The following is a 104,646-nucleotide window of genomic DNA, read 5'->3' on the forward strand; positions in this document are numbered from 1 at the left end:
AAAAGAGCCGATACTAACATGAGTATGACTTTTTAGGAAATGTAGAGCAAATGTTGCTTCACTTTGTCAGTTAAGAATAATTAATGTAATTGAACTGAGTCAATTTGAACAGGTTCCCAATTTATATTTGTGTTTCTCTGTTACAGTTTTGCTCACGTATAATTACTTTGTTGGAATATATTTAACTTACTTGTAGCAGATTTAATTAAAATTCACCTTCAGCAGATTTCAATAGTGTTGAACCGGAGCTAAATTCGGCCTTGTGTCCTTGCTATGGTTCTCCCTTCTTACCTCTCACATTATTCTCCACTGTGATATCTGCCTGCCTTACTTGGGTTATGCTGCCTCTTTGCCAGCCTAACACTAGATGGCAGGTGGGGGTTTGGGAGGCTTTTTGTTGTTTATTTTTTTTTTCCTTTCTTTGTGCTGACTTGTTCATTTGCTGATGTAAGTCCTTTGTAGAACTCCTTTGTCTTCAGTGGTACAAGGGATGTGAGTACCCCATTGCTTTACCCAGTAAGGTAGAGTTGCAGGCTGCAACGTAAGCGAAGCATCTGAAAAAAATGAGTGCTGGAATGCAGCTAAGAAGAAACAACAACTGCTGCTAAAAATGTTTGTGGCAGTTAAGTAGGTGCCACTCAAAAAAAAAGAGAAGTCGGGAACTAAAATCCACTTTTATCTCCATGATTCTTTAGCTTTTAGCTGGAGACCAATTGCACGGTTTCCTGAATGCCTGAGGCCTAAATATGTATTCTTCAGGTACAGGATTTCTAGAATAACTGAAAAAAACTCTTATTTACAGCTCCAACATAGCAGTTATTAACATGAACAATCAGCCTTCCAAAGAGATGTTTAAAAATTTTATTTTTTTTAAGGAAAGTTGTATTATTGAATTCTATTATTTAAGATAGCAAAGGCTAAGCCCCATAATGACCCAATATGACAAGGAAGTATTGTGGATATCTCCTAGGTCTTATTTCAGCAAAGTATACAAACATTAAAGAAATCTCTGTCAACTAGAGCTAAGTTAAACTTAGGGTTTTTTGTTTGCTAGACTGAGTTGTTGCATGCAAAATATGAAGCTGCAATTCAGCTTGTGGCAAACTAATCTCACCATTTAAAATTTGGTTTAATCACATATAACTTAAAAAAAAAAAAAAGCCCTCTATTTCTGTGAAAGTAAAATAATGCTTAAATTTGCATGTTCTATCAGATGTTTCTTTTAGTATTTTTTTTCTCTGAATGATTATATTCTCTACAGATTAAACAATGCAAAAATAAACCTCAGTACATAATTTCAATAAAATTTTGTTCTCTCCTAAAACATATAGCCAAACTTAAACTGCCGTGATCTGCTCCAAGCACCTTGCTCTTGCTGCAGTTTTTACCTGAAAGCAGTTCAGCATTGAGTGAAAGAGACAGCCCCAGCCAGGTTGCCAAGTACCTTCCCAGATCTAAACACAGCATGCATACACCTCTGCACAGAGCTGACAGGGTGCAAATTTAACCTTTTCCTGTTCTAGGGCTGTGTTTATTGGTGATTGAAACAAAATTCCTTCTAGAACTTTCTTGTTAGCTTGGAAATCGTTCCTTCAGCTGACTTGCCCAGCACACCATGCAGCATGGAATGATTACCTCTGCCTTAGATGAAGTTAAGGGCTGAACATTGTCTAGTGTTTGCTAAACAGTTCTGAAAATGGGTCTGTATTGTGATTATGGCAAAAAATAATAATAATTTAAAAAAATTAAAAAGCTAGGGCATATTGCCCTATCTCTGGAGGTATATCTGGTAAATACAGACATCGGAGCATAACCTCTTCTCAGCCTTAACATGAGAAAGCTCTTTGAACCACAGACTAATTTCTGCCCTTGTCAATCTTGGTGATGCCTGCAGGTTTGCAGAGGCAAATAATCACACAGCTTTTGGCCCTTTATGCATAGTATGTGCTTTGGTAGCTCACAGATGAGGTACACCAGGCCCCCAAGTAGGCAGGAATGTTTAGCATACATCTAGCAGCCAAATTCTGATCTTGTGGCAATTTAAGTGATTTAGCATTTAATGTTTAGTACAGTGTCAAGCATATTTCATATTTTAGAAAGGAAAAAGCAAAATAGCTTTAATATGTTGTAATCACAGAGTATGTAAGGACTGAAGATGACTGTGAAGGGCTGACACTGTTGAGTCATTACCTGGCTTATACTCCTCTTGTTTCCAATAAGCATTGCTTAATGATTTGAAAAAGTCAAACAGTGAGGTAAGAACATATATTGCCATCTGTCTGCCCTATAGCAACAGTGGCAGAAAGAGGTGCTCTGAGGTGAGCAGGTTATCTTGACTCCCTTGTATCTTCATATTTTATTTCCAAGTGCAGTCTCCTCTGTTGCTATTAATACTACTGCTCTCTGACACAGGACTCCTCATGGTTTATGCTTTCAAATTGTCCAGTGTAGCTGGTCAAACTGGACCTCATGATCTAACATGCAACTTGCATGCCCCACTGATTTCACGGCCTGTGTTTGGGAGCTGGTCTGTGATGGTGCCTGAGCTGAATTCCCAGCTTGCAGAAGGAAACCAGCCATGAGATGCAGCTGATGGCGGAAGTTCTTGGGGCTTCCTGGGCCCTGGCTGTGCCCCCAACTTCTATCACCCTGGTGAGACCATACCTGGAATATTGTGTCCAGTTCTGGGCCCCTCAGTTCAAGAAGGACAGGGAACTGCTGGAGAGAGTCCAGCGCAGGGCAACAAAGATGATTAAGGGGGTGGAGCATCTCCCTTAAGAGGAAAGGCTGAGGGAGCTGGGTCTCTTTAGCTTGGAGAAGAGGAGACTGAGGGGTGACCTTATTAACGTTTACAAATATATAAAGGGTGAGTGTCACGAGGATGGAGTCAGGTTCTTCTCAGTGACAACCAGTGATAGGACAAGGGGTAATGGGTTCAAACTGGAACACGAGCGGTTCCACTTAAATATGAGAAGAAACTTCTCAGTGAGGGTAACAGAGCCTGGAACAGGCTGCCCAGGGGGGTTGTGGAGTCTCCTACTCTGCAGACATTCCTGTGTAACCTCATCCAGGTGTTCCTGCTCCAGCAGGAGGATTTGAGGTCCCTTCCAATCCCAAACATTCTGTGATTCTGTGATTATAGAAGGCTAGTGAAAATAAAAACACTGCAACATCCACCTACCAAAAAATCCTAAAAAGAAAAAAAAAGTATGCATTTTGGTTCTAAAAGTTCATGGTGTTTCCTAAAGAAAGGTAACATTAAATGAAGCTGGTATTAAATTATGCTGACAGGTTTGTAAGAGTGCTGTTAAGCAGAAAACCTTAGATTTAGTGATTTAGCCAAGGAATATCAGCTTATAGAAAAGGCTGATAGGCCAAGGATATCAATTAGATTATTTAATACAAGCTGAAGTTAGCTGGGGTCAGATGTGCACATGCATAACAAAAATTAGCTCATACAGGGGATTTGTATAATTTTCTGGTGACTGTAAAAATGTTGTGAAGCCCTTTTATACAATAAAGCTAATAAAATACCAACATGTGCTTGTCATTTTTAGATAACTGACCTTATCTCTTTATGCCAGAGAATCCTGTAAACACAGACCCCAATAATGGTATGTGGTGCCTTTGCAACATTCGCCATCAGAACAAATTTCTTCTCTCTGCCTGATCCATAACACCAATTATATTCAAGGCCTGTTTTCACAGGAAATTTGTTTGCAAGCTTTGCCATGCATCTTCAGCTCCAAAATGATTATTTAGCATTTTGGAAAATAACCAAGACAGTCCCTGATAGCTTACTTCTTCTGGAGGACAGCATTACAGGGAAATACACTAGCGGACTTCTCATTTGGGAACAGGCTTATATATGACTCTGGTTAGAAATCTATTTTAGAAGCTACAAATGTGTATGAGGAGTTACACAGCTAATGACAGGTTAATAATCACGATGAATGCTAACAGCCGTGAAGTTATCTTTATATTTTAAGGATGCTAGAATTTATAAGCCTGAAACATCCAACTCATAGTTAAAAATATCCTCTTTTCCCTGTTTTTGCAAAAGCCACCACATATATTGTACTACAAGCTGTGCAATAAAATCGTGTTAAAAATGGAGAGTGAGCAGCAAACACCCAGTTGGTTCCTGGACGTTGCACCTGGTCTATGTTCCATTTTCCAGAAGAATAGCCTCTGCATTTAGTTACAGCTGGTAGATGGGCACTTTGATCTTCCAGTCCTCTACATGCTTTACACTTCAGCAGCTCCATACAGTGGTAGTACAGGCACCCAAGAAATTGCCTGCATACTACCATTAAACAACAACAAAAAAGCTACACTGTATTCTTTACCCTATAGAATGCTGGTTTAAAGTTTCGAAGGTTTGAAGCTAGTTATCTGAACCTGGAAAAAATCCTAATTGAAAACTGAATGGTTATACTGCCATTGGAAAATCATCCTCCTGTGCTAGCTGTGTACGGAAGGCCCTCCGGAGCAGGCAGGTGAAAGTTCACGTATTTCAAACACTTGAAGTCTTGGCAGCTTGACTTCAAAAAATACATATTATATAAAACTTTTTCTGATGCCTCTTGCCTGTGGCTTGTGGCTCAATCCATAGAAGCTTTTCTATTTTCCCAAGCCAATAAAATTTAAAAGTGTTCATGCGGACAGAAGAGCAGGCCCAGGATGAGGGTGGTCATAGAGACATAACTTCTATTCCTTGTTATTAGCTGTCTCTGAAACACATGGAAAAAATAATTTGACAATTAATGGAGGGTACAACTTGATATTCACTAAATCTTACAGCAATTCGAAGTGAAGGCTCCTTGGGAGCATCACAGGATGAAGGGGATATCTCCTATCTACTTTTCTCCCACATCTGTAAGGATGTTCTATGTGGACCTGAAGCAGCCCCTGGCTCTGCTCCCTCCTCCTCTGTCCCATTCACACACAGCCTTCCCCTTACAGACATTAGCATCACCTCCATGAAATCCAGTTATGCTGCAACAGTCTTATGCTCCTCCTCACCCTTCTGCCTTTCCTCTTAAACAACTTTTGAAGTCACTGCGTAATTTCAGTCATATTTGACATGGAGGTAGAGATCTCATGGACATTAAATCTTAAATAAGGACAAAGGACATAAGTTCAAGTACAGGGTATTCCATTTAAGTGTAAGAAAACAATTTTTTTTAAGGACAATTGATCAATTAGAACAGGCTCCCACAGAATTCATGGAGTCTACACCCTTGGGGATATTCAAAACACAAGCAGACAACAGGTTCCAGCTGACCCTGCTTTGAGCAGAGGAGCTGGACTAAACAAGCTCCAGAGGTAACTTCCTACCTCAACTATTCCATGACAAGGTATGATTGAGGAACTCCACCCAGCCCCTGAAACTGCATGTTGGCCAGGAGCAGCTAAGAAGCTATGAGTCTCCCTTGCTTTCTTTATAGCTATAAGATGGTACCCAAGGGGATGAGTGGCAGAAATCATAGTGTTGTACTGCTCCAGCTCAAGGTACTTCTTTCCCAGCCAGAAGACCCTGCAAGGATAGGCTGGGAACATGGAAACATGAGATTTCTTTGTAGCAAATGATGGTACTGCCACAAAGCTGGGTAGGGAATACAGGGAAGGTGGGAATTCTGCAGCAGAATACAGGTGATGGGAGAGAGACGTCCAACTGCAGTGACTCTCTGTGACAGACTCTGACATTAATTTGCATGAACATTGCTAATATAGTATGGAAAAAAAATACCCTTTAGTTGTTTTGAATTCAACAGACTTACTGAACTGGACCTCAGCTACCTTCAGAGCAGTATTACACATGCCCTAGAATCAACTCAGACCCTCTAAGTCATGCCCTCTCAGAGGCAAGGCTCTGAATGTTTCTCATCGCTCTCAAAGTAAGAATTTTTCCATTCCCTTTAGCGATCTTGCTTCCCTGCCCAGAATCTTGTTCTAGTTCGTCAATATCCTTTCGAGATGGAAGAATTGCTCCCTTACACAACAGCAACCCAGATTTAAATGGCCACTGTTCCGTTCTTAATGTTGTTTGCTTTTCTTGCCCACAGCTGTTCTCTGAGCTGTCTGCACCATACACAACTACCATCTGAAATGTATTATGGACATAGAAGCAGGGCTGCTCTTTCTGCTTTCTTACAAAACTGTAGGTGAGAATATTGTCAAAGCAGGTAAACGCAGAAAGTAAGTATTTAAATAAAGCTGTAATTGCTACTTGATGAAATCTCTTACTCTTCAGGAGCAGGATGCTGTTCTTTGAGGTTTCCCAGAAGCAAGTTAAGTGCCTTGCTGAACTCACAGAACAGACAGATAGTTATTTGCAAAAGCATACAGGCAACACATTAAAAACCAGTAGAGCTGATAAACTTTTTCAGATTTCACAGACAAGCTATATGGCATAAGTATAAAGATTCTGCAAGAGCACAGCTGCCAATGGTTGACGATAGTTTGTCTTCACAGGCTAGCTTAAAAAGTAAAAGTATAAAGCCAACCAGCTGTTACATAGATGAGAATTTTAGGGAGGTGAGTGCTTGGTTTTGGTTTGTTGTTTTGGTTTTTTTTTTTGATCACTGCTTATCTAATTCTACTTGAGTAATCACAAGGTCATAAAGGCACATACGCCTTGACCAAACTGCCTGACCACCACTCTGCTGTTTTTCCAGGCTGCAGCGCTCACGCTGCAAACCTTTTTCCTTTATTCCACAGCACAGGTGGAACATGCTGGCTTGCTGCTGTCAGCTCGAAGGCTGGAGCAGGTACTGGCCCTGAGAGGAACGAAAGACGTCTCATCCCAGGTGCAAGAGGTTCATCTGGAAGTCATGAAGGTGCTGGTTTAAGGTATGTCCCACCCTTCCTGCTGAAGCTGTCCTCTTCCGAATTATAGAAATAGCCCAGAAAAATTTTGAGCACAGCTACGTAGGCCAGTGGTTGGGAGGGAGGGGAGAGGGGAAAAGTGGTTTCAATCATTGTAGTAACATTCCATGGGGGAAGGGAAGAGGTCTCTGCATTGCTCTACTCATCCTTTTCTACATTACAGCAAAACGCCAGGGTAACCTCTGCCTTCTGGGGCACGCAAATACCTTACATGGTGAACTCAAAATAAATGCAGAGGGTTCTTAGTGAATGTGGAGGAAGAAGAAATAACTTTTGCAGAAAGACTGTGATGACAGAATTGTGAACATCATTTCCAAATCTGCTGCAAGGACAGTCCTATCCCCTTGAATTCTTCTCCTCACTGGTGTGATGATTTTCCAAAAGCACTTTATGTGGCATGTGACTTTTTCTTCCCACCATGTCACTGCATTTGCTGTGCAATGTGCTTTCATCTCAGCCCTACATTGCTGATTTCTGCTGATAAAGAGAATGAGGGGATCTAAAATGACTGTCTGGCACAGAATGGAAATCACAAAGCAGTGTTAAGACATTAGTGTGCAGATAATAATGAGCTGAATCATGATTTTAACACAGGTTTTTATTTTCTAAGACTGCATGTTACAGTCTAGCATTCTCCCCAAAGTGGGTTAATTTATCACCAGTATCACTCATGGTATTATAGAAAGATGACAACCCATGTAAAAAGCATGACTTCCAATTGATTGCTTCCAAATATATTTCTTAATGTAAACAAAAATATTTATGATTCTCTCTCTTGTGTTAAAATGCAGAAAGCAGCTGTAAGCCATCAGCAGTATGGCAAGATGTACTCATTAAGGACAACACAGTCTCTTGTGTCTCCTAAACAATAACCCACGTGGTCCTTCCCTCCTCTGTCAACATACCTATCTCTGTCGCTGCTGCATCATCCACAGCTTCTCCTGTTTCGTCTTCTTTTGTTTCAGGCCCTCCACTTACTAACTCACTCAGCAGCTCAGTTTCCACCTCTTCTCCCGTCTCACCTGGGAACAGTAACCATGGAGATCAAATTAGGATCCACTGAGAAAAGCACCAAGTGTCCCCGCTCCTTTCTGGAAATTGACTTGACTTTGTCAGCTCTCCAATGTCCCTTGCCAGGGTACCCCCTGAATGAATCCGTAGGGAATGAATGGGATGCTCCCAACCACTTTCCATCATCCAGCTACATCCAGCCTCATGCCCGTAAAGTTTTCCTGCTGCTTTCACAAAATCCCCTTGACGCTCTATTCAGTACACATCCAAATCATTTTTCCAGGATTTTATTTGATACATGTGCAGTTTTATTTGCAGTTGAAACAAAACAGAAAACACAGTAACATGCCAGTCTGGCTGAAACTGTGCTTTCCCTGGGAGGCTGCTACCTAATTAATTTACTCGCACAGCTACTGAAAAATAAAGGAAAGCAAAACAAATGTTTAGTATCATATTCACCACAGCATAAAAATGGAAGGTCCCTTCTTCATCACGTACCTCATGGAAAGAAAATGCACACAGGTTAAGATATTACTTCTTGCTTGGAACAAATAGGAGCAAAACTCTTTTTCCCAAAAGCCTTGTTCACTTTTAGCACAAGAGCATGAACTGCTTGGTGGCCAAAGTCCCATAACTGATCTCCAGGCAAATGGTCATTTGTAAATGTGTTTCCATGGACATGAGGTCATACCACAACATCCACGGCATACTGCTGTGTCTCCAGCACTGTGCCCCAAAGCTTAGTAATGGTGATTAATGAAATTGGAATTTCCAGCTAGGCAAGACTACGTGTTTTATAGGTGAGCATCCAGCCATTTACTGCTTACATAAAATGAGACTTCACTCCAAAGGATAGGCGCCCATTTTATGTAGAGGAAACTTCAGAAGTATTTTGTGAAGAGACATAGGACAGGACAAGTCAACTGCCACACTCAGCCACTGGGATGCAAAGAGTCAGAGTTACACAGCCAGTTCAGAGATGCACAGAGCAGAGACCCAGGGTTGGGGCAAGTGCCCGTAACTGGCTCTGGGCCTCACACAGGTCAGTCCTTCTGCATCTTGCACTTCATCCAGGCAGATGTGGAGCGAGAAAGGCTGCTGATACCACAAATAATTCTCGTGTGCTTATTTCCCAAAAAAATGTTCCCCCTGGAAGTATCCAATTGCTCACTGAACTGCTTTGTAACATTTAGGAGAAATCTGATTCCTTCTGAGAAGTGTTCACCTTCTGTGTGTGCAGCCCATGGGAGATTCACTAACCCAAAGATGAGCACAGCCTGCGATCTCTGGCAATGACCATGCCTCCCCGTAAAGGTCCCTCTCACAGCACACAGAAATACCTGCCATCTCAGACACCACTGCTTCCTCAAGCAGCCTTATTCCCCAGCTAGTCAGCTCCAAATATTTTTGGAAAGCTCATCGCTATGACCCTTCACTACTGCTTCTATTCTGCTTGTGTAGTAGCCAGGCTTTTAGGACAGGCTGGATATGCAAAGGGTGCATCTAAGAGATGCTTTCTCTTCTACATCCAGACATGCACCCTCCAGCTTCATGTGCACAGGGACAATAGCTTTATAATTAATACATGTAACTAAGTAATAGAGCCTTTAGTCTCTGTAAATATTAAAGAGCAAGTCTGAGCTACACAGAAACACAACATTTTAAATGAGGAGTATAATAGGGCATTGTACCTGCTAAGAATAATAAGAGCATGGAATGAAATAGCAGAGATAATGACTGGAAATGCTGCTTAAATTTACTACAGCTTGGACTTGTGAGTCTTAGGCTTCCCCAGCCACATTCTTCTATGCTCCACATTGTACAGACTCCTCAGACCAAATTCTGACTCCAGAAGCTCATGTGAAGCTCTCAGTAAAGTCAAAAGGACCCATGCACAAGTCCCTGGAGGCAGAATTTGGTCTCCTGAATTTATGAAAGCACAAGTATTACCCTCAATGAGGTGGTCCTCTTCAGTAATATGTACTTTCTCGATGATTTCCACTACAGAGCTGTCACTGCCCTCTACCAGCCCACTGTCCTCTGCTGGTCCTGGTGATGGTGACCCAGTGTCTTCTCCTGGTGCTGGTGGCGAAGGACCAATGCTCTCCTCCCGCCTCACAGATGGCAGCTCAGAGGTCTCCTCCGCTCCTGCAGGCAGGGGCTCGGTGCCCTCCGGCTCCTCCCTTTTTCCAACCGAATCAATCTTTCCTTCCAGGGCTGGAACCACGGCGGCAGGCTCCTCTCCTGGCGGATGCTCACCCGGGTTTGTCTCCTCAGAGGCAAGACTCACATCCTCCAACGGGTCCAACTGCGTTTGGTCAGCTATGGTTTCATGATCGTCTGCAGTCGGGGTGTTCTCACCTGATGATGCTTTTAGTTACAGCACGGCAAGGAAAGAAAAAAAGAGAATTACAGATAGTTGATGAATGGGCATGTAAGCTGGATGAGAACTAGACCCACAGGTGACTGCACAAGCACTGCTCCCTCCTGTCCTTCACCAGATCTGCTGCTCATGGCTTCATGTGCAGTGTATGCTCAAGAGAACAATGACTTGATCTTATATGAGAAGAGCTGACCTGTTTACAGGCCAATGTCCTATTACACTTTGCCTTGCAGATCTGAAACGTGACGGAGGTTTGCCAGTGACGGGATGCTGTGCAAAGAAACACCTTTCCCTACCCCAAACCAGGCACGGAACCAATGTGTTGAGCAGGAGGGAGCTGCTGCCCTGGGCTGCATGGGAGAAACTTCTGGTGGTGCCTTCAGGTGGCTGAACAAAAAACACCAAAAAGAACTTTCTCATCCCAGAGGGTGAGCAGTGCTTATTTCTTAAAACAAAAACCTGTTTGTCTGTCTTTTAAAACACCAAACTACCATTCACAGTACGCTTTGTCTAATAAAACATCCAACAACAGGAAGCCTAGCCAAATTTAAACTTCTGTTTCTGTCATCTTCCATCAACTTATTGGCTATGTAAAGCAATGGGCCTTTTTGGCAGATGAAATTTATGAATAAAGAAATGGCAAAATCACTCTGACAGGTATTTAAGGATAAAAGGCAAAGAATCAAAATGAGCTATACCTACCTATCAGACTGACTTAATAACTTTCTGATTAAATTCAGTTTGACAACAGCTTGTACTTAATCTTCTCCAAAGGAATGTAAAGATGAAAACCCTGGGAATTCATGCACAAAATCTGTTTATATAATAATTACAAAATTGGACAAATTGTATTTTCCGAGAAAATTATTATTTCAGTGTCAAAGTCAGTAAAGCAGAACCATATGATACTTCATACACACATAGATGAACAGTGAAAAAATGTAATACATCCTGCTTTTAGGAGCAGCTGCTTGAATACTGCTGCTCTTAAGATAAATTCACAGTTCTTTCGAGGGATTCAAGTAAAACACCTCTCCAGCAAGCATCACCTAGTTAGCCTGTGCCTATGGACCTGGGGAAGGACAGCTAAGCCAGAAGAACAGGAACCAGGCAGCCTGGAGGGTCAAGACAGGCAGAAACCAACTTTGACTGTGCAATACATAAAATCTCATTTGTCCTGGGAACTGTAAAACCATCGAATGTCCAACCAGCTTCTCCAAATCCACAGAGGTGTAGCAATTTATAATGCAACTCAAAAAAAGAAGGTAAACTCAGTTACACACATCAGACCACTGACCCACCTGGGGCCGCACCCTGACAGCTGCCGCGGGGCAGTGGAAGGGGCAGAGGGACCCAGCCCATGGGGACAGGTCTCAGTCCATCTGTGGACGTTCCTCTGTGAACCTGCCCAAGCTCCTTGTCAATCATTTATGCCCTTGACCTCTACCATGACCAGTGGCAATGGGGTCTACAACCCACTCACACCCCCTGTAAAATATATTATTGCTGATATTATGCCTGCTGCTGGTCATTTCACCAAGTGACACAGTTCTTGTGTTACAAGGAATAGCAAATATATTACCCTGTTTACCTTCCCTGGATCTCTATCACACCTTGTCTTACAGGCACTCATTTTCCTAACACAAGGCTCGATGTGAAACAGATACCCAACCAGAGTAACAGCAAGTACATCTGAAGCTACTCAAAGCAATGACTAAAAAAAAAAAAAAAGCAGTGTATGCTTGGAGATCATAGACTTGATGTTTTCATGTTTTATTTTTTATCTCTTTAGGCACTTCTCATGTCTTCACCTTGCTTGGTACTGGGTGGACAGGGAGCATTTAAAACCTACAGACAGAAATAAATGAGCCATGAAAACTAGCATGTTATACAGAGTTTTCAGCTGGTGTTACCATCTAGAGAAACAATTCAGGCCCGTTATTACTAGGGATCTCCTGTAGCTTCTATAAACATCAACCGCATGACTTCCAGGTAGTCCTCTCTTCATCAAGATGTTTTATATAAACTGGATTATAAAATACTGCCATGCAATGCAAGACTCTCACTGCTGGAAACCCTGGGAGCATTCATCTGCTCTCATCTGAAATGCAAAGAATTCTCTAATATGGAAAAAATAAATCCTCCCAGTAATCGGTTCAATACCTTTATCCCCAAGAAGAATGAACATCATGTGGCAGTCAACATTCCTAGGATGCCTTCCAGTTTTGTTTCATTTTTAAAATTATAATATTTATTCTCCCTGCTGTAGACAATTTTAGCTTGAGAAACAATCAAAAGCACAGTTGACTTCAACAGGTTATGGCTACAGTATTTTTCTCTTTGCCTTTTTTGTTTTGGAAAAGCCTCACCTTTTTGTGAGTTATACATCAATGGAAGGAAATTAAATACATTTCTTTTTCCCTATTAACACATGTAGAGAAGTTTATTTCAAATTATCGACTCTTATTAAACTAAATTAGCAAATAACTAACATACCTGGCCGGTAACTGCCCCATTAACATAATTACAAACTGCACTTTATCATTACTATGACATTAGCTTATGTATTTAGTACATTTGATAACCCATCCTAAGATGAACAGGCCTTTAGACAGAATTCCTAAAATACTCAGAATAAATTACTTCACTTGTTTTCCTGAGCGCTTCAGTGTTCCTGTGCAAATATCTTTCAGCAGAGGATGGAAAGGCAGAGGAATATGGTACATTGACCAGGTAAACAAGACAGTGGGTACAGCATAAAGAGATTTCTGCTGATATTTTCAGTGAGGCTCCTTGGTTTGCAGACATCTGCTGGCTCTACAGTGGCACAGACAACGCTTTCCCCATACAACCTGCTGTCACCTCTGCATTCACAAACCACAACACAGCAAGGCAACAAATGGAAAATAAACCCATATAGAAAACATGGATGCTGCAGCCAGAATAACAGCAACAGATGATACTTATTACTCAAGAATACAGGGAAGAAATCCAGTAAAATGAAATGCAAACAACCTTTACATATCTATCTTCAGGATGTATCTGTCCAGAGAGGCCAATCTCTGTCTACAACAGCATTCAGGCTCTTATAAAAGTGTTTCCAAACCTCCCTTGGAGCAAAGAGCTAAATATGGAAACAAAATTGTATTTAATTTCACTGAATAGCACAGATACTCTTATGAAGCATTCTACAAATACCCCTTCCACCCCAGATTAATCTGCTATTACTTGACCCAAATCAAAGTCACAAGAGTATTGCTGGTGCTGTAAACGGTGTTGGGGTGGATGTACGAATTTTATAAGAAAAAGGAAGGATTGTGGGGTCAGGTATTGCTAGTTCACTATTATTTTAAAGGGAACAAACAAACAAAACACAACCCAAAACAAAAACATTGGATTTATAAGGTATTACATGAAAGGACCAACTGCAGGACCTGTCTGCAAATTAAATAAGTTAGAGAAAAAAAAAAAAAAAAGCGCGGAGTGTATGGAAGCCAGCAACTGATTAATGTAAAAGGATCAGCAGTTGAGGAAGGCATCATTCCCCAGGCGCAGCTCCCTGCGCACTGTGGGCAGAATTAAGAGCCTGGAGCATCCCGCCGGGGTCCCGCCCTCGGGGTCTCCCGCGGGACGCCCACCCGCGCCGCCTGCCCAGGACGGGACCACCGCCCCAGCTCACAGCAACGCGACCCCGACCCCAGCCCGCCCCGCGGGCAGCCCCCGGCCCGCCGCCCCCTGCCCGGCCCGGCTCACCCCGCGGCGGCGGCCCGGCGGCGGCTCCGGGGGGCGGTGGCTCCGGGAGGCGGCTGCGGGCGCTGCTGGAGCAGCCCATGGCGCTGCGGTCGCTTCCCGACTGCCCGGCCCGGGGCGGGGTGAGGAGGGGCTGGAGGTGCCGCCGTGCAGCACCGAGTGGCGGAGCCGGGGGCAGGGGGGCAGGGGTGGCCCTGGCGATGGTGCCTTAAAACACTCCCCGCGGCCGGCGGAGCTGCCCAGAGCAGCACGGGCCACCCGTGTGGTGCGTTCCTGCCCTTGAGACACCGTTCTGTGCTACGTCTCACAAGGTGTAAGTGGCAGCAGCAGAGAAAGGGACGGCAGGTCTGTGTGACAACAACTGGAGACCCAATAATTTAATCTTGGGTGCGTGTATGTGTATGTAAAACTCACCAGCAAACTTCAAGCCAGGTTAGCATCGAGTAGAGGGAGACCCATGCACCCAGTAAGAGGGTTCAGGGTCTTGGCAGGGGTACTAGACAGACTTGGAGGCCATGCTGGTGTTTGAGGGTCCATGAATGTACTTGTGATTATGAACCTGAGACTGTGAGTGTGAGTTTCTGTAGGGAACCCCAGTCTGAACCAACCAGAGAGAAGAAGCAGGACCGAGCTGTCATCGTGTATGTGGTATATGTAAGTGCTGCTAAGTGCAGTGCTCTGTCTTAGCTTGTGCTTGAACACACACAGGGGGCTCAGCCTCGCTACTGGCCCTTCCTGCAAATGGGAACAGCAGTGATGCATCCATGAGATTGGGATAGGGAGCCCTCTGGGGTCTCAGCAGCTGTGAGGCAAGAAGGAATCTTCAGGTTCCAGAGTCCTCTGAATTCAGCAGCCACATGTTTACCATCAGCCTTAACAGTAAAATATTATTTTTATATTTCCATACAGGCAAATCGGCAGATGTCCAGGGAAGTCCAGGTGGCTTAGAAACTTTCCAAAGAGTAAGAATGAAGAATGTTTGCCATATACTTGCTTGCATAAGCAGGTCCAGTGTATTTTATTTATTGCACCCAAGACATGTTTCATCATGTCCTCTCAGATTTAGAGTAATCACCCATTCATCTACGTAAACATTTTTTATCCATCCAGAAACTTGTCCAGACAAATCACATTGGTTTTGGACATTTGTCCAGGGTTTGTTGGTGTCCTGCAGCCAAGGTGGAGCACTAGCCAGGCTGCAGAACATGTGGAAATCCTGGAGATGTGGTATATCATACGGTATGTGTACTATCACTGTAGCACAAGTGTCAAGCTCTGGTGCACCTGGGAAGACTGATGCAGATAAGGTATGTATTGTATGGATACAAGGGGTACCCTGGAGCTGTAAAGTCTTGCTGCATGTGCAATGCACACTGCAGCTGGGTCACTCCAGGAAATCACCTGGCAAACGTACATGGAGTAACACAGGAAGGAATACACCATGTGAGCCTAAGCCCATTAACTTCTGCTCCCTCAACTTGAGTTCATTTTTAGGACACTTTTAAAAAATAGCAGAAAAAAACCCTGTAGGCTGTATAGATTTCTCTGTGGGTATCTATAAGATTTCTACTAGACACTGGTCAGTGAAATGCTGGTAACTTCAGTATTAGCAAAGCACAGTGCTGGGTAAGCACAAAAGCACAAGTGCAGCAAAGGGTTTAGTGACTGAAAAGTCAATTTCAGACATACCTAATGTTCATGCTGCAGGTGTGAAATCCCAACAGCTCTGTGGTGGGAGCTTGGTTGGTTCCTTACACAGAACCTGTGGGTTCCCTGTACAGCACAGATGCGAGTGCCTCAGCATCCGAGGTGGACATGTCCCTAACAACTGGGACAGGCTCTGCTAGCACAGATAAGAAAGAAGTGCCTAGTGCTTGCAGAGGAGTCCCAACAGCTGAGGAAGCTGCCTGCAGACAGCACATATACAAGGGAGGGATGGCAAAGATATCTGACATCCCGCCTTTCTTCTATGATGTTCTTTCAGAGAACACAGCAAGGAGGTTGGACCACCAGGGCAGACTCTTTGAGCACTGGGCATGGAGAAAAATAAAAAAGGCAAGGCTACACTCAGTTCCTTCTCATGCCTGCGGAGCTTTGTACCTGCTTCCCTCCGTGTTCTAACCAAAGGGTAAGTACCTACCATCCATCTTACTGGAACAGTGAAGGAAGGAATTCATGATTTACGAGGCCAGAGAGAGGGAACTTGTGTGGGCACGTATTGGCAGTCAAGGGCACTCACCACTGGGGGGGCAGGACTACTGTGTACTTCACGTTCTTTAAACAGACCTTGGATAAGGTACAGAAATAGGAATGAGAACCCAAGGGCCATTTGGCAGGTGACTCCTGACATCACTAAATAACAATTTCATGGTTTTCTTCCCTCCTCCCATGAGTAAAGGAGAAGTTGCATCTTTTCAGCAGGAAGACTGGACACAACAGAGCCAGTGCTGGAGCTGGGCCTAGGTAGGGCCATGGTAGGACAGGCTGCACCTCAGTGTATCAGCTGTATTGCCATGTATCAGGTCAGGCTTGGACAATGTGTGTCCTCTGCAGATCATTCAGCACAAACACATTCCCACAGGACAATGTGCTGCTCTACAGCTGCCTCTGTGCCACTGTACTGCTGTGCTGGTAGCACCACGATGCTCACCCCTCCACCAAAAAGCAGTAACTCCACAGGTTTACCATGGGGGCAGGTTAGCATGCTGATGTAGATGAAGAGTTCACTGGGCAAACACGAACTGGTGCATGCCTCTTTCTTCAAGCCCCTGTATGTCCAAGCAAACATCACTGAGGCCAAGACAGGGCTGGAGCTGATGACAGTTAGGCTCAAACTTTTTATTTCTGCTTTCTAGACAGTGTGTATCCTCGTGTCAGCATGCTCACCTATTGGCCAGGGCAGGTGGTAGTGATACACACTTTCCAGTGAAGATGCAGGGTGAGGAGCTTTGGAAGTAAGAGTCTCAGGGCTGGGGAAGTGAGATAGAAGTGTGAGACTGGAAATGAGATGAGGTTCCTGGGTGTGTGACAGGTGGTGGGATAAGGCAGGGGCAAAGAGGCAGAGGGTACGGGAGCAGAGGTTATGGCAGCAGCACTCACAAGCTGTGCCCTGTGCCTGTAGCGAGCCCCCAGAAATGATTGCGAGTGATCCAGTGGCTGCAGAGTGATGTTGGCAGATGAAAATCCTTAGTAGCCTTCCCATCTCTTCCCCTGGGCAGGGCACCTCTCCCCAGACTCCCTGCCTTCTCTGATCTGAACCATCCTGGTACTGCCCCAAATGAAAGCAGTATCAAAGTAGCTAAAAATAACCTTGAACAACAAACAAACTAGACGATCCTCTTGAACTGGTTATTTGTACAAAGGAAAACTATTTTACTTAGGAATATAAATTGGGAAATTAAAATAGAATGTAAACTGGGAGTGTTAATGGAGAGCTAGTAAAGCAACAAATATGTCCTCTTATACACAAGCAGAAATACACTTCCAAAAGCAAACTTCTTAAAGATTTCTCTAAGTTCCTGGCAATTTTAAAATTCCCCAGGCCAGTACTACCTGATCAAACTTGTTTCACTCACTCCAGAGCTCACTAGCTGTTAATAATTTTGAATATTTTAGATATTATTCCTACTGCAGCTATTAAATTTCTATCTATTTTCTGACACAACTGAATCCTGGGGCTTTCCAAATCACATTAGACTTTTCAAAACATCATATTAATCATAAGTTTTCTTTTTTAAACTGTGACTCCTTTTCTCAATTCTTTGGCTATTCTGTACAAAAAGACCAATACTGACCAGGCAATAAAACATTCTAAATTGTTTATTGTGGTAGATAATTCAGGCTAAATATTCCACCGATCCCCTTCCCTTCCCTTCCCTTCCCTTCCCTTCCCTTCCCTTCCCTTCCCTTCCCTTCCCTTCCCTTCCCTTCCCTTCCCTTCCCTCCCAGTAAAGCCACTGCAAGGGTGGCCAAGGAGAGGTTTGCATCCAGACCCAGCAGATCTGTGCATTACTGGGATTCCAAATTCCCAGCAATCGGAACCAGAGAGTTGCATTTGTCTGCCTGAAAATACAGGGGATAGTTTGGTGCATGACCCTGTGAAAATCAGATGAAGATGTTTGCATTTGCTGTAAATGAAATGATTATCAGAGAACACTGTCTGTCACTCTTAATAGCCCTGACAAGTGCAAAAGGAGAAAATAATGCTGCAGGTGTTCACACAACCTTGTTGTGTAACTGTGCAGAGATTTTGATGGGACTAAAAATGTAAGAGAGAACAGGACTGTATTTTTGCATATTTTCATTCAATCAAAATAGTATTCTTTGGTCATATTAGTAAAATCAAGATGTAGGAGGCCTAGCTTTTCAAGACATCACTCTTCTTTTTTGAATTGTATCCTGTCTTTCAGGGTTAGCATGAGGCCTCTGGCACCTGAAGGACAGCTCTGTCTTCTTTCCAACCTTTTCTCTCAGTTAACTATACACCGTCTACAACAGCACACCTAATAGCACATGTACCTTTTTTCTTAGTGCCTCATTTTACTGTCATTGGATTACACATAATTTTTCTATGAGCAATGAGACCATTCTGTTAACAAGCTGACATTATTATTACCGTTGCATTTGAGGGGGCCATGCCTGGGGTTGCATAATATGGATTTCTCCACAGAAATGCATGTGCCCGTGCCGCACGGACGGGCCTGCATCTGCAGTGTGCCCAGTGCTTACTCCTCGCAGCTGAACTGCAAGAGACTCCACGGGTGATCCCAGTGGTAAGAGGAACAAAAATCTTTTAGAAACCCCAAGGCATAACGTAGCAAGATTAAGCATAATGTAGCAGAAACATAATAGAGAAACAGTAGCTCTATAGGGACTGGACATGAGACAAAGCGTTATGTCCTTGGTTTGCAAGCGGGGAAAGCAGAACGTTCCACTAAAGAGCTACATGATTTTTGCTGTGTCGTAGCACAAGATGACAACATGCATGCTCAAGAAATTAGGTCAATAAGCCAACACAGGGTGGGCACCAGGCTGCAAAGACCACCCGGGATCCCTAGGACTCCTGATGAAGACCCTCAAATACCAAAGATAGACTTCCAGCAAAGGGCAGGATTAAGTAAATAATTCATGTTGAATCCATCAACTAAGCAGTAGAAACAAATGAATATGCAATAGGTATTTGTAATAAATACCAAGAAGTGTGAGTCATGTGCACGCTCCATTAGAGGAACGATCCATCAACCATCCAGAGTGCTGCAATAAAAGTGCCTGCTTTTTCACACTTTCAAAACAGTGTTAAGGAGTCTTTTTTGCTGACTTTTTGGTATCACCAGCCACCCCCAACTGTGCCAGGAAAAGACATGAATTTGCATGTCCGTCCCCAAAAATGAGTACACCCGGCGAGCATGGCTTGCACTGTTGTCTGCTGATGTGTTAGCATCAGTGTCAGTGCTGCCGTGGGAGCTCCCTGCCTTGCCCTTTCCTCTCCTCCTCCCAGGTCACACATTTCCACCCCCAGCACGACATCCCACCGGCTGTATCAGTTCTGCTGTGGGTTTGTTACCAAATGAAGTACTGATTTGACTTAAAAGAAACTCTGGAAAGAAAAAAAAAAGGCCAGGGGCAGGAATTCCTTCAGCTGCCATCTCTACTGAAGTCAACGCATCATGAAGTTATGGCCCCAGCTAAGTATGGCCATTAGACTGTTACTCCAGTCGGGAATCTGTGATTGCATGTCCAGACTCAAAGAAAATAAGGCTTCCACATGATCTTAGATATTTTGCATCTTCTAGATCACTTAGAATTTTTCAGATACTCGGAGTTGCTTTCAGTTTCCTCCAGAATCAAATGATAAAGCTGCTTTTCAATTTTTGGGACAGGTCAACATTCCATCAGTGACTTTTCTGGCAGTGCTGTCACTCTCCTAATTCACTTTGCTAACCGGTGCTTTCTTATACAACCTTAGCAGCATTTTAGGTGGGGAGAGGTGGTGAGAGACCTTCTTCAAGACCACTGCTCTCCACATTTGAATTAAATTATCTCCATATCCTTTGGAAACCCTGCCCTCTCACCAGGCAAGTGCAGAGTAAAGGCCAGGGTGGAGAAACTGTGAGGGAGGAGGAGTGGCCCTGCTTTCCCTGTGCTTTCCCTGCACGCTCAACTTCATGGCCAAACTGAGCACCAGCCTGCAGAGCCCCTGAGTCAGCTTTAACACCTGGGTCAGCCCATGAAGGAGGTGATCTCCTGGGCCGTGTGGCTCGTGGGGCAGGCAGGAGGGCTGGATGTGGCCACAGCGCCGGCTGCCAGGACTCAAAGAAGTAATGCTGCTTCTCCTGAGGTTGCCACCTGCTCCCTGGATCTCTCCATCTTGAGACTTGTTTGTTGGAGATGGAGAGGTTGTCTGCCGCTTCTCTCCCTTGCTTTTGTTCCTGCTGTGTCATGGCCTCCTCATGGAGGCTGAGCTCAGCATCCTGTGTGAAGGATGCCTGGGTGCCAAACCCTGCCCAACCTGCCTTCCTCCATGTTTCACTTCTCCTGCACCTGCACTGTGAATGCCCACCCGCTCCCAGTTGCTGAACTTAAACAGTGACTATTTCATATTGTTTAAGGAATTTTTGTAGGGGAAAAGCCTTTTCTTCCTTCTAGTGTTGCTTTCATCTGATTTGGACTGGCCCTTTGCCTAAAGGACATTTGGTGGACCACAGACCCCCAGGAGTGACCTTCACAGCCACATAAGGAAGATTTGGGGGTGAGAGACTATGGTGCCCATTTCTGCATGTATTTCCCCCTACAGATCCTTATTCCGCCCAGATTTAGGGACAGAATTTGGGGTCCAATGCCTGAAGTGTCTGCCAGAAAGTTCTTCAGGAACTGCATGTGGGTTTTGGTTGTTGTGATGTTTTGTTTTCTGTTTGTTTTTTTTTTTTTAAAAAAAACCCCACATAACTGGAAAGAACTAGCTTTATAAACTCTTATGGAAAGTATTATATTCTCTCCTAATCTGAGTGGTGAAGGTTGCAGGGGTACCCTTGAAATCAGCTCCCTCTTCCAGAGCCATTCACGGCCCCCACATTCTGCAAGAGAAAAGATGGCAGAGTTGAAAGGGATGGCACTGAGCTCGCGGCTCTGCCTGCAAGGACCTTCCTTCACCCGCGCCTGAAGCCTCCCGCAAGGCCGTGACGCGAAAAAGCGCATTTAAAATCGCTCTGCAGAACACGGCAGGCTGTCCGGCTGCGGAAAGCAAGCGCGGCAGGGGAGCGCCAAGCCGCGGCTGCCACGGCGTGGCGCCTCACGGCTCGCTGGCCCCGCCCCGCGTTCGGCCAGACCCCGCCCCGCGCTCGGGCAGGCCCCGCCCCGCGTTCGGCCAGGCCCCGCCCCGCGCTCGGGCAGGCCCCGCCCCCGCCCCGCCGTCCCGCCCGGTCTGGCCATGCGTGATTGTGCGCAGGCGCATTGGTAGCCGGAGGGAGGTACGGGCAGGCCGTGCGCGGCTCTCGCGAGAGCTGCCGCGCGGGGATCCGCGATGCCTTGTGGGAGCTCGCTCCTTTCTGGCTGCCCGGCCATCTTGGCGGCGCGTCTCCGGTGAGCGGGGCTCGGCCCGGGGCTGCGGGCGGGCGCGGGGGCTGCTGCCGGGTGCTAACCCATCCCTCCTTCACCCCTGTGTTCCAGGTACCGCCTGACCCCGCGAGAGGCAACATGGTGGCCGCGAAGAAGACGGTGAGTGGGAGCGGGCCGCGCCGGCTTCACGTGGTGGCGGCCCGGCCGGCGGGCGCTGTGCGGGGCGGGTCGCCGTGAGGCAGAGCGGGCCTCGGCGGGGTCCGAGGCGGTCACCGGCGGCGGCGGGGAGCCCTGGGCGCAGCCGAAGCAACTTGTGGCGGTTCTCGGAGCTCGGGCCTTGCCCTCCTTGAACAGGCTGCCAGCCGCGCCTGCGGCCGCCTCACACCCGCCTCTGTCCTCGGTTTCCTCCTTCGCCATCCCGGGCTGCTGCTTACAGGGGTTCTCTGGTTGCTGGGGTGTGGGGGAACTGGTGCTCAGTCCTTAGTGCGGAGGGAGCTCGGCTGTTCCATTTCCTGCTGCGTTCTTGTCTTAGAGTGGCTCTGGCAAATATGAGTTCCTTGTTAGATGGTGGGGTTCGTCCTTGCAAATGCATTTATTGTCGTGAGCATCGTGCTGTCTTGCTGGAGTGTCAGCTTGTATTGCATTTGATTACTTGTTTTTGCTGACCTATATAATACTGCTAGTGTTGCTCTGGGAAGAGACATACTCCAAACCTGGCTTAGATTTGCAAGGCAGAAGCAGCGCTTACTTGGATTTGACTAGCTAAGCTTTAGTAAAGTCCTGTCAAATACACCAGGACATTGCTGATTAAGATGAATAGCAGCAACAATGCTTTAAGAGGTATTTTCCTGTTGTAAGATACATGAGTAAGAGGTATTTTATGAAGTTGGAAAGACATAGTATCAACCCCCTTATGCACAAGCTTTCTTGTACTTGTATGTTAGACTGGTTTTCTTATTCTGCATTGCAAATTATAGGGGAATTATTAAAAGATTGCTCATATTTGGAATTCTTTCATTTTCATATGTTCGCTGCCATTTTGCCAAATGTAAAGTAACATAATGCCTTTCTACATCTTTTTTCAGAAAAAGTCCCTAGAGTCCATAAACTCCAGGCTTCAGCTGGTTATGAAAAGTGGTAAATATGTGCTAGGATACAAACAGACTCTGAAAATGATTCGGCAGGGCAAAGCCAAGTTGGTCATCTTAGCCAACAACTGTCCTGCTCTGAGGTAAGCAGATGTATGAAAAAACAATTATCTTTAAGGCAGGTTCGTTGTACAAAGACAGTGTTTGCTTCATGTTAATCGCTACAGTGAGTTATTACTGCAGAGTACTTTGCTGGCATATTCCAGAGTGCTATGAAACAAATGGGATGGGTTGTTAGGTGTGTAATGATTACAGATTTGGACATGTTGAAATGCTTCCCAACATTTTTCTAGCTTTCTAATTCAAAGAGTTTGTGCTAGTGAAGACACTGTAAGATTTTAACCCTGGGATAGCATTCAGTAAAAGTATGGAGCTGAATTCCTGTGCTTTTTTTAAAAGTAGCATACTGGAAAATAATTTTACAGGTAGAAAAACTGGTAATTAACAGTGATGTAAAATACTTGAAGCACACAAAATCTGCTTCAAAGTAAGTTAAAAATTTAGGTTCCTGGCCACTGAAATTGCTTTTTTTGAGAATTAAATCTTTACTAGCTCCCCAACATTTTCTTTGTTGAATTTCTGTGCACTTTTATCATAAAAGGATATTGATAGATTCAAGAAACTGCAAATGCAGAAAACCAAAATTAAATGCTCGAGAAATGGCAGGACTGTTACATAGACAGTGTGTTAGTGGGGATCCCAGAAGTGCTTGAGGAACAATATTCACCACTGAAATCTCCTGGTGGAAGTCACAAGAGAAAGGAATATAGATTTTTGTTAAGAAAGATACATAGTTTCTTTCATAGCAGCAGTCAGGTCTTTGGTCAGCATCTGGCCACTGGCTATCAGCATTAATAATGGTCATCATTTATGTACTTTGGCTTAGCTCCTACAAACTTTTGGAAGCTTGAAAGTCCTGAATCCTCTTCTTCCCTGTAGAAGCGAGCATGGGTAGGAGCAGCTTTGAGGATCTGCACTCCAGAAGTGTGTTTGCTGTTACATCTCTTCAGTATAATGCTGGATAAGGGAGCCTGAGCCACAACACAATAGTCATGTTTGACAAAGAACAGATGTGTTTTCCTGGTGGGAAGGAAGCCTGTGTAAGGTTTAAGTGTGACTGGAATTAAAGCTGCTTTCACTGTATTACAGTCAGTCAGAACTGTTTGTGAGTACTGCAACACCTGGGTTTTGAATTTCAGAAAATCAGAGATCGAGTACTACGCTATGCTTGCCAAGACTGGCGTCCATCATTACAGCGGGAACAACATTGAATTGGGCACAGCATGTGGAAAATACTACAGAGTGTGCACGCTGGCCATCATTGACCCAGGTATGTCTCTTGAACAGTGTAGTGACCAGATGGGTGTGTGTGAGTGGTTCCTCTGTTCACCTGTGAGTAGCAGCACTGAGCAAGTAATAATGTGCAAGAGTGATCACTCACCTTGCTGTCATTTTCTGTCAGTTTTAGCTCTCAATTACAATTTTTTTTTCACCAAGTTCCTGTTCTTTTTGAGTGGATACTAATCCAGGACTAAAAGTTATATGTTTTATTCTAAAACTGTAAATCTGTGTGTAATTACTATGCTTTGGTAGCACTCTTGGTCCTGGAGAGTTGCTCAGGTTCCTCATAAAGACTGCTCATTAGGTGACTTCTCATGCTGTTTCCAAAATCTTGTAAGTGAAGAATTAATCTTTTGTTTTACTTGTTGACCAAATGCATACATATGGATTGAATGATTTCTGCAATAACTTTAACCAACTGTTCCCCAAGTGACATTGGTTTGAATTGACTGTTTCTTCAGAAAACTTCATTTAGCTTGTTTGCATTCAAATACTAGCTGTAAACTTATTTTTGAAAACGTGCAATTTAGGTTTGATTTTGGTGGGGGGTGCTATAAGTAAGCTAAGGAACTGCAAATCTTACCTCTGTGTAACATAATGCGAATATTCTCGCTGTCCTGATATTTTCGTTATCAGGGGAGGCTAGACATTCGCTATATTAAAACTATGCATTGTGTCCTCCAGGACTAGATTTTTGCTCTAGTACTGGCTTTGTAAATGCTAGTGACAGGTACACAATTACCATAAAAAATAATGTGTATGGATTAGCAAAATACAGTTACAAGTATTTTTTTAATCAAGCCACTCTTTCTAAACAGGCTGTCTTCGTATTGCTTTTAGGTTGTTTCCTATTTGTGGAGTCAGTGTGTTGTTTTAACTTTTTTACTTATTCCTGAAAACAGATCTTTCTGTGGGTCCTCTTGTAACAATATATTTTTGTTTCACAGGTGACTCTGACATCATTAGAAGCATGCCAGAACAAACCAGCGAGAAGTAAATTACCTGCTGTAAAGGTGTTATTTCTACAATAAAACTGGTTACAGATCTGTTTTAAGAAAAATTTGTATTATACCTTTGCTGGTTTTAGGGAACAAACTATATAAATGAAGATTCATTACAACTCCTGTGTTTCCTGTTGTGTTAGAAAAAACCTTCACAGGACAAAACTTGCATGTTTCTTTCTCTAGAAGTTGTGGATCTTGAGAGGTAAGTGGAGTAACACTTGATCATGGCAAGTATGATGCCAAATCCCAACAGGCTAATGCTTCCTTAGGTTTTGTTTTGGAGTGCGAATGCAAAACCAGGTCATAATGCAAGGTACAGTAAAATGTTTGGGATGTTGGGGGGGGTACCGCAGGGGGTTTACTGACACTAAAAAAATCCACACAGTTTTTCTAAGTCAATCACAAAGTAGTAATCCCCTTTGTCTTTTCATTCCAGAACGTATATATCAAATGGCAAATAGGATAGCTGCTAGACATAATGTATAACATTGTACTTTAAATAAGATACCAGTTAATTTCTCAAAGCTGATTTTAAATTTGTCCTGTTTTTTTAAAGAAGTTATGTTAGAGACAGATGAGTTGGTGTTCTCAAGTCAGTATTGCCGAGGACATTTATATCTTACAGATTTGTGCCTGTTTTGTGCAAGACCATGACTGCAGGATGTTCCTTATAACTTGATTATTAATTGAGGTGCCAGTGCTTTGCTGACGCAGTAAAAGAAACACCTGAAAACCAGTATGTAGTGGTATCCTTGCAGAACTTGCATTGTTTGCCAAAGTATGCCAAAGCACAAGGTACCTTAAAGCTTATCTGAGATCGCTTAATCTAGTTTTCCTGCTTCTGCTGTAAAATGGATGAACTTGTGTATTTCCATTCAGAGATGATGAAGAGGCGAGCTGATGGGGTTAAAGCAAAGGAGGAAGTGCTGGTGTCTCTATCAAACCTCAGATTTGGATCAGTTCAAGAGATAGTTTAGATGCTGCACCTAGTGTGGAATTAAAGCTAGCAGAAAAGTTCTGTTGCGGCCAAGGGGAAGGAGTAAAACTCGAAGTCGCTTCAGTTGGCCAGAATGGTTGGAAACAATTTGCTGATTTCATTTGTGTCTTAGTGTTTTACAAACAGGTGTGCAGCTAGTTGTATTGCCAAAATAATATTTTCATCATTAAAATACTTGTTGTATTCAGGAAAGTTAGGGAGTCACTGAATGCTGACCGGGGAACAGTAGGGTGAAGTTACATTGTCTGGATGTAACAGAAAAAGTACTTAAAACTTCAAATTGTGATACCCTGATAGTCCAGCTGACATCCCACTTTGCTCATTTAATTTCATCACAGTTTGAACACCTGTTTTTACTTTCAACTGATTTCAGTAGTGTAGTCTTGTTGGAAGGATAGAAGTGAAACCTAATTGCTGTGAATGCTGCCCCACTTGTTCTGTTTTTATATATGTATGTAGATATAGAAATATGTATCTCCACACAAATAAGGTGCTTAAAGTACTAGCAGAGTGAGTGGAGGAGGGAAATAAAGAAAAGCAAGCCAAATAAATTTATACCCTAAAAGTACTTCAAAACATGGAGGTTTCACTTCAAAAATAACAGCACTTTATTATTTTGCATAGCTTATTTCAGTTGTTTAGTTCTGCTTAAGAGTTTTTGCTAGTTACTGAATCGTTTGTATATATATAAAGTTTTCAGTATTTATCTGCAATCAATGCAAGATAGGACGTAGTATATAGATGCAGGGATCCAAAATATTATTTTCAACTTCAGACAAGGATTTGTTATTTTACTTTGAACCTGTTTAAGAAAATAGCTCTGACAAGTTTGTATGTATAAATATACAGTGTAGTGTACACTTTTACATTTTGATCAGTATTTTAGCCTGTTCTCCAGGTCTTCCATTCTCTTCGTCATTTCTTCCAGTAGACAAAAGTTAAGGAAAGAGAGTTACTGATATCATGAATTAAAAGAAAAACAGTGTCAGCTGCCTGATTGCTATGGTTTGAAAACTTGCTCTTGTTTCTGCTCCTTGTTACCCTTTTTGACTCTCAGTAGTTTCTGATATAATACTTGACTGCGTTAACTTATTCTGCTTTGATCAGCTGTGTTGAGAAAGCTGTGTGAAGCCCTGTTTGTTAACAGACATTTCTCAACATGGAGTTCAGGCCGCAGCTTATTGCAGAGGCTGGTGTTCTGAAAACTGGCCATTTTCCTGTATTTAAAGGGAAGGTAAATATTTGTGCTAATTAATGCTGTTTAAAAAAATGTTTCACTTAAGCACATGGAAAACTATATGTAAGCTAACACTAGATTGTAAACCCATATGTAGCTCCATGACTGCTGTATGAACGTCTGCTGATCTTACATGGCTGCCCTATGGTGGTGTAGCGTAGGGTACTGACTTTACAAATCCAATGTTCCAGACAGATGTGAAGCAGAGCACAAGCTCCATGGGATCTAGGGCTGTCTCTGCTGAAAGTAAGAAGCTGTAGCAATGCAAAGCACTGTACAGCATCGCTTTGCTGAGGAGTACCTCCAGCTGACAGGAATGCTATGTCTGGTGCAGGAGGAGGCTGGATCAGGACTGCTTACCTGACCACCTCTCTCCAAGAGCCATGGTAAGGCTGGAGCTAGGGGAAGCTGAGAGGAAGAGGGGACCGAGCATCCTTAAAAGGACTTAAGTTGCTGTACTGCACTCTTTCCTTGTGTTTAGTGTCTTAATTTCAATGTTTCTGGGACTTGCGCAAGGGAAAAGCACGAACTGGGCATGTAAAATTTGGATCTTTGACAAGGGGTTGATAGAAATTGAGTGAGGTGACAGGCCAGAACAGCTGTGTGCAGCCATCCCATGTCACAGTGACAGCAGGAGGATCTATCCTCTTGCTAGTCGGAAGCAAGAATGGGAGTCCCACTTTGTGGGGACCAGCCTGCCGCACATCAGGTTTATGTTTGGCAATTCCTCAACTGTCATGCAGAAGGGATTACTATATGCAAGCTAGCATCATCTGAGCTGCTTTCTCTTTAACATCAATGTTTCTTAAGTGTTTATAGAGGCAAAGTTCCGGCAGTAGAAACTACATGAATCTACTGGTAGAAAATGATGTATCTGGATACAAGTCATTAACAGTTTGGATTGGTTCCCTCTAGATTTATATTCAGTAGTTGGAGCTAATTTTGTAGCTCTTTGTCCCTCTTGCCTCTCCCCCCAGATCCCTGGGATGGGGACTGGCCAGCAGAGTCTTCAGCAGTTATCAAGACCTAGTCAATCACTCAGGATCTAAGCTGCTCTTCAGATATGGCAGAGAAATGAATTTTGTAATGGAAACAGAGTAGTTCTTACTCTGTTCTAAGCAGTGGTTGCACAGTGCTCTGGGCAAGTGCTTGGTGCTGTTCCTATCCAAATGTGTAGGTCTACAGCTTGGTGTTAGTCAGCTTTTCCATCACCATGAGTTCTTCTTGTACTCTAAAAATCACAAGGTTGTGGAGGTATTTCAAAATCGTGTAGATGTGGTGCTTAGGGACACGGTTAAGTGGTAGACTTGGCAGTGCTAGGTTAATGGTTGGTCCTGATGATCTTAAAGGTCTTTCGCAATGTAAATGATGCTGTGATTGTATGATTTGATTAGGCAGGAGCAGATTTCATGAAGAAAACGTGTTTGCTGCATAAATTGCGCATGATGCAAAATACCACAGAAAGTTGTGTTGCCAGTTTGCTGCTGTTGTCTCCCAGACATCTGGTGGGTGTTACAGATACTGTAAAGGGTATTGTACTAACAGCTCCCTTGGAAAGACAGGCTGACTAACTGGGGGAGGTGGAGCTATTGGTCTGCACTTAACTATTTTTTATCTGCATGGATTTTAATGCAGAATGAGTTAGTCCTCTGTATTCTTCTTCATTTGAAGCATTATTTTGAGTGACTTGCTGCATCTGTTGCTTCACCAAGCACTTCAGAAGTGAAACATCTCCTGCATACTGGTTACTCCTGTAGCCAGTAAATGCTGTTTTGGTACCATCTGAAGAAATAACCCAAAGCAAAGAGTGTTAGTCTTGAATTTGACCAGTCATTTCTTTGCTGGCTCTGGAGATGTTTACTGTTAGGGATTATTAAAAGTTAAGGCTCTTATTAATATCCTGGTCCCTTCTATGAAGGAGAGGCAGTTTTCAAGTATTAAAAGGCTTGCTTCTTGGAGATTAATATTATCTATTAAGTCGTTTAACTTTTCACTACAGTAGACTGAACTATGGAGACAGCTTAGACCTGATGTGTTATAGTTTCTTTTAACCTGCTCCCTTTGTCTTCTATGTAAAAAACAATTATTCTGAAAGGATATATCGCTCGGTGAGTTTTCTTACTTCATTGGTTGCATAGTTCTGGAATGTCACAAGGTTTTCACATTTGCACTGGTCTTTATCTTTTGCTGAAAAAGAGGAAAAGTCAAGCATGGACTAAATGCTGAATAAATTAAATGGGATGGGGGAGGAAATGACAAAGACTTATAAATGCAGAGCAGGTTTAATACAGCTGCCTGTCCTCAAAACAGGTCAACATTCAAAGGAATGCTTTGGGGCAGATTTTGTAAATACTGCAAAGTAGTACGCAACACTTAGGCCTATATATTCAAAGAGCAATCTGGATTATTTGAAACAAAAATAACCTGATTACCTGTTGTTGTTGAGTGAGTATGACTGTCTTCAAAAAGATACTTGTGGAGTATTGCAAGATTGGGACAGGCAATGACGTCTGTGATGGCTGTTGTGGTTGATTCAGGTCCTGCAGGAAACCCCCAAAAAGTCTAAAAATCAAACCCACTTTACTTAATTATACAGTATTGTTTTCTCCTCACATGCACAGAGTTCTCCATAATTATTGAGTAATCTCACTGATTGCAGTGAGGATCATTCATGGAGAGGACTAGGGATACAAAGATGTGAAGGAACCAAGCTGTAAGGCTGTATTTACTGTATACATTATTTTAAGTTCTGGGTTGCAGAACTGAAAAGGAGTTGTGAAGGTTCCTGTGAGAAACAGAAGTGATTGAAAGCTGTGCATGCTTTAAAATATCAAGCACAGTGTTGAAATATGAGTTTCCCAATGAAGTGATTCATTTGGATGATGTAAGAAGCATGCAGCCATGTGTTTGTTAGAGTGCATCTCAAATTTTTTGTACAAAGCAGATTTGAATTGCAGAAAGCAAGGTGGCTTGGAGGGGGGTGGGAAGGGGAATGGGATGAAAACTCTCCCATAGGTGAATTGCTAGGATTCTGCACAGAAGGCAACATGAAGAGGCAGCTTAGCAATGATCTGGAGGGACAGGAGGACACTGAGAACAGCCAACCTGAAGGTTGTGAACCAGTCTTGCGAAGCTTCCCAGATGATGGATCCTGTTGGTGAGCTGACTCTTTCAAGGCTGGTAGACAGAAATTACCAAAGGAAATGAGATCACAAAAGAAGCAATAAAAATGTTAACATTCCCTAGAAACAGAGCTTGTAAACACCAGTAACTTGGTGTTTGTCTCTCCTAACACATGGAGAATGCCTCATACCTGTGCAGTTTAAAAGAGGTCCAGTGTTGATGGAAACTCCGGGACTCACCCTTCAACTCAGACGATCAGAGGAATGCTTCCAAAACCAGAAGTGCTTTATGGATAGATTAGTAGTAGTAAAGCAATCTGAAATGACAGTAACGTACTTTGTGTTCTTTAGTGAAAATTCTTGCATGTTTCATTGTCATCCATTGGCGAATGAAGAAATTTCTTACTGTCCTTCATGGGAAACATGATCGGGGAGTTGAGTGTTTAGGTGAGAAGGGTGCAGTGGAGTTTTTGATGCACTATAGTTATAAGCAAAAAACCAAGTTTCTAATTTATGACATACAGCCTTTAAAATGTAGGTATTTATTTCAGACTCCATGTATCCATACAGTGTGTTTGGAGAGAAATGGAAAGTGTTTTACAGGTAGGTATCACCACCTCCAGGGTCATTTTGCGCACTACCCCTTTCTTGCCGCAAGAGGGTAATGTAGAGGCAGCTGTGGTTCCTTCAGAACGGGTTCTTTTCTAGAAAAGACGCTTCACCTTCAATTAACTGTGGAGCCTGTAAAGGCCCAAATGAGCAGAAGAATGTCCATTTAACAACTGCACACGTTGATCAACTGTGCCGGGGGGGTGAATGGAGCATCTGGGACTCCCTCCTTGGGATAAACCCCAAATTCCTTCACTGAAAGTGAATGTGTGAAGGTGAAAGGTGATGGTGCAAACTCTCCTGATAATGCCATCAAGATGCAGCAGAGAGGCAGAGAGTGTTCCTGGGCCCCACAGGTTTGTTTTAGCTGTTGGGATGTCAGTTGGTCTAGTGCATTTTGACAGATGCACAATAATACGCAGTTGTGCTAAGCTGCACTGAGAGGGAGATGAGGCACTGGGTGGGGGCTGGAATGACTGAGCCCAAGGAACAGAATCAACAGGTATGAGTGGTTGAGTAAGACCAGAGTTCAGTGGGTAGAACTATGATATTTACGTATATCTCAAAAAGCCTGCAGGGGAACTACCTAGTGGAAGGAACACAGGTTTTGGAGAAGAGTTTGGGGCAGAGAGGTGTGGGATGGGATCACAAGGCAAGGAAAGAAACAAGCTGGGTGAGGAGTCCAGCAGAAGAATAACCAACTGTGAACAACGATGGTGAGATTTCCAGCACAGGAGGGAAGAAACAGGTAAGATGAACCTCCAGTGTTACACCGTGGCTAATGACTTGCTCTGGGAAGTTGTTTAAGAGCTGTAGACTAATGAAGCTGTCTAGGAAGGGCAGAGGAACTGACCTGAGAAGTCTGAGCTTTGGACACTGGGCTGGGGCCCAAAGATTCTCATCACTTACATAAAGCTGTGAGTAATGAGACAAGTAGTGACAGAAGCTGCTAACCTTACATGAGTCCTGTGGTGAAGTCAGTGCAATGAACATAAATACTCAAATTTACTGGGGAACAATACTAAAGTTGTCTGTTTAGTATTCTGTTTTGTAACAAAACCTAAGTACTTTCTTAGGAAAAACCTGTGAGGAAGTGTCTTCAAAGCACTGGCTATTTGCAGCAGTGATAATGATCTGCAATTTGGAAGGAGAACAGAATGTTAACCAGCAGGCTGCTGAGTACTGTCATCTGATCAGGGCCAGGGTCTTGTGACAAAAATAGTATGTGACCGTGTCATTAAAGGCTCCCATAATGCATGTGCCCAGAACAGGGGTGAAGAGGCAATCATGATGAGTGGGTATTATGGATGACACTGCTGTAGCCTTGTTAGTGCTTCCAGTCAGATGAGAAATTAACATTAACCAAAGCAATGAATGGGAGGCTTCTGGCTAAACTCCTCTTAATAAGAGGCAAAAGAAAAAAGACTTTTTTACTAGTAGTCATAAAGAATAATTAATAGTAATAATCAGCTATTCTAGAAGGGTGATGCTTTCTTGCAGAATAAAAGGAAAAAGCCTTATTCCAGAAGAGATTTGGGGGCTGCTGCTTTTCTTGGAAACAGCCCATCAACAGCTGAAACTAGGGGTGAGAGGTTTTTGTCAGTGAGCCCATGAGGTTCAGATGGTCTCCCACTGCCATCACAGGCTGGAGCCTTGGAAGTCCTCAGCTCAGGACCAAGACCAGAGTTAAAATTACTGCTGATACAAAGGTAGGATACAAATTTAGGCTGGAAACCAAAACAGAGAGGAAACAAAAATGAACTTTCAGCTTGTGTAACAGGCTTGGAGGCAGCATTTCTGGTGGAGTGAGTTGATAAGCAATAGGTAGTCCTGGAGTCTCCAGAAAAACAAGGCTGGGTCAGTCCTCAGTGCACAGGTGTGAGGCATTGCATGTCAGTGACAGAGGAGGAGGACAGAAACTGAGAGGCACCAGCTCTGCCCAGTTACTAGAGGTGTAATCTAGAAACTGCCACAAAGGGGCAGGATTCACTTATTTTTCACATGGTAAGTAATGTAGTTTAAAAAAAAGTTAGCTAACCACCGCTGTGGGTACCTGAAGGATGCATTTCCATCGCAGAGCTCTGGGGTTTGCTAACGAGTGAGAATTTTTATACTGGTTGCCAGATAGTTTTGGCTTTGGCGTCCCCCCAAGTTTTTAGGATGACATGCTGTCATCGGCACATTATCTGCCTAGTAAGATGGTTAATGAACAGACTTGGTTTCATGTGTTCATAGTATTTTGCATTTCAGAAAGATGGTGCTAGAAGATTCTTAGGACTGAGAGAAACACAAATAAGATGGAATCTAGCTAACATTCTCAGATTCTTCCTTGACATCTGTATGAGGAAGAAATGCACGGCTTCTAGTCAGCCAGTTTTACACAGTAATGTTACAGAAGAAAATGATACCTGTTTGCACTTATTTCCAAGAAAAACAGCCAAATAAAATCTAGTGAAAATTAAATCATCTTGCACAATTCTAGTGCTATGACCAATGTTATTCACAGTGATGTTTCTGAATTTTGCTTCAGGTACCAATTTGAATGTACAAATAATACCAAGTCCTGGGAATGTGTGAGTGGGAAAGATGTGCTGTCGTCTGGCTGAGCAGCTTTCTTCCCAGCTCACATTTCCCCCTTCCCCTTGCAAAACTTCAGCTTGGAATGTTTATCTAGAGACTGTTTGTGCCAGAGTGAGGAAGGGTTCTTTCTAGAACAAACCACCTACATTTGTGCAGCAAAACTTAGAGCTTATGCATAACTGAAATCCAGTCTTTATAAGCTAGGAATCCATGGTCAGTGAACTATTTTTAGTCTTTTATAAGTATACACAACAGCTCCTGATCATTTGGTTTTATGCACTTTGGGGTTTTTACCACTGATATTAACAGCAATTTTTTATTCTCATTAAGACATTACAAATCCCTGATTATTTTCCCACATGCCTAATAAAGTAGATCATGCTTCTTTGGAGGGGTGTGGTTCAGTGCATGCCTGACTTAACTGTAGAAAAAGAAAGGGGAGGGAGTAATTGATTCTTCTGGGCGCAGAAGTGTACATTTAATGCCACTGTTAGGAAAATAAAGGAAAAAACAACTATTATAGATCTTGGTGATAGATTAAGGGTATATATTTCTCATATATTAAAGGGCACAAAAATTACCATGAGTGACTTATGCCTTGCAATATCTGACACCAATGATCTATAACTTACACTATGACACTAGTTGTCCTTTTAGGCCTGCGAAAAATCTATAAGCATTCATTCCTCCTTGATCTCAATGAAAATGGAATACTGTTACCTTCACAGATTTGGGCTCTTAGTTCTTCACTTATGTCCTCCATAGCTGTGAAATCCTCAGCATAGAAGAGATGTTTGTATGATGGCTCAGAAGCAATTTCTAGCAGTTCTTCCTCAATTGCTTTTCCTATTCCAACAGCATAGATAATTATACCTAGGTTCAAAAGAAGTTGCACAAAATTAATACATCAGCAGTTCTAAACCCTGTTCCTCTACGAAAGGAAAATAGGAGCATTAGTCATTTTAGAGAGAAAGGGAGAGCACAAGAAATGTATATGCTGTGTGTATTTTAAATTGTGTTCAAACAGGCTTTAATATGCTTTATTTATTTAGAAGATGTGTAGAAACTCACTGCTTTGTAATTTAACAGCTAGTTTTTAAATTAGAGAGATGACAAGTTGCCTGGCCACTACTGATAGTAAATGAACCCAGGAAGAGTGCTGCAAAACACTTGAGGATCACACAAGTCAGCCTCATGGTTGTACTGAAAGTTCCTGGTTTGTGCATGTCTGTGTACTTAAGGTATGTGCAATAAAGGTAATTACTGGATTGATGGGGAGACCCACTATGTATCTGCAAATGTGACAGAACCCTGAAAGATGCCAGTACTTTTTTAGAAAACATATAAATACCTGGTGTTTCATCAGAATCCTCAGGGCACGCAGAGACTAGATTCTTATGCTCTAATGGATAATAGTGGGCTGGGTACAAAGAACAGGGGAAAGAAACTATTTGTGAGGCTTGGAGAGAAAGAACCTTACAACAGGGATGCTCAGTATAAGTGTTTCCCCAGCAGAGGTGCTAGGAAGAAAATAAAAGAGGATTCACAGTTTTCTTCACTCTGAAAGCGGAGCAGAAGGAAGCTGTTCACAGCCCGCTCACCACACAGATTTTAAACAAGGAATGAATACAAAACATAGTGATCTTCAATGTCTCCCTTTTCAGCAGTTAATAATGGACTTTTTATTCTTGTGAACATGTGATCTGATAGAACATTTACATCAGTTCTGGTTTAGAAAGTGACCACAACTAGTACTGATTCCGTGATTCATAATACAGCTATTAACTGGATTATGGTGAGAAGGTTTGATATCTCTTTTTTTATCACAGGAAAATAACAGCTACACGTTTGTTGAATTGCAACTTTAAACTTTTTGCTGAAGAATCTTGGGCCTAATAACATCATAAAATATACATTTTCCAACTCTTTAACATTTAACATAAGCATCGCGTTTTTGTCATGAATCTGCCTTCCACTGCACTTTAGTCAGGAAAGTAAAACATTCACCAGAAATGGATTCAATTTAATGAATGGACCAGTCATGCTGAGGTCTGTTGCTTTTTAAAGACTTGGAGATATCAGTGATAAGGCATTCAAGGCCAATTTCATATTCAGCATTACTACATTGCCTATGCTGCAATTACACAAGGGATGGATTTGGCTTGTAGCATTACAAATATCAGTGTAAGCAGTCTGGAACGGAGGTTTCATTCAGCAAGTAAGCAAGGTTGGCTTGTACTTCTTTCCTTCTCCAGTCCTATAAATGCTCCATGTACTTTTCCACATCTCATTAGTTAGCATACAAATATTTGGATTTGGTTTTGATATTTAAAAAAAACCCACTTTGTTTCTATTTCATTGTACAAGCACCCTTGTTAGCACACGCTCTTCTCATATCCTTGGATGTTTTTCTCCTTACGCAGAGGTATCAGCCCTGACCAGGGCTATACTAATCATGCATCAAGTCATGATTGTTTTATGGAGACAATAAAACAGATGTGCAGCATCTCCTAAAGTCTGGCTGTTTTCTCTGTGGTGTGGGACATCAGCCACAGTTCTTAAAGCAGTTTCTCAGAAACATTTTGCAAACAAAAAGGGATCCTTTAAAGGCTGGACCTGATGCTCCTTGTGGTCCCTTCCAACCTGGTATTCTATGATTCTTTATTTCCTTTAAAAATTTTCAGATAATACTGCTGAACAGCTGAAAAAATCTCTGCTTTGTAGTACAGATATCCTAGAGGATGGATTTCTGTGCCAGACGTACTGTGTTAAAAATCACCAGTTTTCAATTACATTTCAACATGAGCTATCACCTGACAAGGCACATAGAATGGTAGACGTTGCTACAGCTATATCCTTTTCAAAGGATGACCTTTCAGAACGTGATTCGCAGTATAAAATTGGTTAAAAATACAGAATACATGTTAATAAAAATATAACCAATTATTACCACAGTATTTCTCAGGAGGATATATTTCTGTATTTTAAAGAGATATGATTGGGATTTTTTTTGTTGTTGCTTTCTTAGTGTCTTCTTAGATTTTTTTGAATGAAGTACCTAGTGTTCCCCAATCTCTGTATGAAATGTGTACCCTTAGTGGATATGTTCAGAGCTCTGCATGGCATGCCGGGCAGGTAGCGCTGCTCCCTGTGGATTGCATGGAGACATTCATCACGGGCCCCGCAACAGGGAAGACATGCACACCTTGTAGCAAAGGCTCCTGTGAACACCAAAGATGTGATGTTGTGCTGCCGTGGTCACTGTACTAGCTGGACTGTTATGGCAAACACTCTCTTCATCAGCACGTACTGTAGCGCATTCATACTACTCCTACATCTTATTTCTAACAATATTTGCCTTTTAGAGTGAGTCAAAACCATCTCCACTTACCATTTCGCTTTGCTCTAGCAGCCCACTCAGACACTTCATCTTGGGCTCGTCCGTCTGTAATCACAATGGAGATTCGAGGGACGTTTGCTGAAAATGGTCTCGCTCCTTCTGTTTCAGTGAAGCTTCTCTCAAACATTTGCTTCAGGGCCAGTCCTGTCATGGAACCTCGCCCCATGTATTTCATTTGCGACACAGCTTTCTTCATGTCTTTGGCTGAGCTGAACTGCCTTAATGTAAACTCAGTGCGAACTTCAGTGGAATACTGAAGCAAACCAACTCGAGCAGCTTTGGGTGAAATCTCAAGTGCATCCAAGATTCCCAAGACAAATTGTTTTACAGTTTCAAAATTATCCTCTCCGAGACTTTTTGATCCATCAATCACAAACACCAGGTCAAGTGGGCCTTCAGTGCATGCTGTGAAATGAGCAGAGTGTTCAGATCATGAAAAAACTCCACAAAGCAGAAAAACAGACCTAGATACCCAGGGACTGTATAAACTCAGACATCATCTGCAGTACCTTGTTCCTGGCTCAGCCAGCCTTGCCAGTGTGTCTAAAGATGTTGTGTAAAGTCTATATCAAAAGTGAAGAGTGTGCCTATGGCTAAGAGTTTAACAAAAATATAATCACAGTGAACACTTAATGAGACATACTGCTTTGTAGAATACTAGAACTCTTAAAAATACACCAGCAATCAGTAAATTTTAAGAATGACTGTTAAGTAGAGAGAACTGTATAACTGAATAACATCGCTAGGATATTGAGACAGAATTGCCGTTGTTTTCTTCCAGGGATAGGCCAGTACGTCAATTTTGCATTTGCGTAGCTGACCAGCATTGAAAGACATGGAAAAGAATCACTGGAGCTGCATTTGTGTCGCAGAAGTAGCAAAAAGGTTATGGTGGTACAAAGAAACAAGTCAATGAAGTCACACTTGTATACAAGGTGAAATCTAAGAGTCGTATTTAGAGTGGCAGGGAACAGTGAGGCAAAAGCCAAAGAGCTCGGGGAAGGCTGAGCAGTAAGAGAAGGGTTAGGTAGCCTGCCCTGCAGCTTACGATGAGGTTCAAGTCTGGGAACAAAATTCAGACAATGCACATGTTTTTATATAGCACATACGTAAACCTCTATTGGCAGAAAAAAACAGCTAAAAACTATAGGTGAGAGAGGAAATGCTAGAAATGTGCCTAGCTGCTAAACATGGATCAGATTTTTTTTATATACCTTTTTTTGATTATGACTCTCTAACAATCTTGTAATTAGGAGACTTATGTATTGCTGAAACTAACCTTTTCTAGTTTAGCCATTAAAGCTGGGAGAGAATCCAGAAGACTGACAAATTTGGAGTTCTCATACTTTTTGGCAAGTGCACATGAAAAAAATCAAAGCGGTTTGTAGGCACCCTGTATCCATTACAAGGTTAGGAACTTTAGGGCCTGGAGAATGTCTTCAAAGCTGCAGACTGGTTCTGGCAGGTATTCTTATATTCTGGAAAGCAATTGCCTCCAAAAGGCATAGACTAGTGCACCTTGTGCAAGGGGCTGGCTGCAGAGATGCTCAGTTCCGATTTGATCAGTGTAACTTCCAGGAAGAATGTGCTGTACTAAGGAATGTAAGATTTGCATCTTAGTCTGGACCAAATGAACTTTGTGATGTTTGTATCATAAAATGCTGTGAGTAGAACGCAAGAGAGAATTGTGCAGCTGCGTTCAGTTGTTTCCAAGTCTCAGATGAATACAGTCCTAAGCTTTGGGTATCATCACCCTTAAAGACAAACTGGAGAGTCCTGAGTTTCACAGCAAGAACAATGAGATATTTAGAAAACACGACACATAAAGAAAGCTTGAAGGAGCAGAGATTGTTTGCTTAAGGAAAGATTAATATGAAGCATGATAATACCCTTCAAAGGTGCAGAAGGGGATAATTTTAAACAAGACAACAAATCAGTTATTTTCATGTGAATAGAAAAGGTAGCAAGTGGCTTCATCTGCTGTAAAGATAGTTGCTTGTTAGGGGAAAACAATATTATAAAGGTAACAGCATGGAAGCAGACTATTTGGGGCACTGAAATCAAGGACACACTGTTATTAGAGAGTTTTTGAAACATTACTGAAACATCTATCAGATATTATTAGATACGTATATGCACTATTTTTCTGCCTCAAGCATGTGCCATGAACTAGATCACTTCTCAAAGCTACTACAAGTGCTCTGTGTGCCTTCTATCATGGAACCTGGCAATGCTATTTTTCCTGTGGTTTGTAAGGTTTCTTCGTGTCTGTGCATCATACAATGTAACTGGAAAGGTCTCTAACATTTCTTATTATTTAAGCTGACTGCAACTAGACTAACAGAACCTGAAGGTGACTGGAGGACACTGAGGATTTTTATCAGAGTAGATCTCCCACTTATGCTCTTTCCACATTTATTTCTGCTTTGACTGCAGAAATTACTGTAAATGTCTGTTACCAAGTCAGTGTAGGAATAAGGAATTTTCAACTTTTAAGCTTGAGCTTTTCTTCTTAGACAATAGCTCTATTTTAGAACTGCTGTCCAAAAATTCCTTTCTGCAGTCATCTGAGGAAAAGATGTGTCACATGTACTAAGGTAATGGAAATACAATGAATAGGAATATCAGAACCACCTCAGTATCATTGCGTAAGTCAAGACAGGGCAGCAGTTCATGGTGAATGGTTTTAGTTAGGATCGAGATCAGCCATGAACGTTACCATTCTTTTAGTAATAATAGTCTCCGCAATGAAAGCATCCATTTTTGCAGAATGAATGTTTTTTCTGAGTTCCAGTAGAAGATCTTCTCCAAGTATTAAGAGGAGATCAGATAAATATATGTAATTCTCTAAGCATGTCGTGTTAGAAGATAAGCAAATAGAAGTAATGATACTTTAAAATGGAGTATATAAAGATAAAAGCTCCACAGTATATGAATCTGATTAAAGTGCACGTTCCTTGATAATAAGATTTTACTTTGGCTTTTTTTCCTGACGTTTGGAAAGAATTTTATCGTACTTGATGCTATACCAAAACAACTCTTTCAGTTTGTTAGTTTTTTGCGTATGAGAGCATCAAGTTAATCGCTCGAGACATTTTCCATCACACTCACATATGCTTTGGGCTTTCAAATATTATATAATTTTTGAAGTCAGGCCTTTTTTTTTAAGTGAGGCATTTGAAGTGAGGTCAAGTAATTTTAGAAATCAAAGGAACAAGTGCTTTCTAAATAAAATGTACTTACTTCTGCATGTTTTCTGATCCTCTTTTAGTACATATCCCTCTGGGCATTTGCAGATGTATGAATCATCATTATTAACACAAATATGTTCACAACCGTGGGCAACTGATTTGCAGACATCTTTACCTAGGAAAAATTGAAATATTGATATGTATTCTATTTCACATATTTATAAATCAAAATATTCCAAATATAATATTTGAAGAACGTATGGCAAAGGAGTATAACATCTTTGTCCATTTATGTAGTGATGCCAGAGAAGACTGGCTGACAGACATATTGTTACTTACTTCGACATGTTTTCCCGTCTTGTCGCAGGACAAAACCCTCATGGCACTGACAGCTGTATGAATTGTTATTATTAACGCACACGTGTTCACAGCCATGGTCGATGGATTTACACAGGTCTTTATCTGAGAATTGTTAAGAGAATTTCCTTATTAGAGCATTTCGCAAATGCAAAACTGGCATTAACAAGCTTTGAGTGAATTTGTCTGTTATTTCTTTTATGACTCAAAAGACTTGTTCCCCATAAAAGTTTCAGCTACTCACTCCTGCATGTTTTCCTGTCTTGCCTCAGTACAAATCCCTTGTGACACTGACACGTGTATGAATCGCCAGTTGGAACACAGACATGTTCACAACCATGGTTGACTGTTTTGCAGATATTTTTACCTTGGGATAATGAAAATTATATTTAGCACAATTAGCTAGGCAAATAACTTTCACAAAATGTAAACATTATGGCAAAAATCTTCCATGAAGGAGCTCACTTCCATGAATTGGTTCTATAGTAAAGAAAAATAACGCACTACTGCTGCATAGTGTGTTTCATTGACAGATCAAGAAGTACAAAACAAAGATTAAACAACTTACTCCTACAATTTTTCCCATCTTCCCTCAGTATGAAGTTCTCATGACACTTGCAGATATAGGAATCATTGGTATTAACACAAATATGTTCACAGCCATGGTCAACTGAGTTGCAAACATCTTTATCTGAGAAGAGTGAATGGAGTTTGTGAGGTGAGGTTTGTTAGGGAGAGAGAATATCTTTTATTAACCAGCTCAAATAGTTGGAAATCACAAACATACACTTGTGCAAGCACTCATGGTCACAACACATAAAAGCTTCAAATGAAAACATACTTTTATAGCTCAGGCTACTTACATCTACATGTCTTCCCATCCTCCTTCAGTATGAATTTCTCATGACACCTGCAGATGTAGGAATCGTCAGTATTCACACAAACTTGTTCACAGCCGTGGTTGACTGAATTGCAAACATCCTTATCTGCAAACAGAAGAGTTGGTAGTTGACATACATCATCAGAATGTGTAATTCATCACATTTAGTTTTCATGATACTTACTTCTGCAGGTTTTCCCATCTTCTCTCAGTAGGAACCCATCATGGCATTTGCAGATATACGAATCATCAGTATTCACACAAACATGTTCACAGCCATGGTTGACTGATTTGCAAAGATCTTTATCTGAAAACAGATGACAGCTCTTGCTGGTTAATGCATTTCTACACAAGCATGAGCTGCAGATAAAAAGTATGCTGATAAATATCAGACTACTTACTTTTGCATGTTTTTCCATCTTCTCTTAGCAGGAATCCCTCCTGACACTTACAAACAAATGAATCACCAGCATTAACACAAGCATGTTCACAGCCATGGTTGACTGATTTGCAAATATCCTTGCCTGGGAATAGTTAGATAATATTTAATGTAGTTTGCTACTTAAACTTTTTTTTTATAAATACAAAGACTTTGGGGGTAATCCTATGAGGAAAGAAAGATGGAAGCCTGCAAACTGAAAGCAAATCTCTAGCTAGTTAAATGATAGACAGCTTAGTTTACCTTGAGCAAAAGAGGATCAATGAAATCTAACTGGTATTGCTGAAAAATGGTGGGAGGATTTGTATGACTGCCGTGTTAAAGCCAGTTGGTTAAAACCTCTCCAAGAAGGATAGATGGGGAGAAAGGACAGAAGGAAGTGGAGCGAGCTATCAGCATTCCCTGCACTGCAGCACAAAAGAAAATATTCTCAATTGCTAATGGAGAACTTATATTTATGTAGAAATTGCAATAATACTGACAGCCAAGTTCAGATTGAGTCTGAGAAAAATACTTAGCTTTAATGGGTAGTGAAAGAAACGCTTGTATTTTCACAAGAACTTCAATCTGAGCCAAATTACCTGGAGCTCTCACGCTGGCAATACAAAAATGCCAAAAAATATTACAGCAGACAATCTTCTAACTCAACAAGCATTATATTCAAGACATAGCAATCTAAGCTAAATCACATTATAACAGATAAAGAAGAAATGATCATGTAAGTAAAAATTAGCTTCAGCTTATACACAACTGTGTACAACTCAGACACATTGTTTATAAACAGAATCAAATAAAAACCAGCAGCAGACATGGCAATTACTTCAAAAGGATTAATTTTACACAGCTGAGTGCCAAAGTATTTTGAGACGGGAGGGGAAATAATTAAAAAAAAAAAAAAAGTGAATTATGATTGCACTATTTATTTTACTAGATATCCCCCAAAAATATGGTCCCTGTAGCTGGGCAGTTTCCATCCCCAGTCTGTGCACACACTCTGAAAAAATAGTGCTATTCCAGTGTTTGAAAAGGGTGACCAGTTCACTGTAATCCTGTCAGCCTGACATTGATTTGCATTAAAATAATGGAATAGATAATGCCAAACTTGATCCAGAATAAAATCAAATAATGAAAATTAATATAAATCGGTATTAGGGAAAAATAGAACCTGGAAAAATAAGTATCTTTTTTAATTGATTATGAGGCTTATTCACAAAGCTCATGCTGTTCATGCAATGGAGCCCTCAGTAAGGCAGCAGTCTTGGTATTTATTTTGATTAAGAAAATGGACTACAGAATCAACATTTAATAGATTAACATTGGCTAGAGAGGGCTTCAGAATAAATTGTAAATGCCTGAACATCAAGTAATTTTCTCTCTAAGAATATGCCATGCTCCTCTGCTACTTAACGTCCTTATGAACAACCCGAAAAAAACCACAAAATAGTCACTGACAAAGTTTGTGGGTTACTCCAAGTTTGAGAGAATGGCAAATAAAAATAGAGCAGCTGTGACAGAAGGACACATGAATCTTTCTGCAAACTGGGTAACAGCAAACTGTATGTATTTTGAAACAGCCAGACTAAGACTATACATTTAGAAACAAAGAATGAAGGCTGTACTTAAAGGATGTGGGACACTGATGTGACTGAGAGTCTTCAAGACCTTATGTTCATGGTAGATAACTGATTGAACGCAAGCGCCGGCAGAATATTTTGGTCACAAACTAATGCTATCTTTGGTGATCAAAAAAAGATAGATTAAAAAAAGATAAAAGAGTAAAAAAGGTAGATTCAAATAATAATTAGGTGACTTATAGTTCCTGGACCCAGCTGTGCCTCCTATTAAAACTTCGTATCTCTGTGGTGTTCCTACAAGGATGCTGATGAATAGCAGAGGTTTTAGGGGAGCAGGAAGAGACTTATGAAAAGAATGAAAAACAGATAAAGAGCCTGAAGAAGTTTCATCTGCGTATCATTTACAACAGGACATGGTAAGAGGTTAAGGAGCAAGTTAAGTCATGGTCTGAATGAATATACGCAGAACAACACAGGAGCAATTAGAACATCAACCCATCGAAGTAAACTGTATCAACATCCTATGCTGAAGATTGATACTTGGCATACTGAATCTAGAAATGAAGTTTGCATATTTTAAAAGCTACATTAAAACCTTAAAATTGGCTGATTTTCTGAAATATATCTTTAGTTCAACCAATTAACTAATAGAAATCTTATGATCTATAGAGAACGATATTCCATTCTGACCACTATGAATCAGTGAATAATCTCCTAATAAAGGAAAATGAAATTTCTTCTTTTATTCATAAACTACTTACTTCGGCACGTTTTCCCGTCTTGCCTCAGTACAAATCCATCATGGCATTGGCAAGTGTATGAATCGTCATTATTAACACAAAGATGTTCACAGCCATGAATGACTGATTTGCAGATGTCCTTATCTAGGAATAATTTAGATTTTATTTACTACAGTTTGATGAATGAGAACATGTCCAAAACTTTGAAGACTAAAAGTAATAAGCTCCTAGTAAATAACTTATCCTCCTTTTTGTCAGGTAAAATCCCCTATAAGAATATCTGCCTCTAACACAATTCGTTTCTTCAGTAGACTTCTGAGTGCAAAAAATACAGTACCATCAAATAACTTACTCCTGCACGTCTTCTCATCTTCCCTCAATACAAAACCCTCATAGCACTGGCAAATGTATGAACTATCAGTATTCACACAGACGTGCTCACAGCCATGGTCAACAGAATTGCAAACATCTTTATCTGGAAAAAAATAAGATATCTGGTGTTTAAAACATGTCTACAAATGCACAGATTATAAAGGAAATTTTCTATTAAAGATAAGGATACTTACTTCTACATGTTTTTCCATCTTCCCTTAGTGCAAATCCCTCGTAACACTGGCAGATGTATGACTCATCAGCATTAACACAAACATGTTCACAGCCATGGTCAACTGAACTGCAAATGTCTTTATCTGAGAACAGTTGATGGTGTTTGGTTAAAGCACATCTAAGGTGAATGTATCATGCAGGGAGAAGTAATAGCTTTTATTAGATCTACTGACATCATTGGAAGAAATGCGCAAAAATTTAGGGAGCAAATACTGCTAACTCCTGGTACCTGACAAACTGTGGGTCTTTTTTTGTCTCAAATCATATCAGTTTGGCTATTAAAAGACACTATTTCTGTCCACAGAGTCTCTTAAAGGCTCTTGGCAGGTGCAACAATACTACTGTATTATAATAGTAAACTACCGAAGGGGTATTTGTTAGAACAGTTCCACAAGCCTACATATCGTAGATAAAAGTCTATGAGTAATTATCAGAGTACTTACTTCTGCATGTTTTCCCATCTTCTCTCAGCAGGAAACCTTCGTGACACTTGCAAACATATGACTCATCTTCGTTAACACAAATATGCTCACAGCCATGGCTGACTGACTTGCAGATGTCCTGTCCTGGGAATGATATAAATGCAGGTTTTGAATTGTAACATGCTAAAAAATGTAGATATCAACAGGAAGGTTGTTTGGTTGGTTTTTTTTTTTTTCCAGTAAGAGGTGAAAAATCCCTTTCTTTCCTTGCCTGATGCGCATGCAAAAATGTTCAATAGATAACTGGTCACTCACTTCTGCACGTCTTGCCATCTGCTCTCAGTACAAATCCCTCATGACACTTGCAGGCATAGGAATTGTCAGCACCAACGCAAACATGCTCACAGCCATGGTTGACTGATCTGCAGACATTTTTACCTGGGAATAATTCAAGAGATAAAAAATTGTGTTAGCTAAGGGTACGATGTTCAAAGTCTTACAATTCCCAGCTACTGAGTGTTCTTGTCCTAGCTGGTATACTGGACTCAATCCTGCAAAGCATTTTGAAAAAAAAGAAGCTGGGATGTTTTTCTTCTGTATCAAAAAGACGCATCTTTGTCCTGCTAATTTTACAACCTTACTATTAAGGAAAAGTGCACTGTTGCAGTTCTAGAGGCTGTAGAACTTCACATGTCCCTAGCATGCAGACGAGTGACCCACGGGGATTTCCAAAGTGTGCAACAGTTCTTTCTATCATCGTCTTCTCAAATTCAGTAATAAACCTGCTCAAACCTGAAATAATTACACTTTTTTTCCCCCCTGTGCTTAGGCTCAGAGGTGTTTGTCCTTTTTTTGTAACACAGGTTTGCAAAAGCTCAGCGTATGTAGTATTTCACAGTAATGAGAAAGACAGATTGTATGATCCTGTGAAATTCTGGAATTGTCAGCTGTAATTGGGCAAGGAGATTTTCAATGGGGTTTTCTGTTAGGGAATTTAGCTACAATTCATGTTTCAAAATAAGATAACATCTTGCTTTCACTTTTTTCCCCTTTCACATCCTTTATTTTCCTGCAAGGATTTCTGCAAGGGCAGAAAAATTCACTTGCTTTAAGCTTTTTGCAAGATTAGAGTTTCAGCATTTTTTGAGACAAGCAAAATGTCTCTGTTTGCATGGACTAACAAAGTAAGGTGTTGTGATACACAGACTGATAATAAGGATCTTTTCATTTGTTATGGTAGTATCTGGATGACTTCCCATTTTTTTTTCTGTAAATTCTTTTTAACAGCAGATGTTGATGAGATCTATGGATATTATTTGAATTACCGTCATAAAGTATTTCATGCCTGTGTGTTTTGCAGTGAACAAAACTATAAAACTAGAGAAAAATTTGCGATGATTTTTTTTTTTTTTAATATCTGCCACTTTTCATAACTGCATAATGCAGTCAACTATGGAATGCAATTATGATATCTCTTTTGAAATCATCCTTATCCCATGCTGAATGAACTTTCCATTAGTAATACTGCAAGGCTATTCATGCTATATAAGACTTTACAAACATTATCTATTTTTGCCTTGATTTGAGAATAAAATTGCGGTGGTCCCATACAGGGATGTAAGTCAGAGTAAAATAGTTTTGGATTCCTAATAGTCCAGTTTCAGGGCTAATTTTTAAGAGGCACGGACATGTAGTGTGTGATTCAGGTGCCTAAAAGTATATATCCAGTGCCACTATAGATGCCCTAGAGTATCCAGGATACTGCTGGCAAATATGACACCAAAGGGGAAAGCGCGAACTTTTGGAATCCTTGAGCATTTAAAATTACACTGGATGGCAATGCTTAGGCAATCAAATCCTACCTGATGGATTTCTTCTATGCGTGTAATAAAAATCTGAGTTGCTGAACAATAACTTACGTTTACATGTTTTCCCATCATTACGAAGCCTGTATCCTTCAAAACACTGACAAGTGTAAGATCTGTCACCATTTACACACACATGTTCACAGCCATGATCGCTCAGAGCACAATAGTCAACTCCTGCAGGAGAAATTTAAATTATTCAAAAAAAACCCCAAAATAATTCAATTAATTTTCATCTCTAGTATTTCCATGGTATATAAGAAGTAAATAGATTGAACTGCTTAAACAATAATCCAGTCCCTTCTCTGATAATATTCATATACCTTTAATAAAACGTAAGAGGGCCTTGTGGTGTACTTTCCATTGGCTGCTTTATGCAGAGTTGAGAAATCACACTTTTGCTGTATCTGACATAGCAAAAAAACTCTCAGGGACCTCAGTGGTTTTTTGTGTAGATGATTATTTGCTTTTGCAAAGAATTGCAAAAAACAAGTACTGTCAAATATGGCCCATTTTTCATCTCAAATTTCCTAAATGTTTCTTCTCTGTAAGACACAGGACCCCCGGGATCCTGCAGACAGCACTTGCCCCAGTCCATTGGCAACACACACAGTGTCACTCATTTTTTTGTAATTAGTTGTCAGAGCAGAAATCTGTTTACCATTCAGGTGTTCCTGCAGCTGTCTTAACATACTTGTGCCTGTGTATATTACACCAGAATTGTAAATCCCAGATGTTTTCCCATTAGAAGTGGTATATGATAAATGCTAATCCCTGCCATTCAACTGCTTATTCAGGAAATCCCAAAGTGCAAAAACACTTTTCATTATGGCCTAAAAATGTCCACGAGATTTCAACAACTCATCTGAAGCTCAGGAATAGGCTAAGTCTCTTTCCTCAATATATATGAGGAGAGGGATTCGCTGGCAAGAAAAGGAGCTATTCAAAAGGGCTCAGTTTCATTGCACGGAGGGATTTCAGAAGCCACAGCACCATGATTCTGATGCTAAGTCTTCAAGTATGGCCTGGAGGAAAATAACTCAGAGTGAAAAAACACCTTTTTACTACAAAGGAAAAGGAATTTTCCATGTACAAGTTGACCAATCTCCATAGTTTGGCTGTTTCTAAATTTCCAGTGGTTCTTGACAGGTATAATTTCCTAATTCCTCTTCCTGTCTGTTTCTGCTTTCAAATCATTATTAAAGTATTATCAAAATGCACTCTAAGAATAAATTGAAGGTGTGTCCACTTCCCTGTACAAAACCAGAAACTTTTCCCAGGTGAGCTGAGATCAAGGAGGTTCTCACAAGACTTACGTGTGCAGGTTTTTAGGTCCTCATTGATGACAAACCCTTCAGAGCACTCACAGATGTAGGAGTCACCAGTATTTCGGCACAGTTGCTCGCAGCCATGATTGCTTTCAGCGCAGTGGTCCACTCCTATTGATTTGTGTTAATAATTGAAGAAATCACACTGGAGCCTTAGATACCTACACTGTGACACTGCAGTTAGTACACAATGCCTTTGCGAATCAAGGGAAAAAGATCATTATAGCTTTTTATTTATGCAGTATAGCCACCTATTTGAGTAATCTGAGTCAACAACATCTAAGTGAAATTAATACAACAACCCTACTTGGCGGATAACAAACCTGATGAAGTACAGATCTCCCTTGCCAAAAATCACAAGGGGAAACTAATGCAAAGTGGAGTGAAGGGGGAACCTTGAAGACCTGCCTGGTCTTACCCACAGAGTCATGCCTGCTTTCTTTCAAAAGCAAGACTGTCTCTTTTGTTCACCATCACATTTTCTCAGAGAGAAAGTATGAATATTAGTAACTCTTGAAATAGAAATTATGGCTTTTAGATTTTATCATAAACAGTAAATTATTTTTCAACAGGATGAGAAATCACCAATTTAAAACTTTAACCAGCCAACAGGTTCAAGTGGTTAAAGCATCGTTGGGGACAGATACAAGTTATCGGAGTGGCTTAATATGTTCCTTTTCTTTAATTTTCCTATTCCAAACAAGGTAAAATTGATTTATTTTTTTTTCCAGTCTTGTATGCAAGTGGCTGTGTGAAAGATGAAGGGTGAGGAGAAGGGAGAGAGAGGTGTGAATCAGTTTTAAAAATTATATTGTCAAACAGAATGGATAACAAAGTAGTAGGGTGAGATATGTGCACATGCAGATGTACTATGTAATCTATTGACTCTGTAAGTACAGAAAAAGCACATTTTGGGAAAAAGGCTTTACTCTGAACTTCCTCATAATATTTTATTGCGAATTTGTTAATGGCTATTTTTAGTTATATAGGCCCAAATCACTTTAGCTTAACTCAATCAAAGATAGTGGAGTTCCCTCAGACACAAACACAGTCTCATATGTCTCTATTTGAAAATCATTTACAGATGTGAACAGGCAGGTCTGCAGCTATTTGTTTACATTAAAAAAAACCTGTACTTAATGTAAAATTACTTAGTTCTAAATATTGCTGTTCATTAGTTTATTTAACTAAGCAACAAGTTTGCAGTAATTGGTCCAGATTCACCATTACACATAGACAGCGATACCGTTGGCTTGAGCAAGTGAAGCTGAGGTGTCAGTTTTTACTAGTTAACCAAGTTCCAGCTGGAACATTCTCCTTTTTCCAAGAGTTTACATCATCATGAAGAGGCTTGTGTAACTTCTCAGAGCACACAAAAACATGGGGAAAAAAAGAAAATAAAAATCCCAGTTTCTCTGTGAAAAATCGCATCTGTTTGGCACCATCTTTTACAATACAAACACGGACATTAAGATGCATTTTAACATTTAAATATTTTGGGTCCTCATGCAGAATCTTTTAACACACACTCTCTCAAACAGCGCAGTAATCACAAAGCTGCTAATTTACCAGGCTTTAGAAATTAGTATTATTGTAAATTGGGTCATCATGTGTGCTTCATTCCATGTGTAAAAAAAAATGTAAGAAAGGGAAGGGTTACTCTTTTTAAAAATAATGAGTGTCTTGGGATGTATCAATTTTTAGGTATTCAACTTGTGATAGCTTAAAATCATAATTGTTAAAAAGTTCTGAGCTCTTGCAACACACCCAAATTTCCTTAAATATGGCTTTATCACAAAGAGTTTATTTAAAAAAAATTACTCCCTGGCCTGTAATTTTTTTTAAATTTTAGTGACTAAGTGTTTCCTTGGAAAAATATGTCATAAATACATCAAGGAAAAATGCTGCTAGTATTTGAGATGATGTGCAAAATGGTTCTCTGCAATAAAAGCATATTTTAAAAGCTGGGTGACTTCAAGTGGGCAATGTTGTTGGGTTTTTCTGGTGCAACACTGATCCTTCCGTTAGAAACATTCATATTAAAAGAGGACATTTTATTGAACAGAACACTGAAAGTGCAAACATATAGAAGGGGGAAGTCTCTACTTATCTCCACACACTGACATATGTCAGTATTATCTTTGCTGCAGTTTACGTAGCACATAGCAATGATACAAATGTTCAACAGTGAGCTCTGCCCTTGTGTTAAGACACCTTAGCTGAATGCATTTTCCCAGTTATTGGGCTTGGAGAAGATGATGCTTTAGTTCTCACAGAATTCTCCCGGAGAAGCTGGCAGTTCATGGCCTGGATGGGTGTACTCTTCATTGGGTAAAGAACTGACTGGACGGCCAGGCCCAAAGAGTTGTGGTGAATGGAGCCAAATCCAGTTGGTGGCCAGTCACGAGTGGTATTCCCCAGGGTTCAGTACTGGGGCCAGTTCTGCTTATTATCTTTATCAGTGACCTGGATGAAGGGATCAAGGGCACCCTCAGTAAATTACAGACCATGCCAAGTTGGCTGGGAGTGTTGATCTGTTTGAGGGCAGGAAAGCTCTACAGAGGGATCTGGACCAGCTGGATGGTTGGGCTGAGGCCAATTGTATGAGGCTCAACAAGACCCAGTGCCGGGTCCTGCATTTGGGTCACAACAACCCCAGGCAGCACTACAGGCTCGGGGAAGACTCTGTGGCCTTTTTTTACTTAACAAAGCAGAAAGTTCAAAGGTTCACAGTTTTCAGAAGTTATGCTAAGCAAACTTATGCTAAGTGAATTCTAGATAAGCAGTTTCTAAACAAGTTCTATAAGAAGCAGTATACCTAATAATTCAATAAGCTCAGGCATTCTATTCCCTAACACAGTACAAGAGGAAATGGCCTCAAGTTGTGCCAGGGGAGGTTTAGGTTGGATATTAGGAAAAATTTCTTCACCAAAAGGGTTGTCAGGTACTGAAACAGGCTGCCCAGGGAAGTGGTTGAGTCACCATCCCTGGAGGTGTTTAAAAGCTGTGTAGACGTGGTGCTTAGGGACACGGTTTAGTGGTGGACTTAGCAATGCTAGGTTAACAGTTGGACTTGATGATCTTAAAGGTCTTCTCCCACCTTAACAATTCTATTATTCCATGATTCTTTACTGGATCAGGGATCTCACTACAGCATTATTTCACTAGGCCTGGCTCATGTTGGACTTTACAGTAACATAGGTTTGCATAGATCAGAAAGATCTCAAAAAGGACCCAGGAGCATTTTCTCACTCCGTTCACACCTCGCCCTGCTGCAGTAACTAATCTCTGTAGTTCATAAGACACATTCATTTCTGCATGTTTTGCCATCATGTTGTTGGGCGTATCCAGGATAATATTTGCACACAATTGACTCTTCAGTGTTAACATATTCACATTCACAATCATGCTGACCTAAAGTACCAAAGTTTACTTCTGTGGAGAGAAAAACAGTGAAGAATTCAAGCCAGCCATGACTGTTTCTGAAGTAAATGGCTTAGAAAAACTCACTTTTCCTAAACAATGCTGGATCCTGTGCTTTGGGCACCTGCTAAAGCTGACAGTGAGCTGATGATCTGAAAGTGATTGCAAATATTTGGCTATTCAAGACTTCACTTCGAACACCACATTCATCAGAAGTCATGCATTGTGGTGAAGGAGGAAGGCCTGATGCTGGTTGCCAGTGATACATTTTCCCTGATTTATTAAGATGTTCTGCTTTATTTTACAAGCTTATCTAACATGAGCCTTGTTATAACAAGTTTTGGAACCAGAGCTTAATCCTGGAAATGTCACCAGGTATACAGCCAAATCCAAAGCCCCATAAGGTTAAGGAAAAATACACTAAATGGGAATTACAATTTCCCTTTAATTTGCAATTGCATCCTTGCCAATAAATATTCTACACAATGCTGTTCTTTTGTTCCTGTACGCACCAAGGCACATGCAATCTATAAAAACCTGAATCTATTAAAATACCATATAGATAACAAAAACCAGAATAGCATGAATCGCTGTAAAAATGGCAGTGTGTAGACTAGGATTCTTCATGAGAACGCATCTTAAAGACTGAAAGAAAATACAGTTCCAAAACCAGATAAATTTTATGAGCATCTAGAAATATAATTATGTTGCTCCAGGCAAGCTTCTTATTCATAAAATATCAGTAGTACAGCTCTTCCCCCACCAAGAACTGAGTCACCCACTGAAGCTAGTTCACTTTGCTTAATATATTCTCCTTAAACTTTAACATTAAAAATTAACATTAAAAATTAACATTAAAAATCTGCTGTGATTCCAGGCCTCTACTCAAGAAGTGCAGTAACATGAAAATCTTTTTAAAGTAAATAGTATGTGTGATTGGTTTAGAACTCTGACTTTGCTGTTTTTTCTTTTTTTTTTAGGAAACTGTTGAGTTTATTGTGTAACTTCAAATTGATTTTAAGAGCTACATTACGTATCTAACACTTTCCCAAGCTAATGAAATACATCTGTCCTTGGCTAAACCAACTGGGCAAAGAAAGGTGACGGGTTTTTTTAAAGTTGTTTGTGTCACTACAAGACAAGGTCAAAAAGTTTCAAATAAGTAATTAACTTATTGGTTTTGAGCCACTCTGGTTCCTGTATTACTCCTCAGGTTTCCATAAATCTCTTCAGAAAACTTCTAGTATACAATCTGGTCTATAAAACAGAAAACAATCTATTTTTCCAGCATAACTGGCTCAGTTAAAATTCAAGTTTATAAAGAAACATTTGTTTCAACCTTAATTATAAAGAACACTTTCATCCTTTCAGAGGGAAACCATTCACAGCAGGTTTAACACCATCCAAAGGATTACTCACTTTTGCATGTTTTCTTATCTGGATTAAGTCTAAACCCTTCTTGGCATCGACAAAAATAGGAATCATCTGTATTAACACATTCCTGTTCACAGCCATGGTCCTGAAGAGCACAATAGTCTGGTCCTAAGTGGGAAAAAATTGTGTCAGTAAGCCATATAATTGCTCAGAAATAAGCTAAGTAAAAACCAGTTAATTTGTTTTCTTTTTTCTAGCAGCAAGAGTGGCAAGAGTCCCCTTAACAGTTAATTTAGTACCTAGGAATGACCTCTACCCGCCTCATTTGTAATCTGAATTTGCTACTCTCTTCCAGCCACACATGGAGTACTCTGCTGGTGTTGGCAGGGTTGCACTCCTAGGCCGTGTTCCTTGTATTTCATTCTGAGAAGTCTGGAGTAATTCCCAGAGAAAACATTTGTCAGATATGCCTGACCGTACTGATAACATTTACATTTTCAACCTCTTCTTTGTAGCCATGAGCATGAAAGCTTACTTTCTATTTCTGAAAGGAAAGTCAGGATTCTGAGATAATCACGAGACCTCAGGAGCTGGCACCCCAGGCCCAGGCCTGCTCGCTGATGCAGAGATCTGCTCTGGCATGGGTGTGAGTTGGTGATCATCCCCAAGATTCAGTATGTAAAACAAATATGTAGAAATTTGTGGTAAAGATTTTAAATTTACAACATTTTAATCCAGTGATCTGAAGTTTACAGAGAGTGTGAGCTGTAATCTGAGCCAACAGTGTGCTCTCACTACACAAAAAGCAAACCTCATACTGGTGCACTGGTGTACTCAGCACTGATGATGTTGCATTTGACATAGTTTGTCCAGTTCTGGAACAGTCCCTTCCCATCTCTCCCCAGTTAAGGGGAATAAAATGAAGAGGGCTCAACAGAGACCTATGAAGGCTGTTGGTACATAGTCCACATGGCTTGTGCAGAGAGCTTGAGCAATCTGGTCTTATTTAGTGTGATGAAGAGAAAGGTGTTTCACTGCAGCCCACAATTACTTGCTGTAGGTGATGGAGCTAAACCCTTTTGGTAGTGTCAAATGATATAAGAAGGAACAATGGTCATCACCTGTGGTTTGGGTAATTCAGGTTAGACATGAGAAAAATTTTTCTCTAGAGGGATAGTACAGCAGTGAAATAGGTTGCCCAGAGAGGCTGTTGATTCTCCATTGAAGCTTTTTGAGACTTAGCTAGATAAAATCACAACTGACCGAGTCTACAGTCTGTGGCAGTTCCATTTTGAAGAGGAAGCTAGAGTAGATGACTCCAGAGATCCTGTCCAGCCAGCATTTGAAATTAGGTGTCTAGTCTGACAAGTCATCCAGATTCCCCGCATAATCAAGGAAAGTACAGACACTGCCATGAATTTGTGTCAAAGCTGTGAGCAAGCACTTTCTAGAAGTACATGTCTCTTTCCCTTGATTATAAGGTCAGATGTCCAGCCTGGATTAGATGCTTTCTAAATGTTAAAATGAAGTGAAATAGATATCAAGCATAATACGCAATGTAGTCTATAAATTAACATAGTTTCTCATCCTTAAGACTGAAAGGCCTCCAAGGCTGTAAAAGCACAGAAATGCAGTTCTGTATTGATGCATTTTTTGAGAAATAGTGTCTGTACACATTATTCAACAATATAAGGCTAAATTCACCACTGGCATCAGCAGTTCCACTCATGTAAAGCTAATGGAGTTTGTCTGCTTACAGACACAATAGCAACATTTCTTTATCAAGATCCATATTTTTGAATTTTGTACTAGGAATATACATTAAGGTTTTCCTTTCACACTTTCTGAAGTGAGTTATGACATTAAACACTGTGGAGGTTGTAGTTTGTTTTCCCAAGTAAAGGAATCCTTGGCAAAAGTACTTTCTGGTCTGTCAGTTCCCTTCCGCTTTATATTCCCTCCCAATTCCAGTCATTTTTGAGCTTGTTAGCCCATAACAATCAAATTTGACAAACAACAAACAAGCAAAGCTATGAAGTTGTTATAACCTGGTTGAAACATGGAAGCTATTGAGAAAAATCCATAGAAAAATAGGCTGCAATGTTTCCTCTGATTGTGAAACTACTCTATTTAATTTTAGCTTGTCTTACAAGCTGATTATAAATTGTCTCATTCAGATATGGTTTTTTACCTAGCTGGGGAGATGACACTCTAACTGAAAAATCTGGATATCAAATAAACTATGCAAGACAAAGCTTTTGACTTTTCTATTGAAAAAGGAGCCTGGTTTCATGTTAAAAGCTTCCTGTTCACAGAAGAAAACCCTACTTCCTCTCCCCCCCAAAAAAATTACCCCCCAAAACAACTCTCATTGCTTTCATGACCTTTGGCTTGGAGGGTACTCCAACATTTTTTGTACATGATGCATTATTCAGTGTTCCCAGGACCAGTGGGAGGATTACTGCTGAGAACTGGAAGACATAAGAAGTACAAAGTGTTCATAATTTAACCTTATCACAACTTACTTCTGCATGTTCTTTTGTCTGGATTTAAAATGAACCCTGGGTGGCATCTACAGTAATAGGAGTCTTCAGTGTTAACACACTCATGTTGGCAACCTTGGTTGTCCAAAGCACAGTAGTCTACAACTGAAAAAGAACAAGACCAACACGTACAATTAGAAAAACAAAATTAGAACTATTATGTACAGAAATTATGGTACTAGTTACACACAGTAGCTATAAAAAAAGGAAAAGCTGATGTAATTTCTGTCCTGAAGAGCCTTTCTGCAAAAAGCAGTGTGTGCTCAATACCCATGGGTACATCTGATTTGTCATGAGTGAGTCCTGGATGATTTCTCCTACCCTTTGAACATTTATCAACTCTTGGATTGTCAGAAGCCTTCTCAACATGTCTTCTCAAATCTGGAAACCATGTCTCAGTTAGTAACTCTGTCCAGATGTTCACACTGTAGACCAGGGCATAGCAGTTTGATTTAGTTCTGTCTCTCCAGTCCCAGTCCTGCAATTGCTCTGCTCTTCCTTAGTTCCCTCCCAGTTGTACTAGTTCTCAAGAGCTGTTCCCGTAGCCTGAGTATGGAGGAGACCCATGGCAATACCTTCTACACTGGGGACTCTCACAGTACATTCATTCCCTCTCATGTGCTCCAGAGTTACCCTGTGCGTAGCAGCTGTGAAGCCTGAGAGCTTCAGGCTGATATTGACCACTGATATTGTGCTTACATAACGCCTTTTGTATGAGAGAAATAAAACATCATAACTAGTCCAGTCACTTATTTAATAAGTCCAGTCATTTATCACACAAAACCATATTTACGAGATTGATTGCTAAATGGTAACAAGGTAATGCTTCAGAGCTTACTCCATTCAGCCCATTCAAAAGTGCTGAAGAAGTGAAAAGAAGTGAAGAAGTGAAAAGTGAAAAGTTTTTTTAAAATTTCTTTGCAGGTTAAGCTGTTTCTTCACAGAAGTCTTAGAAGAAATTAAAGATAAGTACCAGGCAGGTGTTCTCTCCCCAAAGAGCTGCCAAGCCCACATTAGGCAAGTTTACCTAATTCTTTCTGCAGAAGACAGTGACTCGCTCAGCTTCACACCGACGTTTAACGAGACAGCTTCCCCTTCTTCGCCAAGTAATTTTTTCATTACTTTATACTGCTGTGCCTCCCAAATTACTTTAAGAGGCAGTAATTTGTTTTAATGAAATCAGTTCCTTCTCCAATAGCTCTGCCTTTGCAAATCGTGTGTATACTTAGGTGTGTTAAGGTCAAGGTCATCTAGTCAGGAAGGTAGATAATCAATTTAGTTACTTTGAAAGAGCTTCTTTTAGCCCTCCAGAATATTTGTGTTGAATCAAGTCCCATCAGACTACTTACTGGCTTCTATGTGAGACCATTTTCCTGGCAAGCACCTTCCTGTTTCCAGACTGAATAATTTCATATAAAAACATATTTACTGAATATATATTTCAAGGATATAATGTGTCATACAGTTAGTCAGCCCTCCTCTTAAATTAATTCTAACCACATGCCTATTTTCAAGTGTTTTAGAAGACACATTAAGATATAAGTACTCTAAAGAATATATATTTTTTTTCTATCCAGCATCATATCTGGGAAACAGCCCATATGGATTGCTCCATAAATTCACCTTCTCTTCTGCATTTCAACCCTACTGAAATGTGGATAGGATAGGATAGGATAGGATAGGATAGGATAGGATAGGATAGGATAGGATAGGATAGAAGAGAAGAGAACAGAACAGAACAGAACAGAACAGAACAGTTCCAGTTGGAAGGGACCTACAATGATCATCTGGTCCAACTGCCTGACCACTTCAGGGCTGACCAAAAGTTAAAACATGTTGTTAAGGGCATTGTCCAGATTCCTCTTAAACACTGACAGGCTTGGGGCATCGACCACCTCTTTCGGAAGCCTGTTCCAGTGTGTGACCACCCTTTCAGTAAAGAAATGCTTCCTCATGTCCATTCTGAACCTCCCCTGGTGCAGCTTTGAACCATTCCCACGTGTCCTGTCACTGAATCCCAGGGAGAAGAGCTCAGCACCTCCCTCTCCACGTCCCCTCCTCAGAAAGCCGCAGAGAGCAATGAAGTCGCCCCCCAGTCTCCTGTTCTTCAGAACAGACCAGCCCAAAGTCCTCAGCTGCTCCTCACAGGACATTCCTTCCAGCCCTTTCACCAGCTTGGTTGTTTAAGAGATGACTAAACACATCTTAGAAAGCTTTATTATCAACATTTGAGCAACTATGATCCTAAGCACTTTTAGATTACAATCTCTTGAGGGAGGAACTGTGCCTTCTTATAGCTATGCAACTCCTGACATACTGTGGACCAATAGGGGGAAAACAAACAAACAAACAAACAAAGCCCACATAAAACATGAACAAACCCCACACAAACAAACAAACAAACCAACAAACCCACCACCAGCAACAAACACACACACACACAAAAACCCCACAAAACCAAAACCACCACAACCTCATTCTTCCAGGACTGCTTTTTTCCATTCACATTAATTCTGGGGACCTCTTACTCACAGTAGTAGGTCCGTTGCCCTGCAAGAATAATGAGCATATCAACTTAAATAATGCCTTTCCACTAAGACAGTTAGGAAGTGAGAACATTCTCTCTTGACAGTTGCTTTTGGAGATAAGTATTATTTCCTTTTTTCAATAATTTTTGTACACAAATTCCCCTAATTCTGGGCAGGCTTAGCCTTGCAGACTGGCACTAGTCCTTTACTTGGTTTATAGAAAATATACACAATTTGTATAAGAGCAAAGCAGAATAATATTTTCCCATTTTTTTAAAGTTTTGTTATTTTTGCATATCTGTAATGAGTCATGAGATACACATTAGAATGCGAACATTACGTATCTCACTGTTTTTAATGTTAACCCATGCCTATCTCAATAAGAAACTTTTACAAAGGATGAATTAATGAACTTTTTAGTGAGCAAGCAATTAATTTAGTTGCCATCTCCCCATGTCTGTTGCACCTTGTTTTTCTTGACTGGAATTAGTTGGTAAGTGATGAGAGCCATCTTTTCCTTCCAGTGACCAGTTCTACACTCTGTGTGCTTACATTGCCCTCTGAACTGTGGACAGCATGGGTCACCTTTCTCTTATGTTGTTGTTTTACTCCTGTGATGTTTCTACAGGTTACTCAGGCTTAGGAGAACAAAGTAAGAAGAAGGGTAGAAAAAAAGGGCAGGAAGAAAAGGCAACAGAGTAAGTACAAGCATAAGGAGGATGAAAAAGAATGTGAGAGAAGAGTAGAGCAGACTTACAGAAGACTCATAAGAACCTAGAAAGCAGCCCAAAAATGTAGCAGTGCCAGGACTGTCAAGAGGTGTCAGCAGCCAAACCACTGCCAGGAGAAGAGGTCCCAAGCCCAACAGCTGCAGCAATACGGAGACAGTCTAGCACCGGTTCCAGGAAAGAGAGGACAGCATGTCCAGCTGCACTATGAAGGTGGAGAGACTGAGTGTCCAGCTACATGATGGAGAAAGAATAGCTCATTACCACCAAACTTCAACCGACAGGATATTTTTTTTATTTGAAAGGAGGGCAGCTAACATGGAAAGCTGTTTAAAAAGGCAAAGTGATAGTGCTCTGCCAGCCATACCTATCACTGAGCAGACAGTTTCAAATATCATTTAGTCTACAAATTTGCTCATGAACTGTGTGTTGCAAACACTCAGAGTGGTTGGCCATTCAGTGGTCACTTGGAATGGATATGTTGTGAGCTCCTGGTTATGAGATTTTATTTAATTATTGCCATTCAGGTAACTGGGCAACTTGTGTGTCAATGAAACAATCAGTATTGCCTTTGATCCTTAACCAGAGAAATTAGTCCATCAGAAAAGAGGACGACAACTTAATAAACCTGTCTGTGAGAAGAGTTTTCTTCACTTTCTCATTTACTTTTGCTGCAGTTAAAATTATAGAAGTCTTAGATATCTTAGAGAGAAACCTTTGGCTCTTTGAGACGATGATGTGTATGTCCTACTGAAATTCTCTCTTCGTTCTCTGCATGAAGAGGACAGAGTAACCTTAATGAGGTCCCTTCCAATCCCTAACATTCTGTGATTCTGTGAAGTCACTGCTTTTTGCAAAACTGTTGTTGTACTTAGTGATCTCTGGTATATGTGTACATCATGATCTTCTTATGATCCTGCTCATTTGATAATAAATAATTCACAGAAAGGAACAGTTAACTAGCTTAAGAGTAATGAAAACTGAGAGTTATCACTACTGATTCAGTACTATACACAGTCTCCTTTACAAGATTTTCAAGCAAGGATGGTTATTCATTGGTGATCACATCTGCAGAAGCTGTACTTTCTTGGTAGTAGCATATTCCTTAAAAATCTCAAATTGTTCAAATCTGAAAAGTAAAATCCTGGAAACTGACAGCTACTACCATTCACAGAAAAATTAGCATCAAAACTGCAAACTACCAGACAATCTTTTCCTGTTCAGGAAATGTAGCAAGGCTAAGTTCTTCATGGGTAAAACATGATTAACATACATTGAACCGTTCACATGCATCAGCAAGAAATGAAAAAGTTAAATGGTCAAATAAACGCAAAAGAAAAATGAAAAATAGAAGTGCTAATAATGTGCTTCAAAATCACAATTCATACTGCTAAGTATTGCAGGGATATGAATAGCATGAGTACATGGTTTTTGATAAACCAGGTATAAATGAATAGAAATCAAGTGGAGAGGAAAGACAGCTATAAATTGCAAGATACCATAATAAACCCATGCATGAACTGTATTTTGAAAATAACTGAAAATAATAGAGAACATGAAAGCTTGAAATGTCATCAACAGAACTTAAAACAGGCCTATATCTCTACATATCAATGACAATAAGTGAGGAGGTATAAAAAAATGTTCAAGATGTATCACACCTTCAAATAGTTCTCTTCAGACTTTGCAGAGAATTGATTAACAGGCCAAAACCAAGTGATACTGCAAGAAATATAATAAATGTCACAGAAGTATTTTGAAGCTTTAATAAGAAGAACAGACTTCGTATTATAGAGGACAATATCAGGTTTGATATACAAAGAATTTTACTAAAATTTATTTTTATCCCTACAATGCTATGGTATCTACATTCCTGGTAAGAATATCTTGGGCTGTAAAGCACCTCCAACTTGATGAAGAGAAAATAGCAACAACAGTTGATGACACTAAGGGTGAATTATTTCAGACTAGAATATACAGTAGGAAAGAATTGAGGATGAAAGAAGCTGCCAAGAGAAGTACAAATCAATAGCAGAGAAATATATGCTTTATCCTAACATATGTAAAGGTCATGAGGATTAGCTAAGGTTATTTTATGAACTTCTGTGGAGCATTAGATGTAGACATTTGGGCCAGAACATCTAACAGGCCATCTTGCCTAAACAGTCATCATTAGCTACGTTTTCAAAACAATTCAACTTCAGAAAGCAGGTTCGTAAAATGGTATATTAGTGTACGGGGGATAAATTATGTTGAAGAATTTAAACACTCCTATACTGAGATAATGAAGCTACAAGTAAGAGAGACACTTCTGAAGAGTAAGTACAGAGTGAATGTTCTTCAAAACCACATACGTTATCCTAGGTCTAAAAAACCTCAAAACCTCATTTGTGTGTCCCATTTGAAACTGCATGCAGAAAGTTCACTTCCCTAAACTGTCTATTTTGCATCTCAAAATAGACTTATTCTGCAAGGTAATAGCTCTGTGAAGGTAATAAGAGACAGATTACATAATGTTAGATTTCTTTAAAATGACAAGAAAGAGCAAGCTGCCTAACAAGAACATTGTGGTGGCCTGAGGCAGATTTAGGGTGAAGGATTCACTTCCAGGGATTTTCAGCATGTGTTTGAAATTAAGCGTGCATTTAAGTGCTTGCCTGAAGAGAATACCTAACAAATAAGGCAACCAGGACTCACTAGGGATTTTCTTGTGGTGGATACCAGAAGACAATATTTTACCAAAATGTAGCACGGGATAAAAACTTCCTGAGAAGGCTAATAGGCTAGTAAAAAAGTTTATGCTAAAAATATTTACTGTATATAGATGTGGAAGAAGAGTGAGCTACTTATATGGTAGTAGAGTCCTTTACTGCCTGTAGTGAAAACTAAAGGCACATAGTGCTTGGGCTCTTATGGAGGGCTAAACTTTCCTTAAAGTCATCTTCCCCAAAAGAGTTGGAAATCTGTCCTGGCATGACCATAAAAGCAAGTGAGAAATGGCAAGAAATTGTCTGCTTTCAAGTTTCTCCATGTATAACTTCTGTCTGAAGAGGAGCTACCAAGTTTGTCTGGATTTGTTTGCTTTTTAATGGTCACATATATCATGCCAGTACATTACTGGCCACCTACATGGATCTAGAATAAAACAACTGATGTATTCAAAACAGCAATGTCACTTTCTGTGTGAAATTCGTTGGAATAATTTTCCCAAGGCACCATTCATTATCAGTAAAGGTGTACGTACACACCAATTTGTGTTCTTCCTTATCTACCACTGATACAGGAGATGAGAGCTTCCCATCATTGTCTGTGGCTAAACTGGGTACTAGTTTACATTGAATTTCCCTTTGGTTTGTGTGAAGAGAGAAATGTGAATTGCTAAACTCATACTCACCAATACAATTCTTTCCATTTGCATGAAGCTCATACCCTTCGTAACACTGGCAGACGTAAGACCCAGGTGTGTTGACACAAATCTGCTCACAGGCATGTTTCTCCACAGCACAAAGGTCCTGAGCTACAAAACATAATTGCATGGAAATGAAATTCTTTGATCTTCTATAATGCACAGGCGGACTACAGATCACAAATAAATTTCAGGAAGCTATGAACAGCTTTTTAGAGATAAGCTCACTCTAACACAGATTATGCCAATGTTCTGTTAAACAGTGAAACTCTTATGCCAGCAGGAATAACCGTTCAAAGCTGAGGAGCTCCTTCCTTCAACTGAAGGCAACGACTATTGATAACATAATAACAGAATACCAATGGTGCCCAGTATAGTTGCTTGACTGTATATTTCTCTACAAAATTTGAAGGACATTTTTGGTTGATTTTTTTTGGGGAAAAAAAAAAATTAAAAAGTGTTTATTTGTGGTGTTTTTTTTCTTTTTTTGTGTATAACCCTCCTAGATGACTGATTATGAGGTTGGAAAGGGAAAGAAAATGAAAACACAGCACCAAAAGACTTGGGGATATTTCATTTCTGGGTTTTATAATTTTTCAGTTTTGTGCAAAATACCATAGCAAGTTACCCCTCCCAAGCAAAAGGTCTCATTAGAAAAATTACTATGCCAAATGAGGTCAGTTCAGCGCCTGACTGAATGAAGCACATTGGGATTTCTTTTCAATAGACTAAGGTTTCTGAGAACCCCAAGCTCCCCCAGTGAAATCTCTGGAAAGCAGAATACTTTGTGTTGCTCAGGATTAGGCCCAAATACTGCTCAACACGTAATGATCATTTACATCCACAAAGAAGGCTTTTGGAACATGTCTGAAGAAACTAGCCAAGCAAATATGAATTTTCTTTTATAGCTGTCTGCTTCATATCAAGCGGCATGATGAACAGCATAAACAGTCCTTTAACTCTCTTGTTCTAGTACAAATATCCACAAACAGATAATTTTCCAGCTTGTTTCAGCCACATTTCCTCTTTTGTACTATTCTATGTACTAATGTAAGATCTGAACATCTCTAAAGAAAAATGGAAGAGATTACGTTAAACAAACAAATACAGTGTAATGAGTAAAGAAAAGCCATTATCTGACACAACCACTCTTCTCTAGAAAAGTTAGGCCAAGTTTGTGAAAGGAGCATCCTTTACATGGATCAAAACCATGTTCATGGAATAAATATAAGAATATTTCAAGTTGAACAAAATAAATTTTTCCCTTAGTTTCCCCTAGTTTTATCCTGGAAGATAGCTGAGTTGCTTTTTTCTTCCTTCAATGCAAGGAAATAATTGTCTTGGAAATAATGTTATAATGAAATGTTTCAAGGAACAAAACTATCATCTGTTCAAAAGAGAAATGCACCCTTTTCCAGACTGAAGCATAGTTATCAATTCATTGCTGATTGAAACCATCTGGTTAAGAGCTTTTAAGAACTGGATACTTACATGATGTTCTCTCACAACATAAAAAAGGGGAACAGAATAATGAAAAAATAGTATAACATTAGGTACATACCATTCATCTCTTCTGCATTGTTTAATTTAGAAAGTGTTAAAATATACATGTAAGGAAACTATTTGTTCATGAAAGAACTGACAAATACATCCAAACCTTAGATAAATACATCTGGTTTATGTTGATCATTTATTGTACTAAACATAAACACGATGAAGATTTATTTTACTTAGAGGTCAAGTGAGGAACATGTTGTCTCCGTGCACTTGTGGGCAATCAACACACAACGAAGGTAACTAAAATAGTCACAGACTGCGGGTTTTTCTGTCGCCATCCTTCCCTTTACCCCCAGAAATAAGCTGTCCAGCTTGGCCAGGCTTGCTGCCATTTCCTAATGAATTTTGTTACTTCTCTGGAGAGTTTTTCAACATAATGGTCTGACCTTGCCTTGACTACTTACTACTGCATCATCTTCCTCCACCAATGATTTGCACTACCCATTTGCACATTTAAGGCCAGTTTGATGGCTCTCAATATTAAATTTCCAGTACTAATTGTTAAAATTAGTTTATAGGTTGGTGATGTAGAAAATGTCCATTAGAAGTAGGCTACAAACACATTGAGTGACCCATTTCCCTTTCATATTTAGCAAACTGCAATCTAGTATTATCTGACTAATCATCAAAGCAAGTCCACAGTCAAGCAAATAATGTGTGACAGGTAAGTGGGGAAAACTAATATAAGACTGAGTCATAGCTAGAAAAAAAGTAAAGCAATGCAGTAATGGGCTTTGAAAAATGGTAGAGAAGGAACATTTTGGGGGCTGCTGTGTGTGGGTCACCAGTAGGAAAACTACACACAATTCCAAAACTCTCTTGGAAATTAATCTGTAATTTGAAGCAGCGCAGTGCTCAAAAGCTGAACTACTGGCTGATAAAAACTATGAGAAGGTAACACAAGAAGAGACACAGTAAAGAAAGAATTTTTCATACTTGTAATTAATTTTTTTAATTGACTCAAAAAAATCCAGTTGTCAAAGTTGATGTTAGGGGTGAGGATGGGGAAAAAGTGTGAGTGGGGAAAAAAAAAAAGGCAATTTTGAATTTCAAATAATTTCTGGAAAATTGAAAGCAAAATAATTATTTCTTAGAAATTCTTTAAGAAAATAAATAGCATGAGAAGGCTTTAAAAGAAAGGCTTAAAGGATACGAAAGTTTTAAATGAGAAGCATTGTAAGAGGGACACAATGGGAAGAACAGAATTAAAATGTAATTACACAGTTGGAGCCATCATTTGGGATCCTGACCACGCTCCTTCTGAAAAGCTGTAGCAAGTATGCAGAAGCAGAGAAAATAGGCAGTGTGAAAAATTGTTCTTGTCACTATTCTTCTCTTGGCTCAGTTGCTAAACCAAATAATAATTAGGAAATATTCCAGATTGGACTGATTTTTTTTGCATCTTCTTGAAGAAACAAAAACACAAATTAAATGTTAAATTTGATCCATTTAACACAAAACATTCCCCTATAATTCACACATATGCATGTGACAGATGTCTACATTTGGTGAAGGATGCTGGTGAGAACTAGAAAACAGAAATTCCTAAAAGTAACTCAGTCTATAGCTTGACCTCACAGGAGGTGAACAGCTCAAAAGCTGCTGTAGCCCAAAGGGTCTGAAGACACTTCCACATAGCAGTGAGAATGCCCAAATCACTCTGGTGCTGATGTTCTTTTGCTCCTATTCCTCTCGACTAAGGCTCTGACTGAAACTGTGTCTCACTGCATGTGCAAGGACTCTAATACCCAACCTGCAGAGTCACCTCAGATACTGACACACTCCCACTTTTTCAGTGGTCATTAAGTATTTGACATAAAATACAACACTAAGCAAGAGAGACTCAGAACCCTCTAATCCTCAGCTACCTGATTGTTTTACACCACTCTCCTGAGATGTCGAACATGTGAGTTCAAACACAAGGATAGGATTTGAGCCTGCACCCTTCACCTTAACTCTAAATTATCAGTTGTGAGGGTTCCATCCTATGCTCTCACCGTGACTGTTTCCAGCTTTTTGAAGACGTGTTTTCCAAATCTTTTCTTTTGGCTAGAATCAGTTTGGCAATTTTTACTTCAATCCATGCACTGGCATGGGATTAAAAAACGTCATTTTTGGCAGTTACATTTTCCACAAGTAATTAAAACCAGTATTCTATAATTTTCTTTAAAATAATGGTGGATACAGAAATAAATTTGGCATACCTATCTAATGTAGTCTGCTATTAATCACTAGGAAGCAAGTTAAAATGGACAAAGAAATACTGCTTACAAAGATCACAATTGAAGCGAAATACAGTTTGTTATTATAAAATATAAGGCCAGTAAATTAAAACTGAAAAAAAGTCAACCGCTTTAAATAAGGAATTAAGAGCATAAGCTAGACTTAGGAAACTATTATTTGAATGGTTGCAAACCTTTATACTTCAAGCAGCAGCTTTCCAGGGAGAACCTTCCAGAAGGGCAAGTTATTTCACAGTTCTCTAGTATTGGGTTTACTGCACCTTAGTACTGACTGCTATCTAGACCAATTACTAAAGCAGCTGGATTCACTTGATGTGAGATGATAAATCAGTTCTTTCTTTGATTGTTGCTTCACTGTTGAACTTATCACACCGATAAAATTCAAATGCAATGTTAAGTAGTGATAGTGTACCTCTGTAGAGCTGTGTATAAAAATTAGCTTCACATATTTCAGAAGGCTTTATAAAAACTTCATTTACACAAAATAAGAATTACTTCACCTTTTCAAACACTTTTGGATGATTACCATTAATTATATACTGAGCTCAGCCCTTCTTCATGAGCCCAACATGTGACATTAAACACTTTTTGGGAGCACAAGAGCAAAACATTAAGAAAGACAACATACTGCTGCAGGTCTTCTGGTCAGCATTCAGAATGTATCCCTGTTTACATCTGCATACGTAGGAGCCAGGGGTGTTTATGCAGAAGTGATCACAGCGATGCTCAACCATACTGCACATATGGGGCACTGAAAAAAAAAAGTAAAGGGTTATTAACTGCTGGTCTAACTTATGTGTGGTCACAACTAAAAAAAAGAAAAACTGGTGCAGAAAATTTTACTGAAGTAATTTAGAAATTTCAAATTATGTGTTGACAATAAAGACAAAGCTGGAAGCTTAAGCCTGCAAGACTGTAAAAAGCAGTGACAAAGAGTACTATGTATAATTCCTAAAAAAAGTAGGAATTTAGGGGGGTTTTTGTCTGGTTGACATTGATGGCATGGTTTTGGACATGAAATTGCATGTGGAATGGAGATATAAACAAAATAAAATTACACAATAGAGTATATGGAAACACTAATTACTTGGTGGTCCCAAGAAGACAATGAAATAAAACTACCACATTCAAATTTAGAAAATAAGTGGAATTTAAATACAAACTGTTCTAGAGAACATTTAGTTTATTGAATGAAGGAAATCACCACACAGCACAATACTCAAGAAGAATGAGAACAAAACAAATCTCCTTGCCTATTTATTGATGTTGAGGAACATACAAGCAATACATGATGATGCTGAGGTCATGCACCTCCAAGATTCAGTAAGTGGGAGCTGAGCCACACTCCAGCGTGTAAGTCTTCCTGAGTTTATTTTTAATCTGTTTGTATTTTATGTCTCTAATAGCAAGTAGTAAAATGCAACAGACTGAGACAGTAGGAAAGAAAGAGAGTCATGGAATGATTCTGTCAAATACATTGCTGAACTATTTTTCTCCAGGTCAGTGTTTGGGAATTTAGAAATCTCTTTGATGTTTTCTTTCCACTGGAGCATTGCTTGTATGAAATTTCTGTAATATATAGGCAAGTTACTTTTCAGAGAACATTGTGTGGAAAACAATTTATTTTGCTCAACAACAATTAGGGACTGATGTGCTCTTTATTGCACTAGGTCGATAAAGCTCAACAGTTACGAAATAGATACTAAAACTAATCTTCTAGCAGCCACGACAGAAGCCTGACAAATAACATGTGGTATGTGTGGTACTTGCAGAAAAAAAACAGTGGTTTTGAGATGCATATTGTGTATCTGATCTTTGGAATGGTTACTGGAGTTATGTCTTTATTACTAATATAAAAACCACCACAATTCCCAAATCTCTTAATCAGCTTTTTGGATCTCATAATTTTCTGCCACAATAAAACTTCTCAAGTACTTATATTTATGTGAATACAGACCTGCCAGGACTTCTTGTCTTTTGAACTTCCTGGCATTTTGAAAATGAAGTTTATGACCTCTGATGCTTTCTAAACAGAAGTTTCCTCCTGGCTATATTTCACTAGCTTTCAACATCAGGTATAGCTTGTTATGACCAAAGAAGCACTTTCAAATATGACAAATTAAAAATATACTCATTTCAGTAGTTTCAGCATCAGAAAATCTTACCATATATTAATGCTATAGAATGTAAATCTATATGGTTGAAAAAGAGTACTAAAAACTAAAGAAAAAAAAAAGAAAAAATAAACGAGAAGAAGAAAAAAAAAAGAAAAAAGAAGAAAGAAGAAATTAAAAAAAAAAAGAAGAAGAAGAAAGAAGAAAGGAGAAAGAGGAAAAAAGAAAAAGAAGAAAAAAAAGAATAAAGAACAAAGCAATGATAGGTGTCACATTACCTCAGTTCCTTCTGAGAATATATTGCTACCATCTGTTACCAATCTTCCATATACTATCTAGTGATTTTTTTTACAAAGTGTCTCTGTTGCACCCATTGCAAGAAATCGGTGCTCTGGTCATCAGTCAGATTTCTGTGGTGAAGGAGGCTGCTGCCCGCGTAATTTCTGCAACTTCATTTGTTGCAGGAGGTGTTTGGTGGACACAGCCAGGGACTAAAGTAACAGAAAGGGTGATCTCATAGTTAAGGGATTTGAACGGGAGCCTTGTGAATTTGATTTTATGTCTGCCTATGTCACAGGGTCCTTATTTGATTTTGGGCAAACCAATAATATCAGTATCCTCAAGCAAACATCAACCTTCACACTGTATGTGTTCAGCTAGAGACTCCTGAACCTGGATTTGCAGGAATGCAGGGCACTCTCAGCTGCCAAGTGAAGGCTGTAGAGCTGTGACTGGTATGTCATATTAGTCTAAAAATGCTAAATGCCCTAGAAAATCAGACGAGGCATTGCACTCAGCCAAATATTTAAAGTTAGTGGGAAATTTTGACAGTCTTAATCCTGTTCCTGTGCCTCCATTCCTCCCATGTAAAATGGGGATGACACCATTTTCTACTTTACAGGAGAAAAATAAAGAATTTATTTGCTTTTGACTGCTCCATTCCAGTTTCTGTCTTTCTCACTCCTATTCACCCTCCACCTCCTTTCCTGGATTCTGTCCCCATTTCTGCTTCTCTTCAGAGTCTTCAACTCCTGTCTCATTTCTCATGCCTCTGATTTCTCAGGATGCTGTTTAGTTCTCGTTTACCTTGCTGACTGGTAATAAAAAGAGGCCCCTGGGATCCCTTGGCTTCAACTGCTGTTTTTGACACCCCCAAATCTTTAGCAGCCAAAGGCAGCAACTGTATGGAAAGTCTGACTCAGCAGAGGATGGAGTGTAGCCAGTTTATATGGATTCTTCTGTGAATATAGCTGCTAGGCACTGGGTAATCTCTGCCATCCATGGATAAACAGAGGTTAATTTGGCTTACTTTTTATTTTCCTCACAGAGCTTTCTCACTTGGCCAGGTTTTTCCCTTCACAGGAACCATGAAGACACAATCTCACAGACATAGGGGCAATCCAGACACAAGGACAGCTCAGATACCAAGGTCTTTTCCCACAGCATGAAGCCCAGCAGACCACATAGTGGGAGACTTGACCAGTGGGTGCCTTCAGTTGCTCTGGCAAAGAAACCACATGTACAGATGTTCAACTCAGCCTCTGGGTCCACACTGGGGAGGATTTATAAAACCAACCACATTTCCTAGGAGGAATGTAGGTGCTGTAGGGAGCAGAGGCTACGTGATGCTTGGATTGCTCTGTTGAAACTCAGCAAGCTGAACACACTTCGTGGCCCAGACTCAATAATAAGGATCTGATCTGCAATTTAATACCTTAAAATCAATAAGATCCTAACAGCTTAAATTCCCTGTTGATTCTGGGCCTGGGTTTTTAAGGGCATTTCTGGATCTCACCTTCAGTTCCTGACACAGCAGATGTTGTGGAGGCACTCCCTGAGAAAAGGAGGCAGCAGCAATCCTTGTCACCCCCATACTCCTCCATCTGCAGGGAGGGTGGTTTTATTGAGGATCACATGTATTTGGATTAAAAGTGAGCTATAAAACTGTAATACATTTAGAAGACATAGCCTAGTCATTAAAAAAATTAGTAAGTGGTGTTTGTATGGGATTTGTTTCTGAAATGCAATTACAAAAATCCAATAAGATGAAGTTTCGTAGCATTTGCAGTTCATTCCATTTAAACTCTCGATCCACGTGTCTTACTACACCAGTTAATAATAAGGCAAGGAAGAAAGAGGAAAAAATCTGTTATCTCATGAATATCAGTGATGGTGCTTTGTGCTGATGAAGTTCAGCTGGAGTCCTGTTGCTCTTTGAAACAATTTTGGAAAAGACCAAGTAAGGAAAATTCTCCAGACTATCCTGACAATAAGCCCCAGTTCTTTTCTGGCAAAAACAACCCTACAGATGAGTGAGCATTCAGTCTCACCATGCATTCTTTTTCTGGACTCTGCTGAAAATGCCTCAGTTTAATGCCAAATCTGTATGAAGATCTTTCATATTTATCTCAGGAAAAAAGTGAAAAAGAAAATTATATTAAGTACACAGATTGGAATAAAATTCATTACATATGCCAGAATATTTGTAAAAGGTAACTTCTTATCAGTGAATTGGAGATGGAAACAACTTCTCTGTTGTAAATTAATACTTATTAAAATATTATTTACTTTGTTGTATGAATGAATGATACCACTGTAATGGCTTTTCCTTACTTTCTGTATTTAAAATGGATGGCCTAAAACCACTACCATGTCTTCATGTCTCACTTCCAGTCACAAGGCATGCACAGAGATAACTGTTTGCATAGAATTAATATGTAAACTTTGGAAGAGGAATCCATGAACTCCACAGAATTTTTTGAAGAACTAAGACTGTTTATCAGTTTGAAGTTTCAGTACTAACGGAAATGTCCTGGTTTTGGCTTGGATAGATTTAATTTTCTTCCTAGTAGCTGGTACAGTGCTGTTTTGCATTTAGTATGAGAAGAATGCCAATAATACACTGATTTGGTTGTTGCTAAGCAATGTTTATACCAAGCCGAAGACTTTTCAGCAAGGAGGCTGGTGATGCACAAGAAGCTGGGAGGGGGCACAGCCAGGACAGCTGACACAAACTGGCCAAGGGATATTCCACACCATATGTATTATGTATATGTATTATAAACTAGGGAGAAGTTAGCCAGGGAACTGGCTGGGTATTGGTTGACAGGCAGTGATCAACTGCATTGTGCATCACTTGTTTTATATATTCTATTATTATTACTACTATTTTCCTTTTCTGTCCTATTAAAATGTCTTTATCTTAAACCATAAGGTTTACCAATGTTTTTGTTTTTTCCCACGATTCTCTCCCCTATCCCACTGGGGGTGGGGAGTAAGCGAACAGCTGTGTGTGGTGCTTAGCTGCCTGCTAGGTTAAACGACAACAGGAGATAACATTTAAAATCAATAGATGAAACAACTTATCTAATATTCAAATAGCAGAGGGTTGTAAATGTATTGTTATTATGCAACGAATAGGAAAACCATGATATGTGTGTTCGCCTCACTGCTTATGACCCCTGGGAATTACACCATATTTTATGATGCTTAGCAGTAGAATTAGTTTTTCCACATGTATGACTGCTATTCTGAATGTTCTCTGGCTAGTCTCCCTTTTTTCAATGTATATATTCTAACAGATAATGTTCCATGTAAAAAAAAAAAACCCAAAACAAACACCACGTAATGGGAATGTGTATTTTTTTCTGTGTTTTACTTTCACCTATACATTCAAATCTAAAGATAAAAATCTTACCACAAAGTTTAGTCTGGAAGACAGAGGTCAGTGTTTCAATCTGACTGAAATTAGCAACCAGAAACACATGCTCTTCATGCGGTTCACTCCCAATGGACTTCAGTGTGTTCATGTCTACTCTTCCCACTCCAATGGCAAAAATCAGGATACCCGAGTTACGAGCTTTAGCAGCAATCTCTGCCACTGGATCCTGAGGTCTCCCATCTGTCACTATCATGATAATTCGGGGCACATTCTGTTTTAGAGGTCGAGCTCCTTCTGACTCTGAAAATGCAATGTTCACTGCATACTGAATAGCCAGTCCAGTCATGGTGCCGGATGCCAGGTGCATCATCCTCCTCACTGCTCTTTCAATATCCTGCTTCCTCCTGAACGTCTTCAGCGAAAACTCCTGTTTGACCGTGCTGCCATACTGAATCAGACCTACTCGGGTGGCATCAGGGCTGATGTCCAGAAACTGCAAGATGTTTAAAATGAACTCCTTCACTTTTTCAAAGTCGTAAGGACGTACGCTGCGAGAGCTGTCAATGATGAAGACAAGGTCCAGATGTTTGTTGCTGCAAGTATTTTCTGGAAGGCAAAATGCAAACAAAAATCATTTACAAGAATTTCAAAATGCAAATAGGTTCAGGCTGACCTGACGTCTCAAAAATGTTGTCTAAACAAACACTCTGACAAGTGCTGGGAATATACATGAAAAATAGGAGATGCCAGAACTAAGGCTACTTGGGTAATGTAACTTTGGCCTCCAGTAAATAACAAATGCTGCCTCTTACATGATCATACGTATGTGTATATATAACTTTTTTTTTTTTTTTTTTTTTTTTTTTTTTTTTTTTTGTGGTGAGATCAGTTCCCAGAACGATTACTGATAGTGGAATGGGTACCTTGTGCTGTACTCTGTTTTGTCATTGTTGCTGAGATTTTGATCTCATACACCATGCACGATAGAAAGCCCCTCTGAATTACATAGTTACTACTCAAGTGGGGTGCATTGTGATGTTTTTTGTGGTACTGCCTGAGAATTAGAATCTGATGAGGCAAGGTGGTATCAGTTCTCCATTACAAACACGGAAACAGAACACAGAGAAATTCAGGTCAAAAGCATCTGTCAGTTGCGGTCACCAACATGAGACGTGAAGAGACTGATTTTTCAGGGAACTTGGCATCAAGCAGGACTTTGCGTGTACAAAGTACAGCTCTCAGTGACGTCAACGGCAGCTGTGAGTGCTCAGCACTTCTGCAAATCCAACCCCATGATTTCAAACACATAATTAATGGCCATCTGGGAGAAGTCTCATCTATTGGACTAGCTCAGCATTACACAGAAATTCTGTGGCTGCATCAGAGAGAAAATCCTGTTGTCTACAGTGGCACTCGACTTGGCCAAAGACCACTCATTCACTTCCTGAAATCTGCTTCAGCCATCAACAGTCCTTTTATCCAAGAGCCAATGAAGGTATGCCTGTATCTGACAACTGCACAGTCAGGCAGGCCAAGCTATCACAGATAACAGCAGAAGGGAAAGCTGGCTGCCTTCTGGGCATGCTGTCAGCTTTCTGGGACTTTGGGTATACATCCTCTGGCTTCTGCTCAGCATCCTTCTGTTTTGAAAGAATACGCGACATAGGCATGAGTTGCATTGTAAGAATGGATAGGGACTGAACCACTCACAGCCAGTACATAGCAGACTTAAGGCGAGCAGGGAGAGGTGAGCCACGAGCCTTGTCACAGAAGGCAACATATGGCAAAAGATTAACAGGCCTTTAAAGGGCTTAATGGGATGCTGGTGAAGAGAAATCAATGGAGGTTTAATATTTACATTAAAGACCCTTCCAAATTACGAAATTCCTTAGCCACAAAAGCATGGCAGTTAGGGGAATACTTGCAGGTAGTATTGTTTTGTTCTTGAACTTTTTTGTATGCATCCACTTTTGACTGCTGTCAGAGACAGGACACTGGGTTAGATAGACCTATGGCTCCAATCACTGTGTCTGCTCATGTCCTTAGATTCCTGTGGCTATGAATAAAATTGTGAGGTAGCTAGTTGCCCGTTTGTCTGCCTTGTTTGAAAGATTACAGGTGGTAAGAACTCTCATCAAACAGCAATGGTGTCCTCATCCTACTAAGCTGAGATACCCCTAACCAGTAATCTCCCCTATTGCCCAACCCAATTCGATTCCCAGTGCACTCTCATCCATCTTATGCACTCAATGAGGCAAATGGTCGGGAGAAAAGTAGTATTTGACTGTACAATTAAAGGTCATGTCATACTGCATGAGTACAAGTGGGCCAATCAAAGACTCAACAGACAAGTCCTTACATGCGTTCACTTGTGAGTGCTGATGAATGTCAACCATGTCCTTCTGCTGAGGCAAGGGCTGAGCAAGACGCCTGTTTTCACTTGTTAACTCAGAGACCTCTTTCATAGATTACCAAGAACATTTGTGGGCACAGAATAAAAATGCTCTCTGACGACAATAAAAATGACTGCCTGGATTTATTCATGTGCAGTCTACAGTATGGCTTTATTCATAAGTGCTCAAGTTGCTTATTCTTTCAAAATTAGAGGATGCTGAATACAAGCCAAATTGAGCAGAAACAAAATTCCAGTTCTAATGGGATACAGATTTCCTGAGATATTAACTATTTTCCATCTTATTATCCTAGTGGCACACCTAATTATTAATGACTTTTACAAATGTAACATGAAATATTACAGCATGGTTATAATACAAAGATAATGCTAAGATATGATTTGTGGGAGCAGAGCAAAGGGAAAGAAAGATAATTACAGAAAAAAGGCTAAGAATAGATGTGTCTATATGAGGGGAAGGACAGAGGAGGGAGAAAGGGTAAAATAACTACCATTTTATTTCCCTTAAAACAAGTCAAAACTAGAGCCATGGTGCTGAATCCTTTTAAATTGAACATAAAGATTTGGATCCTAGTCTGAAAAGAATCAGCTACAGATTTTGAAGTCAGGCGTGAATCTTGGAGGGAAAAAAACTGGACGGCATTAGTGGATAGTCTGACCAGAAACACAACCCCATTGTGCTAAATTACTTAAGAAAAATATGTCAGTCTGAAAGCAATACAGTATATTTCAAAACTACTTTCACTAGCAAAATTCTATCTATAGGAATACCAAACGTTTCCAACTTGAAATGTATTTAAAATATTTGTCTTCTGACTTGGGGATTTCTAATAACCTTGTAATATTAATGTTGATTTAGCTGAAACGGGCTCAATGAAAAATAAAGTGTAACTCTTTTACCAAGCAAAACTCCAGCTGGGTGATACTTTGAGGAATAGCAATCAGTAATGACTAAGAGATCTGAACACTCATTTCCTCAGAGAAATGTTCAGTGATACCTTTTTAGCAGTTGTATGCTTTTGCACTTGCCCTGTAATCTATAACCCCTTCTTCCTACCAGTTCTCACATTTAAACAGAGAACTTTCTCACAACTTTGGCAAACATCCTTGTACCCAAAAGTAATTCCCTTCCACTCTTCTTATGAAAAGTGACATACTCATTGAAAAGAGCTACTCATCCATAAACCTGCTTCTAAGTCAGCAGAGGTTTTGTATTGCCAACACAAAAGTTAAAAAAACCCCTCCATGTGAGTTGTATTATCCAAAGGCAAGGGACGGACAGGAGAGGCAAGACAAGAACAGACAATGTAAGGGAAGGTCAGGTCAATAGTAAATATATTCTCCTCCTCCACTCAATATCCAGTTTTTCTGTAAATGACAGTTACAGTGATGCCAACTTCACAAAATTAACAATGAAAGGAAATTTCAGTTCCCCCTGGAAGAATCCAGCTGGGATCCAATTACCTAGATACATAAAACAGAGCTTAAAAGAATATTTCACACTGAGCATCTTGATGTCCTCTAAAGCTGAAAATTCCATTAAATTATTTTCTCCGATCCCTGCAGGTTTCCCTCTACTCCTTTCTCAAAGCAAATTATGCTCCGTCCTGAACCCCTGCTTCAGCTTTGACAAAGTTGACACTGCTTCGATTTAGCTCACCCACCCAGGGTCTCTGTTTGAGACTGCGTTTGTACCCTCTCCGCTTATTTCTTACTAATGCTACATTGCCTTAATATAACTAAAGCAGCACCAGGGAGTTTTCCTGGGCATTCAAATTGACTCTTCTAGGCTGTCAAATCATAGAACGGTTCCTGCTATTGTTTGGTCTAGGGCAATTAGCATTTCTCAAGCAATCCACAGGCATGATGCAGGAAGTCTCAGGAGCCAGGGACCCATCCTAATAAGCAATGTGGATGCAACCACTCTGTGAGCAATCTAAGACACAAGCTAAGCTCAGAGGCCAGTTTACCTGCATCCACAGAATTAAACACACCTTCCCACTAAAACAGAGAGGTTGCACGCAAGCTGCCTACTGGGAATAATCCCTGTCCCCCTGTAGCCTCTGAACCACGCACAGGGATTACCCGGAGAGTGCTAATCACTGCGGGCCATAGACAACTCCAGCAATTCAACAGCAACAATAACGGCCGAGTCCCAGTGCCCAAGAATGTCCCCTGGCACTGTTTAATTTCCTCAGACATTTCTATTTTGGGATATTCAAACTGAATACATTCAAAGGACCCAAGTTTAAGATGGTGATTTTTCAAAGGTTTTAGCAAGCCAGCTCTCTTGAAAAGACTGTTTAAAAAGTAGTTCTTTATTTTCTATTGTTGTCCTACATCTTTATGATTCCTTAATACTTTTTTTTTTTAATCTGGATATCACTCATTTGGTTATGTAGGTCTTCATGCTAATACATGAGAATGGATAAATGTTAAAGAAGTCTATTGCTGTATGCAAAGCAAAAGGTTCGCTCGATCTGGTAAATACTACAGCTAAGACATTGAAAAAGTAATTTATACCAATTATTAGTTCCATGAAAATTTTTCTTATATACTAAGACAATTTAAGCAAAAAGGAAGGATGAGATCAGTTAAGAGAAAATTATATCATAGAAAAATTATTGCCTGAGCAGGCAATGCACTAATGGCAATTTTAAGACTCAATATATTGTGTTTCTTAGCTCATTCCACAGTAACGTATACACAAAAAATTACAGCCTGCGACACTGCCAGCAATAACACGAGGTTTATTTTTAGATTTTATCTTTGAGTAACAGAACAAAAGTCTTCACTCAGAATTAAATAAAAGAGGAGAAATCTGATCTTCCAGCACATTATAAAACTTCTTCCTAATTTTCTCTCCTTTCTTTGCCATTCTGCTTATTTTATTTTTCCTCTAGCCCTCAATGTTAATTGCCTCACCTTACAGCTTCTTTCTTTATAAATCTCAGTATAACTCCTACCAAATTTGTTCATAAACATATGAACTTGCTGGGTATCAAACATCTGTTCTTAAAGTCCAGAATTCTGGTTTTTCTAGCTCAGTATATAGCCAAAAAGATTGGATTTGACAGGTTCTCAGATATTTCCAAAAGATTTCTCAGTTCATCGAGAAGGTTTGATCTTCTTGCCATACAATCATACAAGTAAAGAACACTCAGATTTGCAATTCGTTCATAAATATACCATGAGCAAAATGGTCTCATGGGAAGAAAGACAAATCTATGCATCACATACATACACCTTCCAGGAAACTGCAGTAGCTGCATTGCAAAGATCAAGCACGAAGTACATAGCAGTTAATGTAACATTGTTCCTGTTTGGAAAACACATTTTGTGGTTGTTGCCAAGAAAGCAGTAATATATAGCAGTAATTCCAAGCACTTCCTGGCTCTAGTGAGACATTTTGTGCAAGTTAACTTCCACCCCTTTTCTTTTGTAATTTTAATTTAAAGAAGAGCAAAGGATGGTATGGTGCATTTCAGATATAATCACACCTAGTTCCCGAACTGAACATTAGAAACGGCTCAGTACCCCTTTCCCAGCACACACATATGCTGCATGAGGTTCTGGAGGTAACCCCATCTCTTATCAGCTCTGGGACAGACTCTGGGTCCCAGTCCTGCTTCCGTACTCCCTGGCCCCATCCTGGCTCTGAGCCTTTCCCCAAACTCACAGGCTTCTGGCCATAACCCAAAGATCCATTATGAGTTTGGCAGCTTGCTCATACCGCCTTACAAATTTCTTCATCTGGGAAACTCTGTAAATGCAACACAGCCTCCAGACATTATTGCCTCTGACAAAATCTTTTCAGGACTTCCAAAATTTCTGGGAGAATTATACAGCAGTAGGCTCTTTCCATTTCCTTCCACATGCAAGTGCTTCATTATCAGTCACTGCAGGAGGGTCCATTATCTTGTTCTCATTTCATCTCATTATTTCTATTCCTTCCCTGTCATCTTTTCCAAAATAATAAGGTCATTGTCAATATTAAGACTCTCTAATTCCAGAGTCTCAAAACTGATTCCTAGTATTTCTCCACCTCTTTACTGAGACTGGTGCTGTCTCTAGCATGATGCCAAAGTGTAGTGTAGGGATACTCTCAAGTTTTTTTTGTGTGTGTTTTTTGTTTTGGTTTCGTTTGGTTGGTTGGTTGGTTGGTTGGTTTGGTTTGTTTTTTTTTGCATATTTCAGCTGTTCTGAGATGGAAACTATTTGGTTTAAACCTCCTTTTATGGTCAGGAGAACCAGAGAGTGGGCTGCATTCCCTTGCAGGCAGGGGAACACCTGAACAGAGGAATGAAGCGCCTTTTTCTCTCCACGCCAGTCCCAGCAGCATCAACATCTGTCCAGCACTTCCTAATAGAAACGAATGTTATGTGCTCTCAGCTGAGCACAGCTCACACCCAGGAGAGAAGGAATTAATTTTCTGTGCCCTGATGGAGAAGCCTCATAGTACACACAGTTAATGCTACTTTGAATCCAGTTCCCAAGCCCAGGCAGGAGGCATCTGCTCTGCCTGTGACTCTGCCTCTTCCTGCACACATCTGTAAAACAACAAATCACAACCAACACACACACACAAAAAAACCCCACGTGTGGTTGCATGGGAGAAGATGATCTTCGTTTCTTTCTCCATGAAGATCTGAAGCTCCTTTCTTGCCTGAGCTACCTGGGGCATTGCTGGAAGGACACAGAAATTATTACAGAAGGAAGAGAGAGAAAGGAAAGAGCTGTTAGTAGTAGCACACAAAATTTAGTGAAAAAAATGTGACTTTACTGAGTTGTGCTGTTTCCTTTCAGGACATTAGCTTAACATTTTAAAAACTCCCATCATCATTTTTTTAAAGCCGCCCATGTCTTTGTTTACAGAGAAAGCTGTTAGCAACTTCAACATTACTCATTGATCAGCTGACCCAAAACCACATATTTCTATCCATTGGTAACAGTCTAAGTATTAGAGCCTTTTCCAGAACAGTTACAGAAACATCACGTGGGATAGTGCCATACACCATTTCCCCTTACTCCCCAAAACACGTGGAACATCACACCCACCGGCCAACTATTAGTTCTACCACTTCAGCAGTACTTAAGTAAGTAGATGGAGTCTTCTGGCTTCCAAGGCAATTTAAAGGCATGTTGTCTTCATTCACAATAGTGTCTGATAACCCACTCATGCCTACAAAATGAGATGTTCCTGAAGTTATGAAAATGTTGTTTCCAGGATTTTCAAGTTAATTTTGCACATATGTGCTTTTTTAATTATTAAGCTAAAGTACTCACAACAAAGCCGAAACCACCACATTCAGTGTTCTTTCTTTTAGCCTGATCTTCCTTCAAGTCAAAATACACAAAAAGGCTTTGAGCTCTTTGAGAATATACACACAAAACCAGAGTTTGTAATTTTACTCAGTGAATTATTGTCAAGGCAAACTTTTTCAAACAGAAATGGTATTTCACAGTAATTTGTGGGGGTTGTAAAAAACAATTTCAGAAATACAAAGATCATTTTTAGTTTAGTACATGACTCAGTTTTTTCTGTAGCAGCAGATATTCTTTCCTCCTTTTGTAAAGCTTATAAATCACTTAAAAAAAAAAAAAGATAAAAGAATAAGAAAACAAAGCAAAGAGAAGAGAGAGGAAGCAGAAAGAAGGGAAAAGGCTTTGCTAGAGGAAACGCTTACACATTAAATACTGCAGAAACAGAAAATGTGCTGCTAGAAACAGAACTATATACCATATAACATTAATTACCAAACTGCCCTTGAAATGACTGAAAATTTAATGCTATTTTGATACATGACTTGAAGATTAATAACAAATACTAAGTAAGACAGCTGGCAAGTGTAACATTGTTATATGGTTAAAAATCGCCAACACAGACCAAAATCCAAACTTTCTGGTCTCCATGACAGCTGGCTGCAGATGAGTGTACTCAGAACAGGACACAAATCCCTGCGGTCTGTCATGGTCCCAGCGAGCCCTCACAGCTCACTAGCTGGGCGTGCTTAAGGGATAAAAGCTTCTGCAGGGAACAGCTGGGTGGTCAAGGATATGATTGACATTCAGATCCCATATTCTTGGACTACAGGACCCCTGTTAGGGGCTGGGGGGGCACAGCCTCAGTACAAGCCAGGCTACCCAATCTCAGAGCCACGAGAGGGTTCCTCACTGCGAACAAAATCCAGAAATCTGAATGAGTGGGATGGTCCGAGCAAGAGGTCAGTCGTGTTCCCGGTCACAAATGGTGCTCCCCAGGCTCAGTATTTGGGCCAGTTCTCTTTAATATCTTTATAAATAATCTGGTTCTCTTTAATATCTTTATCAATGATCTGGATGAGGGGATTGAGTGCACTCTCTGCAAGTTCACAAACGACACCAAGTTGGGTGGGAGTGTTGATCTGCTGGAGGGTAGGAAGGCTCTACAGAGGGATCTGGACCGGCTGAATCATAGGGCTGAGGCCAATGTATGAGGTTTACCAAGGCCAAGTGCCGGGTCCTGCACTTGGGTCACAACAACCCCAGGCAGCGCTACAGGCTCAGGGAAGAGTGGCTGGAAAGCTGCCTGGCGGAGAGGGATCTGGGGGTGTCGGTGGACAGCCGGCTGAACATGAGCCAGCAGTGTGCCCAGGTGGCCAAAAAGGCCAACAGCATCCTGGCTTGTATCAGGAATAGTGTGGCCAGCAGAACCAGGGGAGTGATCATCCCCCTGTATTCGACACTGGTGAGGCCCCACCTTGAATACTGTGTTCAGTTTTGGGCCCCTCATCATAAAAAAAGATATTGAGGTGTTGGAGAGAGTTCAGAGAAGGGCAACAAAGCTGGTGAGGGGCCTGGAGCACAGGTTTCATAAGGAACGGCTGAGGGAACTGGGGCTGTTTAGCTTTGAGAAAAGGAGGCTGAGGGGAGACATCATTGCTGTCTACAACTACCTGAAAGGAGGTTGTAGCATGGAGGGTGTTGGTCTCTTCTCCCAAGTAACAAGTGGTAGGACAAGAGGAAACAGCCTCAAGTTGTGCCAGGCGGGGGTTAGGTTGGACATTAGGAAAAATTTCTTCACCAAAAGGTTGTCAGGCATTGGAACAGGCTGCCCAGGGAGGTGGTTGAGTCACCATCCCTGGAGGTATTTAAAAGCCGTGTAGATGAGGTTCTTAAGGACATGGTTTAGTGGTGGACTTGGCAGTGTTAGGTTTACGGTCAGACTTGATGACCTTAAAAGTCTTTTCCGACCTAAATGATTCTATGATTCTAAGTGCAAGCTTCCTGCTACCGTTTTAGACCCCAGTCAGGTGGATAATGCACAATAGCTATTGCAGAGAAGAGGCCGAAAGCTGAGACATTAAGATGAAAGCTGAAGTTTACATATTTGGCATAAAGTCCACGGGAGACCTCTCAGCTATTGAGGCAATCAGTACTGGGAAGCAAAGCACACAACTGCTAACACTGCCCTGAGGCACAATATTTGTGAGATGTACATACACACATCAAAAGGAAGAAATAGGTGGATTACCAGACTGTAAAATGCTTTGCTCTCTCTCTTTCCAAATATAACACATCTATATTTATATGACAATTTCATATTTTAGTTAGAGTGTCTAAATTGATACCTATTTGATTACCTTGTATTGTTATAAAAGCTTGGCTACCTTTTAATTAGAAATGATTTTGCTTATATTTTAATTAAATATGCAATAATTCAAAAGATGTAATTTTTAACCTCTTCCAACCTTTATCTGCTGCCTGGAATAGTTTAGATCTCCCTGAATACTATGACAGCATAGTATGGCAAACACATGGTAAAGTTATCATGACACAATTCTGACTTCAACTGGAATGCAGACTTCAGTTGCAATGAGTCTACTTAACAACTCTGAGGACAAAAAAACTTGGCAGGGTTGCACTTATACAAACAACACATACATATGTTGAAGCTGTGAATGAGTCTCTTACAGCAGTTACCATCCCATGTCGGATCAGCAGTCCGTATTAGCAGGATTTATAGATTTCAGGCCAGCTCTTAGTGTATAAATGTACAATGAATTCAACTAAAACTAAACAGAAATATTGCCTGCACTCTACAGAAGCATCATGGACACATACTTTCCCTCCTGATTTGCAGCTGAAATTTAACCCAGAATGGTTAACCTGATAATGTTCTTGAGCCCTAAAGTTACATACACACAAGTTTAAGAACTGGATTGGATTTAAGAATGTTTGGAATAACTTTAACCAACCGTAGTGAGTGATTTATAAATTTAATGAACCCTCTGTGTACTTCACATTACTTCCTTTCTTATTATTAGTGGAATCACATACATACAACCAAGAGATAAATCATTATGAATTTTGTTGCAAAATGTAATTTAACACAAGGACATTTGCATTTAGCAGCAGTTTCTACTGAACTGGAGCCAAGTACATTTCCTTCTTGGCCTCCCTTCCCCTCTCTGTTTCAATTTTGTGCAGTATCAGCTAATCTCTTGTAGTTTCTTCCTTACAGTATCATGTAGTATCTAAAGGAATGCCCCCTAAATTAGCTTTTCTCCTTACATAAATAGTTACTTTCAAAACCAGGTAGATAATTGTTCTATATTTCTAAGGAACAGAAGGAATGTTATTGCTTAGAATATTATTCTACAGGTAATTCAATTATTCCCATGCACCCACTTCAGAGCTCTCCAAATAAATATGTCCATGTGACACAAAATACATGCCCAGTTTACAAGAACAGAGTTCACCAAGAAAAATATAAACAAAAAAAGTGTGGTTTTTTCCATAATGTTGAAATTTTACTTTGCTTTGTTTTATAATAAATGATTAAGATGCAGCTGGACATAGGTCCCAAATCCCCTTCACCAAAAAAAAACCACATCATCAAACATCATAAAAAGCTACATCTTGCAAGGACGGGGTATGTGCTGCTTCTGAGCATGGAACCTGCTGAAAGGTGCTGTGGACCTCTGACCATGGCCTTGAAATCACAGTACGGGAGTCAACACTCTGGACAACTGACACAGCTCTTAATTCATTTGTTTAGGTGCAGAAGTCCATTTCAGCTCTATCTGAATGGAATTAGCTAATGTAATAGACAAAATTTTATCTTTAAAACCATGTAGCCAAGTCTATTTCCATTACTGCTTTTCTTTAGTATCCAAAAATTAATGCTAAGCCAGCAAACCGGTTTCAATGATCTGCATGTAATCTAATAAAGCAGCTGCACTCAGCAGGAACACGGATATCGTCAGAGAGCTAAGTAAAAACTCTTCAGAGCTCTGACAAAGCCTTTCAAATAGAAGATTCTAAAACAAGAATCTAAGTTCCTTTAAGGAATCAGGATAAGGCCAAAGATCTAATACTCAGGATCAAATTACTGATCAGTGTAAATTTAGTGGCAAAATTTAGTTCATATGCCACTTAAAGGGAAGAGGCAACTGCAGTCTTCCACAGGAAAGACAAATGGACCATCCTGTTTCTTTCTGTTCTTTCACAAGATTTTGCAGGACTATGGAAACAGTCCTTTAAAACATAAAAACACCTAGATTAAAAAAAAAAATTGGTAAAATGAAGAAAAAAAGTATTTAAATTATTTTAATGCTACTAATATTTACATGGTGTAATCCTTCACTTTAGTCCTAAAAACAGAGAACTCCACCCAAAAGAAAACCCCAACCTGAACTTTTATTACTTTTCCAGGTGCCTGTTGCTTCTTTGCAGCGATATTGCTCACTTTCTCCTGCCAACCAAGTCTTTCACAACAGCAGCAACTGTCATTGCCACCACTACTTAGAATTCTTATAACATATAATATTTATAATATATTATATAGAATGGGACAGCTTCTAATCCCTGTTAAACTGCTATAAATCTGAAGTGATTTTATTAAGTCGAAAGACTTGACGTCACTGAGATCATGGTTTGGCCCTGCTCTTTCTCATGTACTTTAAGGAACACTGCAGCTTTCCAGAGTGTGGCATGCATTTTACACATTCTGTTCTTTACAGAGAGGCACGTTTTAACCATGCCACTGTTTATATGCACTGCTGAATTTGAAGCAGGTGACCTAATTCATTGAACAGAATGCAAGGCCCAAGAGTCTAACTCCAAACTGCCACGTACTTTTACGGTCTGGACCAGAGAATGTCCCAAGTTTCTTGCATCATTTAATGTCTTGAAAGGTTCTTTCAGTCAGAGCTGCCAGAATTGTTTGCATCCTGCACACGCCAAACTGAACAGGGATCCAGAATTTTCCAAATGCAGGGACCACAAATTGCTTGGGTTTTGAAAGAACGAAATAATCTAATCTATACATTTTGATTTATATCAAGTGCTAATTATTTTACTGTATTTTCCACTATTTAAAATATGAAAAAGAGGCTATAAAAGCAATTAAAAAAGGGGGGGGAAAAGGCAAGCTGGAAAACGTGACATCTTTTTGTTTCTCCAGATAACTACTCGCTATTCCATTCATCTTCTAGAGAGATAGGTTGTTTATTTCTTAGAGTAATAAACTCAGGTATTTCCTGGGGACCTCAAAATATTCAGGAGGGGCTGCTATTTAATCACATTTTAGAATTTAGGATTTTAGAAAGTTTGAGAGTCTTGCTGAGTAAGACGTGAATGTGGTATTTCTCTTTGCTGTTCCACATCCATGTTTTTTGATGGACTAGATGTCCAGAGCTGTGGTTTTCAGCCTTCAGCTGCAGAACGTCAAGTATCTCAAGATCACATCTATTAATTTTGAGAAAGATTAATAAGAAAGGGAAATCTGCTGTCATTTGGCTTAAATTTGCTCCATAGTAATTGAAAACTAAGAGTTTTAAGTTAACAAAGGATAGATTTGGAATGCTACTTTATAGAATTGTAGATATTTAAAGGATTACATTTTGTTTGGAGAAGAGTTTCTCTGATAAAACTTGGTTGTCCCCTCTCTGTCACCCATTCTCATGTTCTGGCTTTACTTCTTCTTCTTTCTTCCCAATGCATCTTCTGCAAGACATTTCACAGGTCTCATGTTCACCTAAGTTCAGTCAACTTTATGGGGAGGCATGCCACTTAACTTCTCCCAGTGGCTGGAGAGAGAGATCTGATCAGATCTACTGCTGATGTGCATCATGAATGCCTAATGATGGACCATGTCCAAAGCCCCATCCATGCACTGTTCTCATAATCTGACAATAGTTTAAACAATGAGCAAACGAAAATTACTGTAAGTCATGAACTGTTAGCAGATGAAAACGTTGACCAGTGAACTGCTTGATGACATACAGGCAATCATCAGCAAGAGAGAGAACCTTTTGTTTTAAAATATGACAGCCACAAGCTAAAACTTCTAGATCCTGCCCTTAGATTTTGGCAAAAGAGCAAAAATGTGCTGCTCATTATAAATAAAATTATCCTAACAAAATGAAGGGATTAACATCAAGTAATGTAATGACAAGCCCCATCTGAATAGTCACTGATTTCCATGCAACCATTCTTACGCACACCACACACACGTAGACAGCTAAAACTGTCTGGCATGGTAAATGGCAGCTTTGACAGAGAGTCCATGAGCCAATGTGTATTCTCTCTAGGCAGAGAATATCTGATCTTTTTTCCAAGTAACAGTCCTGTAGTAAATATTTATTTCATACCACTTATAGAAAGTAGATCTAGTACCCCAAAAGTAAACACCCTCTTTCAACAGCTGCTAACTGGTCAACAAACTTCTCATATGCCTGATTGCAAATAGCAATCTTCTTTTTATCATAAACTAACTCAGCCAAAGTTTGGCCAGCTGCTCATGCCTTTTATCATTTGTATTTGAGACGGCTTTTGGTGGTGGTCTTTGGTTTTCCTTTTCTTTTGTGTGCATGTGTGTGTGTAACTTACCAAGTAGAGATTGCGAGTTAACATCCCTTCTTCGGGTGAAACGTCCTCCAGGGAGATCTTTTGCCATGACAAAGGCAGTGGAAAGCAGAATGTGTCCAAACAGCAGAAGGAAGTATGCAATCATTTTCTTCATCTTCAAGAAACAGAGGGACATTCAGGGATATGAAACTGCAATGAAGGACAGAAGGCGATGAGCTCTTTGATTACATAAAAAGATACACTGAAACCACATCAGCCACCCAGCTTCCCTCCCATCACATCCAAACATGCATATACTGGCACAGAATAACTGCACCTTCAAGAAAGAAAATCTACATCATCAAGTAGCAGTTAGCAGAACCTCCATAGTGTTTATAAATATTGTTAGTTGAAGTTCATAGTTAAACCTAGTTAACATTTAAAATTTATTGACTTTTACAATCATTTATAACAATCAAGTATTTTTAAAGCAAGAAAAGGAACTTTGTTTCAGTCAGCCTGTCAGCATAAACAGACTTGAGGAGGACACGAAAATATTTTCATTATTCTACTCGGCACTCTCTTGCATTTTTCAGAAGTTTAATTAATGGCTTTTGTAGTCTGAGGGATACTTGCTTCAGAAAATCTTGGAGAATTAAAACAAGAGAAAGGAATATATTCCAGAAAAAGCAACTATAAATGTGAAAGCTGAGACAGGTGACAACTCAGGCTTCCAGAAGACTGCACGTCATTGCAAGCATGAAGATAACACTGCAGAATGAATCTTGTTTACTCATGGAGGCTTCTGAGGACTGTCAATGAGCTTGCCATAGGGTATGGAGAAGTTTTATCATACAGAAGAACAAATTAACAGGCAAAATTCGTACACTAAGATACGATTCCTGCCCAGGGGTTTGTTAAGGCACCATCAAAAGCCACAGCTGACTCTGTCCACAAGCAGAAAGCTAAGACTGACATGCTAAAGGCTCATCCTCTAGCCATGTCCCCTGTTGGTGGCCTTCATTGGATGGCAATTCCTTCTACCTTCCTCCAAAACTTCATTGTTGTGGGTTGTGAAGAGAACATCTCACAGGAGACAGATTCAGCCTTGGAACTGCTGATACAATGAGGCTTAGTCAAGAGCTCCCCTAGGTGCACGAGAGATGGTTAAAACTACCCACTTTCACAACAAAAAAAGTGGAAACTTTAAAAGCAGTGTGAATTTTAACAGTAATTCTTGGTTAAGTAACTAAGATGTTGAAAACAATTTTAGTATGGTCCTAAACCTGATAAGAAGACAGAACCACAGATCTGTAACATAAGGCAACTAAATGCCCCAGCTCAGAAAGAGTATTGATTTTTTTCCCACCATGAGCTATTCACTGGTAGAATAATAAATTCTGGGTAAATACTCTTTAATAAAGAGATTTTATATATTATTCTTCAGTTTGTCCCACACAACCATTACACATTGGTCCATTTTTCTGTCTATCAATCTATTTTTCCTTTTGCGTGTCCTGCTCAGCATCCCCAAATACTAGCACAATGTTCTGGTGGATATGCCAGAGAGCAAAATGAACTGAGTCTTTGCACTCAAAACGTCCAGCTTTGCTTAAACATTTAATATTATTCAGTAACAGGCAATATGGGATTTAAGGACATTCAAACTAGGAAAGAGACGTATGTAAATAGTTTACACTTGTAATAGCAGCCACAAAAAAATCAAATTTTTGGTGACCTAGCAGCATGGACACCTGGATGGTATTATTGGCAGAGTGTTTCCAATGCTCTAGTCAGAAACAGATGGACACTGCAAACAGCACACACTACTGTAAATGGGACAAAATTTTGCTGGGGGCAACAGTTGTTACTGCTGGAGATCACTGGGCTTCTCCCAGGTTGTGTCCTCACTTCTCGGGACATCAGCAACAAACATGGCGCTGTGCACGGGGCCCTTCTCCCTCTCTGGCCTGTTCCTTCAGCAAACAAAGATGCACATGCCAGTTGTAGCACCAAGGTTTTAGAAACATAGAAGCCTTGCTCAGAGAGCTAAGGAGTGTAGAGAAATATTCCTCATACTTATTTGCAAGGCTGTCAAAGAAACCAGGCGTTAACTCACCCCTTCTTTCCCATCCATCCTGAACAGCTGTATAGATGGGGCTAAAGCCACTTCACCTGTTTCTGATGGCACATTAAAGGAGAACCAACAACACTGCGGCAGAGCACACTCACGTGTCGCTGAACCATTCACTACAAGCATGATGTCAAAGAAAACCAAGATAAAGAAGTGACAGTCCTACCAGCTTTGCAAAGTAACCCCCCCCAAAAAAGTCTTACATTCTGGCACTTAACGCGTTTTATACCTTTGTAGCGATTTTTGATGTTTGGTAGCAATTTCAAATTCACTAGGCTCATAACTGTTTCCAAGCAACTTCAGAAATTAAAAAAAGAAAAAAAGTGAAGTGTGTTTGCTGTGATTTTTAGTCTTCAAATTCTGTTAGGAAAATGTTTGCATAGCACGTAAATATCATATGATTAGCTGAACATATCAACCGAAATGCCTCAGTAATCATTCATTCCTTAGGTGTCACCAAATTCTGAAACATATTAAAGCAGAAAATTTTCAATTTTGCATGATTTTACCAGTCCCGGTACTAAAGAAACAAAAGTGATGAATAATAGTGCCTAGTTTTTTGGGGATCTTTTTATTCAAAATTAACATAACTTCTATCATTCAATAGTATTTCATTTTGATTCGGAGACCGTGGATCCTTAGATGTGAAAATCTTTACCAGCCTGTTAAACAAGAAATAGCTTACCTACAGTTCCACCAAAAAACTCAATTCTCATTAAAAAAAAAAATCTATTACCAACACACTCCTACCCTCACAGTGTTCTAAAATACTGTTTCAAAAGAAGGCAAAGCTTCACAGTGGAGAGCTCTAGTTGACTCATCTTACAAAATTTTATAGATAAGATAATCTGAAATAAAAATTAAACTGAAATTGCATCCATTTGCAATGAGAAAAACAAAACAAAACAACAAACAAACAACCCACCCCCCCCCCCCCCAAAAAAAACCCCAAACCTTCCCAAAGCCAAAGGCTGTGTATGCAAGATGACACAGCAGTGATCCACACCTTTTGCCACGCTTTCATCCACACTGAAAGCTTCTGTGCTGCTTTCCTGAGGTGATGAGAGTCTGGACTTGAGTGCTTTGCTCTAGCTCCAGGTTCCTATTCGTGTCCACTGCTCTTTGCATTTTTACATGACCAGCTTGCACTGTGGTTGTACAGCTTTGCCGCACACAGTCCTACCACAGTTCTCTGTGTATTTCCTGGGTCTTCTGCAAAGTCCTCTGTCTTCACTGTAGAAGCTGGATGTTGTTTATTGCACCACACTTGGTATTTAGCACCTCATTTTCCCAGCAGGTTAAGTTAGGCTGCTGGCACAGCCATGTTTAGCTTCACATTACTGTCTAACCCTTGCTCCACCAGCTGAGAACATATTCCCAAAGTTCCAAAGCTACAAACACATATTTTTGTGCCTATCTGGAAAATATGTTTCAAGCACTTCAATTCCAGCTGTCACACCAGGAGTATTGAGCATTATATCACTGGGAACTAATTCCACAGGGTAGACCCAAGGCTAAGTCACTGTGTGACAAACATCCCAAACACCTCAAAAGCAAAAGACACCAAGAAGAGGTGTGGCAATCCATGGGGCTCAACCAGGTTGAGCACTGGATGCTCTGACTTCTACTACTTCATTCTTCTGCCCACGGAGAGAAGAAGGTCCTATGCAGGGCTTCCACAGCAGCCTTGGAGAAGTCAGCGCAGCACACTGCTCTGCTGGACACGTGGAGAAGCTCCTAACAAAGAACAGGCAACTGCTGCTCACAGAGGTACAATGTGGTGATGGCTGCTTGCAATACCTGCAGCCGTTTGGAGGAAGTCTGGTATAAAGGAGATTCTCCTAGAAGATGGGGAGTAAACAGATAGGCTCTCTTGGTCTTTTCAAGCTTCTCTTGCTCCCTAACTGGCTGCTAGTCAAGAGCTAACTATTTCCATGGTGTTTTCTTATCAGTTTTATCTGTGCTTGCTTTGCCATATGCCCATGGAACAGAATAATTTTTCTGATGCGTTGTTACTGATTTTCAATTTTCATGAAAGAGTGTAATAAAGAATGCAAGTGCATAAAAGGGAAAACATTCTGAAGTTCTTTCAGCACTCATTATCTACCCATTTTAAGATTACAAGAAACTGCAATCTAATCAAAAGCTTTTACTGAAGTTGAAGCAACTGCAAGCGATCTAGGTAAGTCAATAAAATCAGAGTCCATGTCCCCAAGTTAGGAAGCACAGCGAGTTACTTGGAAAACCAATGAGCTCTTATTACATGAAAGCCACAAAATATCTCATTTTCAATCCCATCACCTCAGAAATTAAAAAAATCAATGACGGCAGGCTCTGAAAAGCCCTGTTAACTATCAGTTACAACATGTTCCAAGGTATTTTACTATCCACAAGCCAGCACATGCATTACTAGTCCATTACTCATTAAAGCCACTGTGTGTGGCATGGGTGTCAGGACAGAGTATTAATAATTTCCTCTGTCTTTCTGGACCAGATTGCTGACATAGGCATTTTCCAGTTCTGAAAAATAGCTATAGAGTCCTGCAGAGTCCAACACTGTAAAATATCTGTCCCTGGCTATGCAGGTGTTGTGTGGGGGCAGCTGGCCACAGTCAGGAGGATGATATTCAGCATATCAGCAAGAAGCACCATCTTGTCTTCATCTTTGCAAAGGAGCACTCTACTCTCATCCTGTTCCACCAAATGATGCACTGGCTTTTCTGTGACTCCTTGCTGCACAAGGAGTGCTTCCCTAGGCTTAACATCACAGGACTGGTAGAGCTCCCCTAAAATTGTGGTTGTCAACTGCATCTCACTGATACAATTAAATCATAAAGAACAAGGCTGCACATGCCCTAAACTTGAAAATTCCTCATATGCCTCCCAACCCTGATGGTGGGCAATACATGCACATGAACCTACACACCACTGCACCAAGCCCTGCAAAGCAGCAGAGCAGTACTCCCCTTATTAACACATTCATTAGCTCCTTTTAAGAGGCAAACTTTGGCCATTTGTGCTGTCAGTAGTATCCAATGAATCTGGAAAGCCTGTTGTCTAAAAGTCAGTCAGTAACTCAGGTGCATTCTGAGACAACCCAATCCAAACACTCTCCATAACAGCACAGCAAGCCACCACAATAACAAAACCAACATTTGACTTGGAAACATCACACAGTCCTTTATCAGTCTAAAATAATGATTGTCCAGATCAGTAAGAGTAACCCAAATCTGCAGTGGGTTTAGGACCAGAAGTTGTGTACACCAGCACAAGACTGGGACAAATTCTTTGCATGGGTCCATGAAGACCTACATCCTGACAGGAAGTTTTGGGGCCACACGTCATTGTTTTGTACCTGCAGAACAGCACACCCTAATATGTGAGGGCAATTTGCTTGTTCCAGACACATCTGCACAGGGATGGGGACAGGATGACAACCACAGATTCACAAATTCTTCCAACTTTGTTTCCTATGCTTTCATACAGTCCTCTTTGTCCAGCATGTATCCTTACCTCAGCATTCCAACATTCTCTGCAGCTGAAACTCCATCAGAACTTAATTGTTCTGACTGCTGCTACAAACACCCACAGCTGAGTTGTGTCCCAGACTAATAAAAGCAGATGTGACAGGACTAAACTTACACCCTGAAGTAGTAAAGGGAAGACCTAAAATGCACCATAGAGCAGTTCCTAGAAGGGAGGAGAATTACATTTGCTAGTCAGCCAAATATTCCCACAAACACAGAACAGTACATGAGCACTGATATGCAGAGTGCGGGTGAAGGTCCTACAGTATACAGGAAGGCAACCACATTCTGGAAGCCATCAGAAGGGTGTTGGGTATGGGAGAAGAACAGCTTGACTGTTCACACAGGTCAGACAAGCACACATCTTGATGAGCATGCACACCGAAACATACAGCGTATCAGAAAGAGCAAAGATCAGCATTTCAATTCTGCATTAAATTTACTGTTAGGTATAAATATATTGGTAAGACTTCTACATAACAGACTTGGTTGTCTAAAGGGCTGATGGTATATGCACTACATGTATAATTCAACTTTCTACAAGTCTAATGAAATAAGGAACATTAAAGGATGTATTAGTTGTTTTTAAGTCATTCCTCTAAATCACATATACACTTCCTGATATCACTGTTATAGAATTAATAACTACTAACTCATAAAATAACTGAGGTTAGAAAGGACCTCTATAGGTCATCAGGGCCAACCCTAGAAGAGCTGAAGCTGATGATCGTTTCAGTAATTTCAGAAACTTGCCATATAAAAGTTAATGGTGATACAGTAGAACAGTGCACCCATAGTGTGTTTTACTCTGCATAGTTTCCAGTGGTCAGACAGCAAGCTTTAGCAGTGGGAATTCTTATTTTATGACAGCATCAATCACCATGTTATGATTTCCTTCAGTTGCCACTTGGACAATGGACCTTTTCATTATCTTGTTCTTTTGTGGAACACTCATTTGCACGTTTTGGTTCTGATTCTGATGCAGACATCAGAGTTTCCACCAAGCTCCCAGAAAGCAGCATGGCAAAACTGAGAAGCTTCGCTTTTACCATGAAGAGTAGGTATTTATATGAAAGCATATATTATATGACATATAATACATATGTGGGCTGCTTAGTTTTGTCTCTGTGAAGTAGTCACAAACCATAACAGACTGCTAATTGCAAGCAGAAAAGCCTTTTTTTTTTATATATATACAAGGATACAGCAGTTCTGAAACTTTTGCAAGCCCACACTGACCCCACTACCAGCGCCAAACAGTAATTTGGGGATTAAAACCACTCCATTCCAAATACTCAGTACTCATAATGAAAACACAATCTAACGATGAGTACACTATACAAAAGGAGCTTGATAATGATGTCCAGATCATAATTAAATAGCAGTACTTAGTGTTTTGCCCTCCCATGGAAACAGTTTATATGTCATGGGAGAGTATTTAGATCTGATTAGCCTTCCCCTTGTTTGCCTGGACTGATTAAAACATCTTTTACTATTACAGCTGGAACTCAGGGACCCATAAGCACTAGAATGTGTGTTAGTTTGTTCACGAGAAATCCCAGTGAAGTCAATGGAAAGACTCACATAGTGTAATTAGGTGTGAATACTGAGTGCAGGATTTAGGATCCAAGCTGCAGCCTTGTGTAACTGAGTGCTACATTTTCTTAAGATATAAAATAAATCAAATTTGACTTGATGAATATAGTTATAATCACATCGATATACAGTACATGAGGAAAAACTAAAACCAAATCTGGTGCTTAAAGTTGACACATCTATACGAATAGTGTATAATTCAAAAATTTTGTAGATTTCGTAGAATTTTATGGTAATGCCATATGTGTATTTTATTGAGCTTTTGAGAATTTATTATAGGATTCAGTATTACAATTTCTTCTGAAGTAGTAGGCTGCCTGACAGCAGCACAGCTATAACATGTAACACAGCATGTCACCTTTCAGATCTCAGTAGGGATCATTCACCCCTTGAATGACAGTCCCAACAGAAAAAACAAGCATTTAGGAAGTATTACATAAATCAGTAGGTTGCATTCTTCTCTCTCAGTCAACACTAACCCATGGTCAAGCACAGTGGCAGTGCCCAGTCTGACACTGAAAGTACTGTCTTCTGAAACAGGAACATGTGGTCACTAAAGATGCCATAACAGCTTTTATAAGATTAAAGAGCACCATCTAGGTTGGTTTTCCAGGGTAAGCATGTGACATGCAGCAAAAGTTCCCCACACCTTTCACCTCCAGCAAACGCGCCGCTCTGAGGAAGCCGGGGCAGTTCCACGCCGCGTGTCAGAGGTGCGAGGTGACGGGTCCAGCACAGCGCTGCCTGCGGGGCTGCACCCGCTGCCCGGCGTGAGCCGCATCCGCTCCTGCTAGGAGCTGCTGAACACACCTGCAGGCTACTCACTAATGCTTCTAGGTAAAGTTTGGCTCCGATTCTGCACTGATTTTAAAATATAGTGTTGTTTATATTTTTCCCTTACAGCACACACACTGTTAAATGAGCTACCCAAGCATGCACGGGGAAGAGGGTATATGGGGAGTTTTCTCAGCCCCATGCAGCCCAAAGGAAAGGAAACATTTCACCCGCGGCTGGAACGCGAGCAGCAAACCACTCCAGCAGGACCCAGCAAGCACCCAACCCAGCCCCGGACCCCGCCGCGGCCCCTTGCCCCGGCCTCCCGCTCCCCGCCAGGGCCCCGTCGCCCGCGCTGCAGCCCCCGCCGGCCGCGGAGCCCTCCCCGGCCGCCCCCTCACCCAGAGGGGCCTCCGAGGCACCGCTGCCGCGGGGCAGGGCCGTCCCTCCGCCGAGCCTGGGGTGACCGCAGGCTGTGCCGTGCCCCGGAGGTGACAGGGGTGCTCAGCCCCGCCGGGCGGCGTGGGAAGCAGCGGGGCCGGCGGTACCCCCGGGCAGGGCATCGCGGGCCCGCCTGGCGGGCGGGAGAGGCGAGGCGAGGCGGGGCAGGGCAGCGCGGGCGGCAGACCGGGCTTACCTGAGGGGCTGGCGGGGCCGCTCCGCTCGGGGGCGGGCAGCGGCGGCGGCCGGGAGCGAGCGCGGGAGCGCCTCCTCCCCCCTCGGCGCGGCTCCGGACGGCGCTCCCCCGCCTGCCCCCCCGGGACCTGCCGTCTCCCGCCAGCCCCGTCCCTGAGCGGCCGTAGCCCGGCTCAGCCGTACTGATGAGGGGCGGGGGGATCCCGCCAGGGAGACACCGGCCTCCCTGCCCAGACGTCCAGAGCTGGTTCTTCCCGGGGCGGCTCCGGGAGGCAGCCAAGGGTGGCAGGGCCCCTCTCTCCAGAGCCGCCTGTGCCGTCAGGGACGCGGTCACTCTGCTTCCCGCCTGCCTCGTGTGAGGGACGCGGGCTGTCCCCCGCTCCCTCCCGCCTACCGTGAGGGAAAGACGCGGGACCGACGGCCCCCACGGGGCGTCGGCCCGGCGGGGGACGCGAAACCTGCTCTCTCCCGTCAGTCCCGTCCGACGGGCGGGCCGCCGGACCCGCTCCCTCCCGGCCCCCCTGCTGTGGCGTCCCTGTCTCGGCCCCACGGCCCCGTCCCCCCTCGGCCCCGCTCCCGCCGCGCACCTCGGCCCCGCTGCCTTTGCTTCGTCAGACCCGGCTCTGCGCTTCGAGGGGACGACGGGGCAGAGCTCCTGCAGCCCCAGGAGCAGTGCCTGCCTCGGCCGAGGGGCCTCTCCCCGCAGGAGGCAGCCGTGGGCTCCCCGCAGAGGAAAGCGGGGTGGTTTGGGTCTGGCGGGTCAGCGCCGGGCCCGCGCCGTTTCCCCGGCCGGCGCCGCGCTCCCGGGGAAGCCACCCAAGGGAAACGTCGGAGAATGGAAATCCCATTCCCCGCGCGGACCTCTCGGCCAGGGCAAACAATCCCCGGTGAATCATGCGGTGTCTGCCACCGCGGCGAGCCTGTGGGAGCCTCTGTCTGTCGGGGAAAACGCTGAGGGAGGCGGTAAATACACGGGCCAGGTAGAGGCGACCGTGGTTTGTCAGCTGTCAAGGCAGTGGCGCAATCCGGTGGGAAAAGCTGGGTGTGGGGTTTATATCAACGCTTACAGTTTTATTATGAATGAAGAAGAAAAAAGAAAACCGCTACTTGCTTCCAAAGCAATTGCAATTTCTGTTGTCTGGAACAAAACAGCAGCAAAAGCCAAGTTCACTGTCACGTCCAACGGGAAAGGAATAAAATTGCCAAACACTGCCAATTCCAGCACATCAGGTGCCAGCGAGGTCTGAGAGAGGAGTTTTGTACTCCCCAGTATTGCTGGGATGGTGAACAAACTTTGGAAGTCAGCAGAGCTAATTTGGGTAAATTTCGTAAGGCACAATGACTTGTCTGTAAGGCAGGTGTACAAAATCTAATCCCTAAACTGAGTACTGTAAGTGGCAAGCAAATCTCAACCTGAAAGGGGCCGGATTCACCCATCTTTCATTCTGAGCACTGGCTTCTGAACCTCTTCTGTGCCTAGAGGAAAGGAAAAAATTACAAAGGTAGCCGAACATTGGTGTAGACTTCAAAGCAAAACCCGCAGAGCCATGTGCAGAACAATTCACTTGTCCTGTTTCATCCTTTGTAATGCTGCATAGGACAAGGCCCCCGCCATGGTCCAAATTAATGCTCCCTCATCTCGAAATGCAGAATCTTTACCCCTAAAAATTTCACTGTGCTGTGGCTTGAGGCACCAGCTGAGTTGCCAGAGGAAGACAAAAGGCAGGAGAGAAAGTGTTGTGGTGAGAAGATGACTTGAGAGCCCAGAGGCTTGGCGGCCTGTTAAGGCATCATTTCATTTCATAAGAGACAGCTTAGAAGATGAGGAGATTTTTATTTTACTTTATTACCTAACTTTACTATTTATTTAATACTGTACCAGAAGTTCTGTGTATTCCCCACATTACAGAGCCTCACTGTCTCTTCACCATTTGCCCTTCCCCAAATGACGAACTTCTGTCCTCCACTTCCATGGTGTGACTTCGTTTTGATTTGGGAGAGACATTGTTCAGTCTGTCAACATGGGTAGAGGAAAGTTGGAAAATGTTAAGTTACAAAAAGCTGGAGGCTTCTATCAAGCCATGCTTTGATCTGCAGGCAATTATTAAGCTTCTTGAAGATTACTAACTGGGTAGCAGAGGCTTTCTGAGCCCCCTCTTTCCTTTCCTGGCTTCTCTCAGTGCCTGGAAGGATAGTTCTCAGTATGGAAGAAACTCCCAGTGATGTAGGCTGCTTTTGCATAATCACAGACAACCACATAATGTAAAAAACACATTTCACAAAGTACGTTCCATTTTAAAAGCAGGTGCTTAACTAGAACAACAGTGAATTGGTTTTCCTCCAGCTGTTAGAGGACTATTTCAGATCTTCCTGGTAGTTAGACACTTCCTACTAATTTCCAGCCTAACTGTATTTATGGCAATTTTTTAGTTGTTTTCTAATATCAACATTGTCTTTCAACTGAAACAGCTGCTTTTCTTCTCCAAGTCTTGCCTAGCTAGTGTATTTAGTGACCACAATAATTTTCTCTTTCAGCCTTCACTCTTGTTTTGCTCAACAAGCAAATTCTCACTGTATATGTGCTGAGCTGGTTCCCATGCATGCTGCTTGCAGAACTGAACATGATACACTGTTTGAGCCCTCACCAGAACATTTATCTTTATTTAAAATACTTCGTCTGATGTGGTCTAGGATTTCATTTTCATTTTCATTTTTTGCATTACCATTGGTGGCTGATGGTCATCTTCGTGTTCAGTTTGCCAGTTGATAAATCCTGCCTAATACATTATCTTTCATTTTATACTATGGTATTTCATCTCTTGTCTTTCCTTCTTAAGATCATTCAGTTCTTTCCAGCAAGATGTGCCTTCTCCTTTACATTTACAGTGTCTATTGACTTTCCTGTGTTTTATCAGAAAACTTCCAGTTTTGCCTGCCAATTTCAAGAATGAAAAACTTAAATGTTAAATAAGATTCCCAAATGGATCCTTTAGTAATTGCTAATAACGTTTTCTCTAACTTTCCCCTTTGAGCACTCCCTTATCCCATTTTCCTATTGCCATGAGCTAGGTCCATACTTAGCTCACAGTCTTTCTCCCAGTTCCTATTTCAATTACTAATTTCCTTTGTGGCAAAGCTTTTCTGAAGTGCAGACAGATTAGATCTACTGCATTTCCTTTACCTAAAAAAAGCAGGTTTGATGAGCACAAACTAATGCTGGAAAACTAATCCTGCATTTATCACTTGTTCATGGTTTGCAACATCTTTTAATTATTTTCTTCAATTTTTTTTCTGAAGTCTTTAGTACTACTTGGATCAGAAAAAAAGCTGAGGTGGCATTTTACAAATCAAGTTGCTCTAAGGTATTAATTGTTTTTCATTAGGCACCATCTGACTCAATCCAATTGTTAAGAAAATTGGGTATGATACTGTCATTTGGGATGGAAATTGTCTACTCCCCCTTGATGTGAATGTTTGAAGGTTCGTATCTCCCTTACTTGTAGTTGCTGCTGCCCTTGCTTGTTATCCTGCCTTTGTCTGCATTGGCTGTAATAACATATTTAAAGATAGCAAAGCTTTTAGCATTGGGTACACAAGCAGAAGCAAGACAGGTTTCTCAAAGGCCTAGATAAAAGTGTTGTTAATTTCTATTGCAAATGAGAAAATATTTTGACCTTAGTAAAAAAGATTGAAATAAATACATTAAAATGGTTGTTAGTGCAATAAAAAGACTATGACTTTTGCCAGTGGAGGAATTCAGCATTTTATTTATTGACATGCAAGGTTTGAAATGCTTGTAAACAAGATAATAAAGCTGTTGTACTATTAAATGTCTTTATTAGTCTATAGAGAATCCAGACCTTGTTTTTTAAATCACTTCAAAAGTTTATATCTGTCAGCCTTATGGTTGGAAATGTTATAATGCATGTGTAATGTTAACTCATGTGGTTTATAAGCTACACTGCATTGCAATTAATCAAGCACAGTTTCTAATGCATATGCAAATTGGAGTCTGTCCATGGAAGCACCATCCTTAATTAAATAATTAGAAGAGGTGCCTTCCCCTGGGTCCAGTGCTCACTGAAATGAAGCTGTCTCCACTGACCCCTGAAGTGCCAGATCAGCAGGTATTCAGTATCTTGGAAAACATACAATGCACGTTCCTTCTAGTTACAGTGGGATTTTCAAATTTCTACAATGGCTCAAAAGTAAAGCTCTGCCAATCTTTTCTTTCTCTACTACTTTTCCTAAATAAAGACAAGGCAGATTTTTTTTTGGCTTAGATGTTTGTTATGGTTAAAACTACTGTCATGTAGAGCAGGTATGTTACAGTCAGTTCGTAGCTGTCAATTACTTTATGATTCTCCAGTGTTATCACTTAAAATAACTTAAATAAAATATAGGGATATAGGGTTCAAGACTATATATAATCTGTTTTCCTGAAAAAATAGATAATACACTATATTTCATCATCCCCCTGCAACTTTATCCTTTTGCTATGCCTACAAGCCTTTCTATGTCAAGTGTGTACTTAACCTTGCTATTTTGGTCATCTGTGCCACAGCTAGTTAACTCCTTTACATGATTCTAATTTACATACGGTACATTATATAGCTTCTGAAAAGAAATTAGGAGAAAGATTTTTTGAAAAGACCTGCTATTTTCTTACATGGATCCTTTCCGTTCAGCTGACACTTTCTGTAATTCCAGGAACATGCTGCTGATTAAAAACAAATGCGGCAAAGACTCAAACACAAATGTCATGACAAAGTATGCATTTCTCACTTGTGGTAAAAAAGACTCACCTGAGTGTTAATGATGTATTGATGATACATGAATTGCACAGTTCTGTTCATGGTTCACAGTTTGTGAACTTAATTATTTATATGAAACCAAGGGAACTGAAAGAGATCAGAGAATTCGAAGAACTATGAATTGGTAAAGAGCGTGCACTTACTTTTCTCCCACACTTCTGTGTTGACTTTTCTGTGTTTTAGTTCCAGATGTTTGAGGATTAGGATCTTGGCTGGGTCTGTACTTAATTCTCAGAATCACTTTGTATTCTTAAGACATCTGAAAAAGGCAAATAACTCACTAGTGTGCATGGCCAGACAAGATACAGCCTCAGTTCAGCTCTCTTTGTTTTGGTGTCTCTGTACCACTGCAGACTTCCATCTTTCTGGTTGCCCTGGATAGCAGCTAAAGTCACCTGCATTGGCAAAAGGCAAACATTTTGCTTATTGAAGCTGAGATGTTGCAGTTAATGAAGTTTTTCCTACTGAATTTCTCCTGGAAACTCCATTTGACTCTTTATTTTGCAAGAAGAAAATGAGAACTCTCGCAGCTGGTACCTGAAAAGCATTTGCCTTGTATGTACATTACATCTTTTCTTCATTTTTCTCAGAAGAACTGTGTGGTAGCTTATGATTACTGTCCAGACTGGACAATGTTTACTGGTGAAAAAAAAATGATATATGATATCAATAGAGGTGTGACTCAATGAATTTGCATGCTGTTGATAAAATACATAAAGAGTTCATCTGCAGGTGGCACTCACCTACTTTAACTAGCTAAAAAATTGTCCTGGGATTGCTGTGGTGCCAACTCTATTCACAGGCTTTACTTTTGCTGTGACTTTCAACATGTGGACAGTAAAACTGAAGTTTAAGCATTTCCATTGGTAATTTAAGCCATGCCATGCTTAAATTCAATGGACCTTTTAGAATCTAAGACAATGGTTTTTTACTCTGTTCCTGGGACAAAATTAGATCACATGCACAAGGAGCTGAACTTATGTCTCACAACGTGATACGTAAAGCAGGCAAGTTGGTAGCTCTAAATCAGCCCTTGCACAATGAAAAATAATCTAAATGTAGCTGCTCCCCAGTTAAGTCTGATTCATGAACCATTGTGAGAGGTAATAGGAGGCACTAAAGCCTGCACTAAACGTAGATTTAAAGGAGGTTAGTCATAGTCTTCAAGTTAAGCATGTGTTCAGAGGTTCTGGTGGTTTCTTAAAAAATCAGTACCTTAAAAAATATTTGAATCCTGAAAGTTTATCCTGGCAATACCTAGGTTTGTGGCAATGGCCCCAGGAAAGCTTGGTGATTCATGAAGTGCAAAAAGAAATGTAGATGTTAATTCCTTTTTTGCCAACCCTGTTCCAACACCCATAAGACAAGAAGTCTGGTCCTCGCTGCCGGGACTGTGCAGAGGACCTTGGGAGACGAGAAAGGGCGTCAGGTCTGCCTGGTCCTTGTGCTGGTCGCCCTGTGCTTTGCTCTTGGGCACATTTCCAGGGCAGATGCTCCAAGCCTCTGTGCAAGCAGCAGTTAGCAACAGCCACACCCGCACCTAGAGCTGTCCTTGCAGAAGACATCAGGAGCCATGTCTGTGTTTTGCGAGGAGCAGATTTCTGCTGGTTTGTGCTGGGTGTAAGAACACACAGGAGGACTCAGGTGGCTGAACGAATTTGGGGAGCTTGTGCATGAGCTGGGCACCAGCCTGCTCAGCCCTGTCCAAACTGGTGGTGTGGTATATCTAATTATCAAGTCTTTCTCATTACCAGGTCCCACTCGGGCCAAGGCAGGAGGTGAATGCCAAGCTCCACAGGCTGGAGAAAGCCTGGTCCACAATGTGAAACTGCAGGCACCAAGGGAGCAGCAAAACAAGCAAGCTGAATCATTTGTAAGGTTGGGCAGCTATTGAACATGCTGTCTAGGCATCAGTTTTGGAATTAAGCATCCAAGCTCTTTTTTGAGCCTTCTACATAGTGAAAGATACAGAATTTCCCCAAATTAATTCATTCCTGAATTAATTTATGGATTGCCTTACAACAACAGCACTTTATTACTCAAACAATTGCCAAGGAGAAAAAATCCCTTACAAAATATTATCAAATTTGAAGGAATAGCAGAAATCCACCTTGTTTCTAGTCTGATTTTTTTATCTGCAGGTTTCTATCACTAGGTGCTGTTACACTTCTGTTGGCTGCTCTGAAGAAGACAACTTTTATTAAAGTTTTGTTCCCTGTGTACCTACTTATGTGATGTCCTTAAGTCACCTCCTAAATCTGAGTTATTAAAGGCATTGCATTTCCTGAGTTTTTCGCTTGATGGCATATTTTCCACCTCTCTAATGGTTCTTCCAGCTCTTTGCTAACCCTCTCCAAGGTTTTTTTAAACATCCTGCTTGAAATACTTACAGCTTTAAGGTATAGGCAAAATAGATTTTTCTTTTCTTTCCTTTTTATTGATGATTTTTGCTTTCTTTAAAGTAATGGATGAAGAATTTTAATCACCATGGAGTCAAAAACTGACCCTTGAAGAATTTCTCTTGAAACACATTTGTTATTGAGTATTCTTACCTCACATACAGATGTATTTATCGGCTGTTTTGCAATCTGTTGCTATATCTTTCTACTTGCCTAGGCAAAATATTATATCAGGTAAAGTGCCTAAGAAATATCCAAGTGTATAATGTTTACACTTGACCACATATTGATCCCTTTCTTAGCCACTTTAAAAAAAGAAAAAAGAATAGTTTGACAAAGTGTAGGGTTTTTTTCCCCAAGCAGCCCTGTGTTCTATTATCAGTTTTCTGAGTAATGCACTAAATGACAGAATTATGGAAAAATTTAGATAGGAAGTGACCTGAAAAAAATCCTCAGGGATGATGTTCAGCCTCTCTAAGTTGTATGTTGAATCTTCTGTTATACCTTAAGTCTAAACATTTTAATTCAGCAGCTCTCCAAAACATGCTTTTTGGGTACCACCTTTGGTGGTGGTGGTGGCATTTGTACCAGATCCCTGTGCATTTACAGACTGAAGAGGAGTAAAACTTTGAAAATGAAGTTGTGGTGAAAGGACAAAGGATGAAAGGCTTCTCAAAAATACTGCTAGATATAGTAGTAGATATTGCAGACATAGAATATTTTACATAATTTAATGTGTTCCTAGTAATGTTTAAAAAAAAAGTTCTCAACCCTTCCTGCCCCCAAATATCTGGTAATTGCATCCAAATGTAAGACCACGTTTTACAGAAAAAAGCATCAGAGCAAAATTGTGATAAAAGAGAAAGTAACAGACGCCAAAGAGGATCTGTAGTAACCTTGGTACAGTTTGCAGCTGAGTTAGAGCTGGTTAGGTAGTAAAAAGATAGTGCTATTACTGACACTGGGTCCAACCCAAAGGGAAAAGTTGCACTCATGATAAGATTAACACACTCTTTTGCTTCAAAAGCAAAGAAAAATCAATTCTCTACTTTGCTACCTGTGATAAGTATAGCACAGGAATGCTAGTTAGGAACTAAAAAATGTCCAGAAAAGTTGTCATATGTTGGGTGTGTGTAGATGTCACAAACATGATCAGGGTTTCATCTCAAAACTTTCCCAGCTTGTGACTCTTTCTGGTCTCATAACCCCTGAGATAAAGCCAGAGTTCCTCAGACATTTGCCTCTGCCCTTTTCTCAGACACCCCTTTTTGTACCTCCTCCTCAGGCTGCTTGTGTGAAATGAACTGGTCCCAGCTCAACTGGGACTGTGCTGCCCGTGCAGCCTCCAGTACAAGTGCTGGTTTCTAAGATGAAAATGTGGCCACAGATGCCTTTACTAAATACCAGTATTTAAAAGCAAAAAAAAAAAAAAGGGGGGGGGGGCATTAAAAAAAGATACAAACTTAAATATTTTTTTAGAAAAATGTCCCTAAATCTACTGTATCAACTAGTCTTGTTCATTAAAAACATTTTGAACTTCTATAGTTGCTTTTTCTTTATGAAGCAAAGAAGCAGGATCACACAATAGCAGGAAATTTAAGCTGGCCTGTGCAACTGATAAAGCTAATTCCATCCTCAGCTCTAGTGCAAAGAAGGAAATTAAACCCATTCCAATTTCTGAGCAGTTTGATGGGGAGAAGAATTCATGAACTCACAAAAGATAAATATTTGTAACTAATTGCCAGCTCTTGCCTTTGTTTCTTTACTTTCATTGCCCTTGCTGCCCTCAGGTGAGCTCATTTGATATTGCCAAGAATGATGACATTAAAATAAATAGTACCAATCTCCCAGAGCTTTCCACCAATGTATAGTTTATCCAGCAGTGTTGAAATGGTGTACTGGTGATAGACAAAATATAACTAGAAAAGTAATTGTCTGTCCAGCCAGCTTTTCTCCATAAGAGACAGGACGCCTGTTTGTACTTGCCCCTGCAACAGAGAGAAGCCCGACAGATTTTCCATCACAAAGAGAATATATCTATCTTATTAGGATGGCATCTGTACTTACAAGAACACCTTGCTTATCCTGACACTGAATGCACTTAGAGGATTTGATGCTAAAAGTCTACCAATGTTGTACTTCTGTCTCTGCATCCTTGCCCCTGTTGTCATGAAGGGACCTGACATGGGGCACTTTGGAAGAAGAAACAGTTTCAGAATTACAAGTGATCAACTCCCCAGACTTCCTGATGATAAATAGAAGGAATCTCAAAAAAAACTCTAAATTCCCCCCAAAACAGAAGTATTTGGATACCTGAGCAATTTTGTAAAAAAAAAAAAGAAACCTGTTAGATGTATTATTATACCGGGATACACTTAGATACTGTAATGGAGCCCTGGTTCTGGGCTGAAAAGCTGCATGTGGCTCATCCCTGCTATTGCTGGTCATGTTGACCTCAAAGAGCAAACAGAAGTCTTCTGTAATGGCTGTAGAGACTCTGCTGTGCTGTGGCTCC

At 40.7% G+C, this 104,646-nt stretch overlaps 2 protein-coding genes across 3 annotated transcripts; one reads left to right on the forward strand and one right to left on the reverse strand.

The window, feature by feature from the left end:
• The first annotated feature begins 21,594 nt into the window (after nt 1–21,594).
• Nucleotides 21,595–25,196, forward strand: RPL30 (ribosomal protein L30). Its single transcript, XM_082045394.1, has 5 exons — nt 21,595–21,613; nt 21,701–21,748; nt 22,675–22,820; nt 23,937–24,067; nt 25,026–25,196. The coding sequence occupies exons 2-5, from the start codon at nt 21,728–21,730 to the stop codon at nt 25,073–25,075; spliced, it is 348 nt and encodes a 115-aa protein (XP_081901520.1). The 5' UTR covers nt 21,595–21,613; nt 21,701–21,727; the 3' UTR covers nt 25,076–25,196.
• A 690-nt stretch (nt 25,197–25,886) lies between these two features.
• Nucleotides 25,887–95,542, reverse strand: MATN2 (matrilin 2). 2 transcript variants are annotated; one of them, XM_082045392.1, is made up of 27 exons: nt 95,506–95,542; nt 86,294–86,461; nt 72,043–72,612; nt 66,860–66,982; nt 62,420–62,542; nt 55,752–55,874; nt 53,272–53,394; nt 48,418–48,540; nt 47,156–47,278; nt 45,552–45,674; nt 45,258–45,380; nt 44,775–44,897; nt 44,561–44,683; nt 44,230–44,352; nt 41,857–41,979; nt 41,640–41,762; nt 41,439–41,561; nt 41,144–41,266; nt 40,820–40,942; nt 40,558–40,680; nt 40,271–40,393; nt 37,019–37,432; nt 34,348–34,500; nt 30,422–30,493; nt 29,749–29,856; nt 29,417–29,503; nt 25,887–27,006 (listed from the first exon to the last, which is right to left on the reverse strand). In XM_082045392.1, exons 2-27 carry the CDS (start codon nt 86,445–86,447, stop codon nt 26,954–26,956), a joined length of 3,825 nt encoding a protein of 1,274 aa, XP_081901518.1. In that variant the 5' UTR covers nt 86,448–86,461; nt 95,506–95,542; the 3' UTR covers nt 25,887–26,953. The 2 variants fall into 2 exon arrangements, with proteins under 2 accessions (XP_081901518.1, XP_081901519.1); XM_082045393.1 differs by lacking the exon at nt 40,820–40,942.
• Between the last annotated feature and the right edge of the window lie 9,104 nt (nt 95,543–104,646).

This window comes from Streptopelia decaocto, assembly GCF_964273445.1.
Source record: "Streptopelia decaocto genome assembly, chromosome: 2".
Taxonomy (NCBI): Eukaryota; Metazoa; Chordata; class Aves; order Columbiformes; family Columbidae; genus Streptopelia; species Streptopelia decaocto.

Bases quoted from the DNA above. Each gene is read 5' to 3' on its own strand.
- RPL30 (XM_082045394.1), top strand. From the start codon at position 21,728: ATGGTGGCCGCGAAGAAGACG. The intron at 22,821-23,936 runs GTAAGCAGATGT...TTTGAATTTCAG, and splicing joins AACAACTGTCCTGCTCTGAG to AAAATCAGAGATCGAGTACT. The intron at 24,068-25,025 runs GTATGTCTCTTG...TTTGTTTCACAG, and splicing joins GCTGGCCATCATTGACCCAG to GTGACTCTGACATCATTAGA.
- MATN2 (XM_082045392.1), bottom strand. From the start codon at position 86,447: ATGTCCCTCTGTTTCTTGAAGATGAAGAAAATGATTGCATACTTCCTT. The intron at 47,279-48,417 runs GTAAGTCTTGTG...TTTCTCCTGCAG, and splicing joins GGACCTAAAAACCTGCACAC to GAGTTGACTATTGTGCTCTG. The intron at 37,433-40,270 runs GTAAGTACATTT...CTCATTTCACAG, and splicing joins GGATCAGAAAACATGCAGAA to CATGCACTGAAGGCCCACTT.